Genomic DNA, 110,887 nt, shown 5'->3' with positions numbered 1-110,887 from the left:
TTTTCTTAGCTTCACAATGTATCATAGATCTATTTTTATATTAATACATAGCTTCTGTATTCTTTTTACAGCTGCAAATCATTCCTCTATGTGTGTGTGTGTGTGTATGTGTGTGTGTGCGTGCTCACTAAAGTTAGTACTAATTATAGCTTTAAATGTATACATTAGAAAAGAAGTGCTTAAAAATTAAAGACAAAACAATCATCTCAAGGAGTTTGATAAAGAAGTACAAAACAAACCTAAAGAAAATAGAGAAGGAAATATTAAAGACAAGAGCTTAGATGCATAGAAAAGAACACATGCATACAATAGGATCAACAAAAATAAAATGTTTGAAAAGAACAATATTGATAAACCTTGGTGAGGCAAATAAACAATAAAACAAATAATAAATGCTGTCAAGAATGAAATGTGAAACATCACTACAGATCCCACAGATATTGAAAAGAAAATATATTGAGTAACCTTGTCAAAATTATGAAAATTAGATGAAATATAACAATTTCTAGAAAAATACAACTTACCAAAACAAAACTATCCCAGAACAAATAGGGAAGCAAACAGTCCTAGAGCTATTAAATGGCTTCAGCAGCTAAGAACCTTTCCACTAAAAAACCTGCAGTTTTATATGGCTTTCACCAGTGAGTTAACACATTGAAAAATAAAATAATGTTAGTTTTCACAAACTCATCCAGATAAAAAAAAAAAAAGAAAAAAGAAATAGGACGTGGACGTTTCAAGGGGACTAGACCGAGCGATGTTGCATCTTGGCCGAGCTGCTTCACACAGTGAGCCCCTATGTCCTTGTCTCCTGTGTTCTCTCTCTCCCCTGGGCCCCCTCACCTCCCACCCTGTTTCCCCTTTGCCAAACTGGGAAAGAACATTACCCAGCTTTGTCTGCTGGTGTGGCTGTCTGGGAGCTTTCCTGGTAGAAGGCCCACTCAGCATTGAGCCCTCTGTCAAAGTTAGGGCTTTATTATTTTAAAAGTAGCACCCTTGAATTTTTAGATGGTTGCCTCATTGAATGTGGATCATTGTGACCTTTGTTTCTTCATTCAGACCTCTCATGTTTTTAAAGGAGCTTTTGAAAGAGCAGTTGACGTTGCCTGTTTTGCGGAGAAAATACTAAGTGCGGTAGACTGAAGTGCCTTTGGAGAGGAGGGGGATCTTTCGGAGGATGAAGGGATCTGACCTAGACCCGTGCTTTTGGACGTGATTTTTTTTTTTTTTTTTTTTTTTTTTTTTTGCGGTACGCAGGCCTCTCACTGTTGTGGCCTCTCCCGTTGCAGAGCACAGGCTCCGGACATGCAGGCTCAGCGGCCATGGCTCACGGACCCAGCCGCTCCGTGGCACGTGGGATCTTCCCGGACCGGGGCACGAACCCGTGTCCCCTGCATCGGCAGGCGGACTCTCAACCACTGCGCCACCAGGGAAGCCCTGGAAGTGATTTTTGTACATGCTTTTCTTGAGCTTATGACTGTCAGGGGAGGCCACCAGAAGTCATCTGTGATCCAGGCACCTGATGGGAGGTGCCAGCTGAGGGCCCTGTGCCTCTGGGGACCGCCGGGCCCTGGCATGGCCTATAAGGAAATGTTGCCAGTTTAAGGCCATGAACCCAAGAGGAAATTACATTTTAAGCAGAAAGAAAATCCTGTGGAAATATTTCACGTTAGGTAATGTTTGCGTCACGGAGGACATCATCTATCCCCCTTGTAATCGTTTTGTCCTTTGATCCTTTGGCTTCCGGCGTTCAAAATACAATAAAGCGCACCGTCTCTGCTCTGTGTGACCTGAAGCAAATGCTTCTGTCAAGTTCTTCCTGATATCCTTTGAGTTACACTTGAATTCACAGCTCCACCCTCCTTTTCTGTCCTATTTGTATTGAGCATTAAGGGGCAACGTGTCCTTTTATTTTTTACTAGAGATGTAAAACTGTAACCGGAGTATATTGAATGTGGGCCTCAAATTTAGTCACAGAGAATGGGCTTTGGCCCAACATTACCCTCTAGTGGGATACAATAGAATAGATATTAATTAGGTTGTAGGATGCAGCTGAACAGGTATAACTGGAGATTTTGTGTCAGGTCTGCTCTGTGACAAATACAAGTGGCTATTAAGACTAAAGAAAGAAGCAGAAGAGAAAGAAGAAAATTTAAAAATACATCTCATGTTTGGAAAGTCACTAGCCTTTGGTGAGGGTGGAGCAATTCATCATGCTTAATAACCCCCTCATTTTCTTTCATTTTATTCTCTCTTTGTTGCCACCGTGAATGGCATTTAGAACTAGAGAAACAAAAACCAGAAGCCAGATTTAAAACGGGTAACAGATTGGCTCTCATGAAAATTTACACACTACTGTAGAACACGTGACCTCCAAAGGTAGAAGACAAATCCAAAAGAAGCCAGAAGGACCAGCAAACATTTCAAAGAATATTTGATGTCCCTACTATGAGAGAAATTCAAATTGAGATGAAATATCATCTTTCATCTATCAGATTAGTATACATCGAAAGATGGTTAACTTCAAATGTCGGTGAGTGCGTATGGCTGTTGTTGGGAGTGTGAACAAAGTGAATTATTTTGAAAGCCCATTAGGCGGGGTGCGCTACAGTGTTAACGGGTGTATGCGTTGATCCCATAATTTTACTCCTTCAATTCTGTCCCAGAGAAATATTCTTACATATGACCCAAATCTCCTTACAGTGATATTCAGTGCCACAAGGCTTATAATTAGAAGAGTCTACCATAGCGAAAGTCCATCACCTGAGAGGGGATTGGTGTGTGGTTAAATAAAACATGGAACATTCCCTTTCTACGGCAAATTGTGCTGCCATTAAAATAAATGAGGTGGATCTATCTATACTGACATGGAATGATCTCTCTGACACTTAGGTGAGAAAATGAAATCAGAGAATACTTTTAGTTTGATCTATTTTTTTTAATGTGTGTATGTAATAGATAATCAACCAAGACCTACCGTATAGCCCAAGGAACTCTGCTCAATATTCTGTAAGAACTTAAGTGGGAAAAGAGTTTGAAAGAGAAAAAACACCTATGTGTGTATGTACATAGATGTGTATATAAATTTGTGGAACCAATGAGCTTCAATCTCTCAATAATATTACCATGAGGGAAATAGGAGTCTGTTAATAAAGGAAGACTTTCTAGATAATTTTCTAGTGTTCGATATGGGTATTCTTTTTGGATTGTTGCATCTGTGTATTTCTTGTGTGTAAAAAGTAAACAAAAATAATTAGATATAATTATGTGGTGTTCTTGTGAATATACTGACGTTGATTGGAGACTTCACTACTGTGGGGTGTAGAAAGTATAAATTTAGCATAGTAGCAAGGCTAAACCCAGTGACCTCTTTCTACCAAGTGTCATTTTTCAAGAAATCCCAGCACATTGGGTAAACATTTTGCTGGAGAAATGAGTGGATCTGTAATCTTCCAGATAGTCCGAATCTTTTCCTGGCTTCATTGCTGCCCGAGTCAGTGCTGCTTGCTCGGGGCTCTGGAGTGGGCTGGGATGGACGAGATGGCAGCAGAGTTGGGGCAGTGATGAGGGCCACCGTGGGGACTCCAACCATCACGTCTCTTCCCAGCAAACACCCCTGAACCTGGTCAAGCCACCGAGGAGACAATTTGCTCTAAAATTGTCCTTTCCCCTTCCCATTTAGAAAGAAAGTGGAATTCCAAAGGAGACTCTGGAAACTCCATGTCAACTTGTGTGTATTATTAAAGCTACTCCATCTTACATTTCATTTTCAAAGGCGTTTCATATGTTGCTAAAGTCTTTTAGGAAGTCAGTATGTCCGGGTTAACTTCACAAATTCCCTTATTGCATACTGCATCTTCTTCTTTATGAGAGCAGCTCTTGAAGAAATAACCCAGGGCCTAACCCCAAAATAGTTTGTGCTTTTATTTTTTTCATGGACTCTCTCAAAGGTCTTCTCAGCTTATATGAGCATCTCTTTGATTGATTTCTCCTAGAAGGACCCAGTGAATTCAAATGTTACTCCCTTATTTTTTTCCTTGTTCTGACATACAGTTCTTTCTCACAGTGAGAAGAGATATTGTGTTGCATTACACTGGAAATAGCTGATATTTCAATACAAATTACAGAGGAATATTTTCCAAATATGTGATGCTAAACCCTCCTTTTTGGCTTTTGATGAAATGTCATATTGATCATGTATCATTTCATACCAAGATTTCGTTCACTTCCAAAACTTCAAATGTCAACACTGTCCTCTATTTCTCACTCTTAGGTCTAAATTTGGGACAGGAGTTGTTGGAGGGATTGAAATATTGCACGTGGTTCATAGATTTTGACAGTGTGACAAAGGATGCTGTAAATTATGTACCAAAACCAGCAAGTGGAAAAAATAAATAAACTGTAAAACCTCATACATTTTAGGTTCCTTGGCCCTTAGAATACCAATAAGTGAAGATAAATTTCTACGGAGAAACAAGCAGTAACTGATTATAAACATTCTTATATGCTTGTTTATTATCCTGTAGGAAACTGAAGAGGTTTGAAGCAGAGGAAAACATGATCACACTGAAGTTTTAGAAAGATCGTGTAAACAGCAGCTTAAAAGAGTAACTGGAGGGTGTTAGGGGGTTGCCTAGGGGCAGACAAAGTGGCTACAATCCAGCAATCTTTGTTGTAATCAAATCTTTGTTCTTTTCAAACACTTGCGGCAAACATTTATACACACATAGGAGAGCGTGGCATCATGCACAGGCAAAATTGACCATTTCTTTCTTGTTTGCCAGTGGATGGAAGAGTAACTATATCCCACTCGGACTAACCGATAGCCAAAGGGCTATTCTGAATGACTGCCTTCCTATTGTTAAAAAACAAACCCAATTAAGGAAAGTTGCCTTGGAGTTGCCAGAGTCAGGGACTATAAATCTACATATAATCTTCCATCAGAGCATAAACTTATGAGTCTCATTTTGGGTCACACTTTGGGGCATACGCTAGGGTTGGACCATCAGATATTACGCAGAGGTGTCAAGAAGAGACAAACTGCTTGATCCACCAAAGGTTGAGGCATGCTTTGTTCTCTTAAGTAAAATGCAATTGATCTCCTGTTATGTGGCAGGTAGTTGAGATTGCTACTTTTGTTTAAGGACAACCTATTTTTGTTTTTTGAGTACAGTCTGCAGTGAAGAGGATAGAACAAATATTAACAGATGAGTCTAATAAAAGCCTCTTGGACATACAGACAAATACAAGGCTGGAGGACTAAGACAGTATAATTGGGAATAGACAGAAGAACAGAGATTAAGAGGCGCTCAGAGGAAATAATGGATTGGTCTCAGTAACTGGAGGTGGGACAACAGGAGGAATCAAGGGTGACTCACATTTCTGGCTTCAGGTACTGGATGGATATTGGTATCATTAATCAAGTTAAGAAATAAAGTGAAACAGGTTATGGGGACAAAATCATTCCGTTTTTGAAGTGTGTGACAGTGTCTGAAACACCGTAGGTGGTGGTTAGTCATGAAATAAGGGAATTCACTAGACGGTAGATTATCTCCAACCTAGTCCTCAGGATGTGGCATCTGTCTAGCTGATACTTTCCCCTTGAGGTATTCTAAGAACAGCTACAGGATTCACGTCTGCAGAGTCTTGGCCTCTCTGTGAGGGTGAGGGGAAGTAGTTGTGAATCCAGGAAGCCCAAATAATCCACAGCTTGGCCCTCAGCCGTCAACTCCGAGCCGATGTGCAGACCCGTCTCCCGGCAGCCAGTCCTATTACCAAAGCCCACAGGGAGAGCATCCCTGGCCCTGCCTTTCCTCCTCACTCTGTGTCTATAAATTCCTTTGTCTGGCTGCCTAAGATTTCTTTTTAAAGGATTAGACTGTCACGAATATGTTATACAAAAGGCACAGGGCCCTAAACGTTAAGTAAAAGTTATTTTAAAACAGAAAACTGTGAAATGTTGTACTCACCACATCAGTTGCTGTTCTTTTCAGGTTAGAAGCTGATGCTGTAACAAAAGAGCCGTCTTACAGGACGAGTCATGAAGATTACACAGAGGAGCCCTTAACCGGATGTACAGGAGAATGAGCAATCGGCCAGGACACCCCATGAGTTTCACTGTTAGATTCATGAACTAAGTAGCTGAGTTGAGGTTCTCTCTGCAAAGCTTCCATCGGAGACCAGGTCAAGGTCACTCTACCAGGACTGGGAAGCTGCTCTATCTCTGGGGACAGGAAAGGGAGGAGAAGCCTAGCCACCACCACCCCCACCCCCCAACTAATGACTATGACAAGAACATACGGGGAGCTGCCCTCTGCCTGGCCGCCAAGGTTCCCAGCCTGCATCCTTGGTGGGGGATGAAGACACTGGTGGCAGTGGACCTTCTCATTGTCCGTGGCTCCCTTGGTGGCACTTGCACAAAGCTTATCCCCCTCCTACCCAGAATCAGACTTGAAGTAATGCAGGATGGATGATGTGGCTAGATCTGTGGTTTCTCTGGAGCACTCACTTCCCTAGCATCCAGGCTCCAAATGGTTTCCCCCTTTTCCCCCAGCAGTAGCTTTCTCTTTTGAGTTTTCATATATGAAAGCTCCACTGAGACCAATGCCCAGTGCTCTGGAGCTAGAAGCTCACTGGGATGTCAGATCAAGTCTATTAGGATATAGACATTGAGCCCATCCTCTGGGATGGTGTAATGATTATTAGCATCACAGAACTAGATGGGAAGTGGCCATTCAGAGAAGATGGTCAATCACAATACACTGAAATCAAAGAGAATAATCCATGAAGATACTAAAAAGACATACACACAACCATTAAAAACTAGACAGGAAGTTTAATGCTCTTTGAAATGCCCTGTCTGCCTCAGGAGGCTGACGAGGAAGGCACTGACAAGACGGTCTCAGAGACTGAGCTGGAAAGAATCAACTCAAAGGCTCAGGGCTCCTCCATAGGTAGCCTTTAGAAGCAAACGGACTAGAACCTGCTGTTATATAGTATATTGACACTGTGATAGAAACACTATGAGGTGCTTGAACAAATAAGGACAGTATTACAACAGAGTGTCAATAGGAACATATACTTTCAGGGTGATGCACTGTTCAGTTATAATCCCGTTCTCAGTGATAATGGAAAATTCTGGCTCCTCTCATTTATCTAGGGCTGCACATTTAAATACATGTTCATTCCCCTCCCAAACCCATTTTTAATTCTGGAGGTGAGAGAGAGTATCAGACTCTGTAGAGTTATTTCTTGAGGCATCTTTTATTTTTTAATTTATTAATTTATTTTTTTATGATTTTAACTGAAATGATTTTGTTTCATCATTTGAAATATTGAGGCATCTTTAAGTGATAGACAGAATAATGGGATAATGTATAACCATCTAAGAGTCGAATCAAATGAATGACTACTCAAATACATACCAACTGGTGTTACAGTGTACTAATCAGGGTTAAACAGAGGTATTTTCACCCTTTTATCACTTATGTAGGATAAGTTAAATAATTAGATGACTGACAATGATTCTCTTCCTTATTTTACATTCATATGCACATCACTATGTAGTGTATTTCTGTATTTCTTTTCTTTTCTTTTTTTTTTTTTTGACTATGCTGTAGGCTTTCGGGATCTTAGTTCCCTGACCAGGGATTGAACCTGGGCCCCCAGCAGTGAGAGTGCTGAATCCTAACCACTTGACTTCCTGGGGAATTCCCCATACTGTATTTCTTTCCTCAAAATATTTGCCTACAAAAATTTGTTACCTAAGTCAAAATGGTTGCCTAACATAATTTCCCCTGCAAAATTGTCAAAAGAATAATGTTATCACCTTAGACAGGAACTCAAGCACTGAGGTAAAAGCCACATCTGAGTATCGGATGTATTTTATTTGTTCACATTTATCCTACTTGAGGTTAACACTACTTCATTGGACAGTTTAAAAAATCATTCTGTAAACAAAATAAAAAACAGCAGCAACAGCTAAAATAAAGACACAATGGATACTAAAATAAAGGAATGCATTGGAAGGAATATTCTGCATAAGCAAAGAAAATGTGACCATGATTATGAATTCAACAGTAAGAGAAAAAAACTTCAACATCTGTAAAAGACAAAACTATAATAGGAATAAAAAAGAAGCAATAATACAAAGTGCAGGTGCGATAGTTTTCATTTCCAAGTCCATTCAGGAAATAGAGCATACTATTCTTTTATATAAAGTGACAAGTTCCGCTTTAAACATTCAGTTACGTTATCTTGCAGGTTGTTTTTTCAATTTACATTATCTCTACTTTACATGGATTTAACTGGAAAGATGGTCATATGTGATACATGGTATAATTTCTTGAAACTATGGAGAGTATGGAAATGGTAAAGTTTATTGTTTTACTTTTTCTTCATTTGCAATGAGTAACAAGAAGCTGAAAATCTAGTATGAGAAGCATCAGTATTTTTACTCCCCCCCCAAAAAAAAATCCTGAGCCCTCTTATCATTTTTGTTGCCACTTTCAGATTCTCTGTAACAAAAGACTGTTCATTTCCCCTGAATTCTGGCCAGCTGACTTAAATCATCAGTTTTTTAAATGCAAAGTTGGCCTGGTATCTGTCCAAATTGATCAGATAGAGGTGTTATTCTGGCATCACATAAAAATCACTTACACTTTCATAATTGCTTAGAACCTCAAAAGGGAACATCTGTTAAACATGATTTTTGAATAGAGGACTTTTATGAAATATATTTCAAATCTTAAAAAATAGTTTTAATGCTCCCTAAAAGTGGTATAGGATTTACCCCAGCTGACAGTGCCTATTCCATTTAAGAACATTCTGTGTTTGTGGCATTCAACTTTCCTTAACAGCTCTAATTTTATTTAAAAAGCCCCAATACATGTCTGCTGTCTTATTTAGTGTTAAACAGCACTATGTATACAGCTCAACAGCAAGATTAAGAAGTTATAAATACACACATATCACGGACAGAGTCATCTTTCTTTTGCAATTCATTGAATAAAACTGTATTCTGGTAAATCCCCCTCCCCCTGACAAGAGAGTGTACTGTGCCTACATCGAGGTGTTTAAGTATTTCTCCAACAGCTTTCATTGTATCATATTATGAAAACACTAGGCTTTAAGCCGGGTACTAATAAATATTTAATTTAAAAGGAAGAAAGAAACCCCAACACAGAACATAAAAAAGACCCTCCCCCCGCCCCCATTCTGCGTGTCCCTACAGAAGGCGCGGGATTCACCCGGACATGGCCGAGATCTCGTAGTCACTGGCCGAGGTGAGGGGCTTGCCCATCATCCGGATGTTTTTTGCACTGGTGATTCTGGCCATCATGCACACGGGCTTGTCAAAGTACTTCACCAGGGCAGGCTCCGTCAGGAGGGAGGCCAGGAACTGCTCGAAGGTGATGGCCCAGTCCCGGTCCAGGCTGGTGCTCCGGGGCAGCGCCGCTGTGCCCTGGCCGCTGCGCACCAGGACCGTGTCCTCGCCGATGTCCTCGCACTGCAGCTTGTCCTCCTCGTGGGAGCCGGCACTCAGCACCGAGTATGAGGACATGGAGCTGTCGTCCTTGGTCTCGTCGTCGGAGATGAGCATGGACGAGCAGGCCCCGTGGTCCCGCGGCGAGGAGTCCTCTAGCTTGATGTCCTCCATCTGTCCCCCCAGGGAGTGCTCCTCGCCATCCCCCGCCAAGCTGCCCGGGAGGGGCTCCACGGGGTCCGGCGCGTAAGGCCGGCCCGGCCCTTTGTTGGGGAAGAGCACGCCGCCGGGGAGGCCCTGGTTGTCGGAGGGCCCGCCACCGCCGCTCCCGCCCTCCTTGGCGGGCTGGGTAGTGAAGAGCTTGCCCACTTCCCCGATCTCCAGCAGGAGGCTGGTCACCGCCGCCGTGGCGTGGTACAGCTCCTGCTCGTTAGGGTCTTCGCTGAACATGTTATACATCGTCTTACACAGCTCGATAAACTGCCCCTGCAAAGGGATGGAGGGAAAACGCAAGTATGTGGCCACCTCATGAGGAGCACGGAGGCAGGACCCAAGTGGACTGCAAAGCCATCTGATATCAGGACTCCTACAAGATCCCGGAAGAGTCCTACCGTAGGGTGGATGGATGTGTAGTTTAAAGTCTCTTTAAATGCTTCCTTTTTTTAAACTGGGAAACCTTCTAACATCCATGAAAGTAGAAAGAATGAAATAACACACCTTTATAATGGTACCTATCATTCTAGAGTCAAGAAGGACCACGGGGGCTTCCCTGGTGGCGCAGTGGTTGAGAGTCCGCCTGCGGATGCAGGGGACACGGGTTCGTGCCCCGGTCCGGGAAGATCCCACATGCCGCGGAGCGGCTGGGCCCGTGAGCCGTGGCCGCTGAGCCTGCGCGTCTGGGGCCTGTGCTCCGCAACGGGAGAGGCCACAACAGTGAGAAGCCCGTACAGCAAAAAATAAAAAATAAAAAAAAAGAAGGACCATGTTATATAAATGTTTCACTAACTGTTTTATCCTTTCTTGCAGTATCTTAAGTAAATCGCAGACCTCACCTCATCTCATATCTACACACTACAGCAGGCAGCCCAGTGTTTCCAAGGTCAGGTCAGCTCCAATCCCCTCTCCCATGACACATCTGCTGGTGTCCACGGACACAGGTCATGCCTCCCATCCCCACCAGGATGATTTATCTGTTCTTCTGTTAGAAAACAGCATTTGCATCCTGTATTTTAATTATTTATATTGTTTTATTGCCCTCATTACATTTCAGCTGTTTAAGGAAAAAAATATGTCAGACACCTTTATAGCTGAGCACAGTGGTTTGAAAACAGCATGAGCTTGTCTTCTGAGTATCTGAGGGTATTTTTAAAGATTGGGATGAGAATGCCTGTATTCTCAAATTTGAGTATTTCGTGGTTCACATATTCTCTGAGGAGGCCATTTTCTCACAACAGAGCATACTTTTAATGCACAAAAGCATGCACAAAATAGATCCAAACAGGCACTAATTAAGCGCCTTGAGGCGCTTAATTTATCTATGACTAGGAAACAGAGCTTCAAGGTTTGAAATGCATGAACTACACTGTTCGGTACTCACCTGATTCAATTTGGGTAAGTCCTTTGCAGTCTTTGATTTGGATTTATTTTCTGGAGTCCAGAGTCTCAGATAATTACGATTTTCTTGAGAATTTGCCCTCTTCCCTAAAACCCAAATGCCAAGAAATAAGTGTTCAAAGGTCAAGAAGCAACTGTTGAACCAGCAGTAAGGGAAACACAGAGAAGAGCAAGTCTGTACCTCTGTCGGGCTTTAGACTCACTGTAACAAAGCCATCGTCTGCACCGTGTTTGCTTCTGCTGTCCAATCCAACCACTACCGAGAAAGATTCAGAAGAAAAGAAGGAGAATGTTACATGATAAACCCATAGGTTTAACAGGTGTAGTAGAAAACAGAAAAACCTCTAGGTAGAGTTGCCTAACAACAGCAAAACAAAACAAAAACAAAACCCCAGCCCATAAATAATTAGGTAAACAACAAATAATTTTGTAAAGTGTGAGTTCCCACATATCACATGGGACATACTCACGCTAAGCAAATATTTTTTGTCCACCTCAAATTCAAATTTTACTGGGTGTCTCATATTTGATCTGACAACTGAGTGTCGCCTGCCAGATCAGTAAACGAAGGACGTTGCAGCCACCAAGCCAGCAGCACTGCAGCGGCCCCCAACTGTGCCACCTCCACCCCGAGGGGATTCAGGATGGAGAAAAATAGGATACTGGCCCTAGATAGCTAAGGTGCATATCAAAGGAATGATTTCAGTAAGCCCAGACTCTTGTATCTTCCCATACACAGAAAAGCACTAAATTCATTAACTTGAGATATCTGGTTTCTTTAATTAACACTAATCTTTTGATGTTCCCACTACCTTTTTTTTTTTTTTTTTTTTTTTGCGAAAAAAATCTTATATATCCTGGCTCTCCTCTTTATTTCTTCAGAGCAGTCCCTCTGAGCTATGCGAGAGGCTGCTTCCTGGGCTTAAGTCCTCAGTATGTCTGCCGAATAAAACGTAATTCTCAACTTTTAGGTAGAGCTTTTTTTTTTTTACAATCAAAAAACTCTATCTCTAGGTGAAAGATTCCCCAAGAATCCTTTTTCACAAGCAGGGCTCGGTGTATAAATAGGAATTAAAGGAATGATTTCATGTGGTGTTCAGTACTTAAAAAATGGTGGTGCTGGCCCCAGTGAATGTTGATTTCCCTCCTCTGCTACATTATCATCTTAACTTTGTATACATGAGATTGATCTTCTGTCAGGCTCTGCAGAAGATCAAGAACTCACTTTTTAAAAAGAAACTGACATCTATGTTGATAAAAGAAAACAAATGCCATGTACTACTAAATTCCTTCAGATTCATGATCTGGCATTTTTTGACTTTCAAGAAAACAACTTATAATCGTTTTCTTCTTTCTTCTTAAAACAGGACATCCCAGGGCTTCAAAAGGGAGAGGTGTACAATCCCCCCAGTTTCCCATTCAGTTTGTCAGCTGTAAGAATGCATCCCAAGCACTTCCTCAGCCATACAAAAGGAGGCTGGTTTGCCGCATCCGTAACCTTTACATATTTAGTGCCAAATTAAACTCTCAGCAGCTTTTAAGACAGACTGAAGACAATGTACTACATATGCCGTGGAGAAAGTCCTCTCCTCTTAATGTGAACTAGCTTTAGGGGACAAGTAGATAGTCCAAAATGTTATGGTAAGCCCCATGCAATGGATATTATACAGCCAATTAAAAACCATGTTTTCAGAGAATGTAAATGACATCGTAATAGGCTCACTGGATTTTAAGTGAAAAAAGGATAAAAAACTGTACAGGCAGAAGAGGTGGAGATGGCATGTGCCAGAACACACTTGTTCTATTTTTAAATTGTTCATAAAACAACTCTTCAGCCAAAACAAACAAACAAACTGAATCGGCAGTTTGATCCCAGTTTTATATATATATTATGGATATTATTACAATTATATGGATAAAAAAGGAAAAGAAATACTTCAAGATATTATTATTGATAGTTTTCTTTATATCATGCAGTTTTAAGATATCATTAGCTTATTTTATATATTTTGACCCATATTTAAAAATTTTTGATACAAAGCAATAGTACTTTTGGAGTTAGAAAAAACATTTTTTAAAAAGCATCTTTTGAGGCTATTAAATGCTAGTGGCATGTAACCATTCCTGAAGCATTTCTGAAACAAGTGACTCCTTTTCTGAGATGAGTGCCCACTAAGAAAGATGTGGCTAACATTTTGCAGCCAAAATATGATTGCTAAGGATTTGAAGAATATTGTCAGATGTGCTAAGGCACTATGCTGAGAGGCTTACTACATTATCTCACTAAGTCCTTACTATATCCAATGTGACAGCTCTCATCTCCACTTTCCACACAAGGACCCTGGTGCTCCCAGATGCCCGAAGCTGCCTGAGCTCATCTAGACAAACAGAGCTAGCATCCTGTCCAAAACTCCTGCCCTTAACACGTATCACCAATAAGAAGACTGGCTCTCGCTCCTCTCCACTCAATCACTTAGGCGCTCACAGTTTAAAAGCAGGTCTAAGCTGTGCTTATTTGGGGACTGTAAGATTTAAGAGGCAAAAGGACCCAAGAGCAACCCATGCTGGCTTTCAACCTTGGGTAAAGTCAGGAGGCTGCCTGCCCTACGGATGAAGTATCAATAGAATGGAGATAATGCATAGCAGCAGCAAGCCCAGATGCTGCTTAGATCCACACATGGCACAACAGGACAGGTTCATATGTAAATCTGGAGATATTTCTAATGAGCCGGCTCCTGTCTGTGTAGATCTAACAACCGCACAGAGCAGGGGTCAGCAAACTTTCTCTGTAAAGGGCCAGATGGCAAATATCTGAGGCAGTTCTACCACTGTAGTGTGGGAGCAGCCATAGGCAATATATAGCTGAATGAGCTTGGCTGTGTTCCTGGTTGTGTTCCAATAAAACTTTATTTATAGGCAGTAATGTTTACATTTTATATTATTTTAATTCTTTGATATAAATTTTATATTATCACAGGTACAAATAGGTGGTGGGCTGGGTTTGGTCCAAAGTTTGCTGACGTCTGTTACAGAGCAGCGTATCTGATATCAATGCTAGTCCAGATTCTGGAGAGCAGCGTAACAACAGAATGACGTTCTTAACGAACGTTTCTCCCTATCAAGGAGAGGGCAGCAAAGTATATGCTCTCCAGGTAACGCTTTTTCTAAGCCAGCAGGACACAACGTACATGGTCCTTTCGGTGGGCTGAAGTTCCCACTCTCCAGTAGCTGGTTAAGTTCAAAAATTTAAAAAGAAAGTAGCACATTAGGCACTTGTATTCATTATACTTCTTTGATTGCCTAGCTTTGGAGGCAACTTTTCCCAATAACGGAGGGCTCTGTAGAAAAGAAACAGAGAGGCCCTGACGAGGAAAGTCACTTACCATGTGTGCATTCTGGGGTGATATCTTCAAAGAAGTATTGAGTTGCTTCAAAAGCAGAATCTGGCTCGTCTTGATCAGAGGATGGCTCTGGAGAGGGAGGAGAGATGATTCTCATATGGGCAGGGCCAGGACTCAATGAAAGTGTGCTTTAATTGCTGAAGAAATGACACGGGGCCCATGAGAAGCTGAAGTTATGAAGGTGGGGGGGTCCCATCACTGGTGCGGGCCTTGAATGCCCACCTCTTCAAAACCCTTATGGGGGAGGGGTTCTCTGCAGTTCTAACTCCACCTTCCTTTAAAACAACCCCACACTGACGTGTCCCTTTACATTTGCCTTTTTTGGAGACTCTTCCTAAATTCTGTGGAATGATGGTTTAAGGAACCAAATTTTGGGAAATGGTACACTATAATGATAATTCCCAAATCTATAGTTTTACCTTATCTCTGTCCTTGGAGCTAATCCCCCTCCCTTCCTCCCTCCCTTCCTTTCTCTCTCTTTCTCTTTCCCTCCACAACTCCCTCCCTTTCTTTTTTAGTATTTGCTAGATATTTCCAGCTGGAGGCCCTCCTTGTTTAAAACTGAACTCACAACTTCACCATCTTTCCCACTGTTTCTGTCGGTGGTAACACTGCTCCCCCTCGACTCAGAATCCCATGAGTTACCAAGTGTTATTTGTTCTCTTGCAGAAGCCTGCTCTTTTCTATTACTGCAACTCACACTTCAGACAGGTGAATGACCATTGAATTAAGCACCTGCTGATTCAGGAACTCATGTAAAACGTATCGTTCAGTTTGTTCTTAGTGACCAATGAGTGATTTTGTACATCAAAAAAAAAAAGGCAAACAGGTCTCGCCAAAAAAGACTTCAAGCCAGGCCAGAGTCACAGGTACATGTGCTACTCTGTGTGTCTCGCTTACCAGGCAAGACGTGCATTTTGTACAGCAGTTTGAGCTTCTCTGTGAGGTCCCCATGGCACGCGGCGCCTAGAAGTCACATGAGTAAAAATGTGAAATGCACCATGTGTGTTACAATCCCCCCCCCACCCCAGGCTCAGCATCCCCCTGAAGCACCTACTTTTACAAATTGAAACCCAGGTATCGTGTGGCAGAAAGTTTGGCCAGGACGTATTTGGGTTGAAAGCTCTGGAGCCAGGATACCTGGTTTCAAATGCTTTGTACTTACTATGTGCCCTTGGGAGAGTGAAACTCTCTGTACCTCAGCTTCCCCTCTATGAGGCAGGATGACAAATTAGAAGATAGTACCAGTGGTCTTGATATCAGGGCCCATGAAATGTGAGAACTAAAGGTGTTAACACTTAGAATAGCGGCTGGCACAAATTTAACCAGTGTTATTGATAAGAAAAGTCAGGTGAGTGGGCCTCAACACCCTAAATACTTGCTAGAGTTCAGAAATAATCTCAATACATGTTTAAGAGTGCTTCAAATTACTCATTTTAGAAATCTTTTTTAGTTGCTTTTGGGGTCTCTTAAATATTTCTTCAGTTCAATTTAGCCTAACCTAGCTGCCATTATATTACCATTGCTTCAACCCAAAGAATCCTGTTACATTTTCCCTTACAGTCCATACGTATTTCAGGAATCAGAAAATCCTCTGTAAATGCGTGTTCTCAGAGTGCCTAGTTGAAGGTTAATCAGATTCGCAAAAAGGGGAATCACAGGATCTGGACTGGTTGGCAGGGGCACCAGGGGTTATCTCGTCCCACCTCCCACTTAACGCAGGGGCCTCCTCCCACACCCACATCCACGTAAAAGAGACATCTGAACATCCTCAGGGACGGGAAGCTCATCACAACCAGAGGCATCTCATCTCACTGGGGAATTCTAGAAACACTGAAAGGGCTCCTGTCATTTTTACTTTAGTCAGGACCCTTAACCTGCAGGTTCAAGTGCATAAATTCCATGAACCACAAACAATGTAAAATGTGGCCACGTGCCAATGTCACTTTTTGGGAAGATTTCCACAGTCCTTATCAGATCTCAAAGAGATCACAACTCATAAAAAGGTTTAGAACTATTCCTTTTCCTTCCTCTTTAAAGTAAAAAAAAAAAATAGGTCTATTACGTCTTCATTACAACAATCCTTCAGATCTTAAGGACAGCTGTCCTGTTCCTCTCCAGCTTATCTTTTCAAGGCAAATTTATGTCCCCCAGGCTATACCTCTCTACATTTTTTCAACTTTCTTATACGACATGGTTGGTACACTCTTCCCTATTCTTACCCACATCCACCTTATATGTTAATGTGTCCATCAATAACCCTCTGGACAGAGAGTTCCAGAAGCTTCTAGTCCACTGCAGAGAATAGTGGAACTGTTCTTGACTCTTAGCCTAAGTCTGCATTCAACTCTTTATACTCTTCACTCTGGAGTTTCTTATTGACCACATAGTTAACTAAACCCCAAAATGCTTCACTCTAGAGTTTCTTATTGACCACATAGTTAACTAAACCCCCAAATGCTTACACACTGACCAATACTAACCATGAAAATAATGACAGACATTTATGAACCATTCACTTTGTGTTAAATCCTATGTTAACTACTTTCCATATGCATTTCACTTTCTTCTCACAATAATTCTACGAGATGGTCACAATTATTATCCCAACTTTACAGGTGAGAAACGTCGGACTTATTAAGTAATGTTCAAGGTCATAAGCTAGCAAGTGGCAGGCCCAGGATTTGAACTCAGATTTGTCTGACCCGAGATTGCATGGTTGAAACCACTATACTATATAGGCAGACATACAGTTCTTTTACGATCGCTTCTTAAAACTTAAGATTTCTGATTTATCTCTATCAGTTTGTTTTTGCCAATCATTTCCTCCTCTGATTTCTTTAAATCTTGCTTTTGTCCTCCAACACGATGGTTGTCTCTCTTCATTTTGTGTAGCCAACACATCTGGTTGTGGTAGCTTCTCTACCTTTATAGTTTAAATCCCTGACTGGGTCAGGTAGAGGGGAATAAGCAGTAATTGTAATGACAACAATAACGAACACTTTTTGAGCCAGGCACTGTTGTAGGAACTTTGCTTGAATTATTCCTTTTAGTCCTGACAATAACTATTTTGCAAATGAGGGAACAATCACAGAGGTTAAATACCAAGCCCAGCATACGAGAGAACTCTCCATTGACCGTCATGCTTTGGGTGCAGGGTTCAGACAGGCGTTGAATCACCAACATCCATATCCCTCCAACTTTCCACGTATAATGAGTTATCTGTCCAGCGACCAGCTGCCTCATGACATCTATGGCATGTTTAGAAATGCTGCCTTCCAGCAATACCACTGGAAAAGGAGGTCCAGCTAATTTGTGGCTTGCGATTGTAATCCCTCATCTCTAATTCCATAGAGATGGTCTGTTCACTAATTTCTAGACGGATCTTTCTGGAGATGAACATTGAAATTATTGATCCATCTCTTCCAGAGTTCATTCTTTAGTTTCTTAAGACTTGAACAGGATTTCTCTTTTCTAGTCTACTTGTCTGTCTCCACAGCTGTAATCAACCCGCATGACTGACTACAGCTCTTGAGACTCCTCCCGGCAAACCGGGTGGAGTTGACTTTGCTCAGAGAACTCAACTGCATTTTTAAGAAGCCTAAGTACTCTTCTCCAATGTTTTCACTATCTTGGACTGCAAACCTCTCTTTCCTTTTCGGAAGATGTTGAAGAGTATTTACCTTGTTGGGGTTTGACTAGGCTTAAGTAAATTAAATATTTATATTTATTCCTATCACTTACTACACGTATCTGGTATTTTTGTTATGAACATCTTTGCCAGAAGCAGATTCGCATTACAACTAATTGGCCGTAAGGCCATTTTGCCATAAAAGATAAAAATAACTGGTCGATGGTTACATTACACTAGAAAATAAGATATCAAGTTTTGAAAATCCTTCAGCGAGCTAATCTAAGCCAGACTGTGTTAAAATTTTCACCATTTTCAAGAAATTTATACCCATCAGGAATCACATTACGATTTCCTTTTGTGGGGATAGGAGGAGCTTGATTCTTCGTTTGCCTCCAACATCTAATACTGCATGATAAATTTGGTAAAGACGGCCTGAGAGGACAATCTGTTGTATCCAAATTAGCTAAAGAATCAATCATTAATGTTCTCGAAGGCTGTTGTGAATTAGTAGCTGCTTCTTTTATATTTGCCATAGCTTGGTGAACTTTTGGTTTCGACGAGTGGGAGGCATCACTGCGCTCGTCGAAGGATTTATAAAAACTGATTTGTTATCTTTTTCTAGTGTCGTAACTGTCAACCAATTATTTTTATCTCATGGCAAAATGGCCTTGTGGCCAATTAGCTTTGCAGCAAAACTGGCTGCAGCAAAGATGTTTACGGCAAAAATTCCTAGAACCCTTTCTACATGCAGAACCTGTCTCTTTTTTCTCCTCCTTATTTTTGTCCAAAGGTAATTTAAAAAAATCTCCCTTTTGATAGACACCAAGGTGATAATAATAGTTACTTTGGGGCAGAAAAGATTAGGAGAGGGTCAAAAGGGTCTTTAGCCTTGTCTGGATTGTTTTACTTTATTTACTTTATTTTATTTTGTTCACTTTTTTGAAAAGCAGAATGTATTTATGTTACTTTTGTAATTAAAAATTAATGCCTCCTTCTTCCCTAAAAAAAAAAAAAAAAATCCTATTTGCTGTCCTTAGCACAGAGTAATGAGAACAGCCCTCATCTGAATCCTGGACCCAGTACGTACTAACTGTGCTTTTCAGTTCAATAACAGACATATATTGACTTGCTAAAAATGAATGTTCCAGCAAGTTGCTTAACTTTTCTAAGCCTCCGTCTCTTTAACTGACAGTGGGGGTATTAATAGTAACCAGACAGGTAATAAAGCATAATATTGATAGTAACTGCACAAACGCTGCTTCCAGGGTGCCTGAGTTCAAACTCCAACTTTGTAGTTGTGTGCTTTAGGTAAATTAAATACACATAAAGCATGAGGGCAGTGCCTGGCTGAGCAAATGCTATATAAATGCTAGTTATCAATACTATTATTACCCTCAAAGGTCTGTTGTTTGGATTAAGTAATAAAGTACAAGTTCTAAAGCATCACAACAGAGCCTGCACTTAAAAAAGGCTAGTTTCCTCCATGTACCCCCTTTGAATGATATGTCTGAGTTCTTTATACAAATAGTTTTTACTTATCTAAGAGGACCTTATCTACATCCCTTTGCTTTTTTTTTTTTTTTTTTTTTTTTTTGCGTTACGCGGGCCTCTCACTGTTGTGGCCTCTCTCGTTGCGGAGCACAGGCTCCGGACGCGCAGGCTCAGCGGCCATGGTTCACGGGCTCAGCCGCTCTGCGGCATGTGGGATCTTCCCAGACCGGGGCACGAACCCGTGTTCCCTGCATCGGCAGGTGGACTCTCAACCACTGCACCACCAAGGAAGCCCCCCTTTGCTTTTTTAACAACCATTAGCTTTCCCTAGCCTTTGAGCCTTCCAGTCATTATTCTTAATGATTTAGGGTACTTTTTGGAATCATCATTGGCTCTATATCTGACTCCTTCATCTTTCGTGGGCACAGGTCATTTTCAAGTGCATGGACCAAGGTCACAGAGTAGCACAATTAGAATTTTAAAAAGTCTTCCTTCTTATCTCATTCAGGCAGCCTGACATAATGCCTGCTATATCCACAACCTCGTATTGGGCGGGCCAAGCTTGACCACCACGTAGCTTTCTGCTCAAATATTAATGGGACAAGAGTCCAGTGGAATATAAGACAGGAAACAGGTCAGACAGTGAGGCTGACAGGCAGAAACTCGTGCTGCTTGTGAGGTGAGGGTGTGCATTCTCAGGATGGACACCCTTCCTCCCCACAAAATGGAGAGAAAAGACTTCCATTTAGACTGCAGGGCTGTTGCATTTTTTTTTTCAGCTCTTTATTGAAAACATGAAATGTTTTATAAATTTTTATGAAACATATGTACTGTAAATATATTTTTTGACAAAGAAAAGCAATCCATCCAAACATTTCTTCCCTCGTAAAGTTATCGTGATTTGTGGTTTCAGTGTTTAAGTTGGCATGCTTGCAAACTCTCTGATAATGTATTTTAACTAGTGCTGAGGACTATCGAATGTAGAAGGTAATGATTTAATCATATAATATATCCATTAACTAAAAACGAATTTTACAGTCAGCTTGCAAACCTTAAAATGTGCTTCTCTGTCCTGTAAACCTTGTCTCCTGAAGCGAGCGGGGCTGTGGTCCTGAGGGCGGCACAGAGAACCACGAGGACCACAGTGCTTACGGACCTGTTCCCCCCTCCCCCTGCCCCAACTCATGCAATAACATCACATCCTTACTCAGTCCAGAGACAAACTCTCGGAAGTTGATCAGAGAATCTCCATTTTCATCTAATAACTGGAATAAGCGCGAGGCGAGCACGTCAGAGTGAGTTCCACAGGCCCAGGGAAAGAGCAGAGCAAACATGCCCTTGAACAGCTCAAAGTCGATGCGGTACTGCTCGAGATACGGCAGGCTGGGGTCGTGCCGGTCCAGGGCATTGCTGCTCCCACCCCAGTAGCAGCTGGTGAGGTGTTCCGCCTGAAAAATCAAAGAACAGGAGGACTACTGGGGACTGCATCTCACAGCAAATACCAAGAAGAAAGGCCTTCCCTCAAATTTGGAAAAAGGCTTTAGGTCACCCGTGTGCATCTCCTGTGGGGTGGGGGGGGCAGTGGTCTGGTCCCAGGGCCCCTCGGCTTCTCTTCTACATATATCTCCACTTGACCCCGCTCCCCCCAAACTCCACGGCAACCATCTCTTCGTTTACATCTGGCATGAAAAACCCGGTTCAATTACTGGCGTAGGTGAAAAAAGAAAGAAAACCCTCCCCCTCCCCATTTTCTTCTCCCCCCTGCCCATCCCCACACTCAAAAGCATTTTAAGAAGTAACTCCCATAAAGACAAACTTTTTTTTTGTTAATTTAAAAGAAATACATAGAATGTTAAACTGAAAAAAGGATCTGTAATTCAGGCAATCTGATCACCTTGTGTCCTCAGTGAGGATGGTACAGCCCAGAGGGTAAGTAGCTTCCACAGGGTCATCTAACCAGTTAGTCAAAGCAGAATCATCATGCGATTTTGGGTCTCCAAACTCCTAGTTTAGTGTCCTGTAAACCCCCTGCTTCCTGGTCATCAAAATCACATTAATATCATCCTAGTCATCCAGTAGTCAGGCTACAAGTGTGCGGTCCTCCTGTTTCACGTATCTGAAAATAGCTCCAGGAAAATTATGAGTAGGAACCGCTAGGGTGAGGAGAACAGAGATCCAACAAAAGGCTTCTTGTTTCTGTCCTTGGAAAGAAGGCTGCCTCTTTATTCATGAGGTCATATTGATTCTGGTAGAAATATACACCCATTCTAGGAAGACCGCAAAGAAAAAACATCTAATAGAAAGGCCAGCAAGAACACCCCAGCTCCCCTGTATGTAGACATTTACAGTTAGCACTGAATGGTAGCCTGGGGAGATGGGAGGGGCATCCAGAGGGAGACTTTATTTTTTACTTTATTCTCTGTTGTACTATTTCATTATAAGCATGTATAAATATTGCAATAGCAAAAGGCACTTACAAAACAGATCTCCCCCTCCCCCTGCCTAGGGGTTCTGAGAAGGGAGAGTCAGTGGTGAGTGCGTAGTACTTCAGTGTCGTTCTCACTTAGAACGGAGCAAAGAGGACCAATGTCCTTGTCCTCACTGTTTGCTGGGCATTGTAGTTAATAACCCCAAAAAGAGCGGAGTGAGAGTAGGCAGGAGAGGAGGAAGGAGAGGTTTCTGCAGGGCGGCCTCGGAAGAATAAAGGAAGTGTGTCAGGTCCACCAGGCTTCGGGGCTGCACTGGCGCTGTGGGTGGAGATGGGGGCGGGGCTTGGGCGGAGTGGTGATGGTGGTGACGTCAGGGAGAGGAGGGTCCGATGGACTGCACGGGTGAGCTGTGCTCTGAAGGGATGCCCAGCAGCCGTCTGGGTGCAACGGTGTTGGTGATACATCCCCAGGAAGGGTCCTTTTTACCGGAGCTTCGTCAGGGGATGAAGGTTACCCAAAGCACGTCCTCCTAACTAAAGCGCTTACGTTCCTCTGGAACCAGGCCTAAATGTGGTGCAGGCACTTTCACCGTGCTCACAACCTTCAGGAAACGACAAGCCATGCAGACCATGACCCTCTTCTTTGATGAGACCCCCTACTCCATCATTTGAGCCCTAGGGACCCGAGATTGAAAAAGGACTAATTTAGAAAGAGTTCAAGAGAAACTAAGGCATAGGGGCCCTGAACCACATTTTCCATCAAATCTGCTTCAGGGTGGCGGCCTTTCACCTTTTTCTACCAAGTTTTAGCCCAAAGCCCAAGTTTTGGGAGACAAGTGTCTCTCTCCTTTGTATCCGAAGGAAAACCCCCAGAAATTGGCTTTTTAAAGGACTAAGAGTCTGGCAGCGTGTCTGACACAGTAATGCCTCAATAAACGTTCGTTCAGATGAATTAAAGCCAATGAAAGCCTTCACAAGACTCAAGAAAGAGTCGGTAACTGAAGTCTTTGTCTTGGGTTCCATAGTACCCGAGAGTCCTTCCCATCCCTGACACCAGCCAAGGGTCTTGGGTTCTCTCTTGGGGCGCTCAGCAGACTTGGGGAACTCGTGTTTGTCAACACACCCTTAAGGGCAGGGTTTTGGAGTGTAAAGAAAGCTTTCTTCAGGCAATATCCTCGGCGTACAAATGACACACCTGGTACCTGGAGGTGCATAGACCAGAGAGTGCAGGGGTGCCCGGGTAAGAGGACAAGGGCACCCCTGCCTCTGTGTCTTCAGTGATCTCCAGATCTTGGACTTCTGCACAACCAGCCCTGGTCTTCCTTTTCCCGGTGTGCCCCAGAGTCAGCCTCCTCTTTCTAATGTCATAGCGCTTCCCATTATCTGTGCATGGTCTTGCCGCCTCCAGCTGCTACTCCCGCTTCCCTTTAGTTACCCCAAATCCTGGTCCTACCGGCACCACTCTGTGAAGCAGATTTCTTCTAGTCCTCAGTATCCTTTGAAAATCTGATCTCAACTGGATCATTGTATCTTCTTGTTTTGATCCAAGTTGGATCACTGTAGTTTTTGCTTAACGAAACAAAGAGGGACTCCCTCCTTACGGAAAACCAACGTACGCGGAGCAATTAGCCACCGCGCTTTACGTGTCTGAATAAAACACGAATGAGATGGCACAGGCTAGACACTTCGCCGTCAAGTGCTGAATGCAGCCTGGTGGGGACGCAGTTGTCCACTCTGTTGGTCATGCTGCTGGGCTGCACAAAGCCATCAACCTCTCTCTGCCTGCCCCAGAAGCATGCAGAGATTATACTAGATGGAAAACTGATCACTAATTCACCTATGTATTCAACACACATGTTTGGAAAACCTAGTGGGAAGAGACACCAAACTAGGCACCAGTGAGACAAAAGGAAATAAAACGGTGGTGCCTCCAGCAGCTAACAGGCAAGCGGGAACATTTGCAAAAATATTCCCAGCTCTCACGTTCTCTGATCCTAAGATCTATTAGTGTCCAACTCAGATCTTTACGTTTGTCCTTTTATGTTCGTTCCTGTAATATCTTTGCAGTCCTCAACCGTCTTCCCTAGTTCTGAGAGTAAAAGCCTCTGTACACAAGAAGCTAGCCAATTAAAGATTGTGATAAGATTGGTACCCGCATAAAAGGCATATTTTAAAACTTTTTTCTTGGCAATTGCTGCATTTTTACAATGTTGGTAATGACAGTTACGACAAAAGTATTTTTTCTGGAAGAAAAACCATTCTATACTGTTTTATTTACTGACATAATATTTTCTCATTGAGGATCAAGATTGGTATGGGCTGACTTAGAAAGGAAAATTGCAGAAATGTAACAACTAAGCTTTTCCTTAGACATTTGAGCAGCTTTATTCTTATTCTAGCTACATATCTCTTTTGAAGAGTGCTTTAATATAGATTAATATAGGAAATTGCAATTTACAAGAGTCTCAGGAAGAATTTAAACTTGATTGCCATCATTCCAATGAGAATTATAAAGTAACGCCCTATTTTCTTAAGACCAAGGAAACAGCTAAAATATTATATGGAGTGGAAGAAAGCTAAAACATCCATTTAAATGAGTTATATCTTTATTTTTCATATTAAGTACTTTATTTTTACACTCTCAGCTCTAGCTTCCTATTTATGCATGTTGACACTCATGCTAACCCTTCACAATTTAACAGAAAAATCTAGAACTAACTGAATTATTAAAGTGAACTCCTTTTTCCCCTGAATGTACATGAATTTTCTTTGAAACTCACTTTGAAAAGAGCATAAAGTTCTTCTAGCTCATCAATGGTAAAGGAAGTTTCTGTCACAATGGTTCGTACCTATAAGAAGAATAAACACAATGAATTTCACAAACTCAAAAATGTCATAATGGGAAACTTCCTGATTTTCTTGTTTTAAATCATCTTCAGTCTGTCAAGCAGGAATTTGAGTTGGTAGGAGTGTAAGGAAGGCTGGAGAAAGAAGGTCACATGCCATTTCTCAAAGGACTCACCACGTTCCGTTTTGTAGTATCCTCCAGTGTCTGGATCACCTTCAGTCTCTGTTTGAATCTCATCTGCTCAATCAAATCCGCCCGGATAGTTCCAAATTTCTGGAAAAAAACAACATTGGTATTTCGAGAAATCTGCTAAAGCACTCGATATCATGTCTGCAGGACTGATGGAGATAAATCCTGATACCAGTGGGAAATTTCTTGCCAAATGACAGGCCTCCTAGACTATACCTTTATTTACTATATGGCCTTTGTTTATTTTGAGGCCATTAAACAACCATAAATAAATAACAGAAAATTCTCATGCTTCTTAACAGTTGAACCAAATTTCAAAGCCACGTGAGTCTTCCTCAAATCAACAGTTCATGGGGAAGGAGAGGGTTAAATAAGGCTACAAGGGCCCTTTGTGGTTGAAATAATGCTTTAAAGGAAGAACTTTCTTGGCAGGAAGAAAGGAAGTATATAAGGCTAACTATTAAACTGAGAGGTTGTAGGAAATGTTGGAGTGAGGCTTCCTGTCCTGATCTCTAGTTCAATAGCGTTTGTCTCTCATTGGCAGACACTGAGGGCTAGCAACCTTTTTTTTTTTTGCAGTATGCGGGCCTCTCATTGTTGTGGCCTCTCCTGTTGCTCCGGACGTGCAGGCTCAGCGGCCATGGCTCACGGGCCCAGCTGCTCCGCGGCATGTGGGATCCTCCCGGACCAGGGGCACGAACCCGTGTCCCCTGTATCGGCAGGCGGACTCCCAACCACTGTGCCACCAGGGAAGCCCAGAAATAATGTACTTGAAGAAAAACTCCCCTCAGTTTCCAGGGGCTCTTGGGTGCCTTGCAAATCAATTGGTGGTTTTCAGACTCTCCACGAACCAGCCTCTCCTGGACCAATTGATCTCCTGTCCATATGTATATCTACAAGTCCATCACCATCCTATCCAGACAAGCCCCCTTGGCTCTGGCTTTAATGCTGAGAGCTCTTATTTGGCTCCTGACTCTCCTACTTCCTCACTGTGTGCCTTGGGAAAACTAGCTCTACTTCTCTCAAGTTAAATTCCCACCTTAAAATGTGTTAACATGTACCTGGTGGGGCTGGGAAGCACCCAGCACCTGTCCCACACGAGGTGGGTTCTCCTTGAGTGAGAGCTGTTTTCATCACCCTTAAGGAGCTGACACTTTATTCTGAACTTATAAAACTGTCTGTTAGGGCTTCCCTGGTGGCGCAGTGGTTGGGAGTCCGCCTGCTGATGCAGGGGACACGGGTTCGTGCCCCGGTCCGGGAAGATCCCACATGCCACAGAGCGGCTGGGCCCGTGGGCCGTGGCTGCTGAGCCTGCGCATCCGGAGCCTGTGCTCCGCGATGGGAGAGGCCACAACAGTGAGAGGCCCGCATACTGCAGAACAAACAAACAAACAAAAAAAACCTGTCCTTCTGCACAAACTCCTCCTTGTGTTTTATCAGCCACCTCCTTTCCCCACTTAACATTTCACAGACGCCCTGGGCAAATCGTCTTGAACATGAAGAAACTGTGGTGGTCGTGTGTCTGCTGAAAGGTCTTTTATTTAAAGTGCCCCGTGCCTTCCAGAAAGCTCATCTCAGTCTATGGGTGAACCTGAAGGCCGGGACTTTGTCTTCTACGTCTATGTATCTAACAAAACTGCACACGGGGCGCACACAGAAGAAAACTGTCTCTCAGACCGTCCTTACCATTCCTTCCAGGAGGGGCTCGGTAGAACTTCACAATGAGCAAAGCGTTTATGAATCAAGTTACCATCTCTACACATCAGGAGAAAGCTGATCAACTGGCATCAACCTAGGGAATCTCAAGGCTGAATGTGCTTTCCGTATTTTCCCTACTTTTCTATTTTCCTGACTAATTATCCTGAAGCACAGAAAGCAATGAGTCACCTGCTTCAGAACACCAGTGTTGTGCCGTATAACCAGGTTATAATGGGTCTCTCTGTATAGTGGCCCTATTTTGTATCTAGGGCAGTGATTCTCAACCCTCACCAGGCTCTAGAATCACCTGGGAACTTTAAAAAAAAAAATTTATTCTTAGGCCTCATACCAGAGATACAAAGTTTACTGGTCTAGAATGGAGCCTAGGAACATATATATATATATATATATATATAAAATTGTGTGTGTGTGTGTGTGGTATGCGGGCCTCTCACTGTTGTGGCGTCTCCCTTTGCGGAGCACAGGCTCCGGATGCGCAGGCTCAGCGGCCATGGCTCACGGTCCCAGCCGCTCTGCGGCATGTGGGATCTTCCCGGACCGGGGCACGAACCTGCGTCTCCTGCATCGGCAGGCGGACTCTCAACCACTGCGCCACCAGGGAAGCCCTGGAATGTATATTTTTAAAAGCTTGGCTTAAAAATTTTTTTTAAGTGGTTTTAATGCACAGGCAGAATTGAGGACCATCAATTTAATAGGTGGAAAAAAAAAAAAGAAAGGCAAGTGTTTGTGGTGTTTTCTTTAGGATGGCCTAGAAGGCATTGGGAAGGCAATGGAAGCTTATGAGCAGGGCAGTGACACCAAGCAGAGAAGAGAAAACAAAAAACCAATCATCATGTATTGAAAGGCCAGGTAATGTAGGCATTGCTATAAATAAACGGGGTTGTCTTCCCAGGCAGAGGAAGGAAACTGCTGCTGTGTCCTGTGATAGGATATTTGGCAGCCTAAGCGTCACCATTAGGGACCAGGCAGACAGGATGGAAATGGAGACCAGCCCTGGTCTTGTCTCCATTCTCCTCTCTTTCCCATTAAAAATGGGCCAAGTGCTGATCTCAACAAGACCTTAGCTTATCTGCTGTCAAGAACAAAGCTGAGTTTCCACATACCAAGCTTTATCACTTTGGTCTAGAATTCTCTTTAAAATAAAGGTTTCAGGGGATGCCTTTAGGAAAACAGCCCACAGCTATAATAATAGCTACTGTCTTCAGTCACATGGGCTCTTTTTCTGGAAAAATTTCTGACGGAGGACTATCCAAAAGTCCTGGGGCAATGATTTTTTAAAGAATGCATTATGATAATAACCAGTTTTGGAAAGAGTAAAGTGACAGCCATCCTTAGTCTCTACTAGTGGAAATATAAATTGGGACAATTTTTAAAGAAATTGGACAGTGTGTGCCAGGAGCTTGGAAATAATTCATACTTTTTGATCTACTACTGTAAATCTATTCCTAAGAATGGACTCTAAGAAGAAAAAATTCAGAGATGTATTATTTATGCAGTAGTTTATCATATAATATATAATATCATATATATTATATAATATGTAAATACATAATAATACCATACAAATTTGCCATATGGTACTGAAAATTTGGAAGCAACCAAACTAAATGTCTAACAAAAAGGAATCAGCTAAATAACTTTTGGCACCTCATTAAAGCAGACTATTAAGAATCTGCAAAAACCTGCAAACAATATATTAAATATCAGAAAATGCTCATGATCTATTTTAAGTAAAAAATGGAATGGTGCAAAACACTTTTTAGTATAAACTTATTTTTTAAGTGTAAGTTGCAAAAAATAAAAACATATTTGGAGACTTCCCTGGTGCCGCAGTGGTTAAGAATCCACCTGCCAATGCAGAGGACACAGGTTCGAGCTCTGGTCCAGGAAGATCCCACATGCCACGGAGCAACTAAGCCCGTGTACCACAACTACTGAGGCTGTGTGCCACAACTACTGAAGCCCACGTGCCTAGAGCCCATGCTCCGGAACAAGAGAAGACATCGCAATGAGAAGCCTGCGCACTGCAATGAAGAGTAGCCCCTGCTCGCCACAACTAGAGAAAGGCTGCGTGCAGCAACGAAGACCCAACACAGCCAAAAATAAATAATTAATTAAAATAAATGTTTTTAAAAACTGAAAAAAAAACCCCCATACTTGAGGGAAATATAGTGAGATGCTCACAGGATATAGTCTTTTCTTTCATATTTTTCTACAGTTTCTACATTTTTTTACAATAAACCTGCATTACTTTTATGATTCTAAAACATACCAAAAATGTTTTGTTTTCAATATATATGGAGTGTCAATGAAAATTTTCTGAAATAATAAGTTACCAGTCTTTCTCCCATTTTGAGTTAAGGACACACATTTCTGAAAAGATGTCTGGATCCATGCCGATTTTTTTAAAAGCACCAAATTTGGGGTTCTCTTTAGGAGAGATTTTCCTCACCATTTCTCCCATATCCAGGCTGTTGCTAATTGAAATGCTGACAATCGCCAGTCATATGATCCCAAAACATCAGGAGAGGGCCTAGTGTGCTGAGCGGAACATTCATGCTATTTCTTAATGATCAGGAAATGAACAAACCATGAGATGTTATGGGCACTGAGTCCTGGGGGGCACCACAAACCCCAAGTGCTATGGGGTACACAGGACCGTGGTTCCTTCACCTCTAGATGCTCGTTAGTTCTTTTATGGGATTCAGGACCACATCTGGGGTCATCATGGACCAGGAGGCACCCTCCCACGCCCAGGCCAAGCAAGTTTAGAGGAATCCTAGGACTCTGGTTCTTCTCTAGGATGGTATAGAGTATTATATGTGTCTTGGACCTAAGAGGATTGGCTTGTGTACTTCCCAGAAGACCTAAGAACTTGGCATGAGCATGGGAAGTGAGCTGATTTGTGCAGGTCAACTTCCCCATGCTTGCTTTCAACAGTCCCTCCTCAACCCACCCAGAGTTGAATAGGAGCTGCTACTTGATCAGGCTTCAGGGTGGGCAAAGCCAAGAACTGGAGGGCCTGAGCTGGTCATGCCAATTGCTCTGTGGTATTAGATCCATTCAGTGTCCATCTCTGGAGCTCGAAGCTGTCGGCTGGCAGGAAGCTGCTTGCTTCGGCAACTAGTTCCCAGAAGGCGGAGGGAAGCAGGGACACCCCTGGGTTAGCAATGGAAGCTGTGGCACATGTCCAGCCGAGCCCCTCGGAGCACTCAGAGTGCTGTGATGCTCAGGCAGGGAACGTGACCTACCTCATAGGAAGTTCTGATGAGTCTGAAGATGTCGACCTCAGGATAGGGCTCCACATCATCACTGAGCAGGGAGTGGAGATGAGGGATGGGGGGCAGTGTGCTGTCCTTATTGGTCACACTGTCCAAATACCTGGAAGAAGAAATGAATCTGGAGTCACTGGGAGGCGAATCCCTTTACACCTGTCCACCCATTGTCTGCAAACTCTGCATATCAAAACAAAAGACTAAAATTTCCTTAAGAGCAGAATAAAATTGCCTTCACTTCTTTTTTTTTAATTGTATTATTTTTTAATTGAAGTAGAGTTGATTGCCTTCACTTCTAAAGACAAAGCATATGAAAAGAAATGCTCAGCCACAGAGAAAAGTGGGCATTATGATTACCATCAGGCCAATTAAGACTCGTGGAACCAAGCAAAAAGATACATGGTAAGTACAGGGAAGAGGACTTCCCTGGCGGTCCAGTGGTTAAGACTCTGTGCTTCCAATGCAGGGGGCCTGGGTTCGATCCCTGGTGGGGGAACTAAGATCCCGCATGCTGCGTGGCGCGGCAAAAAAAAAAAAAAGTACAGGGAAGAAAACCCAAAGGTAGTTTTCAAAGTGAGAAATACCTTCCCAAAACGGTCATGGCCTCCCCATCGTCCTTGCAGTTCAAAAGTTTGTCCACATTTGCGTCCAGCACAGCCAGGGCCAACTGGAATATCACTTTGATTCCTTCATAGAAGAAACAGTCGACAACCACAACTGCACTCTCAAAGGGCATCACGCTGAGAAACAGTGTGAGGAACCAGGACAGGGAGATGGTAGAAATCACACCCAGGTCCTGCATGCAGTCATACAGCTGTGGGACATAGTCCCGGGCAAGTTCCTCGAAGACACCCTGGTCCACCAGGGCACCTGCAGTGGAGGTGGACGCAAAAGGCCATGGGTCAACCAACTGCACCTTCTCACTAATGAACCCAACCCAATGGCTTGACGAAAATAATTCAGTTCACAACTGCTGCTGAGACAGAACTCTAATTACTATGTTACTAGACCAAGGTGTCAGCACAGCCAAGTCACCAGATGAGTTCTGGCTACAGCTTCTCTTTCTGGGGTCTTCCTCTCCTGATTCTTTACCATAAAAGAGCAATAACATGAGAACTCTGAAGGCTGTTGAAAAGGTCAATTTACAAAATTCTCCTGGCACACAATTACTTTTTTTGTTGGCAACGTGATGTTTGGTTAGGCATGAAATGTATATCTAAGTAGCCTCACTTCTTGGCAAACTCTTAAAAAAAAAAATCTCTCTTCTGGATGCATGGTCCCCACATAGGAATCATTTCTCTAAACAATTGTTTTTTTCAATTTAAAAGCATTCCAGCTGTAGACATTTCTGGAGAGTATTTCCAATGAGTCAAATGAGTGTGCAAAAGTTTAGAAATGAAAACAGAACACAAGAGGGGAGCATAAAGCATACCTTTTGCTACACTGGCAATGAAAAGCTTATCCTGCTAAAATGTATGTCTAACAGCGGAGGGGATTATAAGGAGAAGTGCCAATAATTTGTTTAAATGCTCATCACCGTTGTTTGCTTTGCAATGAAGCCAGTTCTGAAAAATACCTTAGAAACTGAGCTCTGGATACATTTTTATATGCTATTCTGCCCACTCCTTTTTTGAATACTTCTGCTTTCCATAGATTCCATGCTCTTCATGAAAGAATTGTTAAACCTTTTTGGGTTGATGATCTGTGTGCTTGGAGTAGCTCTCACATGGCACGGACTGACACCCACATTGAGTGCTTCCTAAAACAGTGAGACACGTGTATTCTCTCCATGGGGAGAAGCTCCACAGGGCTCCTTTGTGTATAATCTATATTGATTCAAGCCCTCTCAGTCGCATCTTAGAAAGCTGCAGTAGTCTGAAATTCTTTTGACCAATGGTGACTGGAAATGGGGTTCCAGCTGGTTTCCCGGTTCTAGAAACATTTTCCTGATGAGATAAGGGTTAAAATGTTAACTGCATCCTCACATACCAACCACCCTGGTGTTGTAGTAATCAGGAAGCATGCGTTCACACAAAGCCACCAGCAGCCAGAAAGCTTCCTCCTCTTTGGCATAAAGCAGCAGCACTGATGTGACAATGTTCATGGCCTAAAGGGATGAAAGAAGATGTCATCAAACACATTTTCCATTTTAACATACAAGCAATTTTGTTAACCTGAAAAATGACTGAGTTAGTCCCTCAGGGGCCAGTGTACTTTTTCCTTAAAAAAACAGATAATAAATTTTTAAAGGCTTTGCAAGTACACACACATATTCTTCCAAGTTTTGTCTTCTTTCCAACTCTTTAAAAATGTAAAAGTCCTTAGTCCTTGGGCCTGTTAACTGTTAAGAGCCTCCATGAGCACCAATATTCACCCCCCCATGCACGCAAACCCTCATTCAAAAAAACTTTGTCCAAAGGCTATTTGACAATGCTTTTAACCTGTTAAAAGCCTAGGTGTTTTCAATCCTTAATTCAGTGAGGTAACTATTTCCTTTTTAATCTTCCATAATTGTGTCTAAACCAAGTAAACATGGCTTGGGGCTCTCCTCAGGGAACAATGAAACCTTTCAAAGTTGGAGTCCTCGCCCATTATTTCCATCTGGATAAGGATGGTAGTGATAAGTAACAGGGATTTTATTCTAAAGTAACCTACTTTATTAAAAGATATTATCAGATAGCTCACAACCACTCAAGGCTCAACTACTTTAATGTCCTCTGAATTAAAAAGAGGAAGATCAAAAGATAAATATGAACTCTATTATATTAGAAGGGAACTCACTCCTGTACTTCTTTTGATCTTCTAGAAACCAGTAAGTGTTCATCAGGCTTCAACAATATAAATGTCAAAAAAGGAGTTTTTGGAGACTTCCCTGGTGGCGCAGTGGTTATGAATCCACCTGCCAATGCGGGGGATGCGAGTTTGAGCCCTGGTCCGGGAAGATCCCACATGCCGTGGGGCAACTAAGCCTGTGCGCCACAACTACTGAGCCTGTGCTCTAGAGCCGGTGAGCCACAACTACTGAGCCTGTGCACAGCAATGATAGACCCAACTCAGCCAAAGATAAATTAATTAATTAAAAAAAAAAGGAATTTTGGTCTAATAGGCTCTTTCTTGTAAGCCTTACTCAATAGCTTCCCAAGTGAAATCATTAGTAAAATTCTACTTGAGAATTAACCTGCCTAGCCCACGATCATGGTCACGGTTAGTTCCTTAGTCATTCAGTCAAGGTAAGTTCTTTTGAAGGTCTACTTGGTAACAGGCTCTGGACTAAATATTGGGGAAGGGGGGACACAGTGGTGACAAGTCTCACAGGGCGTAAATGCTGGGTTCAGAGAGATAGAATAAAGACGTAAAGGTTGATTAATCAATTTGGATGTATATTTAAATTAAGTGCTATCAAAAAGATAAAATGTGGTACAGGGAGACCTGTGCTCTGTGTGTGTGTATGTGTGTGTAGAGGTGTAAAGGAATTAAGCCTGCTTTATCTTTTAGCTAGATGGTCAGGGAAGGTCTCTCTGAGTATGTATGTGGCCTTTAAATCTAAGGACATTATCTTGGAGCTTCCCAAATTGTGGTATCTGGACCTAGTATAAGAGATAATTGTAGTGGGTATATGGGCAACATTTTTTTATACTGAATTAAGCATTTATTTTAAAGTGCCTTAAAATATAACCATAGCATATAAAAGTTACATTCTCAAGGAAGTTAGTTGCTTAGGAGATGCATAGCAGGAGCACTGTGGAACCTAGAATCCAGGCCTGGTGCCCAGGCATGCTCAGGAACAGCAGTGACCAGCTAGGTCACTAGACGGTGGTGGATCCAGAAAGGGCACTCTTGTCCCCTGGCTGAGAACCTCAGTGCGGGGGTTCTCAGCTCAGGGAGACTTCGCTCTCTGAGAGACATTTATCAATGTCTACAGACATTTTAGTTGTCACAGTTGGGGAGTTCTACTGGCGTTTAGTAGGTAGATGCTATTAAACATGTTAGTCAACAGGATTGTTATTAAACATCCTACAAAGCACAGGACCGTCCCACACAAACAATTATTCAGTCCACAATGTCAATAGTACCAAGGTCGAGAGACCCTGGTGCAGTAATAGTTCTCTTAACCGTAACGCCTTTCTCATTACTTACTGGCTAATAAAACATTTTTTTTAAAGTCTCACCCCTCTGTGACATTCACCTGGCAATACCCTATGTTAGGATTTCGAAAAGCATAAGCCGTTAAGACTCTCCTCAGAGCAGCGATGCCCATTTCGTTCTGGAAAGCTGGGTGCTCTGGGAGGGAGCGGTGCAGGTCCCTCTCAATCTCCTCCGTGGCGAGGTTGTACTTCCCCATGGACTTCTCCACGAGGTCTTCATAGTACCCGGGATGCGTGGCCTTCTCGTTGATAGCACCTGGGAAATACCCAACAGACGCAACATCAGAAAGTGGAAGCCCCGCCCTTGGTCTGTAACCACAGCTGACTGACCCAGACTCTTCACCTTCCTTCCCCTCAAAGGACACTTGCGAGATAATTATGAAATCCCATGATGACGTGTCTGTTGCAATCACGGCCAGATTGTAAATTCACTCTGTCCTCCTTCCCTCTTCTCACTGCATAGTAAGCGGCTGTTTAAAACCTCCCTACAGGGGCTTCCCTGGTGGTGCAGTGGTTGAGAATCTGCCTGCCAATGCAGGGGACACGGTTTCGAGCCCTGGTCCAGGAAGATCCCACATGCTGCGGAGCAACTAAGCCCGTGCGCCACAACTACTGAGCCTATGAGCCACAACTACTGAAGCCTGCCTGCCTAGAGCCCATGCTCCACAACAAGAGAAGCCACCACAATAAGAAGCCCACGCACTGCAACAAAGAGTAGCTCCCGCTCGCCGCAACTAGAGAAAAGCCCACATGCAGCAACGAAGACCCAACACAGTCAAAAATAAATTAAAAAAAAAAACACCTCCCTATACTATATGATATCACTTATATGTGGAATCTAAAAAATAATACAAATGAATGTATATGCAATACAGAAACAGACTCACAGATGTAGAAAACAAACTTATGGTTACCAAAGGGGAGAGGGAATGGGGGAGGGAGAAATTAAGAGGATGGGATTAACAGATTCAAACTACTGTACATAAAATAAATAAGCAACAAGGATTTACTGTATAGTACAGGGAACTATATTCAATACCTTGTAATAACCTTAATGAAAAAAAATCAGAAAAAAGATAACTGAATCTCTATGCTGTATACCTGAAACTAACACAATCAACTATACTTCAATAAAAAAAATAATAATGATGAATTAAAAAAAAAAACCTCCCTAAGATAGAGGTTTCCAACCTAAAAACTGTGTTCCAAGGAACTTCCACAGACAATCCTGAGGGGCTGCTCAGAGAAAAAAAGGGAGGCGGGCAGAGAAAGCCGAACTGAGGCCTCCGCCGCCTCTGCCCTCCCTCAACCAAGCAGCTTTGCTTGTATTTTATTGGGGTTTTCCTTAGGATTCCACTTGAAAAAGGAGGGTCTGCTTCTCAAAATAAGTTTGAAAACTGTTTGCTAAAGCATAAGCTCTGAAGGGCTCACAAACAGCCATACTGAACGGTAGGAGGAGGTATTAGGATACATTGCAGGGGGCAGGGAGGGTATTCCCGGCAGTGATGAGCCGCTGCTATGGAGGGCAGTTCCTCAGTGCTGGGGATGATGATGGAGAGGTGGGTGAGAATCACTGCTTTGAGATCTTTGCATTTTATGATTCTCAAAGGCAGAAAAACTCCGGATGCAAACATTTGAATCTCAATCTAGTTAAATATAATTTACCTAAGTATAAATTATATATACATACACACATATACATATATATAAATATATACAGATAAAAATACACATACATATATGTACATATTATATGATGAATAGATAGTTAAATATATATATATGTATATATATATATATATATATACACTATACACACACACACGTATTTAATGACAGGGTAAACTGATTTGTGTTTCACTGATTAGAAATTAGACCCCTGGACCGACCCAGTCCTTGCCACAGTTGGTCACCCAGAGAGCAGGCCTCATCACTCACCCTTGTCCTGGAAAGGCAGTCTGGTTGACGGTAACTTAACACTGGCTTTGGCTCTCTTCTCAAGGGAGGTTTGCAAGGATTTCTTGCCATCTGGCCTGCACCTCCCTTCAGTGGGTACAGAGAGCCAGGCCCTGGTACAGTGGTCCTAAGAGTTATGGGAAGCAGGGCAGGACTCGGTCGGGGCTCTGCTGCGGGGGGCTGGGCTCTCCCCGTGGGTGGGCTGGCCTCCATATGAACCCCACGCCCTGTGCACTGGGTGGAAATATGGGCTCAGTTCTCTACCCAACAGAGATGGTGTGTAGACCACATCACCCTTTGGCCTCACATAGCCCATCACAGTTAAAGAAAATGCTGGGTCTAACTCTGAATGTGTCTCTATAACAAGGCTGTGGACTGTCGTATGCTCTTTCCCCGGCGGCTAATGTGTTTCATTTTCATCTAAAATGTGGCTGTAAATAACTTCCAATTTGACTAAGATGAAAATGGAATTTTTTGTTTACTCTGTCAGCGATCTGAATCAGGTTGTCAAGGTGACTTGTTCGCCACACACAAGGAAGACAGCAGACTGGATGGTAATGATCTTTTTTTTTTTTGCGGTACGCGGGCCTCTCACTGTTGGGGCCTCTCCTGTTGCGGAGCACAGGCTCCGGACGCGCAGGCTCAGCGGCCATGGCTCACGGGCCCAGCTGCTCCGCGGCATGTGGGATCCTCCCGGACCGGGGCACGAACCCGCGTCCCCTGCATCGGCAGGCGGACTCTCAACCACTGCACCACCAGGGAAGCCCAGTAAGTATCTTCTTGGGCTGGATTGGTAACTAGAAATGATTTGAGTCACATTTGGGTTTCTAAACGAGGAGCTATGGCTGCTCTACGTAAAGCAAATGAAAAACAAGACATGTGAATGAGGATCGAACAAACTAGTTTTACATGAAACAGATAAAACCAATGATTTTTCAGGATTCTACCCCCCTACTTCTGAGATATAATATATCTCATTATAGGCAATTGCCATTTATATCCACTTTTAGAAAGAGCTACAGGTGTTCTCTTTTTCAAAGGTTTTCTTATAAGTCTGGTAACTATGCTTTTAATTTTAATGTCATTTTTAAAATAAAAGGTTTTGATAATAGTACTTGTGTCAGACCACCTCACGTTCAAATAAAATTTTTCACATGGGCCTATTTAAGACGATTACATTTCAAGCTTCTAACCAGGTAAAGTAACTGATTTATATATTAAAGACTGGTGACCCCCAAAGGAATGCTCTGATGTTTGTGACACAACAGATCCCTGGCATACACTGGATGCTTAGTCTGGGAGGAAGGACGTGCTTAGCCTGAAGGACCTCTGGCTTCTGTAGCAGGGCTCAAAGGTTTAACCTGACAGTGTTGTATCTGGGCATGAGCCTGGCAGTGGGCCCGTGAGGATGGACACAGCTTTCCCATGGGTCCAGGACACATCCCCTTCTGTCCTTCCCGGCATCTCCAGCTTGGACTGTATGATCCAGGAAGGCTTTCGTTCCCAGGGCTGATTCTGGCCTCTCTTCCTGGTCTCCAGAAATAACCAGCAAATTCAAGAGGTGGCAAAAATCAAGGAGAAGCTTCTTCGATTCCTTCATTTCTACCCTCTCCCCCAACCCAGTGAAGACTCTGACGGAGTGCCACACTTAAACATCCTCGGGCTTCCCTGGTGGCGCAGTGGTTGAGAGTCCACCTGCCGATGCAGGGGACACGGGTTCGTGCCCCAGTCCGGGAAGATCCCACATGCCGCGGAGCAGCTGGGCCCGGGAGCCATGGCTGCTGAGCCTGCGCGTCCGGAGCCTGTGCAGTGAGAGGCCCGCGTACCGCAAAAAAAAAAAAAAAAAAAAAATCCTCAATGAAGCTGACACAGCTGGGAAAGGAGAAAAAGGACTCCAAAAATCACGAAGAATTATACTCTTTTTCTTCAGTCTCCATTTTATCCTAAATAGAGTTAGTGAAGGAACAGAAGAGGTTATGAGGACTCGAGGGATGGTGTCTTCCACATCTGGTCTGTTGAATATGTGTCCTGTATTTTTTTTTTTTTGCGGTATGTGGGCCTCTCACTGTTGTGGCCTCTCCAGTTGCGGAGCACAGGCTCCGGACGCGCAGGCTCAGCGGCCGTGGCTCACGGGCCCAGCCGCTCCGCGGCATGTGGGATCTTCCTGGACCGGGGCACGAACCTGTGTCCCCTGCATCGGCAGGTGGACTCCCAACCACTGTGCCACCAGGGAAGCCCTGTGTCCTGTATTTTTACTGAGGGAATTCAACATTCTGGCAAGGAACTGCGATCTAGCACTGAATCAGGGGGTTACATATTTGAAAGAGCCCTGATGCACGATGGAAGGTGGAAGGCCAGCTCCGGGGTCCCCAGTGCTCCCACCCCAAGCCTGGCCATACCTGAGAGCAGCAGCCAGAGCTCCCCGCGCATGCTCTCGGGTACGCCCTTCAGCACCAGGTCCCGTGTCTTTTCCGTGCGGTACATGCAAATCCCTTGCCCGTACTCAGCAAAGTGAATCTTCCAGGCTTGCTCTTTCAAAAACTCTTTGGCCTGAAAGGGATAATGAAGCATCACTACATCCCAAAGTACTTCGACAATGGTTAGGACAAGTTCGATGGAAGGTCAGAACACTTTCCCTGGTGAATGGAGCAGTTAAGTTCTGGACAGAATTCATGAGAACAAAGAACTCAGATTTTCTCGAGTCCTTCCCAGATATGACACATGTATGCCCGTGGATCTGCCATGAAATTTTCTGTCCTAGAGTCAGAACTGTACTTACCTGAGATGAGTCAGCAGAATGCAAATGATATTTATGGCTTTACGTCTATACTTCCAAGTGAAACAGTGGATGTTTTTTAAATGTGGCCTGAGACATTATGTACTTATTTGTTGGCTGACTTACACAATAGTTAAAAACAAGACCAAAAAAGGTCAGCTGTACCCTCTATAACTCATCTCCTTCCACGATGAAGCCGCTCTGAAACCCAATAACATATAACCATGTCATTATATGTTATATTTATGTGTAATTTGTGTTTCTTCAACAAAATATCCTTTACTTGTAGGAAAATATCTATTGACATGTTGATGAGTTTACTTTTATTTAAAAAGATTTTTTAAACGTTATTGTTCTAATATAGAAAGTTCCGGGCAAGAGGAGGAGGCACCCACCAATTTCGGGTTGAACTCCTCGGGAGACCGCCGCCGATACATGGTCATCAGGGTCTGTGTGGCCGTGGGGACGCTGTTGCCATTGAGGTTAAACTGGCGCTCACCGTCAGCATCGGAGCTCATGCTTCTCTGGGGACTGGAGGAAACAAGGCTGCTGGGCCGAGAATACACCTGCCGATGCAGAGAGCAACAAGATGCTGGAACCATTTTGGCTACAGAATCTACTTCTTTAGCGTCCTCTGGACAGACACCAATAGCTACGTTATGGTCCCTAAGAGGTTTCTTGTGACGTGACAAAACAGGAGAAAGGCAGCAAGCCAGCACTTTGATGGGGATTTGATGGGGTCATGGGCCACAGAGCTTCAATGCCCAAAATAGGTTTCCTCTGTATTTTAGATGCATTTTTACAACAAACTGGGTGGCCATGTGTCTCTTTGATTAGTATGAATGCAAAGCATGATGTGGTTGAATCAGCTGCTAATGGGATCACCTCCCTTACCTCCTCTCTAGCTTCTGGTGCCTCAGAAATGCCTACAGAAGCTTGGAGCAGGAAGATGGGCAGGGACGTTACTCATGAGCTCACCATTTTTGCCATGTATTTTAGCTGCTAGTAAGTTGCTCTATCACTTGAGCTAATTACATATCTTTCAGGGCTCCAGTTCTTTGGATGTCTAGGGCTTAATTCAATAGGGATACAATTCGTATTTTATCATCCTAAAATCATCATAATGATGTTGTATTTCAGTTTTTAGTGACCTCTGTACCATTCCCAACAAGGTCACTTACATAGACCAGAGTCACTTGCTATGTAACCAGGACAAATTACTTAATAATGCTTTCAACAGTGAAAGAAGAGGGTTAGACCAGATGATCTCTAAGGTTCTGTCTGGCCCTATGATCCCAAACATAAACTCCATGAGATTTAAATGAGATACTGCTCTGGACATCAGAGTAGGTGGTTCATCTTAGCACAGCTGCAAAGCTTCAAGATCAGGCTAACAGACAGGGAGGTGAACACCCCCGGGGAAGAGTAATAAGATGAACCAAAACAACTGCAGGTGCCTTCCACAGACCTCATCATCTGAACTGTTGTAGCTTCCTGCAAACTCTTTGTCCGAGTATATTTTGGAGGTCGTCTGTTGCAGGAAATCAGAGATCCTCTGCACTAGAAAGTCTCTATCTCTCAAATTGGCAAACAGGAAGGTCATTCTGTTCTTGGTGCTGATGGATAAAGGACTGGGGAGCACACTGGAGCTGTCTGCCTTTTCTACAATCGTCACCTGAAAAGAAACAGGACAGCAAGAGTATTATTTTCCAGGGATTATCCGACAGCAGCCTCTGAGCAGCACTGGAGAGAGAACACAACACTCTTAAATCTCTGTAGAAACCTCCTCTGTTTTATTGAGGCAAGTTGAGATTCTTTAGCCCTGCTCCAATAAAATAAAACAGCTCATAACAAATCAAACTGGAGCTGGAATCATCTTGCTGGTCTTTCTAAATTAGTAGTTATAAATCGAGAGGGATTTTTGCCCCCCAGGAGACATTTGGCGACATCTAGAGGCACTTCTAGTAGTCACCAGTGGAGGGTGCCACGGGCCTCTCATAGGTAGAGGAAGGGATGCTGCTAAACATCCTGCAGTGCGCAGGACCCAGGACAGCCTGCCCCCAACAAAGCCCGGCCCAAGATGCCAATAGTGCCAAGGTTGAGAAACCTCGTTGTAAAGGAATTCTTTGGTTTTCATTAAAATTTAATAGAACCATAAGAGGGAGGACTCCTAGCTGTTGCTTCATCTGTAAGAGACAGAAACAGCCAATGACACTGGGCCCTTTTACCAGCTTCATGTGGGGATGGCTTTCAAAACACCACCAATCCATCAAGCGTCTCATTTAGACTCCAGGGCTTTGCATCCCTCACCTCTTACCACTTCAAACAGACATGACGTAAACAGCTTAACTGCAACCCTATCTGCATTGGCTGACTCCGTGTGTGTGTGTGTGTGTGTGTGTGTGTGTGCGCGCGCGCATGCATAGCATGTGCGGTGAAGTAAGTCTACCACGTCAGGAGAAAAGTAGGAAAGAGGGGCATGTGTTTTAGCTTTGAAATGACGACATATATTTGGTGGCTTATAATAGGATTTTCATCAACTGGAGACTAGGAGAAATGCATTACAACCTTTTTCTTTAGTACATTAGGAAGAAAACCTCAAGGCCAGCCTTAGATAAATGGTTTATTTGCAGCAGCTCTGACTCTGTAGAGTTGAGTTTCTTTCCCTCCTTCATTTCCACACGTAACCAGTCTAGACAGGTTCAACTTCAACCTCTTCATCAGCATTTTCGTGTGAAATACATTTCCTCCCAAGCAGAACTTTAAAAACTTTTCTCCCCTTCAAGGCGAAGGAACTTCTTGGAATTGCCTAAAAAGTTGCATGGTCCCAAGTGCAAACAGATATTACTGGGGTCCATAAAGGGAAAAACTGCAGGACCTGTCTTCTGTTCTCAGACTTCATAAATATGTACAAGTTAGATATATACTTACACTTTTTAAAAGGAATCTCCGAGATAGCTGGAGTTGCACATAAAAGTGTTCTTTTCCCTCAATGCAAAAGAAGCTAGAGAAATTGGGGGGAAAAAACCCAACTTCTTTATCATGAAAAGGATTTTCCCATGACACTTCAGACATGCTTATTTTAAAAGACTGATAAAAACTTCCTTTTCTCTCAGTAGATTTTTTGATTCTTTTAGTCACCAGGCATCTGAGATTCAATGACAGATGTCAAGAGAATGAAAGGTTCAAGTTCTCTGCCTCAAACACAGACATCACGTGCATCGTGATGAAGTCAAAGTGGAAAGTCCTGTATCTAGCAGGATCATGAATACAGAGACAGCAAGAAAGCTCCCTCAGAAAACCTAGGAAGGTTCCCACGGGTTACAACCTATTTTTCACTGGCAAATGAGTTCTAGTAGAATTCTACCCCATAAGCTTTGTGCCACCAGGAACGGACAACAGCTATATCTGAATATTCTACAGAATAATGAGACACATTTTCGTTATCAACTTGGGTTACAAAATAGATCAAATTTAATCAAATCTTGGTGTGTCGTACGGAACACTTACAAGGTAATTTATCATTGAAAGAGAAGAGAGACTTTATCTGGAATCTCTAATGCGGACCCTGATCGCTTTATCCTCCTGCTTGCTGCCTCAGTAATTTCTATAAAATCGACAGCAATACGATTCTGTGTAAACATTTAACATGTATCCGACTTAGTCTACCTTAAGTCTGTATGTAGAATATATATTAACAATCTCCAGTCAATATTTCTACTTATTTATAAAAAGTTAAACAAAACAACAATTCCTAGTCTACACAATCCTAAACGTAGCCATTCCAAGGAGGAGGCAGTGTTCCCACGGGGGGTCCTGCTCATCAATCAGCTTAAGTCAGTTCGCAGAGACACCACCTCTACTCACACAGACGCGGATGGAGGGTGGGAGCCTCGTCCTAGTGTTTTTCTGTCATTATCATACCTAGAGGTAATAAAAATTACATTAAGTCCTTTGCTTCTTCCATTAGTCGAGGTTCGGGATTTACCATGAACAAACCTCAGCGATGCATCAGGTTACAGGACAGGGCACTGCCGTCTCACTGAGCATTTCTTTAAAGCTGCACCCTCCAACCACAGCACGCTTTAGTTTTAAATGCTGCCTCTACCATCGTCCCCCTTCTGACTTACCCTGAAATGGGACTGAATGATCTTTGCCCTACCGCCTATTGGGGAAAACTAGCAAGCAGAAGATGGGCTGAGGACATTAACCACTATTCTCTCAATTCCCCCGAACTCTCACCATCCTATTATAAATCACACTAAAATGTACACAGAGCGCCTGGACCAAAGCGGGAGGTGGGGAACAGGAGAGAAGACGTCTGGACAGCAGCTCCCAGCCCCTCTCTGCTCCTGAGTTCTCTCTGAATAAACAGTGATGACTCACTCAGATTCATAAATGACACATTCACGGTACATTCTTAATCCCAGGATGGGTTTCCCTAGCCAGTCCAGGTCACTCTGCTTTACTATGTTCAGGTAGTACTTGATGAAGAAAATTTTTAGTAGCAGCCTTGTTACTACATATGGTGATAGATGTTAACTGGACTTATTGTGGTGATCATTCTATAATATATACAAATATCAAATCACTACTTTGTTCACCTGAAACTAGTATGTTATGTCAATTACACCACACACACACACACACACACACACACACACACACACACACACACACGCAGAGTTTAGTAACTCCCTAAGACAAAGTTTGCTGGAAAAAGTCATGAAATGCCTTTCAGAGCCAGTTGTAAGTCCTGATGAATTATCCATCTCAGAATTCACTCCCAACAATTCCTGGCCTCCAAATGTGTTATAATACCAGTTAGTTCACCCTATAAGAAGGAGAACTAGATTTTTCAATTGCTTAACATTTTGCATTCTTTTTGATCCACCAATTAAACTTCTAGGAATTTATCAATTAAGGAAAATTATACATATGATTGGGAGAAAACTAAAAACAATGCAAAGGTCCAAGCACAGGTAACCTAAAAAGAAGAAATAAATTATACATTTCCATTAATGGAATAATATGCAGTCACTAAAAGTTACATTGTAAAAGAATATTTTATGATATGGGGAAAAGTTTAGTGTACACCCACTGTTAAGGGAATTAAGAAAAAAATAAAAATTCTTTATGTTTTATATCTAAATAATATAAATGACATATACACAGCAATGCATATAAAGCCTGAAAAGCTGTACAGCAGAATGTTAACATGGTCGTCTTTGAAGGGTGGGACTAGGACTGAATTTTGTTTCCTTTTTATTTGTATTTTTACTAATTTTCTGTGATAATGATGCAATATTTTTGAAACAAGAAAAAAAAACAAGAAAATTTGCTTACATAAATGATTTTTTTTTAAAAAGAGAAAAGAAGGAAACTCGAATCCTTTACTATAGAGAATCTTAATAAAGGGTCACTCTTGATTAAATAGCCAAAGCTTCTAACCGTCTTAATTTCTAGAAGAGGACTAGAGTAAGTTGAAAGTTACCAGGTCAGAGACGGCGGGTCTGCCAGCCCTTGACATCCTAACTTTGAGTTGCTTCTCAACCCCAAACAGCAAGGCTTCCATACGAGTACCAGAATAATCTATCACTGTGAGGACACGACAGAACCCACCTCCACCCCAGATACAATAATGTTTCTTAGTCTTCACTGTCTATGGGCATCAGCCTGGAACTCTATTAAAATACAGACTCCAAAACTTGCAGCGATCCAGAAGATCTGGGGTGGGTTCAGGAATCTGCCACTGTGGCCAGCGGTCCCAGTGGTTCTAATGCAAGGAATCGACAAACCAGACAGATCTGAACACTTGGCTTTCTGATTCACAACCTAGACTGTCTCCTCTGAAGACCAAGCTGCTCAGGCTGTGAGTCAGGTGTAGTAACTACATTTTCTAGCTTCTGTATTTGATGTTTTCACATCTTGGGGCCTTTTTGACCCAGAGTTAGCCAACCCCTGGAGATAGTAAAGGACTCACCTGTGAGCAGGCCTTTTATAGGCAAACCAACGAATCCAAGCCCATACATACCCCAGTGACCTCCTATATCTGCTCTCACACTCAGGGCCACATTCATCTGCCCTCATCACCCCAGGGCCAGGTACCAGACACCTAGGGATAGGCCCTCTGCCCTGGAGCCTGCCAAAATTATTCAGCTTGCAAACCTAAGCCTGGTTACCCTGCCTCGCCTGTTTCTTCCCACGGAAACCACAATAAAGGCTCTTGCCCATGTTTTCCCCAGCTTCTCTGCCGGCTGACTCACCCTGGTGCTTCCCTGCGTGGTCCCCACGGCATGGCGTGCCCCCCCTAGTGGAATCTGTGAGTATAGCAAGCAATCTTTTCAATGACTGCTCTGTTGGCCTCACCTTACCTGAACAAGAATGAAATCTACATTTTAAAATACCAGGCTGTCTCTGGAAGAAAATATCTCGCAGTTCCCATGGTCACTTAGAGCAATGACAACAAATAAAAGAGTGGCAGGGCTTCCCTGGTGGCGCAGTGGTTGAGTCCGCCTGCCTATGCAGGGGACACGGGCTCGTGCCCCGGTCCGGGAGGATCCCACATGCCGTGGAGCGGCTGGGCCCACGAGCCATGGCCGCTGACCCTGCGCATCCGGAGCCTGTGCTCCGCAACGGGAGAGGCCACAACAGTGAGAGGCCCGCGTACCTCAAAAAAAAAAAAAAAAAAAAAAAAAAAAGAGTGGCAGATTCCACCAAAGAATTATGAACACTCACCTATGGTTAAAAGCCAACTCACGGCTGGTAAAAGATACACAGAAAAGTATTACCAGTAAAACTCTTAAAATACCCTAAAAGTTCCATTTTTCACCTGCCACTTACCTCTCGGAGTGGGATAATGAGGCTGCACAGGTTTTCCTCCTTGCTGGTAAAGCAGATGTAGTTTGTGGACACAAACATCTGCCCCAAAATGTGCATTTTGTTGAATGGAGTCCAGAGGGTGCAGTCTGTGTGGCCATCTAATTTTTCATCTTTGGGCAGCCGGAAAAGTGCACGGTATCTCTCACTTTTTGCCCTGGCATCCAGATCGCTGGAAAGCAACAAAAATAACTCACTCCACACAAAATAAAAGTTTCAGTACCTCTAAATGATGCGGCAATGGAGGTTCCCCAGCCCATCTTTCCCCTCCTCCATCTTGTGAGACTTATTCCTACCTTCTTGGCTTTCTACTGACGTTAACTCCAAACTATGACCCAAAAGCATAATGAAATTATTTTAATATATTTAGGTCCCTTGTGTAGCCATTTTGCAATCAGTATCTGTGAATGTCAAAGGATCTTAGGAAAACAAGGCCTGGACAGGAAATAATTCTCTTTCTAAAAGAATACAGTAATTTCTTAAGAGATGATTACATTTATCCATGACTCATCCAGAGCCACTCTTGGGGCCTTATCGTTTAAGAACGACCTAATGCAAATACACGCAAGCCACATGAATCTGCTGACTGGCACTGTCCGCATTGAGTAGACAATAAAACTGCCCAAAACACAGGAACCGACCCACCTCCAGGACAAGCAGAGTATCTAACCTCATCTGGGTCCTCAGGTAACTATGATCTTTTCCCTAATGAGTTCCTTTTCCCGTTCATCATGGCAGTTATTTAAACCTCTTTGCTCAAGCTTTTATGCTACTTCAGCCCCCTGACGATCCAGTTTCTGGCTTCACAGGGCAAAGACAGGCCCTCTAATTCCCTCCCTCCTGTCTCCAAAACCAACTCCATCCTCATGTCATCCTACTTCCTTTCCCTGTTTCAAAGGGAGATGTATCAGCACACATAAGCATCCTTTTCCATGTCCTACGAGATGTCACTTTTTATTCATTTTCTTCTAGCTTTATCTCCATGCTCCCTGCTGTCCCTGCACTTACCCCTCACCAACAAATTCTTCCCATCTGCCTACTTCATACCATCCTCTGGTCAAATCTTTTTCATTCTAAAATGAGCAAGGCCCCTCCTTTACCATCGACTTTCTTGAAAAAGCAGTCCGTACTGTCCTAATGCCCTTGCCTTGCCTTTCACGTGCTATTCAACCCACTGTAGTAACCCATCCTCTTGTTACTCTATCAAAACATGTCTCAAGTCACCAAAGGTGTTTTAATTGCAGTGACTTCTTGTCAGGTACTAGCTGTATGGCCATGATTACCAATTCCAGTTTGATGTCCTGCAGGCAACTCAACTCAACACGATCAAAACTGAGCCCTCATATCCCTTGGACACGCTCTTCCTTCCCTCATCCCCATCTCAGTTAGGGGTAATTCCATACATATCATCACACTTTAGAGCATCAGCTTTTCCCTCGCCTTCTCTCTAGCCCAGATCCAGACTTCCAGGCCCCTCTGCAGCCTCGCTTCATCTCATGCCCAGCCACCTTTCACACGTGTGATGGACTAACTTCCTTCTGTGCTTTTCCCTTGTGCTCCTCCCATCATGTTATTCCCTCTGCCTGAAATATCCATCCTACTGACTCTGAATGAGTAATGTCTACCATGTCTTGAGAGCCCAGCTCCAAGCAGCTCCACTGAGAGGTCTTTCCTACACACTCTGCCCATCTCCCCATGTGTGTGCTCATGGCGCTCTGCTCATAGGAACAGAAGAGGTCCCATCCCATTGTACTGGAGCTGGTCGTGTCTGCCTCGCTTAATGAACTGGGAGTGCCTTAGGTAGTCTTTTTCAGTTTTGTATCTATACCTGGAAAACTGTTCTGAACCCTTGAAGTTGTTCAGAAAAGGATAATTTTCATAAAGGAACAGATATGTTTCCTGTTTCTAAAGTCTGTAAAAGACTCTAAGTCTCTGACACCTACCGTTTTAGAGCAGACACTTTTTTAGGAGATTTCTTTTTCAGTTTAGGCAGGGATCGATCTTGTTCAAACCCCTCATTGTCTAAGAGTTGCCTCATGGCAATGTTGGCGAGCTGCTCCATTAACTTGAAGGTTTCATTGATGTTGAGGAATACGGAGAAGAAATGTTCGCTGGACCTTGTGCTCACTTTGATCATGTCAGGCAGAAGCAGTGTGGCGTTCTTCTCGAGCTGAGTGATGTCCACCCACCGGATAACCAGCTTGGCTGAGCACAGGGAACAAGGCTGGGTCAACACACAGCTGTTCAAAATTCTTTCAAGATACTGGAAACTAACAACCCTGCCCCCCAATTTCACTGACCTCCTTTGAGTTTACGTGCCCATGTTTATCATGGTTCTGTTTGTTAGTTTTAACAGACAAACCTGGACCACAAAAATTCTGAGTTACAATTAGTACGGATTTAAGTCCATGTCTACTAAATGAATTATACCTTTGGTGAATCTTTCCTACTTCATAACTAATTTCGTTACAACCGTGGAGCCAAAAATGATTGAATTCAATTGTTAAGTCATCACAAAATAGTGCTGGCTCGGTTACAACTACAGATTTATTACTGTTGATGTTTGGATGTGGTTTATGCATTCAGGGCAGGCAAACCTCAGTAGACTTTCAAACGCTTCCCTCTGAAATTCTAGAGAACTCACCTTCCCTTCCCATCAGAAAAGAATAAAAGCAAAGGTGGTTAATACTGAGGTACATCCAGCCCTGTCGGGGAACCTTCCCCTTCCAGTAGCTGCAAGAGTAATAGTTGACGAGTTTCTCCTCCTCAGGCATCCCGAACAGCCGGTGGAACTTCACAATGGCTTCCTTGAACTTCTCTGTGTCATCATCTTCCCTCACATCATTGATTTTGTTATACTCTGCAATGATGCCCTAAGAAGCGAGAAAGCACAAAACACACAACCGGTATCACTGTGACTAGAGCTGCTTTTTCCCGTATCTTGTACGTAATTGGAAAGGAACAAACCATTTCTAAGGCTAGAGGTTAAAAAAATTGAATCATTTTCAAAGCCAACTCCCCAGTTCTAAGCCAGTTAACAAGCAGCATTTATGTACTAAAAGATTTCCAAAGAGCAATATAAATTTTAATATCTGTTTATTGGTACTAATCATGTTTTTAAGTTCACTTAGAATGAAAAGATTTGGCTAGTTCTACTACTTTTCCTAGCTTATCATGATAGACTTATCCCAAAGGTCAACCAATGTCTGCCTTTCTCAAAAACTCAATGAGGGACTTCCCCGGTGGTCCAGGGGTTAAGAATCCACCTTCCAGGGCTTCCCTGCTGGCACAGTGGTTAAGAATCCGCCTGCCAATGCAGGGGACACGGGTTTGAGCCCTGGTCCGGGAAGATCCCACATGTTGCGGAGCAGCTAAGCCTGTGTGCTACAACTACTGAGCCAGTGCTCTAGAGCCTGCGAGCCGCAACTGCTGAAGCCCGCGCACCTAGAGCCTGTGCTCTGCAACAAGAGAAGCCACTGCAATGAGAAGCCCGTGCACCGCAACGAAGAGTAGCCCCCGCTCACCGCAAGTAGAGAAAGCCCGCGCGCGGCAACGAAGAGCCAATGCAGCCAAGAATAAATAAATTAAATAAATAAAAATTTTAAAAAAGTTTAAAAGGGTATATGTTGTCTTTCCAAATTAGCATGTATCTTAAGGGGCCATATCTTAGTCTTTATTGTGTCCTGCAGAGTCACAGATTTCTAAGTCTAAAATTGTTTGAGTTAGCAAAACTAACTTGGAAAACTAAGTACCCAGTTGCTGACTCCTGTTCTTCTGTCATATGGGAGAATTGAATGGCTGGCATCGGTAGTAGCAATGTACTTCCCTGAGAGTATCTAAGGTAAGGTTGTTTCCTCTAATTACTTTTGGTGCTACTCCACTGAGAGAATAGAGATGTTGGCTTTGATGGAGGCCAGGGGAGATCCATTTTAGACATCAGCTGCTTTGAGGGTGAGCAGGCTTTGGTAGAGTGCTATCCTATGGAACTGTAGACAGCCAGGAGGCAGCATGAGGGCACTGGACCTCTGTGTAGGAGGAGAAGAAGCCACTTCAGAGAGAAGAGGGATGGAAATACCTTTCCCAGTTGGCACACACATCTACAGCCTATGTGACATTTCAAAGTTATCAGTGCCTTCAGATGGGGAGCCAAAAATATGTAAGAATGAAAAGAAGAAATAAATAAATGAATAGATGAAAGGGACTGAATGAGAACCACTAATAAGAAGTAGCAGTTGGGGGGCTTCCCTGCTGGCACTGTGGTTAAGAATCTGCCTGCCAATGCAGGGGACACAGGTTCAAGTCCTGGTCTGGGAAGATCCCACATGCTGCGGAGCAACTAAGCCCGTGCGCCACGACTACTGAGCCTGTGCTCTGAAGCCCGCGTGTCATAACTACTGAGCCCATGAGCCACAACTACTGAAGCCCACACGCCTAGAGCCCATGCTCTGCAACAAGAGAAGCCACTGCAATGAGAAGCCCATGCACCGCAAGAAAGAGTAGCCCCTGCTCGCCACAACTAGAGAAAGCCTGCGCACAGCAACGAAGACCCAATGCAGCCAAAAATAATAAATTAATTAATTTTAAAAATATAATGAATGTTTCAGTATTTTATCTTACTTAGAAAAGGAGGCAATTGATAGGGGCTCTAGCCAAATCTGGGAGAGGATGAGTACCAAAATAAGCCCAGCAATGAAACAGAAGCTACTGAAAAGCACAGGAAGCCACAAGTCCATATCAATAATAAACAGATAAAAAGGTAAATAGAGGGAGGGCTCTTGCTTAGAGTGGAAGTGCCAGCTAGTAAATGTGAGGGAACACTGCAGTTGGAAAACCGTCATTTTGTAAACCATCACAACAAAGATTGGTTCAACAACAAAAAAAATCGCTGATGGATGCTAAAGCAAGGGAGAAATGTAGATAAAGAGCAGGATATTTGTGGAACCTTAAAGTGTCCTCCTACAGAAAATTGCAAGGGTAAAATTAGTAACTCTACAGGGGAGAAATTGGCTAGCACTTTGCCGGGTTTATATCACCAATGGGTGGTGGACAGATGTCACGTGCCTCCAGAAAAGACACTCAGGAAAGGACACAGGATCACTTACGAAGTGTCTCATCCAGGAATGCATAATCTGAAGCAAAATCTTTTGTCAGGGGCACCTGACAAAACCCCAAATGAAAAATGTCCTATTAAAAAAACAACCATACACTTAGAAACAGTAATGTCATAAAAGACAAAGAAAGGTAATTGAATGATCCAGACTGAAGGAGACAAAAAACTAATCCAATAGCTTCCTAGGCTGGATCTTGCACTGGAATGGAAAAAAATGCTATACATGACATTACTGGGTCATTTAACAAAATTGGAATATGTGCCAACTATTATAGTATTCATATTAAATTTACTGCAGGCGATAACTGTTGCTAACACTGTATTGTTATTTAATAGAAGAGCTCTGTTCTTAGAAATACACACTGAAGCATCTGGGGGAAATTCCTCTAAAATAGAGTAATGGAGCCTACAAATAATAAAGTAAATGGGATAAATTGTTAACAACAGGGGAATATGGGTAAAGGGTCTACAGGTATATTTTATACAATTTTATTTTTGCAACTTTTCTGTAAGTTTGAAACTCTTTCCAGTGAAAAGGTGGGTTTTTTTAAAAAAAAGTTTCCATGTTAATAAACCACTACCTGTATTTTTCCTCTCACAAATGTAGTGATATCGTTCTCATTTTCAAAGATGGAAAGTGTCTGCAGCAGATTCTGCTCAAGCCATTCCCAGTGTTCGGTGATTTCTTTTCTGGAACCACCTGTACGGAGGTAAAATGATAATAATAAATGTCAGCAAGTAAAAGATACTTTAAAAACCAGGCTCACTTCATCCATATGCAGTGCCATGAAAGGAGAACACTGTTCCCACCAGCTCTGCCTTCAAATGCTTTCTCTCCTTCAGAAGGGACACACAGAAGATGCTGAAGGATGTGGAAACCCAAAGAGTAAGTACTGTGTTATGGTCACGGCTGATCAGGTGAGTCCAGAAACTTTTTGGACAGTCTTTCAGAGTAGAAGGCAGCAACGTTTCTCCTGTTCACTTTCTGGATTTAGCCCTATCCCCTTTTCTCCCCCGAGGACCTGCACTTTTCAGGGTAACGCAGATCTTGTAGGCTACTAGGTTACAGCTGTTAAGTTGCAACAATATGAGGGCTCTGGTAAGTCACAGGAGAGCTGATGTAACCACCTCCTATAATGGGCAAAAAATGATCCTCACTCCCTTCAATTATGAATGAGATGTGAAAATGCACCATCGCCAGGGAATAGCAGCCCGGCTGTCACCAGCACAGTTGCCCTGAATTGTAATGGGATGAGGTCATCCTCATAGCCTCCATCCAGATCAGAGAGCAGAAGCATAAGTCACCTCGCCTGGCAACGTCTAAACTGAAACAACCTCAGCCTCGTAGCACAGATAACCTGGCACCCTGCTCTCTACTCACAAATGCAGGGCATAACAGGGATGCCAACACAACGTGTTTGTCAAGACTGTAATAAACTGCCTTCCTTTAAAAAAAATATTTTTTTCTTGCTCTGGGATCATTAATGATCCTGCAGAAGAACAGTGTGTTAGAAATCATCCATATCATATACATAAATTCAGAATTAAAGAATGATTCACCCCTTCAGATGTCTCCTTAGATTTCCAAGTTATCTTTTTTTTTTTTTTTTTTTTTCGCGGTACGTGGGCCTCTGACTGTCGTGGCCTCTTCCGTTGTGGAGCACAGGCTCTGGACACGCAGGCTCAGCGGCCATGGCTCACGGGCCCAGCCACTCTGCGGCATGTGGGATCTTCCCGGACCGGGGCACGAACCCGTGTCCCCTGCATCGGCAGGTGGACTCTCAACCGCTGTGCCACAGGGAAGCCCCCAAGTTATCTTTTAATTGATTTCTTAAAAATGGCTTCTCTCTGTTCTTCGTCACCAGCAATTCAAATTATCTCAGAATCTCACTCTCGTGCCTGACTGGGAAAGGTCGAAGATACAAATGTGTCCACAATTATACTCAGACCTGTGAGGAACAGAACTAAAATCTCTTGCAGAATAAGAAGCAGGCTTGAGGGGTTTCAGATCCACTGATCGAGGAAAGGCAAAACCAAACCAAACCAAACCAAACCAATCCAAACCAAACCCACGTTCATTTTCTTTTACTTTAAGCCTAAGCACCAAAAACTGCCTACATGGAATGCTTCTGTAGAGCATGAAGAGCAAATTTCTGAGAGGAGAGGCAGCCCCACGGAAACACGAAAGAAGAGATTGTCTGGAGCTCTTCACAGGCACTTTCCATGGCTCACTCTTTCAGGGCCATAGTCAACCACGTGGAAAAGCAATCAATGACTCAGTACTACGTTGTCATGGCAAGAGGTAAAACTCAGGATACCTGGGTTCCCCTCCCTCTCAGCCACCAGCCAGTGGGGTGTCTTTAGACAGTTTGCTTCATATCTCTCTCTGTCTCAAACTCTTTACATGTAACATGGAGACAGATAAAAATACCCAACCCCTTACTCATATCAGAGCAATATTGTAAAAAGTCACACGGAATAATGCCTATAGATACACTTTGGAAAGTAGAAAACACTGTTCAGATGCAAAGTACAATGCCCATTTGGAATATTTAGGGAATGAGTCAGCCAGAGAGCTTTAAACATTTTAGACTTTAAAATTTTAAACAGGGATTGGAAAATTTTCTAAAGCATATTGCACCCTTCCTTGTCTGTAAACAGGTCACTCCCATCACCAGCTGTGACTGGCTGTGATACAGAGCCCAGTCCAGAGTGAATGCCAGCCACGTGCCCTCCAACCGCCATCCCATCTGTACCTACTGGCAACAGTCAGATGTTCACACCTCAGGACAGAGGCACTTCCGGCCACCCACGGGACTGCAGGACTTCTGCAGACCCACTGGGCACAATTCCCAGCCTCTGATTTTGCTCCTCCTCCGCCCCTGCCTATGTTGATCGCAGATGTGCCTTCCAGAAGCTGGTTTGCACACATCCCTTGGCTCAGCCGGGGCCGTCTGGCTGTTGACTGGTATCCCACCATGTGCTGCCCTTTACCAGGTGATCACACCAGGTACTTGACCTTACAGTCCCTGTTATACTGGTGGTGGAATCTAACCACAAGTCAACCTCACTGTTCCTTGCTTATCCTGGACAGAAAAGCCCATCGGCTACAAGACCCAGGGCAGACCAGGTGTGCCTTCACCTTTGCACACACTGCCTTCAGTTTTTTTTGTGCTTATTCATACAGGCCCACCCCCCCATCACCGCCCAACACACACACACACACACACACACACACACACAGAGCCATGGTGGAAATGGTGTATGCGTACATGCACTCATTCAACAAACATTCACTCATACCTCCGATTTTCATGGTTATTACATGAAGGTCTATATGGCTGATCCCCGTCTTCAAGTAGCCATCTCAGCACACTTGTATCGAAGTTCAGGTTTACGACTCACATTGTTTCCCCCTCCCCAATTGCCTTCTCTGTTGCCCCAAGACCTCCTCCTCTTCACCTGCCCCACTGTCCGTCATTTCCACAACCTCCACCTGCCACCACCTAACATGACTACCAGCTCTTTTCTCTACTTCTCATTGCCTGGGATGTAAATCCCCACATTTCTGTCGGTAATTACCACCACTTCCCCCTCCCCCCACTGCTGCTGTTGTACTGCTTCTCTGCTATCCTCCATCTCCTGTTGCTTCTCCCACACTTGTCACTGTCCCATGAAAAGGCTGGCCTTTGGGAGTCATCACCAGCCGCTCACAGCTCCCATGTATAGGAGAGGCGCTGGGATGTCAAAGCTCAGTATCTTTAGGTTTTCAACTGTTTCAGATTGCTGGGTGCTTTGGGACCACTCCTATGCTATCAAAGAGGTTTCAGAGGTTTCTTCTGGTTATATCCAGATCTAAGATTCCAAAGTTACAGAAGACTGGGGTGTAGATAAGGAAGAACTTTGCATACCATTATAAGGAACCATTAGCCCCATAACTGAGGAAAGAAGAAGACACAAATGCCATCAGCCAATGGTAGTTTCAAGAATTAACTATGGATTCCGATCTATACCCAACAGATACTTTCCAGGGAGAGAAATGTAAATGTACGTTTTACATTTATATTTACTGTGCAAATGCACCATAGTCTCTGAACACTTTCCTAAATGCACAAAAAATGAGGACAGGTGTTCAAAGCTCCAGACTCTGGAGACGGGAAGCATGAGGATACCTACAAGGCAGGGCTGGATTCCCTCCCCCAGCAGACAAGACACATTCTGAAGATGCCAATCTAGTAAAAATTATCTCTGAAAGCAGGTGTCCACTTCTCGTCCCAGAACAAACAAAAAGTCCACGGTACCTCTCAGAGATCACAGAGCAAACGTCCTGCTAACAGTTCAAGAGCCACTGACCCTTTGGCCGGACCACCCTTTAGGAACCAGCGAAACTCCAAAAGAAACATGTTGGGATCCTCAATGGTCCTTATAAATGGCTCTTTCATTTCTCAAGAAAATAAGTACAAGTGCTGCCATATTTAAGAGCCTGGAATTTTCCTTTTGTTATTGTGTAAAGTGAGATAACACGAAGCTCTTTTGCCACGACTCTGAAATGGGGGCTGGTCTATTTACCCAACAGTTTGAGCAAAATGTGGTAGGCGCTCAGAAGAGAAAGGAAGGACTTGGCAGTCAACTCTTTACAGAGATACAGCAGGAAAAACAAGCTGACGCGACTGTGCAATCAGCTGAAACAACAAAGAAAGCTGTGTTGGGTATGAGACGCCTTCAGGAAATCCAAGGTAAAGCTTTCTGCTGTGGGAAAAACCAGATCAACACTTGAGGGGCTTAAGGGTATTTAGAAATTAATTTTGGAAAAATGAGAATCTTTATCATTTGCAGTGTTGCGTTTTGTTTTGTTTTCAGAATACCAGCCACAGGCCCTGTGCGTATACCTGGGCAAAACTTAAAGACTATCTAAGATGATGGAAAATACTAAGTCAGCCTAGTCTAATTTCTCATCTGGTTTGAGATGTACCTTAAAGTACATGAAGTCCACTTGAAATAAAAAGAAAGAAGCATTAAGACGGACCCACAAAATTGATTCTATTGTATCTGGCCCCTGAGGATTAAGAACAAAGGCTTACAGCCCCACTGATAGCTATTCAGTCGATATTTTTTTTTGTGATGCATGATTAATAATAATACATTTGGCCCTGGGACTGCAGCACTGACTTAAAGATCTGAATTCCAGAATATCTAAGATGGTAAATTCCTACCGATCAAGAGTGTGTGTATGCACACAGGTAGGTATATATTTGAGTGTACAAGCAAAAATAATAACCTCTTGTGACACAGCAGAAAACAAAACAAAGCAAAACAAACCCACTAAACCTTCCAGAGATTAAAATGCAACCAATCCAGTATTTTCAGATACTGGAACAGGCTGCTTGGATCCCAGAGCTATCCAGTCCTCAAATAAATAGCACTTGAAGCTACTTAAATAAAGGGAACCATCTATTTTATGGCCTTAGCCACATACAACCTTAGCCCCAAAGATGATAATTTTGAAATTTAAATACTAAATAAAGTCAAGGGCAATACCCAATACACTGGAGTGACACCTGCTGTCCCTGTAGGATTTACAAACCCACCATTGTACTCTCTACACCCAGAAAAAGGACAGACTTGTATCTGGAGAGGGCAAGAGATACAACATCCCCAAATGTGGTGATTTGAACAGTTTTAGAAACAAAAGGGAGATTCATGTTTTAAAAATCCACATCCAACTAAAGCTAAAATTTTAAACAGGTTAAATAGTGATAATGAAGTGTTTTCTATTACTCATTCGTGCTTAACCAAGGCCCAGCGCCATGCTTTCACTATAGACACACAAGCTCACAGCAATCCTACAAGTAGGTCCAATTACACTCCTTTTATAGATGAGGAAACTGAGGTTTCCATGTTTCTATGAAATCAAATGCAGAGTTTTCTGCCTCCATAACCTACACTCTTAATTGCTGCACAGTGGCCCCTCCTGACATATTTTAGACGTGTGGTAAGTATGCATAGAGGTTAGATCCTCTGTGGTAATAAGGGGCCTGATTATCAGGGAGACCATATTACCTAATGGCTCAGACCACAGACTTTGATGTCAAAAAAGTACACCTGGGTTCAAATCCTACCGTGCCACATACTACCTTTGTGAGCACAGAGAAGTTACTTAACCTCTCTGTGCTCCAGATTCCTCATCTGTAACACGCAGGTAACAACACTTACTTACCACAGCAGTTTGTGCTAGAGATTAAGGAAGATAATACACATAAAGTCCTTAGCACAGGTCTGGGACATACAAAGCACTAAATAAACAGTTACTTTGCTATTATCATCATAAGCAACAGGACACAAAGATCTCCTCTTGAAATGTGATGCCGAAGACATTTCTAACTTCTGAGGTCAGAGCACTAAGAAACCAGTTGCTGAACTGTTGCCAGACGACCATATGTTCAGCACAGATCTCTCTGGCCCTGACACTATTATATTTTGATTGAAAAGCGTAGATATGATTGAAGTAAAGCAGGCCTTTACTTGAACAATCCTTGTGTAGCTATTAAAAGCTTCTTACATAACTCTGCTTATAATCTCTTACAGGTCATAACAGGATGCTCATAGCTTTATAATTACTTTGAGAAAAGAGAGGCCCAGGTAACTCATCCAAACTTGGCAGTAAGAATTGGTGGTTGATGTCGTTATTTTGTTTACTTTACTTAAATACCAAGGTCCTCTCCTACCCTGATGGACAGAATGTAAATGGCTATCTTTCTGGAGGGCAGTCAGGCTAATGACACTAAAAGGCTCACACACATGCATATTCTTTGACTCAGCATATCTACTTCTATAAATTTATCCTAAGGTGATAATTAAAGTAATGTGGAAATATTTTGTTCAGAGGATATTCACTAAGGTTTTTTTCAAAATGCAGTTAACATTAGGGGAAAAAAACCTTAGATTTCCAAAAAATAGCACATAAGTTAGATTAATTACATTATAAACACAGTAAAATATTATCTACCTATTAAAATTGACATTATAGACATATATTTCTTGACATAGAAAGTCTATACATATATGTGTATATACAGACACATATATATATGTGTACAGACATATATCTGTATAGACACACACACATATATATAAAGTCTGGAAGGTGAAGATTTATAATGTGGTATTATTATTTTTTAATATTTTATTTTCTTTGCTTATCTACATTTTCTAATTTCCTGCAATAAACATGATTGCTTAAAGAAAAAAGCACTTTTTTTTTTTTATGCTGCTGTGTTCCCAAGGATACAAGAACAGTTCTTGAGGTACACAGACCAAGAAAGAATGAAAAAACACTGACCAACCTCTACATTAGGTATGTCTCATGTGGAAGGCAACTAAATCACCCACCATTTCGCTATCTAGTGTAGAGAAACAGCAGAAGCAGAACCAACTAGCAACCTTTCATTAAACTCATGGTCTTACCAGCTGCCAACTAAAAGAATGTTTAATGTTTAACTAGCAACCTTTCATTAAACTCATGGTCTTACCAGCTGCCAACTAAAAGAATGTTTAATCATAAAAGCCAGCACGGTGCCGCTTAAAAAGGACTGGGCTGGGCGTGGGGAGGCCTGAGAACTTGATCTCAGCCCTGCACTAACTGGCTATAACTAGCAATGTGAACTTGGGCACTTCGCTTTGCCCCTGTACCCAATCACAATCTGAGTGTTGGACAAGGTGGTGGCTAATCTATCTTTCAGTTCTGAAAATGAATGCCTATCTAGGCCCAGATGAGGTTCTAAGATGGTGAAGAAAAGGGAAATTAATCAATGGGCAGGGGAATCGAGGTACCATTCAGGGCTGTGTTATCAGTGAGTTGTCCATCAAGCACACACCCTCCACCCCACTGCCTTTATCAGTCCTGTTGGAAGGTCAGATGTATCCAGAGGGAACTGTCAACATTTCCTTCTATCTTTCCAACTGTAACTCTTCTGTCCCAGAGCCCTTTATGTCCTTGGAACTACCTGCATTTCTATGTGCCCATATTCTCATGAGGCTATATAACCCTTCTTATTGTTTGAACCTTCCAGTTCTTCTAATGGGGAGAGCCAAATGGGTTGCTGTCTACTTAAGTACCTTGAAGCTCAAGGGGTGCAAAGGACTGGGCTCTCTCCTGCCTCTGGGGTACCAATGCCAGCTGGTTTTCACCAGCTGTTGGGGGAACGCCTGCAGCTGTCTAGTGCCCTCGTGAGAGCACAGCTGTGAAATAGTCAATTACTGGTGGGAGAGAGGCAGAATTATCAGAGTATAAGCAGCTCAGCAAAGCCAACTGGACCAATTCCTATGGTACTACTTCCTTTATGTTCTTAGAAATGGCAGGGAATTCCCTGGCAGTCCAGTGGTTTCCAGACTCAGTGCTTTCGTTGCCGTGGGTTCGATCCCTGGTCGGGGAACTAAGATCCCGCAGGCTGTGTGGCCTGGCCAAAAATAAATAAGTTAAATTAAATTAAAAATTAAAAAAAAATAAAAGAAAGAAATGGCACAACTGATACTTTACCGCACAAACCACTGAAGAAAATGCAAGTCCGTAGGCTGGAATTGATGGCACAATGGAATATCCACCAAAGAGACCGATGGCTTCATTTTGGGTAGCAGTGCAAAGAAAGAGTCATTACTTAGGCAGGGATTGGGCTCCCCTTCCCAATTAAAGGTCTCAGTGCCAAAGAAACATAAAAATCAATTTCTTCAAGCCAATCTGGATACAGATGATAGAAGATAATAAAAAGAAGTATCTGAAAATAATGTTTCACCAAAGAACTCTTGTTTTTTGTTCCCCTCTTCTTTCTGTATGGTTCCTACTGTTAAGGGCTGGGTGATTACTATATTGGGAGTAAGTTAGACTAGGTCCAAAACTAGGTCCTGCCTGGCTTCATGTGGCTCAAGTCTAAGGCAATCATACGACTAGGACTTACCACTCAGACTACTGTTCTCATACAGAAAGTGGCCTAGGCGAAGACATTGATGGTAGATGTGCCCTTAGTTCAATTTACACAAAGCAAAGATTCACAAGGCCCATGGCATAAAACAAAGGTTTTGCAAAGCTATGGATTCTACAGGGCAGTGAGTTGGACATCCAATTTTCTGCTGGAGCTTCTCTTACAGCAATGATTCATGAAACTAGAGCAAATTACAAAGCCCTTGCCATACTGTCCCACCAAATCCCAACTTTGTAGTTTACAAAAAAACAACATTTAGAATTACACACCGAAAGGTCAGCCTATCAAAGAATCCTTTTTAAGGTAGCAGCTTGCGCTCTTAAAATCTTCTCATGAAAGGGACCCAGGCACTTGGGTTTCAGAGAGACATCGATAAGAAGGAACAATTAGTGGGTGAATGGGACTTTCACAGTGGTTGTCACTTCCGTGGTGTCTTCTACAAGGAAAGTCTGGAGCTGTCTCTACGTGTAATCAATATATATACAAAAGCTAAAACCGCTCTGGGTTTATTATAATGAGATCATGCACTTGTGGTAGACATCACTTGCTGGGAAAACAAAAGTACATGTCTTTGAGGTATAAATTATGACATCAGCAATTACTGCCCAGTGTCCCTTAGCCTTGGCTTGGCAGATAACTCAGGAATAACTCGGCTTGGTAACTCTGGGCTCTTCCCCACAGGAGCTTTCACAGGAGCCTCTGCCTGGCTCTTGTAGAGCTTCTGCCAACTACAAATTGGTACTGGCCACTGGCACTTGCCATCCACCTCTACAAGTATTAAATCCTTTGCTACTGCATCTGCTGACTTTCAACACCCTATGAAAGGAGTTCAGGGTGGAGACCAGAAAGTAGGCACTCTGTGCTCTGGGAAAAACTGGCAGAACAGGTCTTCCGATAGATATTTTCAGGAGCTGATTTTATGAGCCCAATTCTTGCAGCTCCTCAAATCTAGAAAACCACTAAAATCCTTCATGGTGACGTCTGCTCCTGGTGACTAGCAGAAACCTTCTGCAAAAAAATATGTGTGGATTGCATGGACTCCCCCTTCACAAAAATCACATCTTGACTGACCTTCCCCCCTGCCTCTTTGGAGCATTTTCTCAGAGCTATCTGAAATGCTGTCTCCCGGGCTAGAGTCCTCATTTTGCCCCCAATAAAACTTAACTCGCAACACTCACACTGCGTACTTTTTAAAGTCGACAGTAGAATGGCAAAGCCCCAGAAACAAAGTGAAGAGTAGTGACGTCAGGTAACAGGGGAGCAAAAAAGGATGGGCTGAGGGGGTGGAAAAAAATAGAGTCACAGATAGAAACCAGCTTGTCACAGCCCCATACACGTGCATTGACCTGGGTAGGCCAGGAGACCCGAGGGCTCTGAGGTCCTCCAGGCTGCACAGGTTCTCAAAAGCCTCCAGGCACAAGCGATGAAAGTGCTGGAAGGTGAGTGAAAGTGTCAAACCCTCATTAAGTCCAGGGGTTGGTGGTTCTGCCTGATTTCTAATCTCCTTTCTCTTTCTTCACTTGCTGGCTCCCCTGTCTATTTTAACACCATTCTACATTGTTCGCCAACTAAAGGTGACATTTTCCCAACCAACTTCCACAGGGCACCTCCCCTTCTACAGTAGCTATTGGGTGTTTCCCTTTGTGTTGAATGAACCGCACAGAAGGCTGGAACTCTATCTTATATGGGGTTACACTGATAAGTCTGTCTTCCTCAGGGTCCCAGCCTCTCTCTTCCTTTATCCTTTATTCCCTTCACTCCTGGGTGGTTTTCTCCCTGCCCACTCCAGATGCCATTCCTTCATTCAGTGGAATGCATAAATGCTGATTCATTTCATTGTTTCTCATGGAGCTATTTGCATCTGAACCAGAATAACTTTAAAGGGATACAACTACAATGTTAGAATTTCGGTGCTACTAAATCCTTGAGGGTGCATTGCTAGGGCACCAGAGCCTTCCAGCAGCCTAAAATCACACCCACATAATTCCCCCTACCCTTGTAGAAGGCCGGCCAAGATTCCTGTCTTTAGTTGGAAGCCTCACCATCCAATGGCACTGTATGGTGCTTGTTCACACTGGGCTAGAACTGAGTATTTCCTTGTATTCTCAAAAGCAGGGGCCAGATCTAATTATCTTTATACCTTTAGATCCCAGCACAACACTTCCTACCAAGCAGAGATCAATTTAAAAACTGAATAAAGTCAGCTGAAAGAGCTCCCAATGGCCAAAGCTGGAATAATTTGAGCAACAAAATAAAGTTGTATTGGATTGTAACCCAAAGTACAAAGTAAATATTCATGAGTCCACAGTGATAAAAATAATTGAATAAGTTAAAACTCCCCACTCTGTAAATGTGGGCTGTGCACGGTGACTTTCTTCCAAGGAGGACAGTGTGGGAAGGGGAAGGAAAGAGTAACTTGACAGTGGAGAAAGCTGAAAAGCACTACTCCAGCCAGGTGATCAAAAACATCATCAGTCATCAATCATCTGGACAGTATGTGGCCTTGCTTGACATAACCTGATGAAAACAGCACTTTATCTCTGTGATTTTCCTCATAAAAATACATCACCACAGCCTAATCATGAGAAAAACATCAGACAAATTCCAACAGAGGGACATTCTACAATATACCTGACCGTTATCCTTCAGAAGTGGCAGAGTCATCAAAAACAAGGAAAGTCTGAGTAACTTCTACAGCCAAGAGGAGATTAAAGAGATACATCAACTAAATATAAAATGGTACACTGACTGGGATCCTGGAACAGAAAAAGGACATCAGGTAAAAACTAAGGAAATCTAAATAAATTAAGGACTCTAGTAACCATGTATTCATATTGGTTCATTTGTTCATTGGAACAAATGTTCCGTCCTAAGGTGTTAATCATAGGGGAAACTATGTATGTGGAGGGTATTTGGCTGCTTTCCAAACTATCTGTTCAACTTTCCTGTAAATCTAAAACTGTTCTAAAGAATAACATCTATTAATTAAAAAAAAATCAAGTGGAGGCGAAAAAATGAAAAGAAAAAAGGTAAGTGTTCAGTGCCCTTGCTCTTCCTATGGTTATTTGAAAAGCCACATGCAAACAAATAACTAAAAAAATCTTAGCCACTTTGGACTGGTGGTTCTTGTGAGAGATCCAAGAACAGCATGGCTGTTTACCACCATCCCAGCACATTGTTACAGGTTATCACCAGGAGAAATAAACAATCCCTACTCAGTAGGAAGGACTGCACTGGGGTAAGTAAGTATTACTTAGTCCACCCAGGACTCCATCATTTCCCAGCTTCCCTGAAGACAGGCTGGGACCATGTGACTAGTTCTAGCCAATGGGGTGTGAGTGGAAGTGGTGGCACTTCTGGGTCAAGCAAGTGAAACACAGGTGTGCCTCCACCTCCCGCACGTTCCTCGTAAGTTGACCTTGGAGCCTTTGTGTTCTAGAGGGTGTTACTGCAGATGGAGATGGCCACAGGACCCAAACAAGACTTCACCAGAGTTAGAAAGAAACCTTTATTGTGTTAAGCACTGAGGTTTAGGGTTCATCTGTCGAAATGGCTAGGGTTACTTACCCTAAAATACGAAGTGATTGCATCTCACAATTAAATGTTCCTTCCCTTCTGACAGAAAGTTGTTAATCATAACTTTTTTCCATATTTCCAAACACTGCACTTACCACAGGCGATGGTCCAATAGACCAAAGAATCTGGAGTCTGGTACAGGATGCGGTAAGGAGAAACCCGGGCACTGGAGTCCAACACGACATCAAGGGTGCCCACCAGGAGGCCTGAGGGCAGAAAAGGGGAAGAAATGAGTAAGGGTTTCCTCTAAATCCCCAGAGGCAGCAGCGTGGACACTCCCCTTCCGGGGGACCTGCCAACAAGCCCTCTCCCACCGCATCCCACCCGGACAAAACTTTCCTCTCAGACGTGATGATGGTGACTCTACGTTACTTGCTCCACCCACCTCCAAGAGACACTGCACAAGCTAAAAGAGCACTGGTGTCAGAAGCAAAACCAGCAAAGCTCCTAGCTCAGTCCCTGGCACACGGTAGTATTAAATAAAAAAAATAAGGTATTAAGCACTGATATCCTGGGGTCTCTGCTTTACCTACATTACACCCAATGTGTATTATTTTCTCCCCTTTAGCATCCTAGAAACAAATCCTTAATTTGAGTAACTTGACAAAGCCACAGGTACCAGTGACGTACATCTGAGTCCGTGTACCAGGCTGCCCCATGTACTATTCTCGTGCGCCTCACTTTTCTTTTGTATTGAGAAGGTACAGTTCAGCTCAGCAAACAATAACTGCCTACTCTGTTCAAGGCAAACCCTGTGGGCACGAAGTTGAATAAGACAGAGTCCCTAAGGCATTTATAATCCAGTAGGGGAGAGGGCCAAGCAGTATTTTAGGGCTGCATTTAGAAGTGAACGGGGCTGTGAAACAAGCATTTCGCCATCACAACGGCAGAGTCCTTTGCCATTTGTCACGTCAATCGTTATAAGCAGAGATGCTTGAAGCCTGGTCTACACTCAGCTCTGCAAAGATGTAGTAATTAGGCTGAGGATCAGGAATGGTACTGTGGTAGCACGAAGTTGAGTTCTTCAGGTTGGCAACCTCAGTGATCTTGCCAGGTCCTGGGGGAAACTCACTCACATCATCCAAGTCGAGGCAAGCTGGAACATTCAACAAACGATCTTAGCAATTTATGGGTGAGAAATACAAATGTCCAGTGTACTGATGCTCACTTAAGAAGAGGCAGTGCCTTCTCTTGCCAGGAGTGCAAATTCTCTTATAACCACCTTTCAGCCAACATCCCCCCTCCAGGAAGGTGTGCCTCCTTTATCTGCACCAAGCTGGGATTAGACACCAAACATTTTCTATACTATTCTAAAATTACACGGATACACACACACACACACACAAATTCTACAAAGTCAAATAAACAGGATTCCTTGCTTGGCAGGATGAATCTAAAAGATTTCCATAAAGTAAATGCCCGTAATTCCTCTAAAGTCAGATGCAACCCAGCATAGAGCAGGGTTTGGACTCAGAAGGACCAGTTAGGAACTGTGGCTAGTTGAATAATCTTAGGACATTTTTTTCCAATGTCTTGGTGTTCACAAAATGGAAAATGATATGATGTAAAATGGAAATGATATGATGATTACAAGATTTTTTGTTGTTGCTGATTTCTTTTGTTTTGTTTTGGCCATGCCGTGCGCCATGTGGGATCTTAGTTCCCTGACCAGGGATCCAACCCATGCCCGCCCCTGAAGTAGAAGCACAGAGGTAACTACTGGACCACTAGGGAAGTCCCACAAGATTGTTCTTAAAGACTGAATACAGTAAGGTTTGGGGGCAAGAGGCTGGTTGGAAGGAGGGGTTAGGCAACCTCTCTAGAACATGCCAAGACCCTCCCTTCTTTAATTTTACTTTTACTTAGATTGCATGGTTACTAAGGATGGCTTTGGTATGGAACTGATGGTAGCTGAGGCCGGGAGGGGGGAGGTAAAGGCCCCCGCCTCCCTTGCTCTGCCACAGCTCCGTCCTGGCTCTGACTCTGTTATGACCAGGTCTGGGGCACGTGGACAGGCCATTTAACTTCTCGTGGATTTCATTTCCTCATTTGTAAAGTGGTTGTAATAGCACTTGCCTTCCCGAACCTGGGGTTAAGCAAGAAGCCTAGGGAAGGTTAACATGGGGCAGCCCTATAGTTGTCCTTTTGGTCTTTGTCCAAGGCCAGGAATCCACTTAGGTTCACGGCAGACCACAGCGACCATTAACTGACCTGCATACTCCAGGAAAAACAAACTTTCGCTAAAGGGTAAATGAATTCATTTGTTTGCTCTGGCCTGTATGAAATACATCAAAAAATCAAATATTTAGAGTCTTCAGAGTTTTCCAAGGAGTCGTCTTCCATATAATACCACACGCGTGTGCATTTTTGTTTTGTATACGGTGACTCGGATTTACCGGAAAGACCTCTAATTACTCTTCAATTATCTGCAGATGGTAGAGTGTATTAATAGGGAAAGCAGAAGAGTGCTAGCTAAACTGGATTGCCTTCTGTGTTAACTAGAAACACAAAGACATGTGAAATACAAATCCATCCCTCATAACAACCGAATGTTGGTAATACTTCCCTCTTCATTTTTTTTTTTTTTTTTTTTTTTTTTTTTTTTTTTTGCGGTATGTGGGCCCCTCACTGTTGTGGCCTCTCCCGTTGCGGAGCACAGGCTCCGGACGCGCAGGCTCAGCGGCCATGGCTCTCGGGCCCAGCCGCTCCGTGGCATGTGGGATCTTCCTGGACCGGGGCACGAACCCGTGTCCCCTGCATCGGCAGGCGGACTCTCAACCACTGCGCCACCAGGAAAGCCCCACTTCCCTCTTCTTGAATCAAAATACTGGAAGTCTCACATACGTTGTTTCTAGGGCACCAAACTTCAGCCCGGGGTTAAGGAGTCACAGTCAAGGATTAGCCTCTGTGGTTTAATGAGCCTCTAAAGGAGTGTCAGGGTAGATATAGATTCTTCCAAGGGCAAGCGCAGCTCACTGGGCAGGGCAACCGACGAGAGGCAGTCCGGGTTCTGGAGTTCTTTAGTCCTGGCTCTGCCAACTCCCAGACCCAACCTCTCTGAGCCTCAGTTTCCCCATCTTTCGCATCTCACTAGACTTCTGTAGTCTGTAACACCAAGGAGGGAAGACCTCTGAAACGGTCCAACCCTATCTGCCCATCTTGACCACCACAAATGTCCCCAACTACAATCCATCTCCACCATCCATTATCCTCATTAACAAAACCTCCGGTAAAGAAGTACCTTCTTTACTCAGAGGTAAAGAAAACTGAGTGGCTTCGAGCAGAGTCCCCTGGAGTGAGGGCTTCTGATAACATGCTAGCTCAGCAACGCTGAGCGCGCGTCCACGAAGATTTAGATGAACACTAACAGGCTCATGCATATTTACCACTGGCTCCATGCTGAAATATTTGAAAGTAAATTATAGACAGTATACTACTGGGATACTCACATTAGGTGCATATACAATTAAAAACATTTTGTAAAAGTCCTTTGAAAACTTAAGGCCCTGGATATCCCAACAGAAAGTAATGTCGTGAATTGAGACTCATAGTTGGTCAAATCAATAAATACATTCTTCCATTCACTTTGTAGCACTGACCAGGATTTTCCCTCCACCTGGAATGTTGTGCTTGTCCGTCAAAGACCACTTCCCACCAGCTCAAACGACAAACTCCTAATTATCTCACACCACCTCTTTCTAACCCTGATCTCCCTCTGAGTTCTGCTTCTGTAATACCCACTGCATTTATTTAAAATTACATGTACATTTTGCCTTGTTCCGTTTCTTCTCCTCTTTCCAGACTGGGAGCTCCATGATGGCAAGGTCTGACTGATTGCTTTGGACCCCTAGACCCCGCACTTTGCTTGGAGCACAGTGAGCCCTGAACACACGTCTGATGAAAGGACAAGTTAGGTATTTTTAGAAAACCTAAATAATAAGTTATTACTGTGCTGCTGTCTAATCTCTATTGAGACAAGGAGTCGAGTCGAGACTCTGGAAAAGAGAAAATACTCCTCCTATACCCTCTGTCTACACTGAATACTAGAAGATGGGAAATCTGAAATCTAGCCTAGAGAATCCCCGCCACCGCCACCCCCCAAAAAAGCAGCAATCAGGACTTTCTTAGAAGTCTTATTACTGACTCATCCCTCTGAAGCGGCTGTCAAAATACTGAACTTTTCATCATTTCCCGCACAAAGCACTGTTTTAGCAGCTGTTCTAGTCAGCTATTTCTGGTGTTAAACAATCTTTGATAGCCTGAGATAACTCAGTCAAATTATGGTCCTCAAAATAACTCTTCTCTGCACCTACCTATTACATTAGCTCAGGGGCATCTTGTAACATTAAACTGCTATTTTCAAGGAGATTCAGAAAACACTCTGCAGAACTGGTACATTTAGGCCTCCCACCAGCTGTGGGCGCTAAAGCGTATGTGATGCAGACAGAGTCATTTCCACTCCTGGGTGGCCCCTCACCCCTCTGGGGGCAGGGATGTATCCGAAGAGTGTGGGACACATAGGGATGTGCCCATGGCAACGATCAGTCCATCTACTGATGATCTTGATAATTTAATGTTAAAGTGGACAAGATCCTAAAGCTTACTTGGTCTCCCTCATCTTTGTAGCCAGTCAGAGATAGAGCCCTACAAAGACCATGCTGGAGTGGTCTGGGGAGTGGGCTGTCTCCTGATATGGAAGCTACAGTAGTGCCCACTAGGGAGTTCCCTGGCGGTCCAGTGATTAGGACTTGGTGCTTTCACCGTGGTGGCCTAGGTTCAATGCCTGGTCGGGGAACTAAGATCCCACAAGCCACGCGGCACAGCTAATGCGTACTGAACACCACTGTTTAATGAAATATTTCAGAACCACAGAAAAGTACTGAAAATTACAAAACACATATCCCACCACTCTGACTTTAACCCTTGGCCTTATCTGCTTCAGATCTGTTTTGTTTTTTTTAGAAGAAAATATAACATACACGGTAAAGGTTCCCCCTGTTCTCCCCTCAATTCTATTTCCCTCTCCATTCACCACCCTCCAGTTTTTTATTCTTCCCATCCAGGTCCTTATACTTTGACCCCCCTATGTATGTACATGAATATAGATTTAGCACTGATGTATATTTTTAAATTTACATTAATGATAAAGAGTAGATATTGTCCTGTAATCTTTTTTACCCAATGTTTGTAAAATTTGCCCAGGCTATACTTGCAAATCTGATTCATTCATTTTAAATACTGTGTAATAGTCCGCTGTTTAAATATACTGTAACTTATCCATTCGCCTAAGGAAGGGAGTTTGGGTTTAGCTTCTTTTTTTTTTTTTCTTTGCTATAATAGGCACTGCAATCATTCTTGTACATGATCCTTAAGCATGCGAGCACTTTCTTCAGAATAGAATTGTTGGGTGATTAGGGTGTGTGTTGAGACTTTACTCGTCATTACAAAACTCCTTTCCAAAGTGATTGTGCCAATTTACACCCGTAGCAGGAAAGTGAGAGAATATCCGTTTCTCCATAATATCTCCAACACTTTGTATTATCAGTTTTTTTTCCCACCCATCTCAAGGATGAGAAGCACTATCTATTTGTTGTTGAAATTTGCATTTTTCTGACGATTAATGAGTTTGGGTATCTCTTCCTGTTTATTGGCCACGCCAGTTCCGTATTCTGAGTTATTTGCCTTTCCTACTATGCTGACATTTGCTGAAACTTCCAGATCAGAAATTCAGTTTACTCTTTAGAGGCTTTCACTCAGATATACACTGGATTTTGATTCACTTCAGCAAAGACACACGGATATTTCTGAAGCCAGAGGGGCAGTACACTTGGATCTACTTCTTTATATATGTTCTATATAAAGGCAAGACCTTGGGATCAGCATTTGCAAGCCCCTCTGCCTCTCTCCCATGTAAGGTGTCTGCAGGTCACAGGCTCCCACCGTGTCCTTCTACCTGCTGCTGCCTCTTTGTCATTGGTGCCCTGCCTGTGTGTCTTAGGACTTATGTGAGCTACATGATAATAGGCAGAAAGCACTTAAACAAGAACATCCAGAAGCAGTTGCTAATGGGTATACATACAAAATCCATCCACAGCATAATTTTTACACTTCTCTGAATAAATCTTTTTTGTTTGCTTGTCTGTTTTTAAAGCCTTCAAGCCTTCACCCAAATTATTTTACTTGATCTGGAATATCCTCTTTCTTTTTCTTTCTGGAAAACGTCCATTTCCCTCAATATCCAGGTCAAGGGTCACAAGGCATTTTTTTGGTTTGTTTTTTTAAAAAGAGTCTGTGCTTTTTAAAAAATTTTATTTATTTATTATTTATTATTTTTGGCTGCATTGGGTCTTTGTTTCTGGGCGAGGGCTTTCTCTAGTTGAGGCGAGCGGGGGCTACTCTTCCTGGCGGTGCACGGGCTTCTCACTGCGGTGGCTTCTCTTGTTGCAGAGCACGGGCTCTAGGGGCGCGGGCTTCAGTAGTTGTGGCACGTGGGCTCAGTAGTTGTGCTTCTCCGGCTGTAGAGCGCGGGCTCAGTAGTTGTGGTGCATGGGCTCTAGCTGCTCCGTGACATGTGGGATCTTCCCGGACCAGGGTTCGAACCTGTGTCCCCTACATTGGCAGGCGGATTCTTAACCACTGCACCACCGGGGAAGCTGCAGGCATTTGTTTTGCTTTCTTCCCACACTCTCCCCATCCTCTCAACCCCCTAAATCTCCAGGCAACTAACTGTCCCCTTGTCTGTGATCTGCCAACCATCTTGCACTTCATATTACTAAGGCAATTATCACATTGTTTCCTACTGGAAAAAAAACTAGTTTCTTCCCACCAGGCTGTGAGCTCCTTGAGGCAGGCACAGCCTTATCTACCTTGGAATTCCCAAAGCCTGGAATAATGTCCCGCACATCATGCTGAATATTTATAAAATGGGCCCCAAAGTTTTCAACCTGATGGACATTGGGAGAAACCAAGAATTATTTTCAGAGCTTATTCATCTCTGCCCCACAGAACCCAATATAACAAGTTCTAGCAAACTGGCCATAAATAATTAAACTTGTCTAAGAATCGGACAACGAAAGGAGACCAAGATTTGAGAAAAAGGCTAGAAAATCCCATCTCAGAGAGTGGAAGGTAATGCAGATCAAACTCATATCTGAAACTGAAATTTACCATGGGAAATTAACTTCTCTAATTTCTGGAAGTAATCTGTCACTTTTTAATGAATATTGAGATTGATATGGAATGAAGTTGGATCCCAAACTAGAGCTATTTAGGAGAAGCGTAAGTCTTTCTATTCTCCTACTTTTGGAAACTAGTCCAGAGATGAGCAGTTGTTGCCAAAAAAAACACAAGAAAACACAAAGATGTAATCAATTTAAACTCTCGCATCCCCCCACAGATCAGTAAACACTGTTTGCACACCATACTGTGCCAGGGGACCGGGGGAAGGATCAGGGAACTGCATATGTGCACAGCTGCGAAGGGGAAGGCTGGCATTGCCAGGTGAGGGTCAGCTCCCTACCTAAACCCGCACCTGAGCTTGTAATGTCACCAATGTGAGGAGGTTTGGGGGGCGCGGTAGCTGCAGCTCAAGATGGGAGCAACGTGTTTTCTCAGTGTCATAACCTCAAAGAGTCTAACAGCCTTTCTCAAGCATGGGTATTACTGGCTAAAAGGGAGAGACCAATCCCAACACTGGAATTCTACTTTCAGCTTAGAACAGTCTGGGAGTGTTTTTGTTTTCATAAGTATTGCTTCTTTTCCAACCCCTCTCGCATATTTAGGTAAAAATGGTTTCTCAACACAGTTCAAACCATGATTATTGGTTGAAAAAGACCACACACAACTCTTCCCTCTCACCTTCACAGCTGCCTCTCAGGACCCTAGTCCAGCCAGATGTATCTCACATCATGGTTGCCATGAAATAGGACAAGTTACTAGAGGGCAGGGGGCGCGTCTACACACACACACACACACACACAGACACACACACAACTTGTTTCTGTTTGTGGAAAGATGGATTAATGAGAATTCTGCTAGTGTAGGAAATACATTGCTGATTCTGTCAATTAGGATAGTTCTTCAACTCTCTGTGGTTAAGAATCAGTTTGTTTTTAGTTTCCAGTGTGTGGCTCACTGAGACGTCTGTAAAATACAGTGCCTAGGAAATACTAAAATAGAGCTAGAGAATATGAAAAGAGACAAAGAAAACACAAGCCTCCAATTTTTCATCATTTAATTCAACAGACCAATGGCTCTAGCTTTCTAAATGTTTAATCTCAATTTCTCTTCTTTAGCTCAAGGCAGTTGAAACAAACAGGTTGCAAACCAGCACTTTAAATGAGCACCTAATTAGGGAAGAGGTGGCTGGAGGGCAGCAATAGTCATGGGACTGTGTTTACTGGAATCACGTATAGTTTTAAAGAGTACATTCAACTCTATGATATAACTTTTTATTCGGGAAATGAAAAAAATTATTGCTCTGCCACTGCAAGCTAAAATAAAATCCCACGAAGTCATTTCTCAATTGAAAGCAAGAATACATGAATAGGGAAAGGCATGAGGTTTTCGCTGTATATTTATTTCGAGGGGCCTCGGTTTAAAAGTGTGGTGAAGAATCAGCCTGAAAGGAACATGATATGGTACATCAGTTACATTTCAATTTTTGAAAATAATAAAAATAAATAAGTGTGGAGAATCTGAACTAGCCTATTAGGTGATCCCTGAAGAGACCCTTGACTCATTTCTTACCGATAGGGGAGCAGGCTCGAGGGGGTTAGAATGACAAGGTCCGAGGGGCGGGGCACCCCCCTCTGTAGTATATCAAACTAATTCTGGATCACAGGGTCTCTGAATTTCATGCTTACATAAGTACCCAGAAAGTTAGGGCTCAAAATATACGTTCATATTTTCCATCACAAAAGATAAAGCACAGGCTAGTTTATAACTAAACAGACTGGGCAGAAAACTGAAATCGGAAGAGCATTTCTCCTGCAGAGCCTTTGTCAAGCAGCCAATTAGTTCTGTGCTGCTCAAATCTTCCAAGCACCCTTGAAGGCCAAGTCTTCCAGGAGCTGCTCCATTTCACCCTGCAGGCCAGTCTCTTAAAGTCACATGCACCTTCTTCTCCTGCAGAAAGGGAGGGCAGGTGGAATTGATTTTTCCTTCTCTTCTGTGTCTGAGAAGGAACCATTAAAATATCTCTTTAATACCTTACTTTACACCCCAGTTAAGACCGGCTACATAATTTTTGGGGCCCTGTGCAGAATGAAAATGCATGTTCCCTTGCTTAAAAATTCTTAGGAATTCCTAGGCAGCCACAGTAGAACATTAAACCAAGCCTGGGGCCCTTCTAAATGCAGGTCCCTGTGCACCAGCATGGGCCACATACCCAGGGGCCAGCCCTGACCCGGGCAGTGCCCCGGTGATTTCATCTCCACAGGCAAGCTGTTGTTCTCAGACTTTTTTCAGGGATTCAAGTCTGCTCTGATACAGACTTCACAGCAACGAAGACCCAACGCAGCCAAAAATAAATAAATTTTTTTTAAAAATTAAAAATTAAAAAAAATAAAATTACATCTAAGAAATGACCTAGGATGTCTATATATATTATAGTTCATCTATCAATGATATTTAGACATTTAAACTCATGTTCTCGAATAATTATTTAATGAGATGGCAAAACATATCTAGTATGTTATGTGGAAAAAAAACCCAAAAAACTTTAATTTTTGTTCTATATGATCCCACTCTGTCAAATTACGAGTATATTATTATCTATGCTATGAATTATAACATTATTATTAAAGATTACAAAAATGAACATATTTGATGGGTAATACAATTTTACTTTCTTTTGTGTTGTTCTGTTTCCAAAAGTTTCTTGAACGTACATTCAATACTTATATGATGTAAAAAAAATTTTTGTTGTTTTCTCAATTACTTCCAACCTTCTACTTTGGGCTTTCTTTACTCAACAAGAGATCAAGTAAGCCATCAAGTAAACAGATGGTTACTGTGTTTACATTAAAGCTTCTCTTGGCAACCACAGGTTAGTAATCTTGTTGCTAGGATGCAACATGTCAGTTAGGGGTCAATATTTAAATGAATGGCATCCTTAAAACACTCTCCGATGGAGAGGGGTCTGGCCTTTGTCTTTCAGAACTTTTTTTTAAAGTTCATTTTTTTCCCTTTGGTATATAAGGCACAGCAATACAACAAATTGATACATATTAATACACACAGGGCTTAACTCAGTTGTAGTGACTGGGTGTTTTTAATAACTAGCTTATCTTTAAGTCAGGAAGTTCACAGTCCCCAAATAAAAACCATAAAAGTTAAATGAATGAAATTAGTTACTCAGCTTTCATCACTGAGTATTCATTATATTTTAAAACTGCATATTCATTATATTTTAAGTACCCACAGTGTTGCCTTTAGCTACACATAAGTAAGGCAAATAAAGAGGCAATATGTGTTTATACCTACATTGGAAATGTCTGGAAGGATGTACATCAAACTGTTAATAATGGTTCCCTTTGGAGAATGACATCCGTATGGGGAGATGCCCCATAGGGAAGAAATTAGGAACTCTTTTAACTGTTAGAACTATATTTTCAAAAGTAATTGTTATGCTGTTAGAACTATACTTTATAAAACTTTGTATTCATAATTATTTACAAGATGCATATATTATAATAAAGCAATAACAAAAGAACTACTAAAGGAATACAAAATATCATAATGAAGAGCCTGCCAGTAAGATTTCATAAAGGATGAGACTCTGTAACCAGTCAGCTCCTGCTATCTTCTGTCATGGGCACCAGCCATCCTAAGAACTGCTCACCCTTAGCATGCATGCATGGGGTCACACTGTATAAAATAAGGCTGCCTTTCACCCGGGACTATGATCAGGGCAAACACACAGGGGCCTAAGTGGAAGATGAGGCTGGCCCATCACACCCTCTCAAGGGAATCTGAGCTGAGACAGAGGAGGAGGAAAGCCAAGTAGCTACAGAAGCGGAAGCTGAAAGGATTCCATGAGAAGGGAAGGCAGCAAACAAGCCAGATGACACAGAGGCAGAAACACTGAGCTAAAGAACAGATACACAGCAGAGGCTGAGGAAGCCTGGCGTCTTCAGGAGAAGAGAGCAGAAATGCAGAGCGCAGAGGAGTGGGCCATGATTGGGAGCCAAGGGGAAGGCGGGAGCCGCTTCTTACAGCTGTCACAGGCTCTCTGTCAGCTCTCCAGGCCCGGTTCCAGGTCGCATGTATCCTGGCAAGGAAACCTAGGTACCCGAGGTAACTTGAGTCTCTGGTCCTTGTAACCAAAAGTGTCCAACTAAAACCCTAACTACCCCCCGGCTCCATCTTAGATGGACTCTGAATCACTGTTCCCTTCTGTACGATGGCAAGGCAAGTGTTACATAACAAAGCACCAAGGCATTAACAGCAATTTAATAATACGCTTTCCAGACTTGCATCCAAATATTCCAGAACAGATAAAAACAGCGGCTACAGAACTGTAATGAAAACAATCAGGCTATTTACAGGGGAGAGGTACAGTAGCAGCCTGGCTTGATCACTGGGTGTTTTGTCTTGACTTTACCACTTTGAGGGCATCCAACTGCACTGGCATGCGCTCTTCAGAATCCTGGTTCTAGCTTAGCCTTAAGTCACCTGGACAAGACTAAGGGCTATTTCACAGGGACATTTCAGTTTGTGATGAATCAAGTGAAAGCAATCTTCACCTAAGGTCCAGATAAAGCTTTAAAGAGAACACTAAGCTGGGAGGATCTGAAAATAAAACGAACACCATGGCACCAACAAGTGGGAGAAACCAAACCAGGAAATCTGCCAAAGATGGTTTGACTTTGCAAAGCCAGGCGTGCGGTAGCAAGTAATGCCCTTATTTCGTCAGGTTGTGTATTATGACCTGATGTGTTTTTCAATATACGTTAATGACCTGCAAATGTAGATGAGTCCCTTATGGAATATATTAAACCCAATTAAGATTTCTTAAGAAATAGTTCGGGGATGGCCTGGAAAGTCCTTGTAAACTACTCTGAAAAATATCAATAGTGGATGGCAAAAAAAAAAAGGATCACTGGCAAAAATAAAAGCAGTATACCGGGGTGGGGGTGGGGGCATTTTTTTGCAAAGTGACTTCTAAGTCATTACCAAGAAATTGTTCTTTTTTCATGCTATAAACCAGACAGAATAGACATAAAGAGCAGTATGACAACCAACTATACAATACCAGCAATGTCACTGACTCACATATCTTCAAGCAGAGACTGATGAAGAAAGATGAAAGGTAGGGAGAATTATCTTTTATATTATTGTTTTATCAATGAATGGGGAAACCGAAAGTAGCGAAGGTCGTGCTTTCTTTCACCCTGAATTACATCTTCTATACCTAGCTTCTTAATCTCTAAGCAAAACTGACACAGGCACACATACATGTACATGCATACATACATATACAGACATATAGTATGCACACATATATATAAGCATACACACATATTATACTATGCTCCGTTAAAGCATGCTCATTTAAAATGAGTTTAGAGTAGGGGAGGCTCTTAAAAAAAAAGCCCTCAAATTTTGATTTCTATCTTCAGATTTAATGAACACGATATGCAACAAAAGAATAGGATTACATCAAAATCAGTATTTTAAAACTTTTTAAAAAGATAATCACAGGCAAGAACTCCTTTTATGCCAATGTTTCTCAACCAATACAGTTTTTGAAAACACAGAACAGTTCCACACTATCTCCCTCAGATTATTTTATGCGACCCTAAACATCCTGACTCTGTAGAGAGTCACCATATGTTCCCTGAATCCAGAAGATACAGACAGAAGATTTTTGCCCCAACTTTTCTTTCTGTCACCTGTAATGGTTGGGGCGGGGGAGGGAGAGAGAAGAGGGAGAAATAGAGGGAGGAAAAGTCTAAGTTTTAAATATTTTCCAGTTGTAAACGAACAATATTTAAGATGCTTCTTCAAACTGCACAGGCTTCCTGTTCGACAGCTATTACCTAGATGATTCTAGAATGTCAGTGGTTCTTCCCTGATGGCTAATTCACCAGCCCTTCTCCTTTTAGACATGACTCCCCTTTTCCTGTTGTGACAACATCTCATTTACGGCTCTCAAACTAATTTCCCAGCAGCACGTCAGCTACAACCAGGGACTCAGGGACGTCAAGGAAGATACTGGATACAAGGTGCTGAGTGAGGCAAAGGCCCGGCTGAGAACTGGGCAGTGTTAGGCATCCCAGCACAGCACTTCCAGCTTCAGAACTTCTTCTTTGCTGGTCGAGGGCCAGGGCCTCTGAAATCTAGAATACAGATCAGGAAAACGGATTCTTTCCACGGCTCTGTCAAAGCGTGAAGCTTATAAGATTGGGAGAGGCGTGTGCTTCACGCACTCGGGGTTTCCACCAGTGCGACTACTGCATTCTCTGAGACAGGGACAGCAAAGCAGGGCTCCGGGTCCCCCAGTGCCCAGCCCTTAATTCTCTGTCTATCAGGACAGGGCTTCCCAGTGGTGCCCCGGGAGATGGTGACACACGGGGCAGCACACAGACTCCTCAGCCCTTTAGGGCAGCTGGGTGGGCACTTACCCCATGTGCCCTGTAAATACTACCAATTCCTAAGTGTGCTATGATGTGAAAATAGGTGGAAAGCTCTGGATAGACTAAACAAAGCACAAAAACCTTTCAGCACATTACAAAATTTCTATATGTTTAATTTTGTTACATACTGACATCATTCAAGTTGATAATATGTAGTTTTCCAAGAGTTTGTCTAAAAAGTTATGCTAAACATGATTTAAGTGCAATGTACATATTGTTCTCTTTTTTTTAATAGGAAAAGAATACATCTAGCCATGTACATTGGGAGGTGACTCATGTGAGATTTTGCCTGCTCTTTGATTCTCTTTGGGCTCATTCTTGGAAGATTTTTATTAGGACGGGAAAATCCCCTCCTTGTAAAAGTTCTAGGATCTCCGATCCTTAGTCCTCACTCTTCTGAATGGACTCTGAGGAAAAGTGAGTCAGGGCCCCCATGTAACCAATGCCCAGGCTCTCAGGCCTCTTGGCCCTCCACAGTAGGCCCAACGAATAAACAACCACAATGGCTGAACACTTTAACAATTAGCAAGCCAAATGATTAAGAAATTACCAACATGCCTATTTCAAATAATTTCCAAAAAGATCATCAGGGAAACCCCTAAAAAAACTAACTTCATTTAAATTTGGGACAGTGCCAGCTATACAAGGGAAACATTTAGAGGGCAGTGGTCTATCTCCTTGATGGGAATGGGCACGTTTCTAACATGGCAGGGCCCACCCAGGGTTGTGTAAAGTAATCAGAGGTGGAGAATTCAAGTTCTGGCTTCCCTAACTCATGAGTTGTGTGACTTCAGACAGGTCACTTGGCCTCTCTGAGCCACAGTTTCCTGCCACTAAGTCAAGAATCATTTATCTTCTCTGCTCATCTCCCAGGGTTGTTGGGTAGATCAGATGACATACTGTTCAAGGAAGTGCTACATAAACCGTGGAGTATCTTGTCCATGTAATGTATGCAGGATTTTTTAAAATAATGCTTAATTTGACAGCATGAAAAGAACTTTAGGTCATAACACTTCCATCTTACATTACAAAGGAGACTGAGGGGTAGGTGAAAAAGTGCTTGTCATGGTTACGTTTTGAATCTTAGTTAAGTGGTCACCATGGTTATTAGTCTCTAGAAGAGGTGAAGGAACAAATACAGCCTCATTCCTGGAGGCCAGGTTTTCATCTTTGTCATTACAAAATGTACACTGAGCTCCCGTGGCTCTCTTTGCTGGGCACTGGAAACACAATCTATCTCTGCTGTCTTTGGGGAGACAAGGATCCAATTGGGAAGACAGAAGCAGCACATACAAACAGCAACCATAACAATGCTCATTTGGGACTTCCCTGGTGGCGCAGTGGTTAAGAATCCACCTGCCAATGCAGGGGACACAGGTTCGAGCCGTGGTCCGGGAAGATCCCACACGCCATGGAGCAACTAAGCCCATGCACCACAACTACTGAGCCTGTGCTCTAGAGCCTGTGAGCCACAACTACTGAAGCCCACGTGCCTAAAGCCCATGCTCCGCAACAAGAGAAGCCACCGCAGTGAGAAGCCTGTGCACTGCAACGAAACAGTAGCCCCCTCTCGCTGCAACTAGAGAAAGCCTGCGCGCAGCACCGAAGACTCAACGCAGCCACAAATGAATAAATTAAAAAAAAACCTCACAGAAATAAAATGCTCATTTGCTTGGTTAGTTCAAGGGTATGTAGAATAGATGCTCCAGGGAGATTAACCAGAGCTAGGATGCTCATGCAAGAGAGTGTTTCGAACAGTGTCCTGGTGTTGGGCTTGGTAGAAGATAGCACTTAAAAGTACCAAGAACCTGGATGGAATCTCAGTTTGACCGCATCCTAGGGTCATGACCTTGCAGCAAGGTGTATAATTTGAAAAAAAAAATCATAATTTCTTCACCCATGCAATGAAGATGATAGTATCTTCCTGACAGGGCTGTGGTGGGGATTCAAGCAGATAAGGCGTATGGAACATTTACAGTGCCTGGCACTCGGGAATTTTTCAGTCACAGTCCTGACTGCAGCTGCCCAAGTGTGGCGAGGTGACCCAGCACAGTGGGAAGGCACATGGCATGTTTGGCGCATGACTGAGGGTGTGGAATAGAGATCAGACTGTAGTTGGGCTTTATCCTACAAGTGAAGGTTTTGGGGCTGGGGAGTCACACGTGTTGCATAGAAATCCCTCTGATGGCAGCATGCAGTCGTCAGGGAAGGGGGAACAGAAGCTAGAAGACCAGTTAGGAAACTGTATGAGGAGGAGGAGATTAATTGAGCCCCTTCTTTTATACTAGGAACTGTCCTTACACAGAATCACTTCTTTAATCCTTGCAAAAAAACCCCAGATGAAATCCCCATTTCACAGATGAGGAAATGGAGGCTCCGAGACATTAAGTGAGTGAAGTCAGGATCCGTTAACTGAGCAGGAGAGTCCACTAAGCTGCTTCCCACACACAGGGTGACAAGGGCCTTGGACTTGCAAGTGCAGCAAGGGAGACCGAGTACCGCTGTGCTCCTTGGGTGGTAACATTGTCCACCCCAGGGAAGGTGGCAAAATCTCTGCTGTTTTTATTTCTATTAGGGAGAAGCCTTCTTCATCCACCTTCTCCTGGAGGGGACTAATCTTTGAAGAACTGGTTTCCAAGGTGGTCCCAAAGCTTCTACCAATACTGGCAAGTTCAGGCCTCACAGTTTGGTATTTTCTGTTTATTCTCCAGAATGGAATGATGGACCCTTGTGACTGAGACCAGAGACCAGCTCCTGTGTGGACACCCAGAGGGAAGCCACTGTGGCCCAGACAACACACACAGCTCCTTTCCTAGTTCCAAAAGGTGATTTCTCTCTGAGATAAATGCCCTTGCTAGGGCTCAGCCAGCCTTCGAAGGAAGTTTCTAGAATTACCCTGGCACCTAACTGGCAACAGATAACTAGGCCCAAAGGGTGGAGAAAACCCTAGAGATCCTAAGGGTCTGGGGAACAGAATTTATGTTTCCACTAGAAGCCTTGTTTATACTCTGGTTGAAGAAATGGAATGAAATGTACTATATATGCCAAGCATATGTGTATTTTTCCAATTGACCTTAAAACAACCAAACAAAACCAATAATGGTGTTGACCATATGTCAGCTGCTAACCTAACCACTTTACATAGAGCACTTTCTAATTAATCCTCACAACATCCTATGACATGTATGCAACTCTTATCCCTATTTGATGGATGAGAACACGGGCTCACAGCCACTTGGGTGGCAGCCCCAGGCAGTGGGTCTAGGGCGGTAGGACTCCAAAGCCTGTGCTCATTTTACTGCATCAGCTTCTAGAATAATTTCTTTAAGGGGGTTGAGGATGCTCAGAGGGAGGTAGTACAAATAAAAAGAGTAATAATAAGGACTTCTAGCTTCCAGAAACTTCCACTTTATTTCAATGTCCTTATGTACTTTAGATCTCAGAGCATCCTTTCTGTTTTTTTTTAACTGACAATCTATAAAAATTACAGTATTCTCCTTAACCCCCACTTGTGTAGTTGTTAGCAATTTCCATAAATAAAGATGTTTCACAGGATGAAACACTGACAACAGACATCACCTTGGAAACTGTGAGACAGCTGGGGTGCTGATTAGCCTGTTTTTGACCCTGACTTGGCCCCCAAGCCTGTGAGCCTGCAGCGGTCCAAATGAACTCCTTCATCTCCTCTCTTTCTCCAGCTACCTAAACCCCGGAGTGCAGGAACATAAAACCCTGGCACTTGGCTATAGGCTCTGTTTTGTGGCAAAGAGTATTTGAGGAACCACCATCTTCCTGCTGGTCCTATTAATAACAAGATCATTCTGACCCAGTGCCTAGAATTATTCCCCAGTGGCTGAATACCAGTCTTGGTAGCCTGCCCCCAACATTCCAATTCCCTGAGCACACAATCTCCCTACTTGCTAACATCTGCTCATCTCTGCCCTGGTCTTAGCCGGTTGCCTTTTACTGAGACTTTCTCAGACAACGCACCTAGCCTCAGTGGGTCTAAATTCCTACTCCAGTCTCCCAGGGCTGGACTGTCCCATCTCCAACCCAGGATTTATTCCTCCCCTGTCCTGGATCCCCACAAGACCTACAGCCTATTTTTTCAAACAATGGAAGTAATAACTGATGCTCAATTCATAGAAGCAGGGGACCTTTGGGGGATGAAAAAAGATTTACTCAGGCCAACCTTCAACCATCAGAATAGCTCCCAGGGACATTCCCTGGTGGCGCAGTGGTTGAGAATCCGCCTGCCAATGCAGGGGACACGGGTTTGAGCCCTGGTCTGGGAAGATCCTACGTGCCGCGGAGCAACTAAGCCCGTGCACCACAACTACTGAGCCTTCGCTCTAGAGCCCGCGAGCCACAACTACTGAAGCCCATGCACCTAGAGCCTGTGCTCCGCAAAAAGAGAAACCACTTCAATGAGAGAAGCCACCTTAATGAGAAGCCCACGCACCGTAACAAGGAATAGCTCCCACTCACTGCAACTAGAGAAAGCCCTCACGCAGCAAAGAAGACACAATGCAACCAAAATAAATAAATAAATTTATTTAAAAAAAAAAAAGAATAGCTCCCAATGACATAAAAATCAAGGACAAGAACATAATATCACATGGGTGTATGAATCAATTAATGTTTGTCAAAGCGACCACCACAGGTGCCAGGGCTAAAAAAGGTATTTGGTCACTTGAGACGTTCCATTGATCACTGATCATTTTACAACTCCACTCATTCATTTCCCATAAATGGAAAAAGAAAACAACTCCCCGCCCCCAAATCTCAGAGACAGAGGAGGAGCAGGGTCAATGTAAATGGCACCCAAATGTGGTCCTTGAAATCCTTTCCATTAACCTTTCCATCTGGTTCTACAAACAGGTGAATCACGGTCACAATAAAGCCAAGACCATAAATATCTTTATTCAGTCTGAACTGAGGTCAGAGACCTAAATATGTCCCAAACAGACGATTCATTTACCATTCAATCATTCATTCATCCAGACACATTTACATAGTGACTTAACACATGACTGGTATTGGGCTGGGTCATGGCAATGCTATGTTGATCTTAATAAACCTTTGGTTTAGTGGAGAATAACCAGTCTGGCAACTAATATATGACAGATAACGCTATGATTCTGGCCTAATTCTAATTCTTTAGAGTGGTACCATTCTATACTTTCTTTTCACTTTTCGACTGTTATTAAAACAATTAAACCCTTATTTTCTGCTAAATGCTGGAATTGTTTGTTTGTTGTCATTTTACTTTGAAAAGGCTCCGATCACCATTTCGTCTGAACTGTCAGCATCACCTTCCCAGCCCACCCGCCTCCCGACGTGAGCCTCCGATTCTCCCCACTTCCTTCCTTCTCAGATGATTAGATTCTGCCAGTGAATTCTCCTCCCTGGTCACTGAATTATGGCTAATGACTCTTTGGGGTTCTCTCTCATCATCTCTCATTCCCTCTCTTTCCCCTTTGACCCCCGCCCCTTGCCTCCCTCTTCTTTATTTCTTTCGACCTCCTTTGGGAGGGGGGTGAGCTTTTTATTTTTCTTAGACTATCAAATTACATTGTGTGATGGAAATCATGGTACCTACGCATTAGAGTTCTTTCAAATGACAAAGGCCTTACTGTGTCTCAGTGGTTATGGCGTCCTGAATTACAAACTCTAATAACTCCTAGTAATTACCCCTTCTATGCCATGCACTCGCAGCTTCCCTTCTCAAGACCCTGGGTGGCTGGCATAAAGAAAAAGATGTCCATATACTACAATTTGATCATTACAACCTTCTTTAAAGGGTTTACTATAAGAAGGCATCACCAACAGAGCCAGGCTCAAACTAACTGATTCACATCGTTACTCCCCAGTCTTTGACAGCTTCCTTCCAATCTAGACAGGCTCTTAGAATGACTGAAATCCGAAAATATTAATGCATGGGCTCCATAAAAATGTCAAGTTTAATGATCAAAGTGCTACTTTTTTAACTATACAAGTAGCATTACTTTCTGAAAAAAAAGTTAATTAAAAAAAATCACAAAAGTAACAAGTGATGGAATATTTGTGAAATGGCCTGATTGCCGTCAACAGGCATGACTAAGAAGGTCATTGCACAGTTTCCAGGGTCAGCTGGCCATTTCTGCTCTATCTTTCCCTCTTACTACCCTCTCAAAAAATGCTCAAGAAAAAGAAACAGGATATAAGTTGAAAGAGTTGGTCTGCTACTAGTTTGATAGGCAACTGAAAATACCCTTGTCCAGCTTTAGGTCCCCCAAAACTATGCCACAGACAAGAATGACGCAGGATGAGCCACAGTGAGCATCGAGGTCAAGGGGCTATGATGTAACCCAGGGCAGCAACCTAATCAGCACCAGTGAGTCAACATCTTTGAAAGGTTCTTCCAAAATTCCCTTTGAATCTGGGAGTGGGAAGCCTTTCTAACTATGCCTCACAATTCAGAAACCACATAATATATATATATATATGTGTGTGTGTGTGTGTGTGTGTGTGTATATATATATATATATATATATATATATATATATATATTCTTCTGCATAAAACCCCCAAACCTCTACATGGCAAAAGCCCTATACATTAAGTCAAAAGACAAACTAGGGGAAAAAAAAGATGCAACTCAGGTCACAGACAAAGGGCTCACGTCCTTAAACGTAGTTCCTAAATGTTGGTAAGAAAAAGAGCAGCCACTCAATAAAAAATGGGCAAAGAACAATAAAAGACAGTTTACAGAAGAGAAAATAGAAATAGCTTGTAAATAGATGAAAAACTGTTCAACATCACTTACTAGAGACATGCAAATTAAAAATACACTGAGACACCATTTTCACTTATCAGAATGGCAAGAATCCAAAGTTTGATAACACATTCTCTTGAACAAGATGGGGAAAACAGGTATTCCTCACACGTTGCTTGGAAGAGTGAAATTTGGAAAAACCTCAAGGGAGGGTGATTTGGCAAGATTTATCAAAATTCCAAATGCATAGACCCAATGGCCCTGTAATTTCACTTCTTGGTGCTTGTCCTACAGATGTTTCACTTGGCTAAATGACATGGACAAGATTATTTATTGCAGCATTAGTTTTACAGTAAATGTTTGAAAACAGTATAAATGTATATTAATAGGGAAGCGGTTAAATAAATGATGACATTGATGGAATAATAGGCGGCCGTACAAAAGAAAAAATAAAGAATGGTGACATTCTCTGTCCTGCTACACAAAGATACATGTTCGCTGAAAGAGTCTGGTGGTGCAGGAAACCTTTCTGTACAAAGGGTTGGGGGAAGGCTGGGATAAAGCTAGATTTGGTATTTGCTTGAATGTGCAAAAAGGATCTGGGGAAGATACACAAAAAATGAATACAGTGGTTACCAAGAGTAATGGGACCGATACATTTTCCACTGTAGACCTTTTAATATCTTTGGATTTTTCAACAATTATTTTTTCATTTTCTAAAAATTGAAGTATAGTAGATTTATAATAATATCTTCAGGGAGTTCCCTGGTGGTGTAGTGGCTAAGGCTCTGTGCTCTCAGTGCAGGGGGCCCAGGTTTGATCACTGGTCAGGGCACTAGATCCCACATGCCGCAACTAAGAGTTGCTATTAAAAAAAAGTTCCTGCATGCCACAACTAAAAGGTCCTGCATGCTGCAACTAAAGATCTCGTATGTCGCAACGAAGATCTTGTGTGCCGCAACTAAGAGCCGGCACAGCCAAATAAATAATTTTTAAAAAATCTCTGGATTTTTGAACCATATGAATATATTATTACTCAAAATTTATTTAAATTTTAGAGAGTGTCTTTGTGACTGTGTCAAAGGCAGTTTTTGCTCAGCACATTAATAAATCGATAACCCCAAGAATTAGGGGAGGCATGACGGAGGGTAAGGGTCAGCAATTACAGCCTCTTCTCGAAAGTTTCCCAAATGTTAATTATGGACCTTAAAGGTAGAAACATTCTCACAAACCCCTCAGTACTACCTTTCCTTAAAATGGTGTGACTTAAACACCGACTCACATAAAACCAAGTATAAACTTCTCATGCTCGAAACTCATTCACAATTATAAAACCAAATATGTTTACAAATCAAATACAGCAAAATTATGAAACCAATAGAAGTCTGAAATAACCACAGTAACTTATTGTGAAAGATTGGGTTGTTTTGTTGACACTAACTTGTCGCTTGGAGCAGGAATATTGCACAGACTGAGTGGAAGTCAGCATACTTAGTTACCTTTTGTTACGCAATGCAGTGACTCTACAGCCATTTTCCTCTATTCAGATTCAGGACACCTTTGTGTAGAGTGCTGTGAAATCTTCTGACCTTATTTTGGCCCAATGCATCTTGTGTTGTTCAAGCTGCCTCGGCCACTTTCTCAATGGCTCAAAAACAACTGATATGGGGCTTCTCTGGTGGCGCAGTGGTTGAGAGTCCACCTGCTGATTCAGGGGACACGGGTTCGTGCCCCAGTCCGGGAAGATCCCAGATGCCGCGGAGCGGCTGGGCCCGTGAGCCATGTCCGCTGGGCCTGCACGTCCAGAGCCTGTGCTCCGCAACGGGAGAGGCCACAACAGTGAGAGGCCCGCGTACCGCAAAAAACAAAAACAAAAACAAAAACAAAAAAAAACCCCAGCTGATATGGAGTCATCACAGTCGTAAATCCAAGTGCTAACTTGATCACTAACATGTGTCAGTCAAAAGGTGGTCCTTCCGATAACCCAGAATAACTTGTATTGACTTTTATTCACACTATTAATTATTAACATAATAAAAATGAAAACATCAAATTTTAAAATTCTGGAGAGAGCTCAGACTGAGAGTGTACACAGACCTCCAGCAGTTCACAGCTGCAAAATTAGCTACAAAACTAGCTGCAAAACACCGCTGTAATTAGTTAATACATTTGAGGGGCGGTGCCTCTAGTCTCGGCCCCAGTTGAAGACTCTTTGCCTTGGACTTGCTGTTCAAGCCTCTGACGAGTCAGATTCTTTGGCCCCTGAGTCTGCCTTCACCAACGATCCCTTCTTTGTGTTGCTGCCCACAGCTGTGAAGCAGCCCGGCCCCATTCCTGTGCCCACTTGCAGACTCTCAAACCTGAGCCTGGGGCAGTCTCAAACCACCCATATACTGGGATGAGAGCGTAGACCATCCATGATGGTATATTCTCCATTTAGCACAAATAACAATTCTCCATGGAGGGCACACACATATCAATCTTCATTTCAAAGCTTCTCTCATTAGGTCTTAACAAAACCCAAAAAACTAATTCCAGTATTAAACATCTGTGCAGATTCTTGCTGAATCCAGTTTCCCAGGCAAAGGGATGATGTCATACATTTTTGCATCTTCAGTGCCTAACTCATGGTAAGTGCCTAATACCTGTTCAACAGATAAATGAGGGAGGGAGTGAATGGATGAATAAATGAATAAAATGAGTGATGAATTAGCCAGAAAGTAAAAATAGGGAAAAGGAAAAAAAGAAAAAAGCTCGTGCAACTACTGCATGCTCCTAGAACATCAGCTGGCCTCTTTTTTACATCTCTAACGCCCTTTTTGATTACACAGAAGCAGTAGTACCCTTTTCTAACTAAAATCTTTCTCCATATATGATGTTCTTTAAAAACCAGAGTCTACCGGAAAAATGTAGTAGAGTTTTCTTGGCCATTTATTTTTAAAGCAATTGCAAGTTCAGTGTAGGAAGTCATTCTAACAGTTGGCCTGTCGCCAAGGTTAAAGCGAAAACAAGTAGACTCTATAGGACTGAAGTTAATACAGACTGTAATATGGTAATCACTTTCCACTCAATGTGTCTAGTGATTATAAAGGTCGCTGGCTACATACCTCAGGCATATTCTTTTGATACCACGTTCAAGGTCAGCCAGGAACTTGGCTACAACCCAATATAAGGGGGAAAGGAAACAATTCTCTCAAGTTCAAGCAGTTTCTGAGTTACGTGAAGAATTTTTGTATTTGTTTTTACTTTAAATGGTAAGAAGTAACAATGCTCCTAAAGCTTTCAATTAATTTAAGTCAGCGGTGGTAGAAAAGATGGAAATCTACTTCCTTTGATGAGAATGTAGGCATATGTAAGGCAAATAAACAGCAGCATTTAGTGCCATTCTGGGGTCCTGGGATCACTGCTCTGTTCCCACCTGTATCCTTAATTCTTTCTTTCTTTTTTTTTTTTTGGCTGCACCACGTGGCATGTGGGATCTTTGTTCCCCGACCACGACCAGGGAATCGAACCCGTGCCCCCTGCAGCGGAAGCACCTGGAGTCTTAACCACTGGACCACCAGGGAAGTCCCTCTGTATCCTTAATTCTTACTCTTCCTTCTCTTTGGGTGGTCCCTATGTCACACAGTCCTTATTCACCATAGCTATGGAATTGCCATTAACTGGTTACCCTCTCTCTCAGTTGAAATTTCAGTTTTCATGTGACTACACAGCAACACCACCTCACTGGACTTCAGAATGTGAAGCTCTCATAAGAGTAAGGATGGTAAAGATGGATATTAACTAATGTGCTTTTCCTAATATGTTAGAGATATGCATGGTCTGAACAAATCCCTACAGTTTTTTTGGTGTTTTTTTTTTTTTGCGGTACGTGGGCCTCTCACTGCTGTGGCTTCTCCCGTTGCGGAGCACAGGCTCCGGACGTGCAGGCTCAGCGGCCATGGCTCACGGGCCCAGCCGCTCCGCAGCATGTGGGATCTTCCCGGACCGGGGCACGAACCCATGTCTTCTGCATCGGCAGGCGGACTCTCAACCACTGTGCCACCAGGGAAGCCCAAATCCCTATAGTTTTAACGAGAGGATTCTGATGGTGTGAAGATAAGATTGCATTCAGATTCACCCCCAAAGTTCAGCTTGTCCATCACAGCAGCCAAGAGCCCAATATGGCACCAGGGAGATGATAATTTCAGTTCCACTTAACAGGCTGTTCTCTCCTTCCTCTTGGTTTTCAAAATAGAAATAATGATGCAACAGTGTTTTCTCCCTTGCTATGTTCCTTAGTGAAAATCCCCTTTGAGCAATTATTTCATTTGGATCTGAGCAGGCACTCTGTTTTGGAGGGATATCAAGACCGACTCATCCAGACATTTTGTTGTGGTCTGTCTGGGGCTAAAAATTTGGGTATTAGTGAGTGGCAGGGATTATGTCTTCTCCCACATGGACTCCTAGTTAGGTAGCCAAAACCTCCACCCACTTGGTCCTTCCCATAACTTCACAGAGCTTTACGCTTGAGGTTCACCTTCAGTCCAGGATATGACTGGTAAGCCTGCAAGGGTCATCATCAGACCACTCCAGTGATTAACGTCTCTCCTACAGTCTGGTGTGTGCAAGCTGTGGCCACTCTGAGACCAAGATCACCTAGTCAGGAAAAAGCCCTTCCCTCTAACTGCTGGAACCAGGGGAAATCAGATGTCAGCTACCCTGGCAAAGAATGGATCTGATGGCACTGAGATAGCAACAAGAAACAGGACAGGCATCTGCTTGTACCCCAAGGCCACCGAAACAATGCTAAGCATCTGAGTGCCACAAGCCCCCCATCCCAACATGGAGAACAGTGCAGACAGCCCTTCCTACTGCTGGAACAACAACCGTCCACCCTGCATAAGTTCTGAGCTGCTATTCTAAGCAATCAGTCAGGCGTTACTTGTCTATCCTCAATGAATTCAACTTAAATGATACCAACACCTGCCCTGTATCCAAAGAGGGTAAGACCATGGGGCCACTTAAACTAGCTTTTTTTTTTTTTTTTTTTTTTTTGCAGTACACAGCCCTCTCACTGTTGTGGCCTCTCCCGTCTTGGAGCACAGGCTCTGGATGCGCAGGCTCAGCGGCCATGGCTCACGGGCCCAGCGGCTCCACGGCACGTGGGATCCTCCCGGACCGGGGCACGAACCCGTGTCCCCTGCATCGGCAGGCGGACTCCCAACCACTGCGCCACCAGGGAAGCCCTAGACTAGCTTTTGAGGGGGAAATGCAACGGGGAAAGGGAAGTTGGCTGCAGAGTGCTGAAGCAGGTGGACTCAAGGCAGGCTACCCTGGGCTCACACACCACCAGCTCAAGCACTTACTGGCTGCGTGTGTGACCTTAGGCTCAGAACCCTCCTCTGCAAAATGAGGATAATATTAAGTGCTACTTATTAGCATCACTGTGATGGTCAAATGAGAGTGCCAGACTCTCAGTACGCGCTCAACTGGTGTTACGTATTATTATTAAGGAAGGTCACTAACTATTATGAGGAATCTCACTGCCAAAATCCAGAAATTTTCTTCTTTGAAACCACTGAAAAGACTGATTCACAAAAGAGTAAATGGTTTGCAAGCTGGTGCCTGTCTTGTGGAAGGAACACCTGGTCTAAAACCCTATGCGATCCCGTAGTAAAACTAAACTAAACATCTGTAGAGCGCTTCAGTGCTCTCAAGATGCCTCGCTGATCTTGGCGAAAATCCTGAGTAGGTATTATTTTCCTCGCCTTATACCTACATGTAAACATGAAGTTAGTAGAGTTGGGACTTGAAGCCAGGCCAGCTTATTCCAAATTCTCCTCTCTTCCCACTACACTGTGAAGTGAAACTCTTCCTTAACTGGTGCATTGGACCTCAAGGCTGAATCCAGTAAGAAGCAAGAGTACTTTGAGTTTCCACCTCTTCCAGCTAATAGAAACCATCACCCAATACGAATGGAGCCAAATGCCATAGGTTGAAACTCCCCACTCTCACTCCTTATAACGATCACCATGACATATTGAGCTCTTGCTAGGTTCCGATAGCTGTTCTCAACACTTTCCATCTATAAATATAGACAACTCCAATATATAGGCACTATTTTCATCCTCACCTTACAGATGAGAAGTGTGAGGTAGGGAAACACCATTTGCCCCAAACCACACCAGCTTGGAAGTGACAAGTGGGTTTCAAACTCAAATACGGGGCTATTCTAGATCTCTGAGCTGTTCGTGCATTGTATAAAGGTACCTGGATAGGGCTTCCCTGGTGGCGCAGTGGTTGAGAGTCCTCCTGCCGATGCAGGGGACACAGGTTCATGCCCCGGTCCGGGAATATCCCACATGCCGCGGAGCGGCTGGGCCCGTGACCCATGGCCGCTGAGCCTGCGCATCCGGAGCCTGTGCTCGGTAACGGGAGAGGCCACAACGGTGAGGGGCCCGCGTACCACAAAAAAAAAAAAAAAAAAAAAGTACCTGGATAAGAGGGGTGGGTGGGGCTGAAATGTAGCCCCAGATCTGCCCTGGGGGCTGTCTTCGCAGTGGCACAGCTTAGAAGGGATGCATTTTTCTCAGTGCACTGTGCCCTGTGTAGGACCTGCTCAGGTCCAAAGCCACGCTCTTAACCACAAGTCTACACTCTTAAACACTTGACTGCTGTCCCAAGAGGTAGTACCGGCTGAAAATATAAACTCAAGAGTATTGATAAATGTATGGATAGTATATAATACGTAATGGGTTAAACGGGAATGGGATTTAGAGGGATGGGGTAAATTATACCTTAATCTTCTCTGGCTAACTTCCCTGTCAGACACCTGTCATAGATCCTGTTTGTAAAGAAAACCAAACATTAACAGTACCTTTGTTCAGTTGCAAATATGTTTAAATGTGCAACTACATTCTGCCTTAATAGCTAGACATTAATGTAAGGTGTCTCAAACACAAGAAGACTTTGAGGAAACCAGGACACCTTTCCCAGTTAGGACATTGGTATCATTTATTCACCCATGTTCTCCTAGTCCGAAACAAACACTGCTCAGTTCTCATCTCACTGAGTGCTTATTTGATTAGCTGAAATGAAATCTGGTCTTGGTCATGTAAAATCAGCCACACACACCATTACCAGTTAAAACTGGTTTCAACATAGAACTCAAGTCTTTCCAGAATTGTTTATACCACAGGACACAGGACAAACACTCCACCAAGCCCCAGAATCCCGTTCCTGTTACCAGAAAACCACTTCTCTGTAGAAAGTGTGATTATTTAAATCCGTAGCACTTTGGAGCTAATTTCAAACACGCTGAATGAATATCAGGGAATGAACATCCCTACTGATACAATTCAACTGACAGTATATATTTATAAATTATAACAATATGCATCATGGTGACACCATACAATACAATTGCAATGTAAATATTGGCCTGTGACTAGGTATTTCGATAGGGCATGGACTCCCCAATTTGCCCTGGTCCTCACCACTCCCTATTGTCCCCCTGAGATTGGGGCCAAGTGCCAGTTTCCATTTATCACATGGTACTTTAAAAAAACTACAATCATTGTTCATAGGAATGAAATGTATCTCTATAAACATAAACTACATCTGCATCAAAGCTGGAAAGAAATAAAGATAGACTGAAAGGGCTAGGAGTTTCATAATATTTGGGAAAAGATAGTTCTTTGTGCAATGAAGAATGTTCCTAAATGTTTAATGTTTTAAAAAATTGCCCTTTCCAATATAGACAGTAGCCTTCTTCTCTCCTTCCTCAATCCCTTCCAAAAGAATTATTTGAGTTTTAAATGCCAGGAGTTATTAAATATCCGGGTACTAATCCCTCCTTTATTTAGCTGGTGTCAGGACCAGACTTGCCCAGGAAAATAAGAAAAAGTTTCCAAAGAAATGTCTTTCCGAGAGAGGTGTTCTAGATCCTTCAGGGGTTGTTAGGGATTGTAGATCTGATACTTCTTAATGCCTAGATCTTTGTTTTCCCTCTTCATTTCAGCACAAAACCCTACGACCTTAAACTAACCAACATCAAATTCTTTTTACCTCAATTTGCACTCATTTCCATAAAGCCAGATTCCTCTGATTGTACCTGGGCAAAAGGCCCCCCAAGAACAGTTAGGCAGGCTTTCTCTGTTTCCTACTTGGACTATCCTGTAATGAAATCGTAACAAGGTACATGGAATCCAAAGGTACGTGAAATCTCAAAGTACTTGGAACTACCTACGCTTATTTTTAACCCTGTGATTGATATAAAATAAGGTATTAAACTACTTCCAAAGAAATAAGAAATAGTCGGTTTCACCTAGATTTAAAAAACTAAGGACCTGACAATTTACCATCCCAGACAGTTATTGTAACAAAACATTTTTCTTTTCCTTTCTCTTCTCTTTTTTTCCTTTTCTCTTTCTTCCTCCATCCCTCCTTCCCTCCCTCTCTCCTTTCTTCTTCTCATTCTTTCTTTCCTTCTTTGAGTGAACATCTGCTCCTTGTGGGCGATGTCGTTTTATTTACACACCAGTTTTACTTGGTACATGCTACCACTAAGCCGATAGCTGCCCAGTAGACTTTTGATACTGTCATTGGGTTGTTCCCGGTTTTGCTGGGTAGACGGATGATATTCTGACAAGAGAGGACTTCATGTGGAAACACGGAATCCTAATACTGACACTTAAACCTGACACTTCTGGCTTTCAAAGGACTTTCAGCAACTCATCTGGCCCTTATGTTAAATGTGTGAGGTGGGTAGGGAGAACCATGTCCATTTTCAGTTGAAAACCAGTCTCAAAGAAGTTAAAAACCATGGCATTGCTGGGTCTCCTTCCATTCCAGAAAGTCCTTTAAGATAACAACCACCAGAAATGTTTAAACTCCTTCACCCAAAATATAATTTATAATAAAATATAGAATTTCTTTTTATCCAACTCTATCTGCCATACATGATCTTCAAAAGGAATAGATACCCTCTTTGACATTTACGTTCTATTTGAAGGACACTTCCAAGGCCCTTTCACAGATGATTGTCCCCATTTACAAAGCTTTTTGAAAATACTCTCTCCCATTCTGTGTAGGAATTATGGATCCTGTAAGACAAAGATCTAGTTGGTGAGTAAGAGCAAGGAAAAAATGGATTCATCTAAGGATTTGATAAAATCCCTGTGTTCATCTAAACTTTAAAAAACATGGGTTACAAGCACACAGAAATAGAAATCTGCAAGTGGCTGTTAAAAGCACACATGCTAAAGTTTAGTACAGCTGTAACATCCAATTGCATTCAGTCCCTGTGACAAACTGAAATGCCCACAAAAAATATCAAAGAAAGAGGTGCCCTCTGCTAGCCAAAGTTTTTATTGGCACTAAGAAAGGAGAGACAGATCCTAATTCATCACAGATATTTCTATCAAGGGTACAACACAAGCTATTGAAGTTATGAAAAAGTCATGGGGTACTCCCCGAAATTGGAATCATATGGACAAGAACAGCAGGGCTCTGAAAAGAACAGCCCATAAATGTATGAATCTTTTCAAAAGCAAAACCACGTGGTGCTTTTATGACGACTCCATGGAATTTGCCATGAGGATGGGAGTTGTTAGAAGAGAGGAACACTAACTTTTATCAAGGAAACAATGAGGGGGGAGGGGACAGTGGGCACATAAACAGGTGAGAGCAGATAAATGGGTGAAAGTCAGAAGGCATATGGCACCCTCTTCCTAAAGCTCATAGGTTACACCCAAGCAGGGCCCTATTTGAGAGACCAGAGATGGTTCTTTTGCAAAATAGGGAATAGGAAGGAAGAGGAGTTTGCAGTTCCTAGCCTGAGGGTCAATATCCTGACGATCGTTTAAGAAGTGGAGTGGAGTGCACGATCTGTAATGATTAGCCATAGCATCCTATCAGAACTGCTGAAATGGATTTGATTTGATTGATTGATTTTTATTGAGGTGTAGGTGATGTACAGTATTATATGTTTTAGGTGTACAACATAATGATTCATGAATTTTAAGGGTTATATTTCATTTACAGTTATTATAAAATATTGGCTATGTTCTCTGTGTTGTACAATATATCCTTGTATCTTATTTGCTTTATACATAGTCGTTTGTACCTCTTAATTCCCTACCCCTATCTCGTCCTTCCCTCTCCCCACTGCTAACCTCTAGGTTGTTCTCTTTATCTGTAAGTTTCTTTTTTGTTATATTCACTAGTTTGTTTTATTTTTTAGATTCTACATTTAAGTGATATCATACAGTGTTTGTCTTTCTCTGTCTGACTTATTTCACTTAGCATAATACCTTCCAAATCTATCCATGTTGTTACAAGTGGCAAAATTTCATTGTTTTTTATGGCTGAGTAGTATTCCATTGTATATATAAATCCCATCTTCTTTATACATTCATCAGTTTGCAAACACTTAGGTTGTGTCCACATCTTATAAATTATATGATAGCTGAATTTTATAGCGCAAAGGGGAAATGCCTACTCACTGTTCTGTATTTGGACCCAATTATTCTCTCCATTCACCTGTAGGGAAGGAGAATTAACAAGGGAGAACCAGGGGATTTAGCTGTCAGAGTTGTATGCTCTACATTACAGAGCATCCCAGGGAGGGCTCCCTGATGGAATCATTTGCAAGGAAGGGAGGAGCTTGGGCAACATCAGTCCTTACACTAAGGCAAGACCCTCCCCTGGCTTATCTAGACCCTGCTCCTTCTCTTCTTCCCCCCTCTAAACACACACACACACACACACACACACACACACACACACACTTCCAGGGTCTTCCCCACAATGAGAAACTATAGTTGAAGGGCCACGTATATGGGTATCAGGACAAGAGTAAGAAAGAACCAGTAACACAACATTGTAAATCAACTATACTCAAATAAAAATTTAAAAAAAGAAAGAAAGAAGCACTAACATTTTCATCGTTGTATTCAGGCAGTGATACATTTCTATTGCTTAAACACTATATAGCAAACTGAACATCTTTAACTGGTCAGAAGGCTAACAAAATTACCTGACTTTTACAAGTTATAATAATCCTGCTGCAAGCAATAGCAATGGATTCCTGAAAAATCACTTTGGTAGAAAATTCAGAGTTGAGAAAGGTAAGACTTTAGAGTATTGGCTCTTCATTTTTTTTATTCATAATCCACTTTAAGGAGCCAATGAAAGTGGTGGAGCCTCAGCTCCAGAAAAATACACCTTCCTAATGAATTCCCATAAATCCTGTATATAATTTCAGGTCATTCAAAGACCTGAAATCCCCTTTCTTCTACCGTATCTTTAAAAGAAAAAAAATAGTTTGGGGAGCCAAACTATTACAACAATCCTATAAAAAAACCTCAATATTTTTATATCCACAAAGAAAAAAGAAGCAGATTAATTCAAAAAAATCTTTATGACATTTGACACAGATTACATTAATAAAAATCAATAGTGTATGTCAAATATACATTTTTCCTCCTTTGGTAGCCGTAATCTTTTTGAGATTGACCTCCCACACAGTAAACATGGATATTGATTTTCTTTGTGCAATAGCCACACAAACAGGCCTTTTCCTTCCCTGGTCCTCCATCCAAAGGTTCAATGTTCTCTCAGTTGTATAACTGGGAATGGCTCTATATCATGGTCCCAAAGACAGCTTAACTAGAAGGATGGATATGGGGAAAGTTTGAAGACCTTTTTAAGGAAAATCCAGAGAGAGTTTTCAGGCTTCCTCCCTGGCATACAGTCAGCGAGCTGTAACCACGACAGCCACCAGCCAGTGACACCACACCTGCCTCTGCCTCTTACCTTCACTTCCACGCTCAAGGTTGCATTTCTAAGACTGGGACTGACTTTGCCTCGGTTTCCTTTGGCTTTCCAAAGGGTGCATTCCAATTTCATCTTCCTCTCTCCTTTTGCTTTTTTTTTCTTTCTTTCTTTCTTTTTTTTTTTTTTTGCAGTACACGGGCCTCTCACTGTTGTGGCCTCTCCCGTTGCGGAGCACAGGCTCCGGATGCGCAGGCTCAGCGGCCATGGCTCACGGGCCCAGCCGCTCTGCGGCATGTGGGATCTTCCTGGACCAGGGCACGAACCCCTGTCCCCTTCGTTGGCAGGCAGACTCAACCACTGCGCCACGAGGGAAGCCCTCTCCTTTTTCTTTGTCTCCCTTTTTATCCTTTTTTCTTTCCAAACGCAGGCAAACCTAAGTATAAATCCAAGCTCTGTCTGTTACTAGCAGGGTCTCCTCAAGTAAGAAACTAAACTTTTCCAGCAGGCAGTTTCCTCATCTATAACAGAGGAAAGAATAACTAACTTACAGGGTTGTTATGAAAATCAGATTAGTGATGTGTGAAAAGTTCTCCGCAGAATGCCTGAACCACAGAAGAATTTCAGCAAATGTCAGCTCCTCTGCCTTTATACTCTATGTTAATTGTAAAAATAATAGAAAATATATACAATCAAGCATTAATAATATGACCACAACAACGACTTTGAAAATTAGCCTTTAGACCACGTAGATTTGAAAATTATTACAAAGATGCTTTTAGAAATAATGTACTTTACATTATTCATTATAGTAATAGATATGCAAATATTATAAAATGCCAATGGAGTAAACAAAAGATTAATGACTTCTCTTCTTTAAAAGCTTTAATTAAAGAGTCCAAATGTAAATCTGTTAAGGCCTGCTTACTTTTATTAGAGATTGCTTTGGTTCCTAGGTTAACACAAAGATTTAAAAAATTCATGTGTACTACTGAAATGTAAAGAGTTTCCTTACTAAGAAATATTAAAGGCAAGGAATCTAGAAAAAATGAAATGAGAAAAACAAGAGTTCACCTTTTCTGTTTAGAGGGTAAAACTGATCCAATCCTTCATGTTCTACTTGACCTTCCCTCTAGCAAATACTTGCCCAGCAAGCCTAGAACAATGGAGCTGGAGGTGGGCATGCATTTCACAGACCTCACCTCAGGGGCTGGATAGTTATTCACCTCACTTTGTGCTCCTTGGGCTCAAACAGAAGGTAGAAGACTTGATTCACCCCAATGAAAGTTTCCAATCCAAATCTCCCCTGGAGAGTTAGGAGGACCTTAATGGATCTCTTGATTGGATCCCACAGCCAAGGAACCCTGGTTCCCTGAAAGCAAGTGTAAATAACAAACAGCACCCTGTGAAACGCCATCTGGAGCAAACCAGAAGCCAGAGGCAATTGCAGAATGACTTGAAAAATGATTGGCTGTCCTCTGAACACATCCCCTGACAGGAAAGGGAAACAAAGCGAAGGGGAAAGTGGGTCAATGATTTCTTTATAAGTTCTCTGGTTTACCTAACTACTAAGTGACGACATTTCTAAATTACAAATTCCTGAATGACTAACCAGGCATCTTTACATACAAAAATATATAGAAATATAAGGAAAAGGTGGCCCCTCCCCTTCCTCCCCCCCCCCATCCTCTCCCTGGTGGCCCCAGTTTGCCACAGAGTCACTGACGCCAGGAGAGAGGAAGGGAGGACCGGAGAGCAGGAGAGAGAGGTCTGTGTTTCCTGGCAGAGCTTTCAAAATGTGCATCCCCAGGAAGGAAGGGAAGGAGGGAGGAGGGTATGCAGGTAGAATGATTTAAAGTTGCTGATCAATCCAAAATATACAAGCAGTTTACGCAGCTCAATATCAAAAAAAACAAACAACCCAATCCAGAAGTAGACAGAGGATCTAAACAGACATTTCTCCAAAGAAGATATACAGATTGCCAACAAACACATGAAAGGATATTCAACATTACTAATCATTAGAGAAATGCAAATCAAAACCACAATGAGGGGCTTCCCTGGTGGCGCAGTGGTTGAGAGTCCGCCTGCGAATGCAGGGCACACGGGTTCGTGCCCCGGTCTGGGAAGATCCCACATGCCGCGGAGCGGCTGGGCCGGTGAGCCATGGCCGCTGAGCCTGCGCGTCCGGAGCCTGTGCTCCGCAACGGGAGAGGCCACAACAGTGAGAGGCCCGCGTACCGGCAAAAAAAGAAAGAAGAAAAAAAAAACCACAATGAGGTATCACCTCACACCCATCAGAAAGGTCATCATCAAAAAATCTACAAACAATAAATGCTGGAGAGGGTGTGGAGAAAAGGGAACCCTCTGGCACTGTTGGTAGGAATGTAAATTAATACAGCCACTATGGAGAACCGTATGGAGGTTCCTTAAAAAACTAAAAATAGAACTACCATATGACCCAGCAATCCCACTACTGGGCATATACCCTGAGAAAACCATAATTCAAAAAGACACATGAACCCCAATGTTCATTGCAGCACTATTTACAATAGCCAGGACATGGAAGCAAAGAAGATGTGGTACATATATATAATGGAATATTACTCAGCCATAAAAAAACGTAATTGAGTGACTTGTAGTGAGGTGGATGGACCTAGATTCTGTCATACAGAGTGAAGTAAGTCAGAAAGAGAAAAACAAATACCGTACGCTAACACATATATATGGAATCTAAAAAAAAAAAAAAAAAAAGGTTCTGAAGAACCTAGGGGCAGGACAGGAATAAAGACACAGACCTACCAGAGAATGAACTTGAGGACACAGGAGGGGGAAGGGGAAGCTGGGACGAAATGAGAGAGTGGCATGGATATATATACACTACCAAATGTAAAATAGTTAGCTCGTGGGAAGCAGCCACATAGCACAGGGAGATCAGCTGGGCACTTTGTGACCACTTAGAGGGGTGGGATAGGGAGGGTGGGAGGGAGACACAAGAGGGAGGGGTTATGGGGATATATGTATGCATAGAGCTGATTCACTTTCTTTTTTTTTTTTTTTTTTTGCTGTACGCGGGCCTCTCACTGTTGTGGCCTCTCCCGTTGCGGAGCACAGGCTCCGGACGCACAGGCTCAGCGGCCATGGCTCACGGGCCCAGCCGCTCCGCGGCATATGGGATCCTCCCAGACCGGGGCACGAACCCGTATCCCCTGCATCGGCAGGCGGACTCTCAACCACTGCGCCACCAGGGAGGCCCCTGATTCACTTTCTTATAATGCAGGAACTAACACACCATTGTAAAGCAATTATACTCCAATAAAGATGTTTAAAAATAAATAAATAAATAATAAAGTTGCTGATCAAAAATTCCCTTCACCAAAAAGCCTGACTATTCAGTTAAATTTTTTTAAGCCACCTAAACCTCAGACAGATAACCATTTGCTATATCAGCACCTTTTAAAAATGCAATGTCTCTGTAAACTGTAAGACTTGAGTTGCTCATACACTGTGTTTATTACTCAGAGCCAATGGCCTCCTAACACCTAATAGAGATCATCAGCCATCGGAGAACAATGATGGGCCATCATCTATGAAGGGCTCCTTGTGTTTCGTGTATTTTACATAACTTATCTCACAAAATCCTCACTCCTGGTGCTGAAACATGATTAAACCATATTATATAAGGAAATCAAGCTCAGAAAGGAAGAGACACTTCCTAAATCACATCTCTTGGTAACAGATGGGGCTGGGATTTGAATCAGGTTCTGACTCCGGTTGTATGTTTGCTAAGGGAAGGGCTGAAAAAGACTAGAGCCCTGTGGCGGGTAGAGAACACAAAAGAAGTAGTGAGAAGAGCAACCTTGGAGGCTTCCCAATTTGCCTGTGGCATTTGGTGCACTCGGGGCGCCAGGAAGCATGCCTGGGCTTAGCCTGAGACCCAGACCCAGACCGGAGGTGGTACCCACCACAGCCGTCAGCATTACAATCTGCGCAGTTCCAAGTGACAAACTCCTGATTTGGACACAACTACAAAACAGGTTTTTGTGTGCAGGCCTGGGAACCATCCCACAATTTAAAACCCGATCTCTTCATAAAGTGGTTCCCCTCACCTAGAGATTGTCATACTGAGTGAAGCAAGTCAGACAGGATATGATATCACTTACCTGTGGAATCTTAAAAAAATGTTACAAATGAACTTATTTACAAAACAGAAATAGACTTACAGATGTAGAAAACAATCTTATGGGTTACCAGAGGAGAAAGGGAGGGAGGAATAAATTGGGAGATTGGGATTGACATATACACACCACTATATATAAAATACATAACTAATAAGGACCTACTGTATACCACAGGGGACTCTACCTCAATATTCTGTAATGGCCTATATGGGAAAATAATCTAAAAAAGAGTGGAAATATGTATACGTATAACTGATTCACTGTGCTGTATAGCAGAAAGTAATACAACATTGTAAATCAACTATACTCCAATAAAAAATAAATAAAAAATAAAGTGTGTCCCCTCTGCGTGTGATGATGGTAAAGCAGAAAACATACGCCATGTCCCTAGAACAGGAAGTCAGCCTCAACTCCTCAACTTTCTGAAAAGGAGGCTTAGAGTAAATTTTCTCTTCCCTACATTTGGAGATCAGTTTACAAACACCCGGAAGATGTCAAGAGCCATCTCAAATCCTACACAAATTACACGTATTCATTCTTACAGCTTTTTTTGTAGAATAATGTAAAGTCTCAAGACAAATTGGAATGGGTGACTAAATCATTCTGTGGACAAAATCCTCTTGAGGGTGATAATAACAAGCAGAGGGGGAGGAATTCATGGAACAAGCAAGCAACATCTGCTTTTGTCTAACCATGCTTCTCGCTAGCAGCACTTGCTTATTAAGTAAGTATGTGAGCCAACCCCATACAGAACTATAGATCACTGCTCATGACAACACACAGTTATAACATAAGGTTCCACTAGGAACTAACACACATTGTACTGGCTTTTATACATAATTAATCTACAAAGAAAAATGCTAACTGCTAAGTGCAACTAAGAGCAACTTCATTAATACTTGGAAATTAGGGACTTCCCTGGTGGCACAGTGGTTAATAATCCGCCTGCCAATGCAGGGAACACGGGTTCGAGCCCTGGTCCGGGAAGATCCCACATGCCGTGGAGCAACTAAGCCCGTGTGCCACAACTACTGAGCCCGTGTGCCACAACTACTGAAGCCTGCGCGCCTAGAGCCCATGCTCTGCAATAAGAGAAGCCACCGCAATGAGAAGCCCGTGCACCGCAACAAACAGTAGCCCACGCTCGCCACAACCAGACAAAGCTCGTGCTCAGCAACAAAGACCCAACGCAGCCAAAAATAAATTAATTAAGTAACAAAAAACTTCTAGCTAATGGAGGCTTAAAAATGTAAGCATTAAAATAAAACCAAAAACAAAATCCCAAAACCCATATGCTACCAAAAGGCAAGGAAGGAAGGCAAATAAAAAGAACATAGAGCCAATAGAAAAAAATAGAAAGCACTTAATAAGATAGTAAATTTAAACACAAGTCACATGTACATTGACTAAATAATCCAATTAGAAGGTGAAGATTTTCAGACTGGATTAAGAAAAAAAATCAACCATCTACTACTTATAAAAGACATCTAATATAAGGATACAGGGACTTCCCTGGTGGTCCAGTGGTTAATACTCCGTGCTTCCAACGCAGGGGGCCTGGGTTCAATCCCTGGTTGGGGAACTAAGATCCCACATGCCCTGCAGCACAGCCAAAAATGAATTAAAATATATATATATATACACACACACACACACACACACACATATATAGATAGACAGATAGATAGATGGATACAGAAAGGTTGAGAGTAAAAGTATGAAAAAGATAACCATACAAACATTAGCCAAATAAATCTGCCACAACTATAATGATGAAGCAAAGAGCAGTTCTGGAGATACAAACATTTCATGATAAAATGTTCAATTCACCAGAAATATATTACAATGATAAATGTATATATTCCTATATATATTCCTAATGATACAGCCTTAAAACATATAAAACAAAAATTGGAAGTATTACAAGGACAAATAGTCAAAATCACAATTATGGTGGAAGAATTGAACACAAGCAGCAAAGTTAACCACTGAACATAAATAAAGCATTTATCCAGCAACTGCAAGGCACATTATTCTTCTCAAGCACAACATGTAACATTTACAAAAATTGGCCATCAACAGGGAATAAAACAAATCTTACTAAATTTCAAAGCACTGAAATCATATAAGTATGGTTATGGTTTCTAACTGCAGTAAAATAAATACCAAAATTTTTGAAAATTAAGAACTATATATCTAAATAACTCAAGATAACATGAAAAAAAAGATCAGAATGGAAAAAAAACTATTTTGAGTGAAATAACCACCAAAACACTATATATCAAAACTTAGCTGTGAAGTGCAGGTTAAGCCATGCTTAGAGGGAAAAATTATCTAGAATAAATATACTAGAAAATAAGGGTGAATATCAACAAACTAATATCATTTTCAAAAGCTAGAAAAATACCAATGTATACTCAAAGAAAACAGAAAGAAGGAAATAATAAATGGTAGATATTAATGAAGTAGAAAATAAATGTAAACAGAAAAGGTCAACAGGTCTAGAAGCTGATTCTTTACAAAACTGATAAATTCCTAGAAAGACCGATTAAGAAAGAGAAGGCACAAATAACCAATGTCAGGAATAAAAAAGGGGGCTATCACTGTACATCCTACAGACATTAAAAATATAAGAATATCATTAACCAATTTATGCCAATATATTTGAAGATCTAGGATGAAAAAGATAAATCCTAGAAATAAACAACTTATAAAACTGACAGTAAAAGAAAAATTTTAAACATTTGAATAGCTGTCATACCATTCAACAAACCCACAAAGAACAGTTGAAGGCCAGATAACTTCACCTGTGAGTTTTGCCAATGTGTCAAGGTGAAACAATACTGTTATCACATGAAGTCTTCCAGAAAACAGAACAAAGAGTGAGCACTCCACAACTTATTTTTAAGGCCAGTATAATCTTGATACCAAAATTTGACAAGGGTATTGTGAAAAACAAAAATTATAGGAAAATTCTTCTAATTTATCAGGGTGCAAAAATCCTAAATAAAAGATTAGCAAGTGATATTAAATAAACACATAAAAAAACCCAATAACATGTCACAGCCAAGTTGGATTATTTTATATACACAAGTTTGATTTAACACCTGAAAATCAGTTGATATGTCACCACACTAACAGAATAAAAGAGAAAAAATCATATGATTACTTTAATAGATATAGAAAAGCATTTGAAAAAATTCAGGAGCCATATATAATTAAAAACTTTTATCAAACTAGGGATAAGAATTCCCTTTAAATGAAAAAAAAATTATCTACATGGTGCAGCCATTGTGGAGAACAGTATGGAGATTCCTTAAAAAACTAAAAATAGAGTTACCATATGGTCCACTCCTGGGCATATATCTGGAGAAAACTATAATTTGAAAAGATACATGCACCTCAATGTTCATTGCAGCACTATTTACAATAGCCAAGACATGGGAGCAACCTAAATGTCCATCAACAGATGAATGAATGAAGAAGATGTGGTACATATATACAATGGAGTATTACTCCGCTACAAAAAGAATGAAATAATACCATTCACAGCAACATGGATGGACCTAGAGATTATCATACCAAGTTAAATAAGTCAGACAGAGAAAGACAAATATCATATGATATCACTTACATGTGGAATCCAAAAAAGTGACACAAATGAACTTATTTACAAAACTGAAATAGACTCACAGAAATAGACTCACAATAGGAAACAAACTTATGGCTACCAAAGGGGAAAGGAGGGCAGGGATAACTTAGGAGTTTGGAGTTAACATATAAACACTACTAAATATAAAATAGATAACTAACAAGGACCTACTGTATAGTACAGGGAACTATACTCAATATCCTGTAATAATCTATAAGGGAAAAGAATATATATATATATATAACTGAATTACTTTGCTGTACACCTGAAACTAACACAACATTGTAAACCAACTATACTTCAATTAAAAAAAAATCTACAAAAATCACCATAGTTGATGAACAAATGATAAATGTTGAAAGTCTTTCGAGACCTCAAAAGGGAAAAGGATACGTACAATCAGCACTTCTATTCAACACTGTACAATCTGCCTGTGCAAAATGACAAAGAAAAAAAATTTTTAAGCATAAAGATTAGAAAAAAACAAATTTTTCAGATGATATGATTGTGTATGTAAAAAATACATAAGAATCTACAGATAAATTACTAGAATTCATTTCATAAGTTAGCTAGGCTCTGGATACAAAGTCAATTTTTAAACAATTATATTTCTATCGGTTAGCAAAAAAAGAATTAGAAAATAAAATTTTAAAAAGGAAACAATACACAGCAGAGTAAAAAAAATACCTAGGAATAAATCTAATACAAGATGTGAAAGACGTTTACAGACAAAACTATGAAACATCATTGAAAGAAATTTTGAAAGCTCTAAATAAATAGAGGCATATACCATGTTCATGGACCAGAAGATTCAATATTATAAAGATATTAATTTTTCCCAAATTTATTAATAAACGCAATGTGATCTCAATCAAAATCCCAACAGTTTAAGTCTTTGTTGTTGCTGTTGTTTTGTTTTGGTGGAACTTAATAAGCTGATTCTAAAATGTTGCATAAATGATAAGAAACTCTTAAAGAACAAAATAAGAGGACTTGATCTAATGAATATAAACTCCTATTATAAAACTACAGTGTGGTATTGGTGCAAAAATATTCTCATAGACGAAAGGAATAGACTAGAGAGCCCAAACACATATTGGGACACTTGAATTATGAACAAGGTAGCCCCAGAGGGCAGTGGGAACAGAACGGACTTACCAGTAAATTACACTGGGATAACTGGATGTCCATAAATTATTTTAATTTAAAACTTTAACCCCATCTCACACAATATGCAAAAATTAATTCCCAGTGAATTGTAAATATAAATTTGGGGGTTAAAACTGAGAAGTTCCTAGAAAAAAATATAGAAGACTATGTTTATAACCTCAGAGTAGGAAAAGACTTATTGAACAGAACACAATGAAACACTAACTATAAAGGAAAACAGAATCTGTAAAGGACTTGGTTATTAAAATTAAGAACCTCTTTTCATCCTTAAGAGAGTGAATAGGTAAGCAACAGAATGAAGATTGTGCCACACGTACGACCAACAGTGAGCTCATATCCAGAATATATTTTAAAATACCTACAAATCAGTAAGAAAAAGACACACAACCCAATGACAAAGGGGACAGGACACTTGAACAACCATGTCACAAAATATTGCAAACAGCCAATAAACATGAAAAAGTGCTCAACCTCATCAGTAAGGAAAAAGCAAATTAACTTCACAACGTGATATTGCTGCAAAACCACCAGAAACGCTAAAATTACAAAGACTGACAATGTTGGCAAGGATAAGGAGCAAGGGAAATTCCCATATGCTGTGGGTGGGAGTATGTTGGTACAACTACTTTGGAAACCAGTTTGGTATTATCTACTACAGTTGATGATACACATAACCTATGAGCTAGCAATTCCTCTCCTGGGTACAGACCAAACAGAAATGCCTGCCCACAGGCATCAAGACACACAAACAAGAATGATGACGGCCACCTTATCCATGGACCCCAAATGGACCATCCAAGGTCCTCCAACGGTGGATAAATGCGGATAAATGATTGTGCTATACTCATATAATAGTTTTCCGCACAGCATAGGGAAATGAAAAAACTACAGCCACAAGCAACAACATTCATAAATATCACAAAGCAAAGAATCCAGACACATGTGAATACATACTCCATTATTCCATTCATTCCTTGCTCAACAAGACAGGTGAAACCAAAATATTGTGTTTAGAGATAGGCGCTTTGTCGGAAAAACTGTAAAGAAAAGTGAGGAAATGTTTACCAAAAAACATCAGGACAGGTTTTCTGTTTTTTACCTTTGGGCGAGGGTGAGTAGTGATTGGGAGAGGGTCACAAGAGGGGATTCTAGGGCACTGGCGGTGTTCCAATTTTTATCCTTGTGTTGGTTACAAGGTGTTGGTTACAAGGTGTTACCTGTGATAAGTCACTGCACTCTGCATCTCTATTATGTGCACTTTTTCGGATGTGTATGAAATCTCAGTTAAAGGGGGTTAATAAATAAATCAAATGCATCTACAATTAAAAGAAAACTTCACTGTGTCAATACCCATGTATATTGCCTGGAATCAAAAAGAGAATAGCTTGAAAAGCAGCAGGGGGGCAAGTATCCTCATTGTGGCCCATTATTTTTTACAGCTTTTGTGCTAACATCTTACCAAGCACTGTGAACCACTGAGCACTCCTGACCAGTTCACAATGAGTGGGTTTCCCACTCATCCGTAATCCATTCGATGAGTGGACGATGGTGCACTGGTCCAGATAATGCACATTATATAAAGTCCTGAGATCTTCCAGAAGATCTCCAATAACAGATACCCAACACTTGCTCTTCCCTCCTCTCCTCACAGGCCAATCTTTTTCTTTCTTCAGTTCTCAGCTCCAGGGTCACTTCTACAGGGAATCCTTCCTTGAACCTACCCCTACCCGGAATGGGGTAACGTCTCCTTTTGACGTTAGTGCTGGTCATTCTCAGTTTGTCCCCACCTCCCAGATCCACCCCTGGGAGGCTGATCCCTAGGCACTAGATCACCAGGACAGTCCATCCAGCCAGCTTCTACTGGGTTCCACAGAGGAGAGGCAACGGCAGTAGCTGGGAGGTGAGGAGAAAAGAGAAGTCGGACATGTCCTCCCCACCCTCTTTTGCTGTGGTCTGTGTTCCTAGGGGTGGCCGCTTCTCTGGAGGCCCAAACTCTTGCAGCAGCATCATTCCTGCCACCTAGAACAGCTCTCCACTGCTGTGCCTTTCACTGGTCCTGGGAAACCTGCCTTCATCTAAGTTGTCTTTTCACTAAATTCTCTTCACTTGAACTAGGTTGGATTCTGTTTTCTGCCGGGACCCTGCGGAATGGAGATTTTATATTAATTTATAGGATAATTTTATCAGCATCTGTCTTCTCCTGCTAGGCTGTGAGCTTCATGACACTGGCACTTTAGAAGTTACCAACCAATATTTTAAATGATATAGTGAGTTAATGAATGCATGAATAAGCCCACATTAGAATTAGAGTATACTGTACATTGTACAAGGATTTCTAAAATGCCCCTCATACATTTGATGTGGCACCAACCAATCTGAGCAAACATTTTTCCTATGTTGGTTGAAAATAGCCTTTGTTGGCAGGAATATTTTTACTCATTTCAATGATTTCAATTATTCTAGCGATAAGTGCAGTAGCTATGATTTCTCAATTAAGAAGCTAAGTTTATCTGAAATGAGTCATCGATGATGAGATTCCAAGTGGACTGCAGTTAATTACAGCTCTAAGAGTCAGTAGGAATGCAATAAAAAAGTTAACTAGAAAAAGAAGGCTCTGCATATCTTATTTTTTAAAACCTATTGCAAATGACTCTAGAAAACAAATACTTAATAGTTGACGGTGTGGGAAGGGTTATCTCCAGGCAGGAAATGTTCTTGTTAATACAATAAAGTATCTACTCTACATTGTTGCTTTAGACTTAAAGGACAATCTGGGCCTTATACCAATATTAGATATGCAAGTTTCATATTAATGTACATAGTTAGACAACTTCTACAAAATGAACTGGAAAATACTGGTTCTAGGCCACTAATCAGAATTTCTGGAACACAATCTGGAGCTCTGCAGATTCCCTTCTTTTATGGTAGAAAAAGTGCAGAAAAATCAGATTATCTAGAGGCGACCTGATGTGCAAGCAAACTAGTAGGTGCTCTACAGTGTGACACTTGAATTTCACTCTTGAGAAAACTAGTTCATAAATTAGAATCACAACTAAATACACACTATATCAAGAAGTTTGAGTTCATAGCAGGGCATTTTGAAAGCAACAATTTACCTAGCATGCAAGCTCCTGGTGAGGGATATATTCTGAACTCTGCAGAGGTCAAGGTTCATCTCTTTTCTACAATATCTTTCCTGGTTAAACCTCTCCTGTTTCTTCTGCTAACTTTTTCGTTCTAAAAAGCATCCTAGTTCTGTTCATTCTAACCAAGAGGGAGAGGGGAAGGTCCAATTTCTCTAGTATGGTATGAGTTCAAGATTATCTGTCATCTCCCACCATGCAAACTAGTTACTTAATAAAAGAAGACCTTTCTAATATGGCACTACTTGGGACAGGCATCTGATTTTATCATGTGGAATGATACGGCATGGTTTTAGTAATAGTTACAATATTAACAATACCTTGTGAGGGGGTTTGGGGAAGAGACTGAGTTAAAATGATTAAAATGCAGTTATACTTCTGATTCTTTTTATAACCAGACAACTTGCTTTGTTATGCCTAATTAGATACAACAAAATTCCTTTTCCTTCCTTTTTCCTTTTCTCTTCAGGCGTAACTAACATAGGAAATGACCACACCAGCTCCTTACTGATTGCTTCCCTGGAAACAAAAGAGCATTTTCTACCTGATCCTGCCATTACCAAAAGAGAATCAAGTAAAAATTAACCGCCCTTCCCCTCTCTTGTCCATATAGAAAGCAATATTTTTTAAAAGGGGGAGAGGGGAAGTACCGCATTCAATTCCTAAGGACTGATGCTCCCCCCCTCCCCAGACTCCCTCATCTCCATTATCATAAACATCACCCACTTATGGGGCGCCCGGTACACGAAGGGCCCCATCGCCTGACAGGGTGAGAAAAGAAGCATCTCTTTCAGTCTGAAAATTACGACTCCTGATGCTTTCCACGCAGCAAAGCGGGGCGGGTCGCCCAGCCCCAAGGGACAGGGCGGCGTCTCTCGGGTGCCCGCAGCCCAGGGCGGCGGGCGGCGCCGCAGCTCCCGGCCCCCCTCCCGCAGGGACCCGCCGCGGATCCTTACCCGCCAGTCCGCCGCCGCCGCCTCCATCGCCCGCATGCCCCTTCCTCCGCTGCAGGATGAAGTAGGGGTTGGCCCTCTCCGTGATCCACAGCGCGTTGGCCAGCAGCACCTCTTCGGGGTTCACCCACATGTTCCCGGGCGCCGCGGGCGCACGCACAATGGGGCGGCAGGTCGGGTCCCGCGCGCACCGGCGCGCACTCCCGGGCACACGCGCGCCCACCCGTCCGCTCGCCAGCCCGCCAGCTAGGTGCGGCGGCGGAGAGCGACTTCACCAGGGGGCGGCCCGCGGCGCCCGGGTCACAACAAAGCCCCCGCGGGCGGCCGGGGAGGATGGCGAGGACGCGGGCACCGCGAGCAGCATCCTCTCCCTGGCGCCGCCGCCTTCCGCGAGCCCGCGGCCGCAGACGCCCAGGCTCTTCGCTCCGCAGCCCGGCCGGGGCCCACGGCGGCGGGAGGAGGAGAAGGAAGGGGAGCGGGAGAAGGAGGAAGTGGTGTGGCTCAGTCCCGGGATCCGGCTCGGCGCCCGGCCGGGCTGCGGGCGCCGCCAGCTGATTCGGCCCCGCGGGTCGGGCAGAGCTGGGCTGGGACGCGGCTGCTCCCACAGTGCCCACCCAGGGTCCGAGCCGCCTCCGTCTCTAGCAGCTCAGAGCCCTCGAGGTCACCGCGCGTTAACACTTCGCGTCGGGGCCGCTCGCACCCTCGGCGAAGCCCAGCTCCCAGCTGGAAGGACGATCCGGACACTGCGAATGAATGACGACAGCGCGGCTCACTAGGAGCGAGCCCGAGTGACACCAACTTCCACGGACGCGAGTCCTCCCCGGGCCCTGCGCGCCGAGCCGGGCCGCAGCGGCTGGCTTTGGGGGAACCTACTGGGGACCGGGTGGCGAGCACTCGGCCCCACGCCCATCCCAGCAGGGAGGACCTCGGTGGGTGGGTGTGAGTGTGTGTGTGCGCGCGCGCGCGCGCTCTGTGTGTGTTTATGGTTGACGCTCGGTAGGCTAGCGCCACCCCTCTTCCCAAGAAATGTGTTTCAAGGTTCCAGACTTGGAGCTAGAGACCCGGGTCGGAAGTGGACGCAGCCAATGGTTATCGATGTTTTTGTTTCCTGCATCCCTGGGGCAAGTCATGCGCCAAACGTGTCACCGCCTGTAACCCCGCCCCCTCTGCATTCCATGGTAATTAAAATGGCCCAGCTAAGTGCATTACATCACTTCTTTCCTTGACCTGTAGGGCATGAGCAATAGCGAAGTTGGAAGCAGCCCAAAAGCTTAGAGCAACTAATTCATACCACAGCTGTCCCTATATGAGGCGTTTGGCTCTTCGAGGACAGGACATGGCAGAATTCAAGGATTTATCCACACTTAATAGATGGATTTAAAATTTTTTAAAAGAATGATTGAAATGAGAGACACACAACCCAGGCCATCCTTATCTCTAGACAGTTTTGCTTTCCCCCGGTATTTCGAGTCTCTTTGTGGTGATCACAGCCCATCCACCTAGGTATCTGATGACCTTTTCCTCACTTCTTTTTTACACCCAGGAGATCTTCAGATAGCTGAGCAAAAAGAGTGTCCTCTTCCCAGATGATGGGAACTTACTAAGCTCTGCTTTGTTGCGGAAGCTGTACAATCCTAGGGACTTCTCCCTTTCCCAGGGAGCAAAGCATTCAAATGAGACTTTCTTGTGGGGACTTCAAATTTTTTACTTATGTAGCTCGCACTTGGATTGCTGAATTCCTTCAAATGGCCGAGGGAGCCCATCCCAGCCATTTTAATGAGGCTGCCTCTGAACCTGTTGGTGTCCTACAGGGTGGACTCTGGAGAAATGGAAGTCTCCCTTCACATTATTACACTGACTGATCTTCTGCCTCTTTAGGAAACATTTTACATCTCTAGGCATTTGTGGAAATGTCATATTTTTAACACAGACTCAAAAATATCATTTGGCACCTCTGGTCAAGGTACCGTGCCTTCAGTCATGAAAATCTATTGCAAATTAAAAAAAATAAACAATAAGATTGCAAATCATACATATGTAAAATTATTAATTTTACATTTATATAATATTAATATTTTGAAGTGCTTCCATAGACATCCTTTTATTTTATATGATTAGCATTTTTAAAAACTCC

The 110,887-nt window shown here is 42.7% G+C and overlaps 1 protein-coding gene across 1 annotated transcript; it reads right to left on the bottom strand.

The window, feature by feature from the left end:
• Window positions 1-7,760: 7,760 nt before the first annotated feature.
• Window positions 7,761-108,913, bottom strand: TBC1D9 (TBC1 domain family member 9). The gene is made up of 21 exons (XM_082644927.1): window positions 108,757-108,913; window positions 63,596-63,706; window positions 51,531-51,649; window positions 48,484-48,712; window positions 47,783-48,044; window positions 45,804-46,011; window positions 40,429-40,635; window positions 39,356-39,526; window positions 38,584-38,734; window positions 34,270-34,484; window positions 32,073-32,190; window positions 30,668-30,953; window positions 30,060-30,189; window positions 25,075-25,173; window positions 24,833-24,901; window positions 20,832-21,072; window positions 15,400-15,465; window positions 14,482-14,568; window positions 11,280-11,354; window positions 11,082-11,185; window positions 7,761-9,970 (listed from the first exon to the last, which is right to left on the bottom strand). Exons 1-21 carry the CDS (start codon window positions 108,884-108,886, stop codon window positions 9,245-9,247), a joined length of 3,804 nt encoding a protein of 1,267 aa, XP_082501053.1. The 5' UTR covers window positions 108,887-108,913; the 3' UTR covers window positions 7,761-9,244.
• Window positions 108,914-110,887: the final 1,974 nt, after the last annotated feature.

Source organism: Mesoplodon mirus (genome assembly GCF_964341445.2).
Source record: "Mesoplodon mirus genome assembly, chromosome: 2".
NCBI classification, from domain to species: Eukaryota; Metazoa; Chordata; class Mammalia; order Artiodactyla; family Ziphiidae; genus Mesoplodon; species Mesoplodon mirus.
The sequence above is the reverse complement of the archived record's forward strand: the minus strand, read 5'-3'. Positions and strand labels throughout refer to the sequence as shown.

Bases quoted from the DNA above. Each gene is read 5' to 3' on its own strand.
- TBC1D9 (XM_082644927.1), bottom strand. From the start codon at position 108,886: ATGTGGGTGAACCCCGAAGAGGTGCTGCTGGCCAACGCGCTGTGGATC. The intron at 63,707-108,756 runs GTAAGGATCCGC...TTCTGCCCTCAG, and splicing joins CGGCGGCGGCGGACTGGCGG to GCCTCCTGGTGGGCACCCTT. The intron at 46,012-47,782 runs GTAGGTGTCAGA...GTTGCTTTCCAG, and splicing joins AAAGTGTCTGCTCTAAAACG to CGATCTGGATGCCAGGGCAA.